The 120,669-nt window shown below is 48.2% G+C and overlaps 3 protein-coding genes and 1 pseudogene across 5 annotated transcripts; all 4 read left to right on the plus strand.

Annotated features, from left to right (window-relative positions):
• The first annotated feature begins 17,422 nt into the window (after positions 1–17,422).
• Positions 17,423–44,915, plus strand: ABCA5 (ATP binding cassette subfamily A member 5). Its single transcript, XM_069032266.1, has 38 exons — positions 17,423–17,527; positions 18,402–18,606; positions 20,023–20,181; positions 20,412–20,509; positions 21,155–21,384; positions 22,488–22,629; positions 23,364–23,552; positions 23,848–23,995; positions 24,689–24,857; positions 25,675–25,733; positions 26,245–26,355; positions 26,619–26,794; positions 27,171–27,290; positions 28,040–28,178; positions 28,309–28,399; positions 28,602–28,741; positions 30,253–30,372; positions 31,417–31,618; positions 31,865–32,034; positions 32,581–32,714; positions 33,605–33,742; positions 34,360–34,473; positions 34,725–34,895; positions 35,930–36,043; positions 36,298–36,435; positions 37,192–37,281; positions 37,795–37,886; positions 38,344–38,470; positions 38,558–38,675; positions 38,777–38,868; positions 39,021–39,196; positions 39,751–39,826; positions 39,905–39,999; positions 40,778–40,897; positions 41,082–41,231; positions 42,167–42,246; positions 42,451–42,506; positions 43,310–44,915. Exons 1-38 carry the CDS (start codon positions 17,423–17,425, stop codon positions 43,415–43,417), a joined length of 4,962 nt encoding a protein of 1,653 aa, XP_068888367.1. The 3' UTR covers positions 43,418–44,915.
• A 5,333-nt stretch (positions 44,916–50,248) lies between these two features.
• Positions 50,249–75,492, plus strand: LOC138120023 (ATP-binding cassette sub-family A member 9-like). 2 transcript variants are annotated; one of them, XM_069032426.1, is made up of 39 exons: positions 50,249–50,765; positions 53,496–53,608; positions 54,091–54,301; positions 54,533–54,691; positions 55,236–55,336; positions 55,876–56,102; positions 56,966–57,104; positions 57,505–57,690; positions 58,232–58,364; positions 58,768–58,933; positions 59,622–59,680; positions 60,643–60,753; positions 61,174–61,349; positions 61,644–61,763; positions 62,120–62,258; positions 62,833–62,923; positions 63,496–63,635; positions 64,079–64,198; positions 64,758–64,917; positions 65,163–65,329; positions 65,737–65,864; positions 66,045–66,182; positions 67,051–67,164; positions 67,722–67,892; positions 68,047–68,160; positions 68,354–68,461; positions 69,036–69,104; positions 69,656–69,747; positions 70,573–70,693; positions 71,030–71,144; positions 71,403–71,494; positions 72,281–72,444; positions 72,961–73,036; positions 73,515–73,609; positions 74,181–74,300; positions 74,539–74,679; positions 74,848–74,927; positions 75,020–75,075; positions 75,201–75,492. In XM_069032426.1, exons 1-39 carry the CDS (start codon positions 50,747–50,749, stop codon positions 75,288–75,290), a joined length of 4,821 nt encoding a protein of 1,606 aa, XP_068888527.1. In that variant the 5' UTR covers positions 50,249–50,746; the 3' UTR covers positions 75,291–75,492. The 2 variants fall into 2 exon arrangements, with proteins under 2 accessions (XP_068888527.1, XP_068888528.1); XM_069032427.1 differs by lacking the exon at positions 50,249–50,765 and adding an exon at positions 53,153–53,222.
• Positions 75,493–79,373: 3,881 nt separating this feature from the next.
• LOC138120018 (ATP-binding cassette sub-family A member 10-like) lies at positions 79,374–101,251 on the plus strand. 2 transcript variants are annotated; one of them, XM_069032421.1, is made up of 38 exons: positions 79,374–79,711; positions 80,115–80,325; positions 80,743–80,901; positions 81,132–81,232; positions 81,450–81,676; positions 82,012–82,150; positions 82,517–82,702; positions 84,200–84,347; positions 84,798–84,966; positions 85,516–85,574; positions 85,971–86,081; positions 86,170–86,345; positions 86,632–86,751; positions 87,532–87,670; positions 87,786–87,876; positions 88,165–88,304; positions 88,870–88,989; positions 89,136–89,331; positions 90,330–90,496; positions 91,194–91,321; positions 91,692–91,829; positions 92,320–92,433; positions 92,776–92,946; positions 93,276–93,386; positions 94,013–94,141; positions 95,091–95,159; positions 95,546–95,637; positions 96,096–96,216; positions 96,532–96,655; positions 97,093–97,184; positions 97,546–97,724; positions 98,299–98,374; positions 98,633–98,727; positions 99,181–99,300; positions 99,551–99,691; positions 99,945–100,024; positions 100,105–100,160; positions 100,720–101,251. In XM_069032421.1, the coding sequence occupies exons 1-38, from the start codon at positions 79,610–79,612 to the stop codon at positions 100,816–100,818; spliced, it is 4,896 nt and encodes a 1,631-aa protein (XP_068888522.1). In that variant the 5' UTR covers positions 79,374–79,609; the 3' UTR covers positions 100,819–101,251. The 2 variants fall into 2 exon arrangements, with proteins under 2 accessions (XP_068888522.1, XP_068888523.1); XM_069032422.1 differs by lacking the exons at positions 79,374–79,711; positions 80,115–80,325; positions 80,743–80,901; positions 81,132–81,232; positions 82,012–82,150 and having other exon boundaries at positions 81,600–81,676.
• A 5,421-nt stretch (positions 101,252–106,672) lies between these two features.
• On the plus strand, positions 106,673–107,623 carry LOC138120138 (uncharacterized; annotated as a pseudogene).
• The last annotated feature ends 13,046 nt before the right edge of the window (positions 107,624–120,669 follow it).

Consider the following 120,669-nt stretch of genomic DNA (forward strand, 5'->3'; position numbering starts at 1 on the left):
GCCTGCATCCCCATGCCCCTGCCAGCCTTCATCCCCGTGCCCCTGCCAGCCTTCATCCCCGTGCCCCTGCCAGCCTGCATCCCTGTGCCCCTGCCAGCCTGCATCCCTGTGCCCCTGCCAGCCTGCATCCCCGTGCCCCTGCCAGCCTGCATCCCTGTGCCCCTGCCAGCCTTCATCCCTGTGCCCCTGCCAGCCTGCGTACCTGTGCCCCTGCCATCCCTTCCTGCACCCCTCTCTGCATCCCTGCGCTCCTGCCTCCCTCCCTCCCTGCCTGCCTGCCTCCCTGTGCCCCTGCCTGCAGCCCCAATTTCATCCCTGTCTGCAGCCGTCTGCATCCCTGTGCCCCTGCCTGCATTCCTACCTGCATCCCCGTGCCCATGCTTGCAGTCCCAATTTCATCCCTCCCTGCATCCCTCTCTGTATCCCTATGCCTCTGCTTGCATCCATATCTGTATCCCTGCCTGCATCCCTACATGCATCCCTGGACCCCTGCCTGCATCCCTGCACTTCTGCCTGCATCCCTGTGCACCTGCCTGCATCCCTGTGCTGCTGGCTGCATCTCTGCACCTCTGCCTGCATCCCTGCATCCATCCCTGCATCCATCCCTGCATCCATCCCTGCATCCCTGCACTTCTGCCTGCATCCCTGTGCACCTGCCTGCATCCCTGTGCTGCTGACTGTATCTCTGCACCTCTGCCTGCATCCCTGTGCACCTGCCTGCATCCCTGTGCTGCTGGCTGCATCTCTGCACCTCTGCCTGCATCCCTGCATCCATCCCTGCATCCATCCCTGCATCCTTGCCTGCATCCCTGCATCCATCCCTGCATCCATCCCTGCATCCATCCCTGCATCCCTGCACTTCTGCCTGCATCCCTGTGCACCTGCCTGCATCCCTGTGCTGCTGACTGTATCTCTGCACCTCTGCCTGCATCTTTGCATCCATCCCTGCATTCCTGGATCCTTGCCTGCATCCCTGGACCCCTGCCTGCATCCCTGCATCCATCCCTGCATCCCTCTGCCCCTACCTGTCTTCCTGCCATCAGCAAGTGCTTAATCTGTGTTTTTTCATTTTTCCCCTTGCAGCCAGATCAGATGGAATGAGTATATCCTGAGTGAAGCAGGCTGTGTTTGGAGGTGATCATGGAGGTTTCCCATGGGAAGAGCCAATAGACCTGATCTGGTGACATTTCCCTGAGACAGGAACACTGTCCACACGGGAAACTCAGGGCAGTGGTAGATGGGTTTGCCACATAGGAACCCCCCTTCTGGAAAAAATCCCTAGAGAAAGGAAAAAACAGACCTTCCCAAAGCAGTGTTTACCATTATTTATATGTTTCCTTATAGGAACACGGGGAGAAAACAAACAAAATGTAATAAAAATACCTGAGTGCTAAGAAATGTGCACTTCAAACCCATTTACAGTTAAATTAGTGCTGAGGGTGTTTTACACTCAGGCAAAATACTGATGACAAAGGTATAAAATCCAGTGAGAAGGTTGCATGGAGGGCATAGATATGGGAGTGAAAGCCGTGCTGCCACTCATTCCTTGGGCTGGAAAACGTGCATTGGAGCTGATTTTGGGGCTGTGCCTCCTTTTCCCAGCCAGCCCCAGGCACTGAACTTGCACTCACCTGGCCTTGCCACTTTTGGCTGCAAGGGCCAAAGTCTGAAGGAGCTGCAGCCCTCAATTAGGGCTCTGTGTGTAATTCCTCCTTTTCAGAGGGCTTCAGGGATGAGGGTGATGCCATGATGACTTTTTGCCTTTTCTTTTATACCCCTTTTATAAACCTCTTTATAGCTTTTTTATTCTCAGTGGGTTTTTTGCCAACATTCTTAGACTTATTTTGTCAAGCTAAGAGACTAAACATTTTAGAAGCTTCGTAGCCAGGGATCAGTGTGCCCCAGAGCCCAAGGTCCTCTCCAGAAGACATTCTGTAAACTGAGATAGAACCATCCAGGGGAAGGCTCCTTGGGGAGGGGGGGCTCACTCGAGCCTCTCATTGGGGAATCTTTGATAGATCTGCTAATTAGTAACACCTATAATGATATACCAGATCTTTTGGGCTGCAAGGTGCATCTTGGCGCATTCCACCTGGATGTGGTGCACCTAAGGATCCTTAAAATAAATACCGAGGTAAAATCCCTTTTTCCCTTCTAACCGTGTTTTGATTCTTGATTTTAAGACCAGAAAAAGGCATCAAGGGAAATGGTCGTGGTCCTTCCTGCCAAACACTCAGCTCGAGCAAATTCTTACAGCCAAGGAATAAATCCCCAAAATGAGGGGTTTGCCATGGAAATGCTGACAAACCCTACACTCACACATCAGAAATGGCAGCTTTGGGAGCAGCATCGTGGTGGGACCCTGAGATCTTGTCCCACGAAGTTATGTGGCAAGGCTGCAGCTTTTAACTGGCTTATAATGTTTGTAACAAACCTCTGTTGGTCAAGCCTGCATGCAGGTGCCAGCTCAGGGATGCTCCTTTGGGTTTCCATGAAGATTTCAGATGGCTGCTGGAACTGCCCAACCGCTGGGCCCTATCTAAACCCAGCTGTTTTCATAGAATCAAGGAATATCCTGAGGTGGAAGGGACCCACTAGGATCATGGAATCCAACTCCTGGCACTGCACAGACACCCCAAGAATGTCACCACGTCCCTGGGAGAGTTGTTCAAATATTTCTTGAGCTCTGGCAGGCTTGGGGCTGTGACCACTTCCTTGCTCCAGTGCCTGACCACCCTCTGTGGGAAGAACCTTTCCCTGATATCCACCCCAGCCCTCTCCTCACACAGGTTCAAGGCATTATTTTCCACAAAGGATGGAATTCTCATTCTCCAGCGTTTCCTGGCATGCTGGCCCTGTCCCTTGCTGGCTGCCAGGTGCCATCAGGCACACTGGGATGTTCCTGTCACACACAAGCTCAGACAGCCCAGCAAACCCGGTGTCCCTCCACAGCACGGTGTCACTTTTTACCGTCTTTTTTATGTTTTTCCTGTTTCCCCTTCCCAAAGATGTCCCAGAATCAGGATCCCACTGCTTTCCCCAGGATTAGGGCACCCTTGCACAGTCCCCTGCTAAGGCCCAGGGGAATTTTCTCCCGATTTTCAGGGGTTTAGGCTGAGCTGGGACCTGCAGAGGCTTGTCCATCCCGTCAGTGGTTGGTGTATGCAGGGCAGGAGGGTGTGGGAGGTTGGGCTGGAGGACGAGTCCTGGCAGGCTGCAGCAGGACCGGGCAGGGCAGGGGGGAGGCATGGCAGTGTCACCCCAAACTGGGGGGTTGTCCCCAGGTGTGAGGGCTGCAGCTTCCCCCAGCCCTGTGCAATGCCCTCCCCTGCCCTGGAGCCGAGAGGGGACATCAGAGGGTCACAGGATGGGCACAGGGCTGGACTTGGAGCTGTGGACTGGGTGCTGCCAGCTCTGAGTCAGAGTGGTTTGGGTTTGGAGGGAGCTTTAAAGGGCACCTCATCCCACCCCTGCCACATTCCACTATCCCAGGTTGCTCCAAGCCCTGTCCAACCCAGCCTTGGACACTTCCAGGGATGGGGCAGCCAGCTTCTCTGTCTGTCCATCCTCATTGTAAAAACACCTCTTCCTTATATCCAAATCAAGTGGTTCCAAAACACTTTATTACCTTTGTTGTTCCCGTTTGCTCCAGCACAGTGCCCGGCCTTTCACCTTCCAGTTTCCTCTTCACAGAGCCTTTTCTTATTAAAATCTAAATTCTGCACACAATGTGACCAGATCTCCCTTGTCCAGGTGGGATTCACCCTCCTCCTGTCCAGTGACAGGCTCGGGTCCCCATCTTGGGAAGGAGAAGGGGAAGGGGAAGGGGAAGGGGAAGGGGAAGGGGAAGGGGAAGGGGAAGGGGAAGGGGAAGTCAAGGGGAAGGGGAGCTACTGCAGAGCTGACTGAAGAGGTCCAGTTTCTACATCTGGGTCTGGCCATAACTTTATTCTCTAATACTCCCTGCCTACAGTAGTTTGAATTTTCTACAAGTTCTGATTTATTTATTCCTTCTCCCAACTCGCTCCTTCATTGCTAGGGAACAAATTTGCTGCAGAGAAATTGGACAAACAATTTCTGTGGTTTCGCTGCTGAAAAAATCTCCTGTGTCTGCAAAGAGAAGGTTTGCCCCGAAATGTTGTTTGTTTCAGACCCGAGGTTGTTTCCAGCGTTGGCTTTGGTCAGGGTGCTCGGGAGGCGAGCGGAGTCATGTGCTGGGTTTGTCCAGGGAAAACACAATTGGAGGCTTCAGTGTCAGTGTTTGTGTGAGCGCTCACTCCTGGGCCAAAACTTAATCCCAGAGCCCTGTCCACAAACAGCAGAGAGCTCCAGCGTCCCCAGGTTCTCCTGCTTCCTTCTTGCAGAACCATTGCCAGAGGCTGTTTCCATATCCCGGATTCTCTCTGGGGAGGGGGATGCTTTCCCCTGGCTCATCCCCCTTCACTGGGAATTATTTGGAGGATTCAGATGCTGCTCGTGTGTGATTTTCAGCTGTTACAGTCATAGGTGATGGGAAACAGGAGCAAAACTGTGTCCAGAACACCTGTGGTACCTCCTGGTGCATCCTTGAACACCAAGAGCAGGATCTGGGGCGCAAATCAGGATTTTCCCAGTGTGTCATGAGGTGTGAAGGGGCCACAGCTATGGCTCTGAAGCTGTTGTGTATTTTGGATGACAGCCCTGTGCAGGGACAGTCAGAAGTCCCGGTTTTCCCAAAAACAATGCACTTTGCAGATGGAGAGATCAAGCAGAGGAGCTTGGTGATTAAACTTTATGGAACAGGAGGTGGGACAGGCTGCAGCAGCTCCTGTGCTGGAGGATCCAGTGGCTATTTCAGTTTCTTCGGTTCTCATTTGTGTTTTTATTAGATTATTCTGCTCCCAGCCATCTCCTCCCTTCATGGGAATGGGAGCTGTGGGGAAGGAAGGATAATTTGGGACGAGTGTAGCGAGGTTTGGCTTGGCCTGTCCTGTGAGAGACAATGGGACAATGACATTTTCAAGTGTGATCCCATCCCCTGGAGAGAACCTCATGAAATTTCTCATTATTTTTAGCTCAGGTAGTGGTCAGTCCCCTCAGAACAGCTGGGCAGGAGAATGCAGCCGTTCCCTAATGCTCCTGGTATGGGAAAATTAAAGCTGAAAATTAAAAATAATTGGAATAATGACACTAAAGGGCATTAATGACACTAATAATGACATGGGGCATAATGACACTAAAAGCCATGGGCCAGCAGGCAAGGCAGAAGACAAGGACAGTTCCTCTTCTCTGCTACAGAGGATGAACAAACTGCAGGAAGTTCTCCAATACGAGAGGGACCAGCTGGGAAAAGGGACATTCCCAAGGGATGTCTGGGGAAGGAGCCCCAAGAAAAACCAAAGCAAACAGAGGGTGCAGATGCTGGGGAGGAGAATGAGGCTCTGGGGAGAGAGGAGGTGAGAAACAATGAGCTGTGCTGAGCACGAGCTGCTGATGGCAGCAGGCACCATCTGCTCCTCAGGGTCTGAATGGTGCCTGATATCCTGCATTCCTTTGTTCCCCGGGAATTGCAGGAATTTAAAGCCAAACACAGGCCCTGGGAGTTCAGCCCCATCTTACCTTTTGTCTGAGTTTCCTCAGTCTCCTCCTCCTCCTGCCTCTCCTCTTGCAGCCCTTAACTCCCAGCACATTTTTCCACCCTGGATCATGAGGAGATGGATTAAAGCCCAGGAGGGCTTGGAATTCTCAGAAGTGAAACAAACTGTGTTGCCCCAGCACACACAGGGTGGGATGTTGGTAAAATTTCCCCTCATGGCTGGGTAGGTAGGGAATTGTGAGGATAAAATGACCCAAGATGTACATGCAGCTCATCAAAGAGGCAGAGGCCAGTAAATAAAAATTACTTTCAGCTTAGTATTAATGAGGTTTCAGAGCCATAAATCTGTCTGGACAACAATGATGGGTCAAGCACACTCTTCCAGGAGGGGTTGATGCCTTTTCCTGGTCTTAAAATCAAGAGTCATACACAGTTAGAAGGGGAAAAGGGATTTTACCTCAGTATTTATTTTAAGGATCCTTAGGTGCACATGCCCAGGTCTAATGCACCTCCATGCCCACCACAATGCCCCCCCCCAAAAGATCTGGTATAACATTCTAGGTGTTACTAATTAGCAGATGTATCAAAGATTCCCTAATGAGAGGCTCAAGTGAGCCCCCCCCTCCCCAAGGAGCCTTCCCATGGATGGTTCTATCTTGGTTTACAGAATGTGCTCTGGAGAGGACCTTGAGGCACACTGATCCCTAGCTACCAAGCTTCTAAGATGTTGAGTCTCCTGGCTGAATAAACAAGGCCAAGAATGTAGGGAAAAAGCACTAAGAATACAGAAGTTGTAAAAAGGTATAACAGGGGTATAAAAGAAAAGGCAAAAGATCTTCATGGCATCAGGGTGAGGGGGATGTCTGTGTGTGTTAACCTGAAGAGGAGGGACAGAGGTGGAGAGCCAGGTAGGAATTTTAAAGTTTTAGAAAAACATGCAATTAATGCACAGACGAACTAAAGCAGCCTCACACCTCCGAAATCATTGATCTGGGGGCTGGGGGAAAACGTGGTTTTATATGGCCTGTCTTAAACTGCTTGTCCCTCGCTCTGAGCCTTGCATTCCTGCTCTTGGGAATGGTTTTGTCTCTTATAAAAAGCCTGAGATTTTACCAGCTACATCTTTGTCTCGTGGTGACCTTTTTTGCTGTGTTGCTGCACAGAGATGTCCCTGCAGAACGTCAGAGGTGCCATCCCTCTGTCACACTTGGGGGTTGTCACAGAGGGACCGAGCTGAGTGTGGTGGTTTTAATGCTGCTGGCATGGGTTTTAGTGCTGCAAACATTGCTGGGGTTTTTTCAGAGTTTGCATTTGCTGCTTCCTGCCCTGCCTGCTCCTCTCTCTGCGTGTAACAGATTCTGCGTGTGCTTTGGTGCAGTAACGGACCCAAATGCATCCTTCGGGCTCCTGGGAGCACTTAGTGCAGCCCTTTTGTATCTGCTGGATTCTCAGGACTGGCTCTGGGTCACATCCCGAGCTCCAGGCTCTCTGTTCAGGGCCCTGTGCCTGCTCAGCCCAGCCAGGGGCAGTTGGATGCTTCAGCTTTTGGGGTCAGTCCCAGAGCCTTTAGCACCCCTGGGTTCAACATTTGCAGGTCGCTCACCAGGCATTGTTTGAACGCCCAGTGACTCCATCCCAAAGCCAGGAGCAAGAAAAGGAATTCAAACTCTCCTAAACTCTGCCCAGCCCCTTCACCAGGCTGGGTGCAGCACCACCTGCGCTGCTCCCAGGGATCTTTAAATGACCTCATCAAGGCTCCCCTGAAGCCAAGACATCTTTAAATCCCACTCAGTAACCACCAGCCAGCCTGCCCCTGTCTGGGGAGGGATTTCCCTCCTTCCCAGGCAGGAGAGCTGGGGCAGGACCCAGGCGAGCTGGAGCTGTGGCACTGCTGGGTGACACTGCGTGGGTCACTGCTGGCTGGGTGGAAATGTGGCCTCAGCCATCCCTTGAGTCCCCTGCCCTGCACCCTTCAGTCCTGGAAGATGCAAGCATTTGGGATTTGGGATCTGGGGGGAGGTTTTCACCTTGGGGCACTGCTCTGCACTTAGGACTTTGTTTCTCACTGGTTGTCCCCAACTCCTTCATTCCAGCTGATTTTTTTCAGCAAAATGAGCTGCAGGTTCATTCAACAACTCAGTCAAGGGTTCAGTCATAAACTGCTCCTTGCTCTGGATCCCCAGGGATGCAGAATGATGTTTTGAGTATGGATGCAATGTTGGGGTCCCAGCCAGCCTCAAAACTCCCAGTACAGAACACGCAAAGCAAGGAGAAACCCGGACATTTAGGGATGGAAGCTGAGGCCTCACCAGCAGCCAGAGAGGGGAAAAAGAGGAGAAATCCAGTGCAAAAATGTTCTAAAACATGGTGGGATGAGGCAGAGCAGCTCCAGTGCCAAAAAAGGACAGGTGGCACCTCTGTCTGAAGGGATCTTTTTATTGGGATGGCAGCAGGAAACATCTCTTCCTTTCACTGACGTGGATACCTGGAGTGTGCTGCAGTGCAGAGCCAGCCAGGGGCTTTTTAAAAACAGGAAATCATATTTCAAAATCCATCCAGGAAAACCTCTGGGAAGGGAACACAGCTGGAGGTGGACAAGTGGCTGCAGGACCAGGGGACAGTTCCACACACAGCGGCAATGCTGATGAAAAAGACTCATTTTCTGTCACATCCCCACCAGGGATGGGCCACATTTCCCCCCTCCAAACTCTGCTGATTTAAAATAGGCATTTGGGTTCTTTTTTTCTGCACTCATGAGGTATTACTCATGGCCAGAGTGAATCTATGTTTGCACCCATCTGGCTGTAATTATGGCATTCTATATGCTCTGCATACAATGTATATATTGTGCACTGAACTGCTGGCACGGCTCTTGTTGAGGCTCTGTTGATGCTTCAGTTTAAAGCTTGGTTTTTGTTGGTTTTTTTTTCCCAGAGTTTCTAACTTCCCATAAAAATCTATTCTGGGCTGGGACTCCCTGTGCCAAGTCTTAGGCCAAGATTGAAATTTCTCTTATGAAATTTTATTCTGAGTCAGTCTGGATGTTGTTCCAGAAGGTGGGTGAGGGCACAGAGTAAAATCTGTGTCCTGCATGGTGTGAACAAACTTGACTCCTAAAGAACTGAATTTTGCATAACCACTTCTAGAGATGCAAAATACTGCGGTTCTCAGCTGGGTTTTGAGCCCTTTTCATTAAATCTAGGGATAAATTGTACTTGTTTATGCCCTGGGTCTGAGCAGCAGGAAGTTTTTGGTGTCCAGCAGCTGGTGACTTTGGCTTTTTCACACTTTCGTGCAGCTGCAGCCTTGGAGCAGCAAATGCTGGAGGAAGTTGGGTTTTGCACAGTTTATTTCAGTCTCTTTCCAGCTCCCAGAAAGAGGCAGGCCTCTAAATCAGGTGCTCTGAATTCCTGCTGAAGGGCTTCCCTGGCAGGGAGTCGGGGCTGTAGAGGATGCAAATGCATCACCCTTGTGCTTATCCACAGGTTTATGGATGCAAACACATCACTTCCAGAAAATGTGGAGGAGATCTCCTCAGCCAGTGCCTGAGCCAGCTGTGTGCACAAGAAAAAGATCTCAACAGCCACAAGATATGGGCAGGAACAGGGCTTGAGTTGGCTAAAAAGTCCAAAGGAAAATGTAAAATAATTTGGTTTTATCTGCATTTGAATCCAAGCAATTTCTGTGACGGGCCTCTGGCTCCCAAAGGGCTCTGCAAAAGCTTTGATGAAAAAAGAAGCTGTGAAAGAGCAGCTGTTTACCTGCAGCTTCTGCATCACTGCACAGAACCATGCCAGCATTCCTGGGCTTCCTGAAAGGGCTCTGCTGACTGGGAAGAGCAGTCGGAGCAGGCGCGCTCTTCCCAGCCAGAGGGGTGGAAGGGCCGCATCCACCAACCTGAAATCCCAGGATAATATTCCATCTCTGGCCATTTTTTTTGTTGTCTCCACACTGAACTTGTTCTGCCCTCTCTGCACAGCACAGAACCTCCCAAATTTAACTGCAGGAAGCAGAGCCTGCCCTGCTGGAGGCACCTCCCTCCCGCTCTGCCCCACATCCAGCACAGAAGGTTTCCCTCAGCATGAGCAGGGATGCACCAAAGAATTTGGGAGCGGTCCTTTGTGATTTTAATGCCTTTTTTTTTTTTCTTTTTTTTTTTTTCTCTTTATTTTCAAAAGGCTGAGTCACAGATAGAAAGAAAGAAAGGAAATTCAGCCAGTCATGTTTCCTTGCTGGATGAACTAATGCATTCCCTCTGCAGTGCATTGCACTGAGCTCCCATAATATCCTGTTAGAGGTGAGCACCTGTGCACAACTCCCAGTGAAATACCCCTGGATGGAGATAAACAGAAAGTGGAAGAAACGGCCCGGCCTGGCAGGGAGGAAATGCCATTCTACGTGTGCTGCTGTGGCTCTGGAACTCCTGGTGTGGTGCACAGACTCCGTCAGCCCAAAGTGATGAGAACTGGAGAAATTTCCCTCTGCTCCAGCGTGAACAGCCCCAACTCCCTCAGCCTTGTTGCACCTGGAGCCACTGGAAGTTGCCATCATTTGGTGCCACTGCCTCGTGGAGTTGTTTAGATCCCTGTTCCACTTAAAGAGATTAAATTCTCCTCTTTGTCTTTAAATCTTTTTCCTTGGAAGTGTAACCCGGACAGGTCTGTGGTGCAAACACAGCACCCACCTCCACCTCAGCACAGACTCCTTTTGGTCTACAACACATTCCATCACCTTTGGCTCTTTGTATCTACAGAGATGATGTTTGAGGCACCTGAGCACACAGGGCTGCTGTAAAAATTAATTAGCTGCTGGTTTGAAGGTGCTTTGAAGATGAAAAGCAGTGCAGTGCTTTAGGTTTAACACTTCTGGAGGTTCTCTCCCTGTGGTTTGGGTTGGGTTTGACTCTCAGCTGCTGATTCTGTTTGGTGTTTCCCTGGCTGCAGCAGCTCTCAGTGCCACGAGCATCTCACCCACCTGATGGGAACATCTTAGGGGATGTTTTCCTCCCAAATGACACAGCCAGATGTTTCAGAGCACCCTTACACGAAACCCCTGCCCTGCTTTGTGCAAACTCCTCACACTTTGTTGCTATGAATTGTCCTGGGGACTGTTGCTGTGAAGCTTAAGAAGTTCACAGCAACCTCTTCTGTTGGCTAAAATACCCTGAACTCCGAAGAATTACAAACTTTGCAAGTAGAGCATAAAATCACAGATTCATGGAGTGGTTTGAGTTGGAGAGGACCTCAGAGACCATCTCATTCCAGCCCCTTCCACAGGCCAGGAAGAAGCAGAACATGAATATGAGCAGTTAAAACTTTTGAAGTATAAACAGAGACCACAACAAAGTGACCAGAAGAATTCAGCCCCAGACAGGATTCTATTGTGTTTAATGCTTGATGGATGAAGATAAGAAGCTTTGGGGTTTTTTTTTTATTGAAGCTGTAGTTATGTCATTGTATTTACTCAGTATTCTTTAGGCAATTATTTAATTAGAGTCCTTTGAGCTAATACTCTTGGTTAAGGTGGGAACTAATGAAAAAAAATGAAGTTTCCATGAGATTTGTGCTGCTGTGGGGGCCTATGCCTAACGAGGGCCCTGGGACCAGGCTGGGGCTTCAATCCTGGATATTCCCAACCATTGCTGTGGGTGAAGGAGGGAATGCAAAGGCTTCTGCATGGCTGTGACACCTCCGTGTGCAAACAGTGCTTTCCCCTTAATTCTGTCCTGTGACATCCTTTTCTTCTTTCCAGTTGAGGACACAGTGTCCTGAGCTCCATTTTCCAAGAAAAACATGTGGAGCTCCTGCTGTGGTTACAGAGCTTGGTCGCTGCTGTGCGTGGTGCTCGTGCTCAAAGCAGCCCGGACAAGGAATTCCCAACCCCTGCTGGGATCCGAGCAGTGAATCCGAGCTGGAGCAGGAGCTGCAGTGTTTTCCTGAGCAGTGTCCCTGCAGCAGGATTCAGGATTCCTGCTCAGCTCAGCCTCTCCCAGCAGCTCACAGGAGGTGCTCAGGGAAGCAGAGCCCGTCGGGTTGTGCAGGGATTGTGCTCTCAGATGGGAACAGGGCCATGAACACACACTCAGTGGGGTTGGTCACATCCCAACAGCAGCAAAAGGCTGCTCATGGACTCAGCCCCATCCAGAGGGTGACAGGGACTCCAGGGGGGGAGTAACTCTGTGGGAAGCATCAGGAAACCAGCACCCACCTGTAAATGGCAGGGATTCAGTGCTGGTATTCAGGGCAGCGTTTTCAATGCTTTAATTATAGCTTGGGTAACGTAATTAAATCCTGGTGGCCTTGTGGATGCAGGCAGGAGCCGGGAGCAGGGGATGGAGTGAGGTAGCTCCTGCCCAACCTTAAAGCTCCAGGCCCCCAGGACGTATGTTCAGCCCCTTTCCTCTGCTCCCCAGCAAGGTTGTGCTGGGAGGTGGGAGGGGGGTGTCCCTGAGGAATGGGGGCTGCAGAAAGGAGGGGGTGTCCCTGGGAGGGGGGGGTCATACAGGGGATGGGGTCCCCAGGAGGAAAGAATCCTTGGAAGGGGGGGTCACCTGGAGAATGGGGTCTCCAGGAGGAGAGAAACCTTGGAGAAGGGGGTCCTTTGGAGGAGGGGGTCACCTGGAGGATGGGGCTCCCTGCGAGGGGGTCTCCCAGAGAGGAGGGTCCTCAGGAGAGGTGGTCACACAGAAAATGGGGTCCTCAGGAGGAGAGAATCCTTGGAAGGGGGGAGTCTCTTGGAGTAGAGGGTCACCCAGAGGATGGGGGTCCTCAAGAGAGGTGATCACCTGGAGAATAGGGTCCTCAGGAAGAGAGAGTCCTTGGAGGGGGGGGATCCCTTGGAAAAGGGGGTCACCGAGAGGATGGGGGTCCCTGGGAGAGATGGTCACACAAAGGATGGAGTCCTTGGGAAGGGTGGTCACCTGGAGGATGGAGGTCCCTGGGAGGGAGGTCCTCAGGAGGGGTTGCTGCCAAAAAATGGTTGGTTTTCATGTATCTTTCATACATTCACACCTCTGCAGACTACAATGGTGCAGTTACTCAGTTTCCCAGCCAACTGCAGTGCTCTGTGAGACAAACACATTCCTGGAGTCCCCTTCTAATCTTGCTTCTTCAGCGAACCAAGGCCACGTCGCTTTTTTTTAGACGCAAACAATGTGGGGCTGGAAGCGAGGGGGAGGCTTCAGTAGGGGGCCAAACCAAGAGGAGAATTACTTCATTAACTGTACTTCTAATTGGGGATTCTCATCAATTATGCTAATTTGCTGAACTTATAAAAGTGTCGAAGCCCTGTCCCACGTGTGCATTCAGCCACAAGCGCGCCTGGGGGACCTTCAGTAAACGGTAACCACTTGATTCCTCATTTTAATCTTGCTTGTGGTTCTAGGGCTGAAGAGGCATCGGGGTGGGGTCAGAGGAGAGAATCCTTGGAAGGGGGGATCACTTGAAGGGGGGGCCATCGAGGGGATGGAGGTGGGGGGGAGGTCATGCAGAGACTGGAGTCCTCAGAAAGGGGGCTCACTGGAGGATGGGGTCCCTGGAAAAGGGGTCCTCAGGAGGGACGGGGTCACAAGGGGGAGAGAATCCTTGGAAGGGGAGGGTCCCTTGAAGGGGGGGGCACCCACTAGATGGAGGTCCCTGGGATGGGGGAACACTCAGAGATTGGGGTCCTCGGACAGGGGGTTCACTGGAGGATGGGGTCCCTGGGAAATGGTTCTCAGGAGGGATGGGGTCACCTGGAGGAGAGAAGTGGGGGTCACCTGCAGGATGGAGGTCCCTCAGCACGGGGGGAGGGTCACCCAGAGGTTGGAGTCCTTGGAAGAGGTGGTCACCCAGAGGATGGGGTCCCTGGGAGGAAGGTTCTCAGGAGGGAGGGGGTCACTCAGAGGAGAAAATCCTTGGGGGGGGGGGTGTCCCTTGAAGGGGGGCCACCCAGACATTGGGGTCCTCAGAAAGGGGGGGTCACCTGGAGGATGGGGTCCCTGGAAAAGGGGTCCTCAGGAGGGATGGGGTCACAAGGGGGAGAGAATCCTTGGAAGGGGGGGTCCTTGAAGGGGGGGCCACCCACAAGATGGAGGTCCCTGGGATGGGGGATCACCCAGAGATTGGGGTCCTTAGGAAGGGGGGGGTCACTCGGAGGATGGGGTCCCTGGAAAAGGGGTCCTCAGGAGGGACGGGGTCACCCGGAGAGCAACGTCCTCCTCCTCCGGAGGTGGTCCTCGGATAAGGGGTTCACCGGGAGAATGGGTTCCCTGGGACGAGGGAATCCTTGGGAAGGGGGATCACTTGGAGGACGGGGTGCTGGGGAGGGGGTGCCCAGCAGGAAAAGAGCCACCCGGAGGATGGAGCCCTCGGGAGGGGGGTCCCTGGCAGGGAAGGGGGATCCCGGGAGCGGGGTTGTCCCCGGGAGTGGAGGAATGTCAATAGGAGGGAGGTGTCCGGCACTGCGGACCGGCCCGGGGGGAGATGGGGAGCGGGGCGGGGGCACCGCGGGGCTCGGGGCTCTGCCGGCCGCGCTCCGCCGCGCAGGGGGCGGTCCGGGGCCGCGGGGCGGTGGCAGGAGCCGGGCCAGGCCCCTCCCGAATCGGCTCGGACGGGAAGGGGAAGGAGCGGAGAGGAAGAGGAGGAGTTGGGCTGCACCTGGTGCGCGTCACTGGCCGCGAGTGCCGGTGGCTGGGGCAGCCGGGCCGGCGGGGCCGGGCGCCGAACGGTGAGAAAACCGCATTTCCAGGGATTTAGCGGGGGGAAAGGGAGATGTGGAAAGCAGGAGCGTCCTCCCTCTGAGACACGCGGGGGTCACCGGGGCTGGGGCGCGGCGGGGATGCTCAGAGGATGCAGGTGGATGCTGGGGATGCTCAAGGATGCAGGAGGATGCTGGGGATGCTCGGGGATGTTCAGGGATGCTCAAGGATGCTGGGGATGCTGCGGGAGCCGTGCGGGGACAGCGAGACCCGCCTCTGCTCCGTGTCATTCCTTGTCCCCGCAGGGAAACAGGGATGAGTTTGGAGGGAAAGGATTTGCATCCCCGGGCAGGGCGGGGGTTCCCCATGGGGCTGATAAAGGAGAAAATTCCGCTAAGGGAGAAAAAAATCAGATAAGGGAGAACATTCAGCCTGTTTTTAAATTACTACATGAAGCAATTACGTTTTTATATGTTACTATACTCGCAATTTAAATAATTGAAGCGCAGCAAAGAGCACATCAGAGTTTTGCTTGAGTACCATCTCGGCTGTTGTCTTGTAGCAGCAAGATCAATAATCTCATTTCCTCGCCGTTCCGCGGGGCTTGTTCACTGATAAGTTGTTTTTGCCTCGAGCCGCAGCTCATTTAGCTGAGGCTGACACCCCTCGTTTGGGTTCTGGTGGGGTTTTTTGGTTGTTTTTTTTTTGGCTTGAAAGACAAGGAGAACGTGATGTGCAGCACTAAATCGCCATGTGACCTTTAAAGCCCGTTGCCAGGTTGATGCCGGGGGAAGGGAGGGGAGGCTTCCCGAATGTCATCTGAGCGTTATTTAAGAAGCGCTGGCATCTCTGATATGGAATTAAAGCACAAACCCAGCCATTCCCTTGAGACGGCTTTGACTGAGATGCCCACAAGCATTTGTGTGTCACCCGCTTCCCGTGTCAGCACAAATCACAAGACAGTGCCTAAATTGGGGAGGATTGTCACAGGTTGAGAGTATCTTCATTTTGTCTGCTATTGCTCAATTAAATGCCTTGGCAGCTTCTTCTGCTTAGCCTCTGTTCATTTTCTTCATCTGGAGTTTCAAAGAGGATTTGGGTTGTTTTTTTCTCCCCCAAATCCAAATTTTCACCGTTCAAGTGATGCTTCTTCAGTGTCCTTCATCGTTCTGTGGCTTATGTGGAGGTGGCAGGTGTAATATGAAAAATTAATTAACATTCTTGAAATGACCCTTCCTCCAACCTACGTGATGTAAATGAAAGAGTGGCAGAGTTCCAGTGGAGATGTGGGAGTATTTTGGGTTTTACAAGTGGAGAGAAAATAATTAGAGGAACAGTAACTGGCACTGATGATTGAATCTCATTAAATCATCTTTGCCAGTTTTGGGGATTTAGTTAAAATATTGTGGCTGAGGGAAGGGGTTGCTGGGTTAGACCCTTGTGTGGTGTTGAGGAAGGACCTCTGGAGTTTCTGTTCCTGGGAGTGCTCTTGGAATGTGCAAACAGTGGCACTTCCAGGGCATGCTGTGAGCAGAGGGGGGAAGCACAGGGATTTTCATGATCTGTAAACAAGAACTGCTGCTTTTGATTATTTTTCAAACACTCCACTATCACTGGGAAACATTCTTGCCCAAAATATCCAGAGGAGTTGTACTCATTTTTTCCTGCAGGGCTTGGTTGCTATCACAGCTTGGTGTTAAAGCATTTTGTGGTTGGATTTTTTTTTTTTTCCAGACAAAATACGTATTTTTTCAAAGTTTGCTTTTATTTTTGAAGTAGACTCAGGGTGAGGGCAGCACTCCAGGCTGGAGGTGGGATCCCCTCCCAGAGCTTCTGTTCCAGTGATGTGCAGTTGTATCCCACATCCCTCGTGCTTCCAGGGGTCACTGCTCCATCGAGGACCCCAGAGCCAGCCTGGGAGCAGGGATTTGGTTCCTTTTAGCCCCTTTTCCCTCCTCTCATCCCTGCCATGCTCAGACAGGCTCTATGTATAAAGTATTTGTGTATTTGAGTTTATGGTGGTGCTGACATCTCAGGAACTTCCTGTGTCCCATTACTGAGGTGATGTTTGTGCTCAAAAAGAGATTTCCCTATTAAAATCCAGCCAGGGAAGGAAGTTTCAGCCATGTGGTGTCTGACAGATAACGGAGAAACCAGAGCTGTAGACAGGCACCAGGAACATCGGTCTGCTTCTGGAATGAATGCTGGGAGCTGTAAAGCCTGGAAAATGGATAAATTCCTGTGTTCTCCACTGTGTTTTGACTGAAGGGTGGAGGAATCACTCAGTTTTTCACTGGTGGTGTGTAGGTGTTGCTGAAGGTGGGGTTTGTGGCACCTGCCCTGGTGCTCTGCTGTCCCTGCTGAGCAGCTCATGGTTCTGTTTCACCTTCACAGGTGAAATGTTCCAACATTCCCAGCTGAGGAAGCAGAGGGAGATGTAGCTTGACCCGTGATTCCCAACCTCAGGCAGCAAAAAGGGCGGCAGAACCCGGGAGAGAACCCTGGTGGCTCCCCAGCCCTCGCCAGGTACGTGCAGGGTGGCATCTCCTGCAAGAGCATTTTCCATGGAGTTCTGTTCTCTTTCCCTTCCCTGGAGGTCATGGGCAGCCCTGCTGGGCAGCCCTGCTGGGCTGATGGAAGGGTTCCAGCGGAGCGAGGAGGGGAGCCAGCGGTGCTGGCCCTGCTCCAGCAGGGAACGGGGTTACTCACGCCCAATTGCACAGCCCGGGGGCAGCTGGCACTGCTCTCCCTGCTCTGGCTGCCTGCCCTCAGCTCCTGCCGTGGATGCTGGAGTCGTGCTCCCAGAGAGGTGTTTGGGATTGGGATTTACATGGAGAAAAATAAGCCCAGCTTAAGTCAGGTCTAGTGAGTTGGCCTAGAGCTGGTGCTGCCTTTGGGTGGAGGGATGGCGTCCTGAGGCACCTTCTGCCCAGATTCCCAGCTGGATTCCCCATTTCTCTCATTCCAAGTGGGCACTGCCAATTTCTCCATGTGACAGGCACATAACGTGTATGAGAAGGCATTAAAAGATGAAAAACTGAAAATGAAAAATTCTTGTGAAAATATAAAAATAGGAGACACCAAATGCTGCAACCGCCTGGCTTTGGCTTTGGAAATTATTTTGTCATTTAATAAAGGTTTATATTTTTTTCTCACACCAGTCCTGAAAAATGGCACCGGCTGCTCCAAGAGAAGCAGGTGTGTGGAGGCAAACCCGAGCTCTCTTGTTCAAGAATTGTCTTATTAAGTGCAGGACTAAGAAAAGCAGTGTCCAGGTAAGGGATGAGTCCTTGGCTCCTGCTTCCAGCACATCCACGGTTATCCTGTGTTTAAATAACTCCCAAATCAGAGGCAAAACTCGGTTTTATTATGATGTTTATGAAGCTTCATGATCTGCTCTGAGTTTTGGGGTGAAATAGGCTTTTTCAGAAGGTGTTTTGTAGCACTTTGGTTAAAAAAGTGTTCTAATATGTAAGGCTTTATCCAGAAAATAGCCTTGAATATTAAATTATATGTATGTATAAGAATACATCTACAGAGTATATTAATTTATTAGTAAATATTAGTTGATGGAGTCATTAATATTTTATATACATTGTAGTATATATTATACACATATATCATATAATATAAATAATAATATATTATTTAAAATATCCTTGAATATTGCCAGCTCAGTGCACTTTTAAAAGCTTTTACAGCTGTAACCACACAGAAAAGCAAGGTCAGACCTCCCCAAAAGATATTTTTATCTTTTCTACCAGTTCAGCCCGGGGTATAAATGATTTGATGACACTTTAAGATGAATTTTGAGGGGAGGAAGAGACCTTGCAGTGCTTGGCTGGGCTCCTTCAGTGGCTCACAGCTTTTGTTTCGAGCAGGAATTTGCAGATGTTTAAAGCTTGTGGAATGATCCCTTTGGGCCTTCAAATGGCTTCTTGAGTTACTAATGCCTGGGATTGAAACCCTGCTGCAGCACCAGGCAAGGATTTGGCATCAGAACCGCTGCAGCACTGAAAACTTCCCGGCAGTTTTGCAGCCCAGACCCTGCACTCAGCCCCTCCTTTGAGCTGCGCTCAGGACAAGCTGCAGGAATGTTTTGTTTCTATGGCTGTGCTTCGAAATATTCCAATTTTCCTTTTGCTGCAGGAGGTGCTTTTCCCGCTGTTTTTCCTGTTCTGGCTGATCCTGATGAGCATGATGCACCCTCACAGGAAATACGATGAGGTGGCCAACACCGACCTGGGCCTGCTGCACACCTCGGTGCTGGTGAACTTTGTCATCGGGTACACGCCACCCACACCCATGGCTCGGGAAATCATGAAGAAAGTGGCTTTTGATAACTTTGAGGATGGTATTCCGACCCTAAATCTTGTGGTTTTCCCCTCATATCTCTTGCTGTAGCTTGTGTTTGAAGGGGGAGCTCAAGGGTGCTGCCAATAGGAAAAGTCTTTATTTTCCAGAGGAGGGACTGTGAAGGCGTTGGGGTTTTTTTGCTGGTTTTGGGGATTTTTTCCTGACATAAAATAATTCTGGCACTGGCATTTCAAAGTGATTTCCGTTCCTGAGGAGGCCACAAGACAAAAAGCAGCTCTGGGGCTGATTGATCCCTGTCCTGTGACATCCTGGGGCAAACTCAGGGGAGGTTGGAGGTTGTTTTCTATCTTGGTGTCACTATCACAGCAGCATTTTTAATTTATTTTAAATGCTAATTCCCATTAACACTTTGTCACCTCTTCTTTTAAAATAAATTTTCTTTTTTTTTCTTCCCAGGTTTTTTTTTCTCATGTTTGTTTGGGGTTTCTTTTTTCCCTGTTTGGGGTTTTTTTCCCCTCTTTGGTTTTTCCTGGTTTTTTCTTCTGTTTGTTTTTTGCATATTTGTTTGTTTTTTCCCACTTACTGGGGTTTTTTTTTCCATTTGTTTGGGTTTTTTCCTTGTTTGTTTTTTCTGTTTTTCTGTTTATTTTTTTCCATTCGTCTGGGGGTTTTTTTCCCATTTGTTTGGGTTTTTTTTCTCATTTGTTTGCATTTTTTCCTCATTTGTTTGGAGTTTTTCCCCATTTGTTTGGGGTTTTTTTTCCCCTTTTGTTATGGTTTTTCCCTTTTTTTTTTCCTTATTTTTTTCCTTCTTTTTCTCCAGTGCTCTCCTGCACACCTCACACTTAATAAGAACTTATTTCTCTAAACCTGCTCTGTTTCTTTTTTTAGTTTGGGGTCTTTGATTCTTTTCTTTAAGCTTTTCATCCCTCAAAATCACCTTGGAGCCACAGCCCAGCCCCACATCTGCACATTCCTCAGATCCTTTGAGCAAACAGCTCCTCTTTCTTCTCTTCCCATGTGCTGCCGAGCTCAGTGACAGAAATACCACGTTTTGATGGATTTATCCATCTGCACCATCGATCTGCCTTTCCTGGCAACTGCTGGGAATAAACCCTGGGGCAGCCAGCAAAGGATTGGGGCACAGAAACTGCAGGAGCAGCAAAAAATGGGGGGGAAAAGGAAAAATTCTGGGGTAAATGTGCATTACTCACCCTGCAGTGCTGAGCTGAACCCCTGCAGTGTCTGCTCACCAGAATATTTCCCTCCCTGTGACAAAAATAATTATAGATATCAAAGAATCGTGGAATGGTTTGGGTTGGAAGGGTCTCCAAACCCCAAGAAGTCACTAATGACTTACTTGATGCTTCTTTCAAAGTGTTGCACGTTTTTATTCCCTGCTGTGCCAGGGAATAAATAAAAACTGGATAATTTCTTAATTAACATCTCCCAGGCCTGATCACTGAGGAGTATTTGAGTGAGGAGGAGCTGGAAGAGGCGAGCTTTCTCAAACCCTCCAACTTCGTGGGGGTGGTGTTCAAGGACTCCATGTCCTACCAGCTGAGGTTCCACGACTCCATCGCCATGTCCTCCATCTATACGGAATCCAGAGGTAAATCTGCGTGCCCTGCAAGGGAATAAGCTGGAAATCATTCCATATTTTTCTTTTTTTTTGGCCTGGTGTTGCATGTATTGCTTTGTGGGGGTGGTTTGCAGCAGTGTGAGGGATGGCCTGGGAACAGAGCAGCTGGAACTCTGGTTTTTGGGATTTTAACGTGGAATCCTGGAATGGCCTGGGTTGGAAGGGATCCTAAGGATGTTCATTCCCTGCTTTTCCCTCAGCCACGTGCTCCAGCCTGCGGAAGAGCTGCGAGTCAGTGACCTACTGGAGCTCAGGGTTCACGGCGCTGCAGGCCTGCATCGACACCGCCATCATCCAGGTACTGCTGGGAAAACCCCATCCAATCCCATCCTCACCCCAAGGAAGGGCAGATCCAGGGGCTGCCCGGGCTCTGGCTGCTTAATCTGCCTGTTTATCCTGGGAAATGCTGTGCCAGAACTCACCTGGGATCTGATGAGAAGGCAGAAGTCTCCGGGTGGGTTTGGCTGTGTTTTGTCCAGGACTGTTTCGTTGAGGATTTCCCCAATCCTGTGGGGTTGGATAATGAGGATGTTTGACTCCATTTTCATCCAGATGAGCCTGAAAATGCCCCACAACGCTCCTCAGAGCACAAAGGCTCCACAGAGCTCACCCCAAAATGCCACTCCAAACAGGGGCTGCAGGATTTGCCTTGTTTTGGTGTCGGTGTTGCTCAGCAATTTTTCCCCGATTTCCCTCCCCTCATCCTGCTCGTGGTGACAGCAAATTCCATCTTTTTAAGTGACAGAAATTTCACATTTGCTAATTTTATCTGCAGGCATTTGGATGTTTTCCAGTTTCCCTGCTTTTGGCCTGGGATTTGGGGTCAGGAAGGTTTTGGGGTCTCCAGATCTCCCCGTGCCAGCAGGGGTGGAGACAGTGGTTGGGATGGGGCTGAAAAATTAGGAAAAATGTGAAAAAAAACTCTTCCTCCTCTTCCTTTCAGCTGAAGACAAATCACTCAGTTTGGGAGCAGCTGCAGCTGACCAGAGCCATGGTTATGGGAGAGGCTGCTGTGGTGGAAATTGATAATTTCCCTCGTGCAATCATTTTAATTTACTTGGTGATTGCCTTCTCCCCCTTTGGGTATTATCTGGCAATTCACATCGTGGCAGAAAAGGAGAGGAAGCTGAAGGAGTTCTTGAAAATTTTGGGACTCCATGACACTGCCTTCTGGTATGTGAGTGTTTGGTGTAACCTGTTGTTTATAAAAGGAAAAAGAAAGAAAGTATATGTAAAGAAATACTAAAAAAAATTATTTCTAGGAAACCTCTTTAATCCCACCTGTCAGTTCTTAAATTGTTTTCAATATTTAACTGAAAACAACCAAAAGCTGAGATATTCTGTAAAATCAAACAGAGAGACACTTGAAGTATCATGAAAATATGAATATTTTAATAAGAGATCCTGCTGCATTTATTCATGTATAGCTATGCCAGGCTTAGAGGGATTAAGCCTCATCATGTGTGAGATTTTTATGGAGGTTTTTAAATATTTCTGGCTCCCTACCTCCTTTCCTAGAAGCTCAACAGGTAACCTGCAGCCTGGCACGTAATTAAGTGAACCCAACTCTATAATTTTAATGTGCCAGATCAGTTTCAGCAACAGGTTTTCAATTGTTTCCTCACCCTGATGAAAAATTGTCCTGGGCAATAGAATATTTTATTTTTCTCTCAAATGATGTGTTAATTTGAAATCATTGAGAGTTCAAGAGATAAAACCAGGTTTTGCTTTGCCCTTTCCTGCAGGGTTTTCACATCTGCACTGAAACAGCCACCTGGGGTGGTTGGAATGATTTTTTTTTTTACTCATTTCACAGGAAATGTGTCATTTTTTGCTACCTGTACACAAACCACCCCTGTTTGCTGAGGTCAGAGCTGCTCACAGACTCGCAGCTCTGTTTTTCAGAAGAGGAAGATTTTGTTGCCCTGCCCAGTGTCCTGAATGATGGCTGTATTAAATTTTAAACAGAATTTCTTGAATTATTGAAACCTATGACTCTGTTACCCTCCTTTGCCTACCCTAGGGAATTAATTATGCAAGTTTAAAAAACAAAAAGGTGAATCACCTGCTTGTGCATCTCTGGCTGTCCTGGGAGTCGATGTGTGCTGAGAACAGTCCCAGGGATGTTCACAACAGCTTTTATTGGGGGGGCTCTTGTTTTGTGGCACGCTTGGCCTTTGGTGCAGTGTCTGGAATATTAAAGACTGCTGGGGTTTGCTGTTTGTGTGGCTGGGGATTCATTCCTTTTCCTGTTTTTCCCCCTTTTTCCTCCCTAGGCTGTCCTGGGTGCTGCTCTACGTGGGCCTGATTTTTGTCATGTCCATTCTCATGGCGCTGATCGCCACGGCCTCGTCCCTCTTCCCCCAGAGCAGTGACTTGGTCATATTCCTCCTTTTCTTCCTGTATGGAGTCTCCTCAGTAAGTATTCCTGGCCCTGTGCAGTTCAGCCATCCCATGGGGGTTTTATTCCCTTCCCACCTGATCTTGTTCTCTCTGCCGAAGGATTTGGGGCCAACGTTGCTTCTGTAGGATTGAGCAGTGCTGGGAATCTGAGCTGTCCCATCCCTTTCTCCTCTGTTGTTAGGATGTTGTTCAGGTGTCACCCATCACTATGAAAAATGCCTTTCCTTCCTGAAATATCTGAGTTTATACTCACCAGGTTTTGAGTTCTGAACCCTGCACAGAGCCATTCTGCAGTCCAGGTCCTCTTCAAAGCATTTCCTGTTGCTACAGAGTGTAATGCTAAAACCCTAATTAAAGGTCAAAGAATGATACAAAAATATATGATAAATATATTTATATAGCCAGTTGCCTGTCTGAGTTCAGAAGAGGAACAGCAGGACTGGAACTTGAAAGTCTTTCCCAACAGGAAATGATTCCATGGATTCTGTGTGGGTGAATGCTGGAGTGACTGTAGCAGGAAAATTATATGATTATCAGAGAATCAGAAATTATATGATTATCAGAAAATAGTATGGTATTTTCCCTTAGTTTTTCTATACCATTTCTATGTTGTTATTATTATTATTATTATTATTATTATTATTATTATTATTATTATTAATGTTATTATTAATGTTATTATTAATATTATTACTACTACTACTACTGCTACTACAGTACCTTCCTGTTTTTTCCCCCTCTGCCCTCAGGTTTTCTTTGCCCTGATGCTGACACCTCTGTTTAAGAAGTCCAAGCACGTGGGGATAGTGGAGTTCCTGGCAACTCTGGTTTTTGGCTTTGTGGGCCTCAACATTGTCCTGCTGGAGGATTTCCCCAAATCTTTCGTGTGGATCCTCAGCCCTTTGTGCCAGTGCAGCTTCTTGATTGGTGTTGCACAGGTAAATCCCCACCTGCAGCAGCCTCGCTGTGCTTGTTTGCTGTGGATCACTTGCAAACAGACCTCAATGGGGTTTTTAAATAGTTATTTTATTTTTAATAAGCTGGTGATGGTGGGGAAAACGCCTTTGTTCTTGGCAGTTGAACATCCAGCACTGTAAAGGAGCTGTTATTCTTTGTGTCCTGTGTGATCTCAGTCACTTTCTCATTACTTTGAGGGTTTTTTGCCAGGTTTTGCACTGTGCCAGGTTTTTGTTGTGTCTTGCTGGTGTGTGACATCTCCCTCTCTCCCTGCAGGTCATGCATCTGGAGGATTATGAGGATGGGGCAACATTTGCAAACATCAATGATGGTCCTTACCCGCTCTGCATCTCTCTGATTCTCTTGGTGCTGGACAGCATCTTTTACCTGCTTGTAGCTGTCTACCTTGACCAGGTTATCCCAGGTATGTTCCTGACAAAAACTGGGCTGTGGGAGGATCATCCTAAAGTCCTGAGCCCCCCAGGCTGGTGGCATCTCTCACCTAAATTCTGTGGAGAAAGGAGGTGATGCTGTTTGCACATAGATTTTTACACTTTCAGCTGAAATAATTTATATTCTGTTAAAACTGTGATGTGTCAGGAGGGGTTTTGCCGTGGCCTTAAAAAGCTTAATTTTCCCCTCTTTCTAGAGGAAAAACTTCCTTCCTGAGTTAACTAAAACATCAGCCTTTACAATTTCCTCTTAGAGGGTTGGAAATCAAAGACTGCTCTGCCTCTTCCAGATCTGTCCCTGTGACAGAAGTAGTTGAACACGAAACACAGAATAAAGTTGTTAATTTTGCAATTAAAGCCTATTTAAGCCCCTCAGCTCTGTTCACCTCCAGCCCCTCTCTTTTCTCTCTCCCATGTTCAAGTCAGTGCTCTTTCAGCACTGGGGATTTCTCTTGAATAGGAGGAGATTTGCACTTTTATTTAAGTACTCAGCAAAAGTGGAGCCTGCCAGCAGTGCGGACAGGGAGTCGTGGCTTAAATGGAAACTTGGCTGAGGAAATCGCTCAGGAACAGAGGTGTGGGCTGGCTACAGGAGGAGCTGGAAGCCCAAAGCTGAGGGATATTTGTGGTTGCTGCTCAGGAATTCCTTTTGTCCTGTCACCCAGGGGAGTTTGGCCTGCGCCGCACGCCCTTTTTCTTCATGAAACCCTCGTTTTGGTCAAAGCACCGGAAAAACTACAAGGAGCTGTACGAGAGCAGCGTCAACGGCAGCTTGAGCTTCAGTGAGATTGTGGAGCCTGTGCCTTCGGAATTCCAGGGAAAAGAAGCCATCAGGTACAGTCCCTGTCCTGCCTGAGGATGAGCAGGTCACCTGGATTTTAGTGCAGTTTGAAAATCACTCTTGGCTTTCCGCTCCTCGGATTCAAACGGCGTGTGGTGTGCATTGCAGAGAGCCCTGCACAGTGAATCCCCATCCTCAGGGACATGCATCCAAGGATAAACCACCAGGCTCAGGGACAGGGTTGCTTTGTGGGTTGTGCTCCCCTGTTGGAGCCCTCTCCAGCCCTGCTGCTTTTCCATTCCCTCAGCTTCTCGCTGAGGCCACGGGTGCTGTAAGCGGTTGCAGATGTTGGAACGCCGGCTCTGCTGGGAGGGTTCAGTTCCTGGTAACGCCCATTTGAGGGGAAAAAGCGGAATTCTGGGTTTGTGGGAAGGCTGTGGTGCTCTCCTAGGCCAGAGAGGAATTTCATGGTGGTTTTACTCAGTGGCCACATACAAGAGGGTGAAAGAAAAGAAATAATGTCCACGCTGTCACCTGCTATCCCGTGCTTTGGGCCACCTCTTGTCTTGCATCTGGGCTGTCCTGTGCTTTTTGGGGTTTCTCAATGTTTTCCTTTCAGCCCTTGTTTCCATCATTTTCCAGTGGTGTGTCCTCATGGGAGATGGGGAACTCTGCATCTTCACTCCTGGTTGGTTCCACTGCTCTCAAATATTAGAGATTAGTGACCAGCACGAGTCTTGTGTTGTCCACACCACCCAGGTCTCTTTGGGCATCTGCCACAGGTTGTTGTGATTGTTGCTGGGTGTTGATGACTCAAAATGGAATGTAAAGGTCCTGAAATATTTTATGCAATGATGTGTCTTCTTTCAGAATCAGCTGTGTTCAGAAAACATTCAGGAAAAAGGGGGAAACTGTGGAGGCTCTCAGAAGTAAGAGCATTTCAGCTTTTTAGCTGCTTGTTGGATGCAGAGCAGCAGTAGCTGAGTTGCTGAGTGATCTTTTCTGTTTCAGTTCTGGCTGGTTTTGTTTTCTTTTGGAGGGGTGGGGCCCTGGAGCATGAATGCCAGGCATGCTTGTGTGTGTCCTGTCTCACAGTAGTGGTGTCACAACAGTAGGCCACCCCAAAAATGAGCCCTCCATCACTAAGAAAAGCCTGCTGGCATCACCCCCAATTCCTCCTCTTCCCATGTAGTGATTTAATCTCCCCTGCCCCACCTCCCTGATGTTTTCACCTCCTTTCCCTGGGTGGCTTTGAAACGTGGCCACCCCACAGTGGGTGCGGGACCGTCCCAGCCCGGCCATGGGGTGAGGTGTCCCCCAGGGGCAGAGTGTGAATGGATACCCCACATAAGAGCATGTGATGGACCCCTGGGGCAGGAGCTGGCTCAGGGAGCTGGGATCCAGCCCCTGACACCTCCTCTCGCTGTGCCCTGGGAGCAGATCTGTCCTTTGACATCTACGAGGGTCAGATCACGGCGCTGCTGGGCCACAGCGGCACGGGGAAGACAACGCTGATGAACATCCTCTGCGGGCTGTGCCCCCCCACAGATGGTGAGTGCAGGCCTGGGGGTGCCCTGCTGTAAAACCAAGGCTGATAACCCTGATGGTTATTTTAGGATTCACCAACATATCTTTGGATAAAGTCCGAAGGAGCCTGCTTGCAGTTCCTGTCCGCGCTGGGCTGTAAAACCCTCTCTGCTGAGCGCTCCTTCCAGTGGAGAGTTCCCAGCCCATGGCAGGGGGCTGGAATGAGATGAGCTTTAAGGTCCACTCCAACCCAAACCATTTTGTGATTTTTGTGTTCATTTTTTTAGGGTTTGTCTCAGTCTATGGGCACAAAGTGTCCGAGATCGACGAGATGCTGGAGGTGCGGCAGATCGCGGGGGTGTGCCCCCAGGCCGACATCCACTTTGACATTTTAACCGTGGAGGAGAACCTCTCCATCTTTGCTGCCATTAAGGGCATCCCTCAGAATGATTTGATACAAGAGGTAACTCACCTGGGTGCAGGTGTTGTCTTACATGTACATTTTTAACCAGTAAATCAAAATATCCTCAAGGGGTTTTCCTTTTACAGGGAAATATCTGCTTTATGGTACAGTGGACAAAGAGGTGCAGGAAGATGTTTAGACAAGGATAAACTTTTCATTTTTCCTGAGATTAAAATGCTCATGAAATGTTTTAAATCTGGCATTTGGGTCCAATTATAGACACCATTAAACTTCGTGTGTAGGTTGTGCAGTTCAGATACAGAACACACTGGGAACCGGCAGCAGTTCATTTGAATGTTAATTGTTAACAATCTGGTTTAAAAAATTGATAGGTCTTTTTTTTTTAAACAATAAATGTGTTTCTTGTGTTTTCAAGGTGCAGAAGGTGTTGCTGGATTTGGAGATGCAGCCCATCAGGGACAATCAAGCCAAAAAATTAAGTGGGGGGCAGAAGAGGAGGCTGTCAGTGGGAGTTGCTGTTCTTGGGAACCCCAAGGTGAGAGGGATGGACTTATTCCCAGCTTGTTGTTGCTGATCCATGGAAGGCTGGGTGTCTCTTGTCAAAACCAACTAATGTGTAAAATGCAGAAATTGTTCCTTTGAGCACCTTTTTTTCTTTGTTTATGGTTTAATTGCAGTAATTTCAATGGCTCAGCCTTTATACCTGAGGCCCAGGTAATGGCAGAAGCTTTGGAGTTGATCTCTTTGGCAAAAAAACAGTGTGGCAAGTTTTGTGTGATTTCTGGCTGGTGACATTTATCCCCCAACAGGGAAACTGTTGGATGTTTTTCCTTCCAAAGCCATCCAGGAACTGGGAGCAGGAGCAGAGCCAGAGAGCTCTTTTGTGTTAGAGCTCTGTAATTTCTGTGGGAATGGGGACTGCTTTGAGATCTGTGGTTCAAAATGATGTGTGTGACAGTTCCTGGGCACTTCAAAAGCAGGTGTGTGCATTTAACCACCCCTCAGTAGAAAGGATCCATGTCTAAGTTGTGCTTCTACTACATAATTGTATTGGAGCCGGAATAGAACAGGCTGTGGCATTAATTTATTATGGAATTTTTCCATTTGTCACAACAGGAGATGGGTTTCTTCAAAGCACAGTGACAAAAGCTGCCTTGTTAGTCTGGGATGTTTCCCATTTTGGAGGAGTACCTAAGGCTTCAACAAACTCTTCTGGGTGTGCTGGGGAGGGATTGCTGAGGTCAGGGGCTGTGGCTTGGAAATCCCTCTGAGTTTTGCCCCCAGGTTTTGCTGCTGGACGAGCCCACGGCGGGGATGGATCCCTGCTCCCGCCACATCGTCTGGAACCTGCTGAGGAACAGGAAAGCCAACCGTGTGACTGTGTTCAGCACCCACTTCATGGACGAGGCTGACATCCTGGCTGGTGAGTCCTGCTGCCACCCCAGCTTCGTTCCCCAGCCATGGGGTACAACCTGTGTGGAATCCAGAGTTGGATTTGGGAGGAAATTGTCGATCTTCTGCTTCAGAGGGGCCTTCCTGACTTTCCTTTCCAGATCGTAAAGCTGTGATTTCCCAAGGGATGCTGAAATGCCTGGGGTCTTCTCTCTTCCTGAAGAGCAAGTGGGGCATTGGCTACCGCCTGAGGTAATTCTGTGCCCAATTTTGTACCTCTTAGATGCCATCCTGTATCTTTGTTTTTATTGTTTTCTGTTGGAGTCTACAAGAAAGCACCCCCCAAAAAGATCCTTTTATCCTCCTGAATGGTACACCTGAATGTTTGGTGCTGTGCTGGCACAGTGTCAGGAGCAAGCCAAGCTTTAAACCCCAATTCCTGGTGGTTTTTTAGCATGCACATCGATGCCTACTGCAACACAGAGGCCACCACCTCGCTGATCAGGCAGCACATCCCTGCAGCCAGCCTGATCCAGGAGAACGATGAGCAGCTCGTGTACACCCTCCCTCTCAAGGACGTGGACAAGTTTGCAGGTATTGATGGGGTTTTGTGTTGCAGGGATCAGTGACTGTGGAGGGGAAGTTTATTGAGCGTGGCTGGAGCCTGATGGTCTTGATAAATTGTGCATTTCTGGTTTATATTTATTATTATTTGGCTGACAGGGAGTCAGGGAGGTTTTTCTGAGTCAGGACTTTGTCATCTCCTTCAAGGGGCTGAGGTGTCAGAGGGATGTGGATACCCAACAGGAAGGGCTGGGGAGATGCCTCTGTGGTGAGGAAACCCTTCCACCCAAGCACCCCCTGGTCCTGCAGAATCATCATCCTATTGCAGAGGGTTCCAAAGAGCAGGGCTGGCCTGCAGCAGGAAGCAGGAAAGTCCCAAATCCTACAAAAATCCTACAAAAATCCTACAAAAACCTTACAAAAATTGACAGCTCTCATTGGGAACTGCAAAGAGCATCGTGTCACTGCCTTGAAATTCCGTGGTGAGCAGGAGCAGGGAGCAGATGGGAGGATTTCACTAGATGGCAGCAATTATCTGAGCAGTGCTGGGCAGGGCTCCTTGCTCATCTCCCAGAAATAAATGGAATAAACCCTGCATCCTTTGCACTGTGTGGGAAGCCAAGGGAGGGTCTGTGTTGATGGGAACATGCAGCTGATATTCCATAAATGTTTTTTTCCCCCACTGCATTGGAGTTAATGATTTATGAGCTTTGCCTTCAGCAGCCACTGGGTGCACTTCTGCAAACAGGCTGAGATGCAATCAATTTCCCCAAACTATTGCAGGGAGAACCTGGGGCTGAGAATACACCTTGGCAGCTGGGGCAGGAGAAATTGTGGGGATTTGAGGAGTATTGTCAAAAATCCAACTGCTCTTCCCATTTTATACATTTAAATTTCCCTGCAGCCTCACTGTGGCTCTGAAGCTTCTCATTTTAAGTCCTTGTTTCATAGGATTGACAAAAACCCAGTAGCATTTTTCATCCCAAGGTGCTGTTAAGTTCTCCCACTCTGAGCCTCACGTTGGTCTTCAAGCTCTGTGCCCTGTCCAGGATCTCCTGTCTGGTTAACCTGGCTTTACAAATCTGGAAATTTTTTGTAATAGGTATATAAAAATACATTATGTTTTTAGATATAAAATGACTCAGTGGTTTTATTTGTAAGATCTTTTGTGCCTGGGCAGGGATTTAGGTAGGACGAGCTGTCCTGGGTATGATTTTTCCAGGAGAGGGAACCTTGAACCTGCCCTGAGGCAACTTTAAGTGCAGGAGCTTTAGGATGCTGAGATAGTTTTTAGAAGCACCACAACTTCAGCAAAAGCTGCCACATTTCCTGACCACAGAGACTGAAATTTAGTGCTAAAAGGAGCTTATCCCACCTTGGTTCTCAAACCATGACATGTGCCTTCTGATTTATTTGCTATTCCCACTTTTCTGCTTTACCCACCAAGCAGGAGGGTTTAGAGATGTGCCTGATGTGCTTGAAGTGTTCTTGGCAGGTGCTGGAGCACAGTGTCAGAGCTGCACGTGTCCATCTGTCCCTAGGCTTGTTCTCTGACCTGGACACCCATTCCCACCTGGGGGTCATCACCTATGGTGTGTCCATGACCACGCTGGAGGACGTTTACCTGAAGCTGGAGGTCGAGGCAGAGATTGATCAAGCAGGTGGGAAGGAGCAGGGCTGTGCCCTTGGCTCTCCTCAGGTTTGGTTTAGTCTCAATTAGTGTGGAATTGTCACTGCCAGAAGGAGAGAACAAGAAAAATGTCCCTCACAGTGTGCTGCTCCAGCATCTGTTGATCCTTTGGTCCTCACAGCATTCCAGGCTGTTGGAATATTCAGCAGGAAAACCAGGAAAAGGCAGTGAATTGGGTGGGGGGTGATTCTGGGAGCATCCAGGGGAAAAGCTTTTTACTTATTAATCTTTCATCCAGCGTGCTCACATCTGACTCCTTGGCTTTACAGCTCACTTGCCTTTTAAAATGCCTTTTATTTTCCTAATGGAGTTTGCTTTCAAGAAATTATAAATGTGCAGCATAAAATTAATTTTCAGCCTTTTGTGTGAACAGTAGCTGCACTTAGGGCTGGAACAGCTCAGCTTGTCTCACTTTGAATTAACTTCCAGTCCAAATGAAAAGTTGGGACTGCTTAATATTGCTCCAGAATGAGTCAGTTGTTTTTTTTGATGGCAGTTTTGAATGGTTTGAGCTGGTTGAATCATTCTGGAGCTTTCTGTGTGATCCAGAATTATTAGTATTAGTAAATATATGTACTCTGTAGTGTATACAGGGTATACTGGTATGGAAAGTACTCCCTAATTGGACTGACTGCCCTGCTCCACAGAGTTTCTGTGTGGGTTTAAGAGGATTTAACAGCTGAATTTGCTGGTGCTGGGTAATGCAGGTGCACACACAGGCCAAGGGTATGAAACTGGGGCAAATCTACACCTTTTTGGTGGCAAGGATTTGAATCATCTGCTTTAAGTATCTGCCATTTATGTGGTTGGGCTGGCTCAGTGTCAGTGACCTTGGGGTTAGGTTGGGAGACTTGGATGGGATGGGATTGAGGATGGGATGGGTGAGGTGAGGTGACTTCTGCAAGAGGAAGGGCAAGGAGTCTCTGGCCCCTGGCTCCTCCACCTCCTCTCCCATTTCCAGCCCCCTGCTGTGTCAGAGCATCAGTTCCATGGGCTTTTCTCTGCCCTGTTTCAGATTACAGCGTGTTCCACTCCCAGCAAGTGCAGGACGAGATGGATACGAAATCCCTGGATGACATGGAGCAGAGCCTGCTGATGCTGTCAGAGGCCAAGGCACCAGCCATGAGCAACTCAGCCCTGTGGAAGAAGCAGGTTTCCACCATAGCCAAAGTGCACTTCCTCAGTCTGAAACGGGAGAACAAATGTGTCAGAGTTATGTGAGTGCTGGGGCTTCTTAGTTGTGTGGAAGGCTCAAAACCTCTCTGAATGGCACCAGAGAAAGCACATCTTGTCCTTAATTTTTCCCCATTGTTACATTTAAAAAACAGCAAGTGTGGAGCTGTAATTTGTGCTGAATTACTGGTTTTTGGGGGGTGAGGGAGATGTTGTTTTAATAGCATGCACATAAAACTGGGTTGGCTTTCACTGAATTGTAACAAACCACAAACTTTTATTTCTTTCAGGTTGTTGCTTTTCCTCATTTTCCTTGTAGTTCAGATTTTGTTGTTTTTCATACACCACATCATCAAAAATGCTGTAGCTGCTATCAAACTCTCCCCAGATTTGTACTTGCTGAAGCCTGGAGAGAGCTATCACAAGTACAGAAGTCGGCTCCTGCTGCAGAACTCCACAGGTAGGGCAGCAGCTCCTGTCTTCACTTCTCTCCTTCTCCCAATTTTTGAGGTTGGGAATGAACTTTTTCCTTGAAATTAACCCAGATGAAGAGTTTCCAAGTGCCCAGGGATGGTAAAGTCAGTTTGTGCCATGGGGCTTGGTTTGGAGATCTTCCTCCTCCTCCTCCCATGCCCATGACCTTGTTCTTGCTGTGTCAGGATGATCCAGGTGAAAGAACTGGCCAGAAACACTGAGATACATCAGCATTAAAATCCTGCTGTAAAACATCTGGGGAAATTCCTTTTTGGTTCAGCTGAGGATGTTTTAAAAGCGCCCAGCAGTTACCCAGGCAGTAGAAACCAGCATCTGTTTGAGCTGTCAGTGCACCAATAATTTTGTGTAAAATACTCCAGGCTGGTGATGAGGAGGGATTTAAAAGACAAGGAGATGTGGGACATCTCAGGGACTCAGGTTAGGGGTGGGCAATGCTGGGGGAATGGCTGGACTTGATGATCCTGAAGTTCTTTTCCAGCTTGAATGACTCCGTGTTGTTTTCTGTCCCCAGAATCGGATATCAGTGACATTGTGCACTCCCTGGGGAGCATGAACATCCTCTGGGAGATGTTCAATGACAGTGATTATGTCTCAGTGGCACCTCACAGTGCAGCTCTGAACGTGTTTGTCCTTGAGTCCAGGCAGGTAAGGCTGAGACTGGCTGGGCTGTGCCCAAAGGGCAGCTGGTGGGGCTGGCTTGTGAAATTCTTACCTGAAAAGCATCTCTGGAGTCATGGAATCAAATAATGTCATATATATATTGCTTATACAGGAGGCTGCCAAGGGGACAAAATGGAAATATTAGCAAAATAAATGTTCTTCCATAATTATAATTGCAGTAGGCCAGTCGAACTTCCATCCCCCTTCTTCCCCACAAGGACACAGAAAACCAGGAGAAAAGTTCTAATTCGCAGGAGACCTGGCAGAGGAATTTTTTATGCTTACATTTTTCACTTGTACTGACTGAATTACACAGTTTGACACAAGTGTAATTCCATGGTGCTCTCATGTGGAAAGAAAAATCAGTTTCTTGGGCTGTACGTGTTCATAATAACAGGGAGATCTGAACTTCGGGATCATATTTAATCCCCAGCAAAGGAGCTGCTCTGCAATGTGCCAGCTCTGGCTCTTGTTCCCGTTTTTATTCCCTGACACTGCTCCCATTGGTGTGACAGTGCAGCCCCCAGCTCCTGCACATCTTTGCCTGTCTGCATTTAAATCTATTAGCAGGATCATCCCAGAGCAGCTCCTCGTGTGTTTGTTTTCCAGACTGTAATTGTCTGGAGTGCCGTTTGTCAGAGCGTCACTGCTCCATGAATCATGCTGGGAATTCATTCCCAATAATTTCTTCTCTGAGAGCCTGCCTGTTTTCCTGAATCAGGCTGGGTGTTATAGGCACCCTGAGCAGCCCAGAGCTTCCTGCAAAGCTCTTGATTATGCAAAGATTTATCCCAATGTTCAGGTTTAATTCATTCCCTCCCAGGGAATTGCCCTTCGTGCAGAAGGATTAATACAGCACATATTTTTCTTCCTAGAATTATGTTTTCAACATGATAATCAACAGCACCATGGTGCATTCCCTGCCAGTTTTGATGAACATTGTCAGCAACCTCCTCCTGCGCAGTTTAAATGTGACTGAGAGCATCCAGATCTGGAGCAACCCCTTCATTCAGGTGAGCAGCTCCCAGAAAGTCACCCTAAAACACAGAGGAGGGGGCAAAGCATCCCTGGGTGAAAGGGGGAGTGAAGAAACGCCCCACAAACCAAGGGGAAAGCTGTTTGGGGCTGTCTGCAGGATTTAAGAGGACATGAAAGGTGCTGGAATTTTGCTCTGCAGGTTGTGGAAGGGGAGGAAAAAGGGGCTTGGAAAGAGGATGTTTCAGGAATTAAAGGTTGGGTGGGGCTTGGAGCAACCCAGTCTAGTGGAAGGAGCTGGGGACTGGAACGAGATGATCCCTATGGTTCTTTCCAACCTAAACCAATCCATGATCCTGTGAATTCATTATGAGTTTGTTGGGGGTTACCTGCAGTTCTTGGTCTGTGCAGAGCTGGAGGGGCCTTTGGGAGAGGAGAGGACCTGCTGCAGGAAATGAGTGCTCTGAAAGTTCATTAATTACTATTTATTCCTCATATAAATACTCCCAAACTTCCATAGGTGTTTTTCTTCCTGCTCAGATGATCTTGACATCCACAGACGTTTTATTTTAGCATTCACAGCCATGTTCCAACTCCTAATGTAGTATTTTTTTGGTCACATTCTGGCACTGAATAAATCTGATTTGTATCCCAGGATCTTCCAGACACAATTTTCAGACTGGAGATCTATTTTGAAGCTGTGTTACTGGGGATCATCATCACTGGAATGCCGCCCTACTTTGCCATGGACAATGCAGAAAACCACAAGGTAACGCCCAGGCGTCCATGCAGAGATGCATGGGAAGTTAAAAATCCTGGGATGTGGGGGAAGATCCAAAGAGGGGTTTAGAACAGTGCCATGAGAGGCAGCATGGGTGGCACTGGGGTGGGGCAGATTTGAGAAAAGGTTTTCTGTGCAAAGCTCAGCTTGGCAATGGCTGCGTGACACCGGGGCGGATTCACGTAACGTTAATTTTAATTAACACGTGATTAGCGCTGTGCTTTCTTCCCCTGTTGCAGATCAAGGCCTACACCCAGCTGAAGATTTCAGGGCTCTATCCCTCAGCTTACTGGACTGGCCAGGCTCTGGTGGATCTCCCTCTGTTCTTCTTCATCCTCATCCTGATGATCGGCAGCCTCTTCGCCTTCCACTACGGCGTTTATTTCTACGTGGGCAAGTTCCTGGCTGTGGTGAGCATGGGGTGGGGTGAAAGCAGGGTTACCTTGTTTTCCACGAGTGTTTTATTTTCCTTACTTGATTAAGCAGGATTTTCCCAATGGATACACAGGGAAAACGCTGCTGGCACAAGGACAGAATGTTTTTCATGGGGAAAGTGGCTCAGAGTTGAGAGTTTCATTCGGGACTGGAATAAAATAAAGCAGCACCAGGGGAGGTTGGACACAGGAGGAATTTCTTCACAGAAATGGTGGTTGGGACTGGAAGGGGCTGCCCAGGGAGGTGCTGGAGTCTCTGTCCCTGCAGGTGTTTAAGGAAGGACTGGACGTGGCCCGTGGTGCCGTGGTCTGCTTGGTCACAGCCTGGATTTGATCGCAAAAGTCTTTTCCAGCCTTGTTAATTCTGCGATTTAAACCACCAGGATTTTCCAAGGAAATGCTCCTTTCTTTGTGCTGTCTCAGCCTGCTTTGTGCTCTGTGCTGTGATTGATAATTGCTCTGTTTGCTGCTAATGACAAGGGCACAGTGACTTTGAGCTCAGCCCCTCTCTGCAGTGAATTGCAGATGGGGATTAAATGGAGGAGACCACAAGACTTGATGTCTTTGATATTCAGAGTGGGCTTCCCTGTGATCTTGGCTGGAATTGAGAGGAATCAGCTTTTCCCAGCTGCTTTTCCAGAGTTAATCAGGTTTGGGATGTGGCTGCAGGGCTGGTTTTCTCCCCTTGTTTGAATTTCTACAAAAAATGCTGTGGTGGAATTCCTAGTATTTGCCAGAATCTTGAGGTCAGCATTTATGGAAGCCTATGTTATTAAAAAAAAGGGAAAGAGTTTAAAGGGAACTGAGGGAGGGAGTTTTTTCCTCTCCACACATTCTTTAATTTGTGTCTTTAATAATACATGCTCTATGCACCAAGGCAGCAAAATACATCAAATGAAGTGACAAAGGTGAACCCAGAGTTCTGTATCACACTGAGGCAATTCCAGTTGATCCTTATGCAAAAAAATTCCTGCTGCACATTTCCTGAGAAACCTTTCCTGTCCCTGCAGATTTTCTGCCTGATTGGTTACGTCCCCTCAGTCGTGCTCTTCACCTACGTGGTCTCCTTCACCTTCAGAAAAGTCCAGAACACAAAGGAATTTTGGTCATTTATATTTTCAGTGGTGAGTGACTTGGCCTGGAGCTGGGATAAGTGGGAAGACTGATGATCTCCAAGGCCACAGCAGCTTCCCAGTTACTTTCTTGAACTGTCTGTCCTTAATGCACAGGAAATGGGAAACATTTACCAGTGTCTCCCTCTCTGCCATACCCTGAGTGATGAAAGCTTTATTTAAAGTGCTTTATATTAGATAACTTACGCTCAGAGAGTCTGAAGTGGATGAAAATGGACTTTTTTTTCCCCTTTTCTTTGGTACAGACAGCCTTGCTCTGCACAGTTGTCGCTGAAGTTGCCTTTTTCCTGGACCTTTACCTGGTCACCACCGTCCTGCATTATGTCTTCTCCATCTTCATTCCTATTTATCCCCTTATTGGCTGCCTGATTTGTTTTATAAAGGTAAGGGGACTCCAGGGATCCTTTCCAGAACCCTTGGAGACAGCAGGGATTGGGTGTGTGTCATTAGTGTGTCTCTGCAGCCATTTAACACATGAAGAATAACAACTGCTTGGGGGAAAATCACCTTTTTCCTATTAAGCAAAGTGGTTTGGGTTTAAAATGGGGAAAGCAGAAAGTTTTCCATGAAATTTCCTTTCACAAAGTGGACGGAGCCTACAGGAAAGATGGAGAGGGACTTCTAACAAGGGCACGGAGTGACAGGACAAGGGGGAATGGCTTCAAGCTGACAGAGAGCAGGGTTGGATGGGAAATTGGGAAGAAATTCCTCCCTGTGAGGGTGGGAAGGCCCTGGCACAGGGTGCCCAGAGAAGCTGTGGCTGCCCCTGGATCCCTGGAAGTGTCCAAGGCCAGGCTGGATGGGGATTGGAGCAACAGGGGGTGGAATGAGATGGGCTTTGAGGTCTCTTCCAACCCAAACCATTCCATGATTCTGTGATATTCCAAGGAAAACCACGTGTTCCTCAGTGAGCAAGCCCAGTGATGGGACATGGGTTAATTGGGAGTGGGTGGCTTGAAAGCAGGAGCAGCCCCAGGGTTTGGATGGAGTTGTTTGATATTTGTTTTGGAGAGTCTCTGCAGAGCTCAGGAGGTGCTTGAGCACCACAGCCTGAACGACAGAGATTAAAGCACAGTGTCGAATTCAGAGTCTCTGGTGGGTGATTATTCACCTGAACATGTTTTTCCCTGAATTCCCAGGTCTCGTGGAAAGGCAAGAATGAGAGTGGAGGATACTCCCACCCCTGGGACCACGACCCGTGGGACCGGCTGCTGGTGGCAGTTCTGGCTGTGAGCATTGGATTCCCTGTTTTTATAAATAGGAAAAATTCCCTGTTTGCTGTAGGGAATTGTGGTTCCTGCTGGGATCCCCTTCTGTCCAACATCTTTATCAGCAAAGATTTGCTCTGATGCTGAGCCTGCAGCTCCTGCAGCACGAGCAGTCAGGAAAGCTGCTGTGCCCACCAGCTCAACATCTGCTGCTCCTGTGGCCTGATTAACCCTGCCAGTATTAATTCTGATTATTATGGGAATCCCTGCTGATGGAGCAAGAACTCCAGAGCAGGGGCAGTCCCTTCTCTGTGCAAAAACCCCACGTAATTGCTTTTAAATCTAAGCCCACTTTGGTTGTGCATCCTCAGACCCGCTGAGCAGCATTTAATGATATATTAAATATATTCTTGGCAACACCAGCACTTGTGTGGTGGTGCAGAGCTGCAGCTTCTTGTCCCTCATCACTCTGGTGGTGTCACCCCCAGGGTCCCCAGCCTGGCTGGTGACCAGGGTGGTTTTTGTCTGCCTCAGCCCTATTTGCAGTGTGTGGTGTGGCTGTTCCTGCTGCGCTGCTTCGAGCTGAAGAACGGAGGGAGGACGGTGAGAGAGGATCCCTTCTTCAGGTGTGTTTCTTGACTGGTTCTTTTTTCAAGCCATAGTCCAAAGAAACTGGTTTTGGAGGTGCTGCTGGTGGTGGTTAAACTGGGATGTGCAGTGGAAGAAATACACCACCTTTCATTATATCCCTTCTGAGACTCAGTCACTGCAGTGCAGAAATGGGGGCTTTATTTCCTTTTAAGTTCCATCACTGCAAAAGCAGGAATTTTATAAGGATGTTCCCTGTATAAAACCAGGGGAACTGCCATTCCCATTGCATGGCCAGGGATGCTGTGCTCCCACAAAGAGCTCAGCAGGGAGGTGACACAGTGGCAGCCCCTGAGCTCGTCCTGCTCTGGGATGAGCTGCAGGAATCTGCTTCTCCTGGCCTTGGCAAACACAAATGGCTTTGAGCACAAAAGCCCTGAGCCAGCCTCAGCTGAGAGCTGAGCAGAGGCCTCGTGCTGTTTTCCTCCCCTTCAGAAAATGTTTTACAAAAGCCAAGAGCTGGAAGTTCCCAGATGTCCCTCACGAGGAGAACGAGGATGAGGATGTGAAGGCGGAGAGGCTGCGAGTCAAAGAGATCCTGAGCAGCCCCAGGAGCGAGGAGGTAAAGCCTGGCTCTGCCCAGACCTCCAAATCTGGAGGCTCCCCCAGAGCTGCTGGGATCTGCAGCCACTTCCCTCTTCCCTGCCAGATGCCAGCAATCCTGGTCAGCAGCCTGCACAAAGAGTTTGATGAAAGGAAGGAATTTCTTCTGGGGAGAAAAATAAAGAAAGTGGCAACCAAACATGTTTCCCTCTGCGTGAAGAAAGGTTGGAGTTCAGCTGCTTGCTGTTGAGCTGTTTTATTTATAAAAACAGCTCTTGGAACCATTTATCTGACCTCGTGGGCAATGGTTTGTGTCTTTCTTCAGGAGAAATCCTGGGTTTGTTGGGACCCAATGGAGCTGGGAAAAGCACATTAATTAATATGCTTGTTGGAGAGATTGAGCCAACCAGTGGACAGGTGTGTTCCATGCTACAGTTACACAAAAAATCCATATTTCAATTTTATTGTTATTATTGCAAGCATTCCTGAGACCGTTTTGCTAAAACCATGCAAAACCAGTTTGGAAATTTCCAGTATTCTGGATTAAGGTCTGGGCATTTTCCTTGCAGGTTCTGATGGGAGATTATTCCTCGGGGCTGAGCAGTGAGGATGACTCAGTGAAATTTTTGGGGTACTGTCCTCAAACGAATCCTCTCTGGCCAGATATCACAGTGCAGGAGCACTTTGAGATTTATGGTGCCATCAAGGGGATGAGCCAGGCTGATGTTAAAGAAGTCATCAAGCGGTGAGTGAGTTCGTTGGAGAAATCTTTGTGGTTTAACTGACGTTTCCTCAGCTTTTTTTATCTTCAAGCTTATTGCTGGAGGGGTTTTGGCTTTTTTTTTTTTGTGGGGTTTTTTTCCCCTTCTCACCTTTCCTAATGCAATCTTTGTTTCCATTTAAGTTTGGTTTTGAGCTTGGTTGAAATTCTGCGATGGTGAATTCATAGGTGAGGAGATGAAGGTTCATCCACAGAAAATTCAACTGGGATTTTTCATTCTGATATATGTTTTTTTAAAGTTCTTTTTTAAGGTTGTGAAGTACTAACAGTGACCTTTGTAGAAGCTGCAAGGAGGGGGAGTCCTGGGCTTGGAGCTGTTTCTGTTGTCACCACAGGCTCCTCCAGGACAGGTGGTCTTGTATGGAAGCTCCAATTCTGCTTTTTGCTCTGCTTTTTTTATCTTTGATACACAAATACTTGTACCTGAGCTCTTCAAAAGGAGCTGTTTGCATACTCTGATGAGGGGGAAGCCAGACCATCCCCTCCCAGCCTCTCACACCTGCTCCTTCCCTCCCCAGCATCACCAGTGTCCTTGATTTAAAGGACCACCTGCAGAAAACGACGAAGAAGTTGGGAATGGGGCTGAAACGCAAGGTATGGGGGGCTCTGGGGTCACTCTGGGGGTCACCAGCACCCTCCCTGTCCTCACCCTGCCCCTCTGCCTTCCCCCAGCTCTGCTTTGCCCTCAGCATGCTGGGCAACCCGCGTGTCACGCTGCTGGACGAGCCCTCCACCGGGATGGATCCCAAAGCCAAGCAGCACATGTGGTGAGTGCTGGCCACAGGCTCCAGGCAGTCAGCCTGGTCTGGGGTGTGCGTTAGCCCTGCCAACACCAGGGAGAGCCACACACAGGGAATAACAGAGTGGGCTGAGTTGGAAGGGACCATAAAGATCATCCAGTTCCACCCCCTGCCACGGGCAGGGACACCTCCCACTGAAGCAGAATAATTTCTGCTTAATTGTCCCACTTAACCCTTCCCTCTGGACGTGGGAAGCCATTCCCTGTGTCCTGTCCCTCCATCCCTTGTCCAACGTCCCTCTCCAGCTCTCCTGGAGCCCCTTTAGGCCCTGGAAGGGCCTCTAAAGTCTCCCCAAAGCTTCTCTTTTGATTGAACAACCCCAGCTCTCAGCCTGGCTCCAGAGCAGAGGGGCTCCAGCTCTTGGAGCATCTCCGTGGCCTCCTCTGGATTCACTCCAGCAGCTCCTCCTGTGTTGGGAGCCCCAGAGCTGGACACAGGACTGCAGGTGGGGTCTCACAAGAAGGGGAGAATCAGCCCAACCTTCATGCCAGGTGCAGTGCAGCTGTGTCCTGTCCCAGAACAGCTTGGGATTTAAAAACTTGAAAGTTGAAAGAAATCCTTAAAACAACATAAGGAATACAGATTCGAGCCATCTTTGGGAAATTCAGGTGTTAATTGTTGCTGTGGGAGTAGCAGTAATCCATAAATAGAGGGTCCATCACAGTCCTCCTTCCCTACGAAGCCAGGATTTTCTGTTCCCTGCCAAATGTTTTTATTCAGGGATGGTTTTGGTTGTGTTTTGTAGGAGGGCAATCCGAGCAGCCTTTAAAAACAAGGAGAGAGCAGCCATCCTGACCACGCACTACATGGAGGAGGCAGATGCTGTCTGTGACCGTGTGGCCATCCTGGTGTCAGGGCAGCTCAGGTAGCACCAGAGCCCCCCTGGGGCAGGGGGACAGGCAGCTGCCACCTGAGATATATTTGTCTGAAAATACAGATGAATTTTGTACCTAAATTTGGAGTGAAATTAATCCTTAACAGCAAAAAGGGTCTGTTTGAGGTGAGGCTGTTGTTGAGTACAACCTGTGTTTTCTGTCTGTAATTCGTAGGTGTATAGGTACTGTCCAGCACCTGAAGAGCAAGTTTGGCAGAGGGTACTTCTTGGAAATGAAATTGAGGGAAACAACAGATGTGCAGCAGGTGGAGTATCTGCAGAGCCAGATTTTGCACATCTTCCCCGATGCCAACCGCCAGGAAAGGTGAGGTTTGACAGATACCCAGAAAATACTGATGTTAATTAAACCCTCTAATTTCACAGCAGCTCCTTGGCACAGGAGAGGGCATGTGAATATTTACACACAGCTTAAAAAAAAAGAAGAATGAAAAAGAGGAAGGGATCTGGAAGGCAGCAGAGCCCAGGCTGCCAGGGCGGGGCCGGGAGCCCGTGCAGATGTTCAGCGTGGAGGAAGCAAAACTGAATTTCTGCATAGCTGTTGCCTGACAGCTTCCTCCTGGGGCAGGGCCCCTGGGAAAGGGCTGAAATCCGGGTCTCTGACTCACTGCCCTTACCTGGAAATGCCTGAGGTCTCTGGGGGTCTCAGTTTGAGGGTGGGCTGGCTGCTGTTCCACCAACAGCTCTGAGTTTCTGCTGTATGCACCCGAGGGTTTGGCTCGGTGACTGGAGAGGCTCCACAAAGGGCACAGCAGGCATCCCATGAGGAGTGTGATCCTTGAGGGATCACAAGTGTGATCCTTCCTCAGACGTGGGATGTGCAGGGTGGGAGGGGAGTTCCCTCTCCAGCAGCAGATGTGGGGGGCAGAGCAGCTCCCCGTGCTGCAGCGGGGGTTGCAGGAACAGCTGCGTGATGCAAACTTCCAGGACGTGCTGTGACCTCCCAGTTCAGCTGAAAGGCAAAACGTCAGGACTCTGGGAGTTCCAGGCAGCAAATCTGCCATGAGCAAGCAGAATATAAATGATTGAATCTGAGTGGAAGAGCATGAACTTACGACAGACTCAGGGAGGTCCCAGCTGATGCACCTGGAGCTGCATCATTACCCTTCTGTGTGATCATGACAGTCAAAATGCCTGGAGTAACCTTCGGAAAATAAGTTAAAATCCATTCCACTGGGTATTAATATTTTCACTTTGAGTGATTTTGCTTGAAGCTAAATTTGTTTTGCCTCTTTGTTCCAGCTTTGCTTCTATCTTGGCATATAAAATCCCTAAAGAAGATGTACAGTCGCTTTCGCATTCTTTTTCCAAGCTGGAAGAAGGTAATGAAGGAAGCACTTGCCATACATCACACACACAAATCCTTTTGTCTCCCATAACTGACTCTTCTGCCATGTGGTGTCACTTGTCCATTTCTGTTCCAAACTTACTTATTTTTCTTTTATTGTTGTCCCCAACTCTGTTTCTTGTGAAATCAAGAGTGAGTAAAGTGTCCCTAACTCTGCTCTTACCAATTCCTTCACCAGTAAAACACGCCTTCAACATCGAGGACTACAGCTTTTCTCAAGCAACACTGGAACAGGTGTGTTAAATTCTATTTTGTGGGTGTAAACCCTGCCAGGTGAAGGTGTCAGAGGGCAGGGTTAGATGGGATACTGGGAAGGAATTCCTCCCTGTGAGGGTGGGGAGGGGCTGGGATGGAATTTCCAGAGCAGCTGTGGCTGCCCCTGGATCCCTGGAAGTGTCCAAGGCCAGGCTGGACGGGGCTTGGAGCACCTGGGATAGTGGAAGGTGGCCCTGCCCATGGGGGGATGGGATTTATGATCCCTTCCAACCCAAAGCATTCCATGATGATGAACCCTATGCAGGCAGCTCATCCCCCATGCTCTGCTCTCAGGCCATGGGGGCCGCTTTGCTGTTGCCTGTTGGAGCATTTTTGGGAAACTAAATTCCCTTTTTTCGAAGTGAATCACATCTGCCAGCTCTCCAGCTCCTCTTTATTCCTGTTTTCCCCTCTAAAAATAAGATGCCAACTGCAGTGACTGGAAGAAAGCAAATGTGTGGTATTAGTGGAAAAGCTGCTCTGATTTATTCCAAGAACGGGCGTTTGCTGTTTGTGGCTGGAAGGAGGGTGAAGCTGAGGCTTGTTATTGCTTATTGTGGATTAATTACTGCTGACAATTAATGTCCTTCAGTGCTGAACTTCCTTTTTATTGTGCTCTTGAAGAAAAGAGGTGGGAGGGCAGGAATAAGGAGAAAAACCTCAAAATACTGAAAATTTGCTACTCAGGGATGAAGCAACACATGAATACTCGTGAGGTTGTTAGCATGAGTTGTATTTGTGACCAAGGAAGCTCCTACAAGGATCTTTTCCATGTCTTCCAGGTGTTTGTGGAGCTTGCTAAGGAGCAGGAGGAGGAGGACAGCAGCTTGGGCACCCTGAACAGCAGCCTGTGGTGGGACAGGACACAGGAGGACCGAGTCATTTTCTGAGCTCCTCATGCTCATGTCGGTGCCAGGGCCGATCCTCTCTCTGCTCCTCGGAGCCAGGGTGGGCAAGGACAGCTGCGTTTGGAAGCTCTGAGCATGTCCCACCATCCTGGCCTTGGGAATAACGCCGCAGGAGCGGTGAGCATCCCACTGCTCCTCTGACTGACCCAAATCCCTCCTCCCCTCTCTGTTCCTGGTTTGTGTTGGGCAGGAGGGCACTGCCATGGCAGCCAGGTGTCTCCTGGTGTTGGTGGCTGGGGCAGGAGCTCCCACCTGCCTTCCCTTGGCTCTGCTGGGCCAGAGGCTGGGCTGGCCTTCAGGAGGATCCTGCGTCTGAGCGAAGCCAGTCTCTGCTGGAGCATCCTGCCCTGCGGGGTGGTTTGCAGGGTCTGGCCGTGCCCTTGGGTGGGCACTGCTGCCTGTCCTGCACACCCATGCCTGTGAGATCCTGCTCCTCCACCAGCTGGTCCATCCCTGCTTCTGCTTTGAAGATGCACCTGCTTAGAAGAGAGGGGGGGAAAACCACTGCAGAGTCACTGTCCCACTGCAAGGAGGGTCCTGAATTGCACCGCGAGCTCGGCTTGGCATCCCACCAACGTGAAAATGTTCATTTACAGACACAACTTGGCACTTGTTGGCACTCCCAGACCCCTCCCCTGCAGGGTGGCAGCTGCGTGCTGCTGTGTGGGTGCCACTGGGGTTTGTCATGCATGCTGGGGGCACAGGGGCTGGACAGAGTGGATGTGCTCCTTCCCCTGCTTGGTTAAAAGTACAAAGACACAACTGTCTGTCAGGGTTTGATGAGCACCAGGCACCCATGAAAAAAACATCTACTTATTTTCCTCTGCTATAGCTAAGCAGAGGAGGGAAAATTAAAACTTCATTTTCATGAGTTAAGGATTATTGAAACAACAAGAAAAAAAACACTTTAAGGCAAAACAGGTTCAAAACAAACAGTATAAAGAAGATTTATTAACAAAATTAAAACTAAAAAGGGTAATGAGAACCAAAGCAAACTTTCAGGACATCTTTCTTTCCCAGTCTCTCCCTCTTTCCACTGACTACACAAAGAAACAGAACATGGGGTTTTGGTCAGTATTTCACTTCTTAAAAGTCTTTCTTCAGTATGCTTAAGGAAAAGAGTTTCTTCTGCTGTGCCGTGGGATCCTTCCCACAGGAGATAGTTCTCTGCGAACTTTTCCAGCGTGGTTTTAACTTTCACAAGCAACAGTCCCACCTGAACCTGCTGCAACGTGAGTCGCTCCCACGGGCTGAGCAGTCTTCCCACAACTGCCCAGCGTGGGTCATTTTAGTTCATGGGGTTTAGTCTTTTAAGGATGAGCTGTTCTAGTTTGGAAGCAAAGGCTCTCCATCTCTAGAAGCAAGGGTCATCTCTCTCTGAGTTCCTCACTAGGTTACAGCTTTTCAGCACCCACACACTCCAGCGTGAGTACTCTTCTTCACGGGCTGTGCATGGATCTCTGCACCCCGCCATGCACCTCATGAAGCAGTTTGTTGTATCATAGTCCTCACCATGGCTCACAGGAGAATCTCAGCTCCGGTGCTTGGGGCACCTCCTCCCTCTCCTTCTTCTCACTGACCTCAGTGCCACCATGTTGGTTTTCCTCAAGTGTCCTCACTTTTCCTCTGACTTGGAAGAAAATTGGTGTCTGCAAGTTGCACTTGAGAGGTTGATCTCATCCGGGCTCCGCATCAGGGAATTGCTCACCATGTCTCTCACTGCTGGCCGCTTGATCCCTGCTGGCACCGCACAGCCGGCCCTGGCTGCATGGTCCCCGCCAGCACCACACAGGCGGCTCCGGCCTCGGGAGGGCTCCGGCTGTGCAGTCCCGGCCTATGGAGGGTCCCAGCCTATGGAGGGTCCTGGCCTCAGGAGGGCTCCGGCTGTGCAGTCCCGGCCTGTGGAGGGTCCCGGCCTCAGGAGGGCTCCGGCTGTGCAGTCCTGGCCTATGGAGGGTCCTGGCCTCAGGAGGGCTCCGGCTGTGCAGTCCTGGCCTATGGAGGGTCCTGGCCTCAGGAGGGCTCTGACTGTGCAGTCCTGGCCTATGGAGGGTCCTGGCCTCAGGAGGGCTCTGGCTGTGCAGTCCCGGCCTATGGAGGGTCCTGGCCTCAGGAGGGCCTCAACCATGCAGTCTCATCCTTGGGAGGGTCCCAGCCTCAGGAGGGCTCCAGCTGTGCAGTCCCGGCCTATGGAGGGTCCTGGCCTCAGGAGGGTCCCGGCCTCAGGAGGCCTCTGGCTGTGCAGTCCTGGCCTGTGGAGGGTCCTGGCCTCAGGAGGGCTCTGGCTGTACAGTCCCGGCCAATGGAGGGTCCCGGCCTCAGGAGGCCTCTGGCTGTGCAGTCCTGGCCTGTGGAGGGTCCCGGCCTCAGGAGGGCTCCGGCTGTGCAGTCCTGGCCTATGGAGGGTCCTGGCCTCAGGAGGGTCCTGGCCTCAGGAGGGTCCTGGCCTCAGGAGGGCTCCGGCTGTGCAGTCCCAGCCTATGGAGGGTCCCGGCCTCAGGAGGGCTCCGGCTGTGCAGTCCTGGCCTATGGAGGGTCCTGGCCTCAGGAGGGCCTCAACCATGCAGTCTCATCCTCGGGAGGGTCCCGGCCTCAGGAGGGCCCCGGCCACGCAGCCCCCACCAGGATGGGCCCCAGCAGCTGCCTCGCCACCCCTCGGGAGAAGAAAGAGAGCTTCCCGCTCTCCTATTTCCTTCTTAAATATGTCATCACTGAGGTGTTACCAACTTGTCTAATTGGGCTGCTAACCTGCCTGTGGTCAGAGCCTTCAGTGACTGGCTCTGTGCTGGCCATAGACGTTCTGAGCACTAAAGCTAGGCTGTGTGAAACCAACACACTGTCCTTACAGGGTTCGCAGAGATGTGGTTCTGCCTTGTCTCCATTAAAAACAGTCTGATTCTTCCCCTGGCTGTAACATGTGTCCTGCCAGCTGCTCTCACACACAGTGCTTTGGAGATGTTTTCCTTTTCCTTGCCAGTGCATTCATGAGCACCAGTGTTTCCCAGTCCCTCGTTGCTGTGGTTGCAGTCAGTCACACAGGGACGTTTGCTTGGACCTGGCCTGGCCGTTTGTCACCCCCCTTTGTCAAACCCCAAATGAAATGGTCCCAATTTGCAGCCACATCCATAAGAAAGGTGCCTTTGGTTTGCGTAGAAGCACTAAGAAGAGTAGAATATGTTGTCCTTTAGCCTGAGAAATGACAGATGTATGTTGAAAATACATTATTTTTTTGGTTTTTTTCTACACAAAGGTATCATCACTTTTTTTAGTTTTATAAGGTGAAATTAAAGATTGCTCCCAGTTCATTTTGCTCTGCAATGAACAGGTACAGAGATGTGTTTATACTGAGACATTGGCTTCATAAGTCATATCACTTATGTATCTTCATTTTAAAGTTAGAAAAGACTTTTGTTTTTCTTGAGAAAACTCAAAAAAATGGGTAACGTTAGAGTTGTGTGTCCCAGCTGTTTGTAATTGTCAGGCAATAATGTGTGTGGTATGTCTGATAATGCTTTATCAGTGTGTTCAGCCAAAATCTGTTAATTCACTGATTTCCTTTACAGGGAGATGTGAACTCTTTATGTACAATTTTACTTCCTCTTTTGTACCCATAGGCTGCATATAAATGCACAGCTTTGGGTTCGGAGTTAAAATGTGAGCCCAAGCCCTGCAGAAAGCCCTGGACATCCTATTTACTTCCCCAGGGAACCACAGCCCTGGAAATGAAGGATTAAAGGACGGGATTAAAGCCAGTCTCCAAACTGCAGCTCCAGTGCTGACAGGGGTGGAACTTCCCTGTCAGCAAAGAAAAACACCCCAAATTCAAGTGTTTGGTTTCTCTAGCCCCAGCCCTGCTGCTGGCTGGGAGCTCTGAGCTTTTTTCTTTACTTGGAGCAATTTGGGACCCAGAATTCTGCCTGTTGGCACTTTCCCGTGCAGGTGTGTACAAGTTCAGTGCATTTTTTCCAAATCCCTCATTTCTTTGATCTCTTTTTGCCAGTGGTGTTTCAGCCAAGTGTCACTTGCCCGTCAATCCAGCACACTCTTGTCACATGGATTTAGGGAATTACAATGTGACCTGTGAGCAGCCTTGGTGTCTGCCTTGAATTTATTCTTTACCTCGGAGTTAATAGTCTGTAAAATAGTTCTGTGCAGTCTGGGTGATACCACCCTGTTCCAGATCTTTCCATATTTCCTCACATTTCAGATGTGAAAAGTTTGGATTAGAAGCTCGGTTTGGTGCTGTTGTTTGTCTTGGAGGAGCCCAGTGGATGGTGGCACTGGTTTCTGTGCAGCTTGTTAAATTTGGCTCGTTAAATTAATTCCATGTTTGGGTGGGATCTTTTTGGCCTGGTGACATCGTGTGTCAACTGGGGTAAAGTTCCACCCCAAAACATCACTGTCCTCATAGTGTATTGTATCAGAAGTGTTTCAAAGTGTCATTAGATGTCTTCAATTGCCAGAATAGGAAAAAAAACAGGCAAAATTAAACCAGGGAATGCCCTGGAAACAGGAAAGCTTTATTCCTGGGATTTGAAGCCCCTTTGTTCTGCTGTTATCAGTGACACACCAAATCCCATCTGTCCAACACACACCCAGCCTGTGCTCCCAGAGATAAACTGGATTTGGGGGGATTTGGGGTAAATCCACCCAGTTTGGGTCACCATTCCCAGGTGAGATGGTTGGAGCTGCCTTGCAGGGTTGTTGTGAGTAGCTGATGTACCCAAAGCTTGGAAAACGCATTCACTTCGTGGTGTTGTTACAAGGTTGTATTTTTCTATGGAGACTTTAACGTGTCTGGTTTCGTTTACATTCCCAAGAAAAGTCCTTGTGTAAGAGTCTCTCTGTATAGCAAGTGAGCTTTATTGCACAGCCAACATCCAGAGCCCTGGCAGCAGAAGCAGAAGGTGTCAGGCCTGAAGGTGACACATTCGTGATGCTCCTCCTGCTGTTGGAGCTTGTGCAGTTTATTTTACACACATTTTGCCTTTCTTTCACCACTTGGCTGTACTTGTAAAGGTGAGGATTTTCCTTTCGCAGCAGGAAATACTTCCAAAATAAAGATAGATTGGGTTGTTAAACGCTTGGGTTTCTGTGGCGTGGGTATTTTGCTGTACTGGAAATGGGAATGGTTTTCAAAATTCTGGGTTGATTTTGGGGTGCACCAGAGTTTCAGGTAGTTATGCTCAGACAGAGCATAGGGGGCCCTGGCTCTTGGCATGGCCAGGGCTCTCAGGCTGCAGTATTTACGTATTTTTAACTGGATTTGGGGGAATTTGGCAGTGTTGCAACACTGGGGATTCGACCTCTCGCGGTTGTGTTGTGTTGTGTTTTGCAGCCGGATTCATTCAGCCCAACTCAGGGCTAGCAGTGACCCCATGGCAGCTGCGTGCTCCTGGCATGGCACATTGTCCATCTGCAGGGATGAATCACCTCCAGCCACTGAAAAATTAACCCCAGTGAAAAAAAGCAATTCATTTTTGTACTTGGAGCTGTCCCCAAGGTGAACTTGCTGGGTGGGTGCTGGCTCTGGGGTGAGGGGCAGTGAGATGGGGCAGGTTTGAATGAAGGCGGGACATGAAATGTGCTCTGCAGGGATGGAGGCCGCTGTCTGCTCCTGGGATGTCCTGTGGGACTGCCAGGTCCCTGGACAGACTGTGTTGAATAAGAGAAGGAGGTGGTCACCCCCAGCCTCGTGGGTTGGTGAAGGGTGTAGCAAAATAAAAGGGATTTGTGCTCCCTGAGCCCCTCAGTGGAGAGGAAAATAACCCCAGATAAATTTAATCTGAGCTTGGGGACAGTTCCCAGCATTTCATACTCGTTTGTTTCTGATGGTGTGCAAGGGCAGTGTGCCATGAGGTTTTGGGTTTTTTTAAGTTGTAAAATTAATTCATTCCCTTATAATGCTTCTTTTAAGAGATGTCCAGAAAGTCCCTGATTTAACATGCTGGATTTCTCTTTGATAAGGGTTTCCCAGAGCTCTCACTGTTCCTTTCTCCTTTGCTTGGCATGTCCCCCTGGAAGGGTCTGGCTCCATTCCCAGCCCTTCTCCTCCTCCTGGCAGATACAAAGTCTGGTCCTGAGTCCCCATCTCAGAAATCCTGTGGAGCATCTGCTTTGGGGATTTAATTAATGATATTTTGAGACGTTCTGTGTTCTCCTGCTGCTGCTCAGTGAAGCCCTGAGGAGTTGGGGTCCCACCTCAGCAGCAGGGCCAGGAGCAGGATGGGAAACCCCAAGGAATGCTTGGAGCAGGTGTCATTTTTATGTGAAAAAGCATTTTCTGCAGATAATGTGCAGTCAGGGCAGGGCTTCCCACAGCTGGGTCCCACACTGAGGCACAGGTTTTGGTCAGAAAAGTGCTATTTTTTGGTAAGTGCATCTCGGGCTTTTTGCAGTCATGAGGAGCCTTCCCCATTGCTCCGCTGCTGCCCAGTGCGAAGGGATGCCAGAAAGTGCTTCTGCTGCTCTCCTAAATGAGCTCATGCCTTGAAAATGAGTAAATCAGCAGCTGCAGCAGAGCCCCGGCCTTTTGTTGAGCAACAAGCAGACGGCCCTTGTGGTTTGAGGCAGCTCTGCAAATCAGATGCGCAATCCTCAAGCTGGGGAAGTTCCGGAACAGTCAAATTCATTTACCTCATTGAATTATCCTGTGGCCATGCACCCTTCCAGCTCATTTGGACTCCCTGGCTTGTCTGATTTCCTCACCTCCCTGTTTTGAATGCAGATCCACTGGAAAGATGTTTTGTTTTTAAAAGCCCAACATGCTCCATCCTGCTTCCAGCTGTGCGGCAGCTGCTGGAAAAGCAATTAAAAGGAGTGGAAATTGGGAAAAAAACCTGCTCAAAACAATGAGGAACTAAAATCCCGTTGGTCCTGGGATGCAGGATTTGTCTCAGCAGAGGAAGGAGCATTTGCTGAGTCAGGCTCTGGGCACGATGGGGACAAGGCAGCGGAGTTTTCCCTCTGGAGAAGCTGGGACAGGGACAAGGTGGCTTTGCCACCTCTCAGGAGTGAAGGTTTCCCCCTCCCAGGCCACCCCAACTCTGCTGCCTGGTGGGAACCTCTGCAAGGGTTGAGTTAAATCCTCCAAACCGTGGTGTAAACATCCCCAGGCCCGGGGCCAGCTGGTTGTAGGTGTTGTTCCAGCGTTGGGTCATCGCTCCAGAAGCTTTGGGAGGGTTTGCCCGGGCAGTGACGTCAGGCTGGAGAGGGGCATGGCCACCGGGGTGGGCCAAGCAGCTCAGCGTCCCCAGGGCTGAAAAGGGACCGGAGCCCGGACACCTCAGAGCTGGAGGAGACCTTGTCCCAATGGAAAACACACCATCAGGTAAGGAGCTAGATATTTCTCCTTTTTAAAAGGGAAAATTAGTTTAGAAGTAAAGATGGAAAAATTCTCCCTGCGGCAGTTTCATGCAGGGGTTGAGTTTGATGATTGATTTTTCCTAATTAATGCTTTATGATGATGAATGCATAAAAGTTGCACCTTCCAGCTCTGTTCTCTGGTGGACTACAAGTTTACATCAAAATATTTTAGAGGCAAATGAGCAAAAATACTCAGCTTTTCTGGGTGTGTGTGGATTTTGGCTCTCCTCCTGGATGGGCTTTGGCTGCAGGTGAAGAGCTGCAGGTTGAGCACTGGGTGATGATCCCTCCCTCTGCTCTCCTCCTCCTGCCTTGCTGTCACTAAAGGCACCTAAAAATGCAAAACCCCCAAATTTCACTTCTCTGTGTGAGCTGAAGTGCTGAGCTTTGATGAAGGGCAGACTTAGAGTTGTTATTTTCAAGTTGAGAGTAGGAAAAAAGAACCTGTTTGAAAGTTTGCATGTTGGAGTGGAGTCAGTGCAAATCTCTCTCAGATTTATCAGATGCAAGAACAAAAACGGAACTGGCAAACAGGAGGGGGTGGAAAGAGCTCCTCTGAACTCTCCACATGCAGGGCTTAATCCTTGGCTCTGGGAAAGCCAGTGGACCCTCTGGGAAGTGTGAGATGCAGCGTGGATTGCTCCCTTTGAACCCAGCATTGAGAGGCTCCTGAAGGGCAGCTTGATTATAGGAACTAAAATCAGAAACTCCTCGAATACTTTGGGTTGGAAGGGACCTTTAAAACTCATCCAGTCCAACCGCCCTGCAATGAGCAGGACATCTTCAAACAGACCTCAGTAAGTTAAATTTATAGAGGAAAATAATCTGAAAAGGTGCCAAAGAGGAATTCCCCGAGACAGTAAATAAAGGGATTACATGGGATGTGCCTTGCTGGGACAACTTCTGCTAGAGCAGAGCTGCACACGGGATCCAGCAAAAGTTATTGCAACACCTTGGCAGTGTGTTCCTGGAGAGCAGGAAGTTTGGATGCATTTAATGAGCCCCAGGAGACATGCAGCTTTACAAGTGATGCTCTTTACTGGATTAAAGCTTCTCAAACATCGTTGCCTCCAGATCAGTTTCTGATGTGTTTATTTTGCCTTCTGAATCTGAAGTTTTGAGCCTCAGGCCTTGCAGAGGATTCTGTCTTGCTTATGTTTTTTACCTTTTTGATAATTACTGAATAGATTAATTAGATGCCTAATTTAAAGTTAATAATAGCTAATATTTATTAGGTATCTGGTTGAAAGTTAAATTCTACAGCATTTGTGGGCAGCATCACCTGTTTGAATTCCTGGCTTTAGATTCGGCTCCCAATGGTATTTGCTTCTTTCTCCACAGGCAAAAAGTAAATTCATACTGGCACAAACTTAGTTAGAATTTTATAAAAGTTTTTTAGATTTGCTCCATCATTTTTTAAAATTAAGTGCTTGTTGTGACTGTAGAAATTCAGTGCATCTTTTAAAGACCATCATATTTTCCTTGTTATCCAAATATCACCACCCTTTGTTTGCTGCCCAAACATCCTGGGCTGAGCTGCTGCTTTCAGTTCATGACTGAAATCCAGACCTGGGCAAATAAACCAAAGGAACACTTCCTAGAAATCCCTTCCTATTTACCTTTAACCTTCAGTGCAGGGAGCAGTGGGGAAGCATGGAAGGAAGCTGCAGGCAGGGAAAGCAGAGCAGCAGGAGATAAAATAAGCCCTGGGATAACACTCAGAAGGTAAACAGGGATCCTGAATCCCTTGCCCCTGCAGTACACAAATATTTAGTTCTTCCAAAAAACAAGCACTGAAGGGAACAGAGTAGTGGAACCCTTTATTAACTCCAGCTGCCCAATCTGTGAAATCAAGAAGCGCTGTCCAAGGGGAACAGAGCACTCTGAAGTTGCTTTGATTTTGGGTTTCAGCCATTTTGGAGGATTAAACCACAAAAACATGTTGGGAGGCTCCCTGCCCTGCTCCCCTGGGAAGGGGGTGAGACCCATCGCTCTGAACTTGCTGCTGTTCCTGCTGCTTGGCCACGTGATTAAATCTGGAGCTGAAATGAATATCCCAAAGAAATACTCCCTGCTCAGTATTTGGGAGGGTAGTAAGGAGCACATGGGTGTTCTAACGCTGCCCTGCTCTAACTGCACTGAAGTTCCTTAATATTTAGGTGAAAACAGAGCAAACTGGTCTCTTACCAGCCTGGCGAAGGCAGGCAGTGGCAGCCTCTATTTTAGACTGTTTTCAGCACCTCCTCAGTGTTTGTAACGTGATTCAGGGTCTGGTTCAGAACCCAGAGCATGTGAGTGGTGGTTTGCCAACAAACCACGTGTCTGAGGCAAGGCATAAATTCACTTTCTGCAGTGAAGTGTGGAAAGGGAGCAGTTGTCTCATTCCAAAAAGCCTCTTCGGGTTGAGGAAGGATGAACCTGGGTGAGGAGGGATGAATCTGGATGAGGAGGGATGAGGCTGGATGAGGAAGGATGAATCTGTGCATGTGGGAGAGGCAGCTGAGTCCAACCCAGCTCTCTATTCCCTTGCATGATCTTGGACTATTTGAATCTTAGTTGTCCAAAGTTGAGGAGACAAGTTCTCCTCCTTTGGCATATTATTGGCTTCCCCTGAAGTGATAGTTACCCAGATAAGTATATGAGCTCCCAGTGACCTGTTTTGTTCTAAATGATATCATTCTCTTTCTCATCTTAGCCAGAAAAATGCAGGCAGTATCCAAGAAAGCCTCACAAATATTTCAGCAAACCTGTGCTCTCCTGTGGAAAAATCTTCTTCTGGTGTGGAGGATGAAGGCCAAAAGTTTTCAGGCAAGTGTCGGTCCTTCCAAAGGGAAATCAGGATTTCCACTACAAAGTATTTTCACGCTGCATTGTTTTTGTGTGAGGGGATATGAGAAGGCTCAGCTGTGGTTCCCTGGGAAATGTCAGCAGTTCCTTCTTCCTGTGACACTACAAATGTGCCTCGTGACAAAGCTGGCTGCTTGCTTTTGGTTGTTGATCCTGCCCTGTCCAGAGGAACACAATGTCCAATTCATGGCTGCAGTGTCAGATTATCCACAGACCTCGCTGGCTCCGGGACTGAGAAAACATGTTTTCCATCTGAAACCTTCCTCAGATTCTAAAACCATCACACCTGTGGGACAGCTCTCCCTCATGCACAGGGAAAAGGCTGGAGGAGCTGGACTGGGCAGTGGGGTTGGAGCAGGGTTACAAGGGTCCTGGAGGAGCCTCCCCACAGCAGCAATTCCCTGGGCTGCCCTTCACCTCTGCATTTCCTTCCTTCCCTCCAGGAATGGGTGGCATCGCTGGTTTTCCTCTACATCCTGAGGGACTCAGCAGGTCTGATCATGTACTACCCCACCCAGGAGTTCCCCTACAAATTCCTGGGGCGCCTGGACGAGCCGGCCTTCAACGCCACGGGGGTGACACTGATGTACACCCCTGCCACCAACACCACCAGGAGAATAATGGCCAAAGTGGCTTCCAGCTCCGCACTGAGGGGTAAATGCTCTTAAATCCATGTTCCAGCTGCAGTGTCTGAAGTGGCCATGACCCACCCTCGTGGTGGGGAGGGACAGGAGCATTTGTCCCACATGGTTTTTGAGGGAACAAATGGTGGTGATGCCCATTTTCATTGTTGCCTGAATAATCAGAGTTTCAGAGAATAATCAGAGCTGTGCTGGTGTTATTATTTTCTTTTTTTAAAATATTATTTCTCTATTCTGATGGCAGGTTTAATAATAGAAGAGATGGAAAATGAGAAAAAAATGGAAGAAAAAGGAATTTTGGAGGATGAAACTATCGGTGTGGTTTTTAAGGATGACTTCTCCTACACTCTCAGATTTCAAATAGGCAGAGCGGTGTTTCCCAATGAAGGCTTTGAGCACATCGGTAACAAAATAAATGAAACCACAGGCTTTGATTTTGCTTTAAAAACTGTTTAGCTGGATTTCTGTGCTGCTGTGCTGCCCTGAAGGGATGGAGGCTGCATGTGCCAAATGGCTCAAGAAAGACAGGAGTTAACGTTTGAGGGTTTGTGTCTGTAAAAGGAAAAAAAATATCAGAGAAAAAAGTTTGAAGAACATAAACGTCATGTACAGTCAGAGAATCAGAGAATCCCAGAATGGTTTGGGTTGGAAGGGAGCTCGAAGATATCCTTTTTGCCCCTCTCCCTTTCATACCTTAACACATCGAATCATCCCTGGAAAGGAGAATTGTGTGTGCATTAATGTCCCTCTAACATACAGTGCACGGCCAGAGATTTAACACATTAAAAGATAAAAGGCTGAGTAAAACCCAATCTTGATTTCCTGACACTTGGGTAAAACACATTTTCAACCCCACGTGTTATGCACAAGTATTTATATGCACAAATATATGGAAATGTGTTCATTAATATTGATTAATTCTTTTTAAAAATTTGTTTCCCCAACAGAAAGCTGCTGGGACTTTTCAGCAAGTCACTGCAAAGTTCCTCTGTACTGGTACGGAGGGTTCCTCTCTGTGCAGTCCAGCATTGATGCAGCAGTCATAGAAGTAAGTGTGCTCATGATGGAAAATATGTTTGCTCTTCTTTCCAGAGTTCTGGGTGAACTTAAAAACCAAACAGTCAAACAAAAACCAAGAAAACCACCAAGCCAGTTCATGTTTCCATCCCTAAAAGTGTCCAAGGCCAGGTTGGATGGGGCTTGGAGCAACTTGGGATAGTGGAAGGTGTCCCTGCCCATGGCAGGGGTGGAACAAGGGGATCTTTAGGGTCTCTTCCAACCCAAACCATTCTGGGACTCTGTGACACTCTGATTTTTTGTGATTGTTAACTTCTTAAATTCTTAGTGTAATTCAGACTTTAAAAGAATGACAGATCATTCTCATGGCTTGAGGCAGTGAATGGAACAAGGATTTAATAGTGTTTATTGCAAGTCAGTACAAAAAGATACTAAATCCTGGTTATTTGCTAATAAATATAACCTTATTACTGACAAACTCATCACTTTAATGCTTATAACCCTCTGTCTTGTCTGATGTTGACTATTTCACTGCAAAAATTACATTAATGACTGATTTCTTTTCTTTAGATGAAAACCAACCACTCTGTCTGGAAAGAAATGAAGTCAATCACTGGAGTTAATCTGAAAACCCCCGTGATGAAACCTCTGTTTAAACTGGATTACCTTTGGTTCATCATCTGTGCCATACTGAGCTACTGCCCATACATGCACTTTTTATCTGTGAAAGTTCTGAAGGAGAAGAAGAAGCTGAAGATACTGATGAGAGCAATGGGTCTGCAGGATATTGCCTACTGGTAAATCTCAGAAATTAATCTGTAATTACAGGGATTATTTTATCAACTGTATGGAGCAACCTGGCCTGGTGGGAGATGGCCCTGCCCGTGGCAGGGGCTGGAATTAGGGGATCTTTGAGGAACCATTCTGGGGTTCTCTTTGCTGGGGGACCTCTATTTCCAAGCCTGATGCTCTGAGACAGGTTTTTTGCAGTTGTTTTGTTGCTCTTCTCCCACCAAAAAGGAGGAGGAGCCCTCCTCGGGGAGCAGGGGTGTGTGTAGCAGGGTTCTGGCTGTGGAGGGGTTGTTTGCCTTGTGGATGCACCCAGAAAAAGTGAAGGAACAAGAAATTCTGGAGAAACCCCTAAATGATGAAGCAGAAGAGGGACACAGGGTCTATCCAAACAGGCTTCCTAATCCATCTGGGCATGAATATTTCAGATGGTTCAGAAGAACACATGGATAAAAGGTCCTGGCTGCAGATTCTGTGTCCCTTTGCTGCCATCGCTGCATCTGCAGAGATCTGGGCACATGCAAGACCTGAGCTTGTGGAAGAACTTCTTTCCTGAGCAGTAACCAAGCACTGAACAGGCTGCCCAGAGAGGGTGTGGAGTGTCCCTCACTGGAGATACTCCAGGCCCATCTGGACACATTTCTGTGCCACGTGCTCTGGGATGACTCTTTCTGAGCAGAGAGGTTGACCCTCTGTGTCCCTTCCAACCTGACCCTTCCTGTGACTCTCTGATATTTGCAGTCCAGTCTGGAAACTGTAAATGGATGGAATTACAAAATACTTGAATTAAAAACAATTTGCCTTGTATTGGCAATGTCAAGGCAAGTGTTGTCATGCTCAGGAACAAAAATAACTGTGCCTTCCTGTGTAGGTTATCCTGGAGCTTGCTGTACACTGTGTACGTCTCCATCACAGCCAGTCTGCTGACCTGGGTCACCCTGAGCGAAGTTTTGGATCACAACAGCTTTTTGGAAGTGTATTTTTTTTATTTCTTTTATGGCATGGCATCTGTAAGTCTGCTTTTGTATTCTTATATGATGCACCCTTTTTTTTTTCCTGTCTCCTAATTAAAATAGCTGAAAGACTGCAGAGTTTTCTAGGGCTGGTGTTATCTGAGAAAGTAACAAAAATACACTGCTGTGATTTATTGTTATTATTTGTAGGCTATTATATCAATCCCATTACATTTTGTGAGATTCTGACTCAAAATCAGAGGAAAGAGAGGTGCTAAAATGAGGCAGGGAGTGATTTGTCTGTCCCTATAAAACTGCCCTAAATCTCAGAGCTGTCTGCTAAACAAAGCATCTGTAGGGAACAACTGAAATTCAGCTGGGTCTCTAATTTTCATGTTGGTTTTTTTTAAATTGCAGCAGAAATGCATCCTGCTAACTATTGGTTTCTCTGCTGCAGATTCACTTCACTTTCCTGCTCAGCTCGTTGCTAAAGCAGCCAAATATTTCCAGTTTTGTGGGATTTCTCCTTCACATCCTCTTTGGGTCGCTGGGCTTTTTGACATTGTTTGAAAAACTGCCACGGGCTTTGGAATGGATTTTAAACCTCTTCAGTCCTTTTGCCTTCGCAGCTGGTCTTTCAACGGTATGTCCAAAATAAAACCAGTGCTCATCACAAAAGCTCAGCCCCCAAAATTCTGCCAGAGAACAGCAAAACCCAAAATTTGCATTGTCAGAACAACCCAGTCGCCCCCCTCCGTTTTAGATGCTTTTAAAAAGAAAACTTGGCTCCAAAAAATCTGTGCTAACTCGTGGCAAAGAGGGTTGGACACTCAGCTGCATCAGGAATTTTACTGCAGCAAATTTAAATCTCTCTGAAAGGATGGCAGCGGTGGAACGTGGCTGGTGGGTACCAAGAGCTGCAGGAACTGTGAGGGCTGGAAGTGCTGCCTTTGCAAACAGCACGTGCAGCTCTCTGTAACTTCTGCTTGATTTGAAATTCAGCTTACTGAAGCATTTCCAGGGCTTGTGGTCATCATAAACCCTTTGCCTCCTTAGAAACAGCGTCGTGATCACGAGTGAATTGGGTTTTAAGTGAAAATGGCTGTGATGACACAGCAGTGGAGTGTTTCTGCCTGAAGGAAATGTTGCATCTGAATTGGGCTTTTTTTTTTTTCCTCCCCTAGATGGTAAAACTAGAAAAATATGGACCAGCATTTAGCCCAGAGTTGTACCCTTTCTATAACCTGTACTTCATCCTGAGCCTTGACAGTGTCTTTTATTTCCTGCTGGCCATCTACTTTGATAAGGTTTTGCCTGGTGAGTGAAAATGTGAGGGGGAAAATGCAAACTTCCTTGCTTTTTTTCTACAATTCTCTGCTTTTTAGGGGGAAAGTTACCAAAGGGGTGGTGGGATGAGAGAAAACTGTAACCCTGCAGTAAGGCACTGAGATCCTGCTCCAACAGCCCTGGCCACGGGGGTTGGAAGGATGTTGTAGGACTTGATCTGATATTTTGGAACCAAAGAAGTTGTAAATGGATTATGCCCCACCTGCTTTTACAGATATGGACAACTTAAACTGCAGAATTTATCAATTCTTTCACTCTGCTGAAGTTCACGCTCTGCAGCTACCGGGGAAGCGCTGGCTGGGCTGGGAATTTGTCAGAGTTGACAGATGGACATTTTGGGGTTGATATTTCACCTTCTCTGTCTTTGATTCAGGCAAGTACGGGGTCCCACATCCTCCTGCCTTCTTCCTGAGGCCCTCATACTGGCTCAATGGCAGCAGTGGGTACGTGGGGGTGAGAGCTGGCAGCAGCCATGACCCGGTTCTGGCCAGTGACACCGAGCCAATGCCGCTGGGCTTTGATGGGAAGGAAGCCATCAGGTAAGGAACTCCTCTGGCATGGAAAATAGAGCTCTGCATGGCTTGTTTGGCTCTAGAGAGAGCAGCCACGCTGCACTGGTGAGTGTGAGGCTGTCAGCTGGCATTATAGATTAGATTAATGCAAATATGTGAAAGGGAGGGGTTGTTCAGTTTCATCCCACTCCAGAGCTGGATTTGAACATTTATTGGATGTGGGGCATCCTCCAACTCCCTGCCCTGCACTTTCCTCTCAGCATTGAGTCTGTTCCCTTTCCCCATCATCTTTAAGCAGAGTGTGCTGCACAAAATGCTGCTCTGTCCATCCTCACAGGGCTGGGTGGGCTCGTGGCTGGTGCTGCCTGCTGGTTATTACCAGAAAGCAAACAGAAATCTGCCAAAATAATAGCTAGGTCATCACTCTAAATTAAATAACCACAGGTTATCTCATTCCCTAGAGCCTCCTGCTTCATTCTTAAGTGCTCCTCGAGTTTGGCATTGAAAATTTTTAACAGCTTTTAGAAAAGTACAGGACCTAATCCTGCTTTAAAGGCACCAGAAATGAATTACATCAAGTGATTCCTTTTACAGGACCAGTTTGAGGAGGAGGTTGGGAAATATTCTCCCAATAGTTTTCAAAAGTTGTTTTGAGGCAGAGGAAACAGCCCCAAATTTTGATTCTAAAAGTAATGGCTTGCTTGCTTTTCTTTAGACTAAACGATATTAAAAAAATATACAAGAAGAACAACAAGAGCACTGAAGCTTTAAAGGGTAAGGAGAGGCTTTGTAATTCTTTTATTCGTTTTCCACTAGATAAGAGCCCAAAGTGTTTTGAAATGTGCTGTTGGCTGTACTGAATTCTGCCTCTGGGCCTGTTCAATTGTATTGTGCAATGGTTATTTCTGCTGGGGTAAATTACTGGCAAATTTCTACCAGGTCCTTATCTCCCTGTTCCCGCCAGGAAAATCACTGTTTATTATTTTTTCCAACAGCAGAGGTCTCCTTAAAAGCTGTGTTTTTGCAGTGATGAACCACTCTAGAAATCCCCTCTCAAACCTCCCTTTCAAAATGTAAACTATTTTGGGCAAACTTGGGATTTTATGGCCAAAATTGCTGTCCCTCCTTGAGCTGTGTTCTCCAAGCACATGCCAATTCAAATAGTTAACACAGTCTTAGTAAAGTCATGGGTATTTGTTGAATGCCTTTGTTTAACAAGAACTCCAAGTGAAAATATCAAAAATGAAAAATACAAAAATATTGAAAATATCAATATGGCCTCAAAAGTCGATACTGAGTGGAAAAAACCAAACAAACACCACCTGAACAACCCACAGGAAGACAAAGTACTTTTTTATAAAGAAAATGAGGTAGCAAAGTCTGGCTGCTTTCAAGTAAGTCTTGAAATCTCACATGTTGGAAAATCTGTGGGCTCTTCTCTTCCTGAGGACTCTTTCTTGAGCCACACTAAAATAAAATGTCATGAACCTCGTAGAAAACTGAAGTTGAAATTCTTTAGATATTGAAGATAACACATTTGTTCCTCCAATTCAATCAAGACATGATTCCCTTCTAAGCTTAGGCCTAACTCCTGCAGAACCAACCTGTGCTTTTGGATGTGGTTTTGCCTCTCAACTTCTAAAGAAATGTCACTTCTGTCACCTGTGGGAACAGCTACAGGTCCAAGTCTACTTCTCACACACTTCCATCCTACTGTTGTCCTATTTTTATTCCAGGTTTGTCCTTAAATATCTATGAAGGCCAGATCACTGCACTACTGGGTCACAGTGGATCTGGGAAAACAGCTCTGTTAAATGTGCTCAGTGGATTTTCCAAGCCTTCGGCAGGTAAGGTCATGGGCCTGGATGCTGAGGAGGAGGAGCTGTTCGTTTTTTCAAGTGTGAGGGGGAAATAGGCAAAAAACCTCCAAGTTTTCCCTAAGTCATTTGTGCTGGGTTGTTGTCAGGGCAGATTTCCCCTTCAACACGAGCTCCAGGGATAATGGATCGCTCATGGATATGCTCATGTGTGCATCATGCACAGATGGTCATTTGGCCATCTGGGTGGCCTGGTGCTTTCCATGAGCTGCACACCTATAGGAAATAAGTTTTTCTTCTTTGGTGCTCTGAAATATTTTTGAGGTGTATTAAATCTTTGGACTATCCACTTATTTTGCGTTTTCATTTCTTTAATTTTTAATTTAACACTTGAGAAACATCCATGGTGCCATAATTAATGTCAAATGTTTCATTCATCCGCCTGTGCAGGTTCTGCAATGATCTACAACTACAATGCTTCTGAAGTGTGGAATATGGAAGGAAGGCAGGCAAAGGTTGGAATTTGCCCCCAAATTAATTTGCATTTTGAAGCCTTAACAGTGAAGGAAAACCTGAGAATTTTTGCTCACATCAAGGGGATTCAGTGGAAGGAAGTAGATGTGGAGGTTGGTATGTGCTTGTCAGCCACTGACTTTTCTTCTGTGTCATCTTGGGCACTTTGTGCTTTATTTATAAAAGATGATCACCTGCATCTTCTTCTGTGGAATGAGAAGAAACCTAATTGAGTGGTAAAGTGGTTTTCCAGTTCTTTCTTATCCTTTGTCTCAAAGCAAAGCCATTTAAAGTAGGTAAGTTTGAAATCTTGAAGTTACACTCTCCTGTAATGTTTGTAGCCATTTAGGAATTAAAATGTGCCCAATGCTTTGGAAATCTGACTCTTGTCTTCGTGTGCTCCCAAGGTGCAGAAAGTTCTCCTCATGCTGGACCTCACCGACGTTCAGAATGTTTGTGCTGATGCCCTGAGTGGGGGGCAAAAACGAAAATTGTCTCTTGGAATTGCAATTTTAGGGAATCCTCAGGTGGGGACCAGTCGTGTTTATGCACACACAACGCGTACAGTTTTGGGGCATAGCTCTGTGTTTTGACTTGACACAGAGACTGTTGTGATTCTCCCCTGCCATTCCAAGGCTACTGACCCATTAATTCACTTGCTGGAAGGATTGGGGAATCTGGTTCAATCAGCCCCATATTTTTAATTAGAAGGGTGGTAATACTGCAGTAGGAGAAAGAGCAATAAAAATGACCGATACTTGAGGATGCATTTTCTCCTCTAAGTGAGATCATCAAAAGCATGAAATGCATGATGCAAGCATGGAATTAAGCCAAGTAAACACAGCTTGGAGTTGGGGAGCTCTGATCTCATTGGCCTTTGCAGGTGTTGCTCTTGGACGAGCCCACGGCGGGGCTGGATCCCTGCTCCAGGCACCAAGTCTGGAGCCTGCTGCGGGAGCGCCGCGCCGGGCGCGTGACGCTCTTCACCACCCACTCCATGGAGGAGGCTGATGCTCAAGCTGGTGAGCCCAGACTGTCACCCCGGGGGGCTGCAAATGAGGGGTTTCCAGGGCAGAGCCCATGGGTGGGTCCCACTGGGACACAATCTGTGCTCGCTGGACACGCTTTGTCTGATTGACCACCCAACCCGAGCTGGGCAAAGGCAAAAACTGGGCTGATGTGTCCCTCCAAGACTTTGCTCATGCTTCTCTTCAGGATAAAGAACTCTTCTTCAGGATGAAAAACTCTTCTTCAGGATAAAGCACTTCCCACATTATCTGGATATGTCTCTATGTCAGTAAAACTTGGTTTATTTTTCTGGATTTCACTTGACTTTATTTCCCATTTCCTTATTATTCCTGTGCTGCATGGGGAATTCTCCACAAGCCCACAAGAATGCATAACTAAAAGAATTAACCAGGATATTTAGGAGAAAGGCAATGGTTTAAAAAAATAAAAGGACCTTCAGCACTGGCCTGGTTTCACTGATCTCAATTTATTATTAAAATGTTTGCTGAGTTCAGAAGGAGCAGAGTGAGGTCAGTCTGCTGCACTCTTGTAAATCCCCCTAAATCCTTTGTATCCCTTCCTCCTTAGATCGGAAAGCTTTCCTCTCCAGTGGGAGATTACAGAGTGTTGGCTCATCTCTCTACTTGAAGAGAAAATGGGGAATTGGCTATCACTTAAGGTAAAACTTCTTGGTTTGGTCATCATTCTTTTTGTGAAAAGCTTCTCATTCTCATGCGTATTTTCTTGTAGAATCTGTGTTTCTGTAGAGTTTGTATTGACAGTAATAGAAATCCTGACAATTCATTTTAGAAGGTTTTTAAGGCTGCCAAAATTTCCCTGCTTTGGACAACAAGCTGCTTTTCTTTGGAACCCAGTCCTGAAAGCTCTGAGTGAGCAGCTAAAATGACTTTGCAACCTCCTTTGTAGCTGAAAGGGGACCAGAGTGAGGTGATCTGTGGTGCCAGAGTGACGTACAATGGCTTTGATGCAAAGTTGTTTTTCTTAGGATTTTAATTCCTGAGTTCTTGGTTTAGCAGCACTGTCCAGAATCATAATTCTTAACCTCAACCATCTCTTGCATGCATGGCAAAAACAGGGCCACAGCAGATGGCTCTGAAAATTCCCACTGAAGTTCTGCCCAGTTTTGGAGGTTTCCTTATGGAAGAATCACCACTGGCTTTGGACTCCAACCCGATGATGCACCCATTTTTTTTTCTTATTTAACATTATAACAATGGGGTTTTTATACAGGATGCACATAAATGACCTGTGTGACCCAGAGCTTGTGTCCTCCGTGGTCAGACAGTACATCCCTGATGCCGTGCTCAAGGGACAGAAGAGGGATGAGCTGTGTTTTATGCTGCCTCTGGAAAACACTGACAGCTTCCCAGGTAAGAAACCTGTCGCTGTGCCAGGGTTTCAAAGGGAAACCCAGTGGTGGGAAAAGCAGAAATCAAAGTCACTGTGAAGGGAATAACTATATTCCTTGGTCCATAATGTGTGGGATTGGGAAGCTGCATAAACACCAGTCTTACAGAAAGCCTGCAATGCACATTGTAAATTTAAATAATGCAGATGGAAAAAAGAAAATCCACCAAGTAATCTCTACAACCTAAAATCCACTGACCCTCATCTGTTTTCAGGATGGCCCATGAAAACCAAAACCACTGAATTTTTCACTACTTACCACTAAAGAGCACAATAAACTTGTGATGACTTTTAGGCTGTGGGGATTAATGATGTGAATGCTGGAACATCCAATCTTAATTGGCTGAGTTTGTGCTCAGCACCAGCCGTGGTGCCTGGGCTGAGTCTGGCTGTTTCTCCCATGCAGATCTTCTGAGCCACCTCGAGAGAAGCCTCTTGCAGGGGGTTGTTAATTATGAGGTGACCAGGACAACCCTGGAAGATGTTTTCCTGAAGCTGCAGGGTGAGGAAACCATCGATCCAGAAGGTAAAGCTTTGACTCCCTTTTGCAAGTGTGGTGTCCTTAGAGATCCATATACTCATATCTTTTAATTGAATATCTAATAAACTTCTGCTAAATGTGAATTTTGGTAGGCCTAGAGTGGCAGTTGTATCCCAGTTGCCTTCAGTGAGGAATATCTTTTTGGAGAAGCCCAAATGATTCCATCTTGGCTTCCCAAAGACTTTCAAGCACAAGAATTAAGGCCGGTGTTGGATGGGTATTTACCTTTGAAGGGTTGTGCAGCCCCAGCCAGGAGGTGGGAAGGGATAAAATTTGCAGAAGGCATTTCCCAAGGCCAGTGAAGATCTTGGATGTGTTGCCACACCAGCCCAGGTTCAGCCAGTCTGAATTCACCAATATAAATTCTATTCTGGACAAATTTTGGCCTCTTTTATCTGCCCTTGTTACTTTTCTGTCTAAAAAAACATAAAAATCAAGGCATCCCTCTGTTCAGAGCAGAAGATCCTTGATGATTGTTTGGGGTTAAAATGTGTGTTTTGAAGGCTCTTTGTGGGTAATGCCATTTCTCATGATGAACACGCAGGAGATGGAGACCTCGAGGAGAGGGATCAGGGCCTCCCGGTGTTTTCCAAGCGGGGGATCCTGGCCATGAGTGGGATGATGCTCTGGAGGCAGCAAGTGTGTGCTGTGATGAGAATTCGCTTCCTAAGACTGAAGCATGAAGGAAAGTTTCTCAGGGCCATGTAAGTACAGGAGCTCCCACCTACCCTGCAGCCCTGGAGAGGCTGAGGGAAGGTCTAAATACTGCTGGAGATATTTGGAAGCAGAGAATTAGGTGAGAAATGTTTCAAAGCTGCAGAAATAAGGGCAGCCTGAATTTACTGGGAGAGCTCTGCCTCGCTTAAGTTTTAAATTTCACTAGAAATCACACAATTACTTAAAGGTGGATTTCCCCTGGCCTCGCTTACAGTCTGTTTTTCTTATCCAGATTGCTGTTATTTGGAACATTTATCCTTCCACCACTGATGGTTTTAATGGTGTTCCATCTGTTGCACAACTCCAGCAGCTGGGAAATCACATCTAGCCCCTATTTTCTTCCCACGAAAGAGAAAATTCAAAATAGGTCTACAAACCTCCTCATCTTCAATGACACAGGTGAGGAACAACGTGTGGTGGTGACTCATTTTCTGCACCAATGTGAATTTTATTATAATTGACAGAGCAACCTTGCAAATGTCCCAAATTTATAAAGGAATGTACACTGGGAGGTGTTTTCCTTTGAGCAAAAGCAAATACAGATTATGTGTAAAAGAGTAATGAACCCTGCAAATTTAAAAAAAAAAACAATAAATAAGCTAAATATGAAGCATATATTTTGTTTAGCCAGTTTAATTAAAATAGAAAAAAATATAGGAAATATATATTTGCTTAGAATCTCAATATTTGGGGTATTTAACATACCTCTGCTTTGCAAGTAAGAACTTGTTTATATGAAACTGTTTATATTTAAAGATAAACACCCCTCTAATGACCCTTAATTTCTGTCCTTGACTTGATTTCAGGATCAGAAATCGAGGATTTCATTGCTGCTTTGAAGACTCAAAACATAAACCCAGAAATAACTCTGGAGAAAAACATCACTAGCCTTCCAAATTATAATGGAGCTATAAAAATATCCCTGGAAGGCAAGGTGAGGGATATGTTTTCCTTCTTTCATCCTGTACATCAACAGGACTTTCTGAAAAGTATTTAAATGAGAGAAATAAACACGCCAGAAAAGGCAGAATATTTTTTTGGCATAGTAAATAATTTCAGTAGTGCTGCTCACACCTCTCAGGGACATGAAGGAATTTTGTTTTGACATCTTCAGAGCCACCAGTTCACAATCATGTGCAGCCCAGAACCCATCAACTGCTTCCCTGTGCTCATGAACATCCTCAGCAACACCTTCCTGAGGCTCTTCAATTCCACCGCGCGCTTCCGCGTCTGGAGCAAGCTCTTCTACATGGTGAGGGTCCTGCCTTGCTGGCCAAAATTAACTGGGATAGCTGAAGGGATGAGGATTGTACAGCTTGGAAAGCTGGCTGGGGGAGCAGGTTCCAAGGGTTGGGGGCAGTGGTCCCACTGCTGTTGGTTCCTGGGGGTGTTTAATGATGATTCCTCCTGCAGGTTCTGTGGGGTTTCCATACTGTAAGAATTTAAGTTTGTGCTGTGTGGAGAGAATTGGGTTTGTTCTTGGAAAAGAGAAGTTTCAGGGTGACCTAACTGTGGCCTTCCAGTCCCTGAAGAAAAGATGGAGAGAGATTGTTTACAAGGGCATGGAGTGACAAGACAAGGAGGAATGGCTTCCCACTGAGCCAAATTGGTTTAGATTGGATATTGGGAGGAAATTCTCCCCTGTGAGGGTGGGGAGGCCCCGGCACAGGGTGCCCAGAGAAGCTGTGGCTGCCCCTGGATCCCTGGAAGTGTCCAAGGCAGGGTTGAACGGGGTTTGGAGCACCTGGGATAGAGGAAGGTGTCCCTGCCCGTGGCAGGGGGTGGGATGAAATGAGCTTTAAGGTCTCTTCCAACCAGGCCATGCTGATGAATATGGTGGGAATACAACAGTGATCTCTGCACACCCCACCTTTCCTCAGCAACAAAAAGTTGGTCTTCATCCTCAACAATTTACAGTAATCCAAATTCTTTCTGCAAATTCTAGGATGCTAAATGTCTTGGTTTTGTTCTTTTGGCCTTGTTTTCTGTCCTTAAACACAACTGACTTACCATTAGTGTTCTTGCTCACTTGTATGTTCAACCATCTTATGAGCATCGAGCCAGCCAGATTTTCCCTGGGCAGCTGTCGATTGTGGATGACTCTGAATTTCTCCCCACAGGGAGAAAGCCCAGAGCTGAAGCACTACATTTTTTCCGCCTTATTAACCTACCTGCTGGTTTTGGCTGCTGGTTTGCCTCCTCTCTTTGCGATGAGCAACGTGGAGGATTACAAGGTAAAGAGCACGAGCTGCAGGTGGTTGTACACAAAGAGTGAATGCAATGCAATGTCTGTGGAGAGCACCAGTGATGAGGCCCTGGCACAGGTTCCCAGAGAAGCTGTGGCTGTCCCAGCCCTGGAAGTGTCCAAGGCCAGGCTGGATGGGGTTTGGAGCAACCTGGGATAGTGGAAGGTGTCCCTGCCCATGGCAGGGCGTGGAATGGAGTGATCTTTAAGGTCCTTCCAACCCAAATCATTCCATGATTCTGTGATTTCTGGGTAGGATGGTAGAAGCAAATCAGTCAGATGAGTACCTAAAGTGCACTTCTCTGCATCCCAGGGAACCAGCTGGGGCTCAGAATAATTTGGGTGTTGATAAAGATTTTGAGATCAGAATGATCTTTCTTCCTCCTTTTAGGAATGACGTGGTTTTAAACAATAGTCAAACCAAGAACTGGAAGTGCTCGGAAAGGAGAGGAAGGCTCAGCCAGGGAAGGGAGGAGCAAGGGAATAGAGAAGGAGCAGGAATGATGTTTTAGACTTTCCCTTTTCCCACTTTTGTTGCTTTTGCAGCTCCAGGCTCGCTCCCAGCTGCGGCTCGCGGGGCTCTTCCCCTCAGCCTACTGGTGTGGGCAGGCTCTGGTGGACATCCCGTTCTTCTGGAGCCTGATGTGCCTCATGTTTGGGATCCTGATGCTCTTCACCCGCATCTGCCCCTTGGAGGCCAGCGCTGTGCTGACCCTGGTGAGCTCTGGGCAAAATGGGTGGAAACAACTCCCTTCCCTCATTTCCCAGCAGGATTTGGCTTTAAGGAGTTTCTTTGCAATGGACTGCTCTGGGCAGGTTTTCATATATGCACAGGCACCTTCTTGTCACTGACTGCTCTCTCTCTCTCTAGATCATTTGCCTCTTTGGTTATGGAATATCTCTTGTCCTCTTCGTTTATTTAATGGCCTTCAAATTTCGCATGGGACGAAGCAATCATTACATTTGGTCTTTAACTTTCATTTTGGTAAGTGAGGAGCATCTTCACTCTGAAATGTTTGATTTACACACCTTGCCACTTGGGGCTTTATTTCAGATTTACCTCAGTAAATTTCAATTTATATCAATATTCAGCAGGACAACCTGAATCACTGACAAATAACCAGGATTTTTAGCAACAATACAGTAATACTGGAAATAGTTTTTCTGCTTTATTCCAGGTGAATTATACTGCTTTTATGAACAGTGACCATCATGAAGCACTTTACTACACCTGTATGCTGCTTCCTGTGTTTCCACCTATGGGCTGGATCACGTTCTCGGGACTAGTAAGCAAAACTCCTCCTCCTAAATTCAGTAATTATCCTAATGGTGCAAACTGGCAAAGCAAGAGGCACTTCCCAAATTCCCAGCCAAAAAGAGAGAATGAGAAAAGAAAACAGGAAAAGAGAAGTTCCAGGCTGGGGAGTGAGAGAAGAGGCCAAGATTTGACCTGTTAATCCTCTGTTTGATTGGGATATTTTTCGTTTGTTTAGTCACAAAGAGCTGCTACAGTGGCTGTATTTTGGCAGCCAGGGTGGCATGGGAGGGGAAAGGGGTGGAGTGGGAAAACCAGGGAGGAGGAAATGAGCTGAGAGAAGGTCAAAGAGCTGGGAAGAGAGAAGCAGTGACAGAAAAGGTTGACCTAACCTGACTGATTTGAGGCCCCTCTGAATTCCTGTACCCAAGGAAGCCATAACCCCTTGAGGCAGTAAGAACCAAAGAAAAAAAGGCAGATCAAAACTCCTTTATCCCATCCCAAAGAGAAGCTGAACGTCCCTACCTGCCACACGTGCTCTGACCCTGCCCCGAGACACACCATGCTAAGCAAGTTTCTAATTGACTGATCTCCCTTTCTTCCAGAATTTCATCGTATATAACGATTACAGTGGTTTTGAAACATCGAATCACATCTACGTGCCTGTCTTTACAGTAAGGAGGGGTTTGGAGACGCTTGCTTGGGCTGGGATGACTGTTCTGATGCAGTGAGCTTGCACTGGGCTGGTAAACTGTCCCCATAAAGAAAGAATGGGTTTTGTAGTCAAAATTTCTCATCAAGTGTTGGCAGGGGAGGTGAATTCCAAGTAATCGTGGACTTGTGCCTTGTGTGGCCCTTGGATGCCACAAAAATGGGGCAGGGGGTTAAGTGGAGCTCATGTAGAAGGCAGAGATATTATTAATAAACTGATCATTCCAATGCTGCTTCTACAAAAGGATGATGTGCCCGCCCACCCCACAGGATGTCTGTTGGGGTGCAGCTGGATTATCTGGGCTAGAAGTGCTGTAAGAAGGCAAGACTTTTGAAAATAATCTGCATATCAGAGGGAAATGTATGCAAAGCATCAATTTAGCTTCTTCCCCTTTTCGACCTTTTCAACAGCTGAAATTAATGAGATCGGTTCCTGCATCCCTTTATAATTAAAATTAATGGAGTGTGTTGTTACCTGGTCTCCATGCAAACCTAATCAATGTCTGGTTTTTAGCCATACATCCACTGTGTGATTTTCGCTTTCCTCCTGCGCTGTTTGGAGATGAGATATGGAGAAGCAATTACAGGATTTGATCCTGTCTTCAGGTGTGTCCCAGGGATTCCTCGTGAGCCACAGTGATCCCAGTCTGCAGGGTGGGCTCAGAGCTGCACAGCCAGGCAGGACCTTGACAGCAGAAGTGAGAAACATCATGTGTGAAAATTGTTTTTCAAAATGTAGCTAAAGCTCATAGTTTTAGTTTTTTCAATGTTCTTGAGAGGATAAAAATTGTGATTTCAGCTTTTTTTTAAGGTTCATAGCTGAGGTTTCAGGAAAATTCCCTACAGGGGGCTAAATTATAGATCCAAATTGAAACACAAAGATTTTAACTCCTTTTCAAAGGTGTCAGTGTTGCTCCCAATAGGATGGAGACTTTCCCTCAATCTTCATCAGGCTGGGGTTGTCTAAGTGCTCTCTGCCTATCTGTCACCAACAACAAGTGACCAACCACCTCAGTCACATGGGAAAAGACTTGTAAAAAGTATTTAATTATCAAACATTACCAAGTGTGGGAGTTAAATACCCAAACTGGTTTGCAAACCTGCCACGTGTATTTTAATTCTCCTTGAACAGATGACTGGCATGTGTGCAGCAGGGAACCAGTCAATAATTAAAGATGAAGGAAAAGCTAACACTGGCCTTTATTTTCTCAGCCATGCCAGTGAGGTGTAGTTTTTCCCCCAGGAATAAATACCTGAGCAAACACTGTCTGTGGAACAGCTCAGTGATCCTTGTGTGTCCCTTCCAGCTCTGTGAGCTCCCCGAGGTCAAATAAATTTTGTGTTTCGTTGGCGCTGCGCTGGGAAAAAACTTATAAACACAAACCTTTCTGGAAGTGATTCCCAGTGAAAGCATCTCTCCTCCACTCGTAGGATCCAGCCGAGGAGAGTGGTCACCCAGCAGAACAAGGACCACCCTGGAGAGGAACCCCCCGAAGTGCAGGCGGAGAGGGACAGGGTGCGGAGCGCGATGGCCTCGCTGCAGCAGGAGGAGGTGAATCCGAACCCAGCCCTCTGGATCGTTTTCCTTTTCATTCTCCATCACTTTCATTCTCTCCTCTGCCTCTGCTTTCTTGGCTCATGCACTCAGACCTTCTGTGTGATCTCACCGTCCAGCCCATGGTCACCCTGGCACCACAAGGACTTTAGCTGGCACCATTATATTTATTCCCATTCTGCTTGTTTTCCATTTTTTTTTTTTTCCCTCTGTTTCATGGCTTTTTAATTTAGAAATTTTCTCTTTTTCAAAGTCCTGCTGTATAGTAAGAACAGATCAGCTGTCTCATGGGATAGGAGGAGAGTTTTTATTTCCCTCTTCATGTCTCCACAGGACTTGGTTGTTGTCAACAGTTTGCGCAAGGAATACGAAGTCAGGACAGCCACTTCCATCTTTAAGAAAAAGAAGAAACTTGCTGTCAAAAATCTCTCTTTTGGTGTTAAAAAAGGTTCAAGTACTTTGCTGCACTCCCTAGAATATAAATGACTAAAGTCTAAAGTGAAAGTCTCGTTTGGAGATAATATTTCTGTTAGAATTTTCTTGTGGGCAACCAGACCTGACGCTCTGGGCTCCTGCATTCCAAGTTTTAATTTATGGGAATAAAACAACCCTTTGTTCCACTGTACTTTTAGATATTACATAGAATACAGGGGAGAAGTCATATCAACAATAAAGATTATTAACAGTTGTTGCATATTTGTTCCAGGAGAAGTGTTAGGTCTGTTAGGACCCAACGGAGCTGGGAAAAGCACAACGATAAACACGATTTCTGGAGGTGTAGCAGTGACTGCTGGGGAGGTAGGTGGCTCCTTTGGAGCAGCTGCAGAGATGACCTTGATGCCTTTAAAAGTTAAGGATGTGATAAGGCAAACCAGCAACATCTCCTTGCAGTCAGGGGATTTATGGATGTTTATGTACAATTTGTGTGTCCTGGATATTTACGGAGCTGAGAAGAAAGTGTTGATTTATGCCAAGCATAAATTCTAGTGTTCAGCAAAGTCAGTGTTACAGATTTAAGAGTTTGAGCAACAGCAAATCTTCAGCTGGCATTGGAAACCCATTGTGAAATGTCACAAGCCTTGTAAGAAAAGTTGACATCTAAAAAAACCCAAAAATAACACTCTCCATAAACAGCCTTGCAAAACCAGGAAATTGAAAACGAATGTCAGCAGTGTTGGGCCAGTAACAACCCATCACTTAATTACGTGCAGAATGATTAATGGCATGTGCTGGGGGAGGGGAAATGCCATTGCTGTTACAGATTTGGGACTGAAGGCTGGAAATAGAAAAGTGTTACTGGGAAAAGACAATCTGATGTTGGTAACATTACCCAAAGTGAAAAGGCAGATGGAGCAGGATCACCCTGCCCATGGAGCCACACAGTGGCCACTCACAAGTGGCTACTGACCCACCCCACAACTGCTTGGCTTGGCCAGTTGGACGGGGTTTGGAACAACCTGGGCTGGTGGAAGGTGTCCCTGCTCATGGCAGGGGTGGGATGGGATGAGCTCTAAGATCCCTCCAACCCAAACCACCCCGTGGTTCTGTGACCCCACAACTACAGAGCTGTGTGTGTTGGTGCAGGTGCTGCTCAGGGGCCGTGATGCAGCCTCCCCGTGCCTGGGGGCCCTGGGCTGGTGCCCACAGAAGGACCCACTCTGGCCACACCTGACGGTGCTGCAGCACCTGGAGGCCTTTGCTGCTGTCAGAGGGATGAGGGAAGAAGATGCTGCTCTTGCCATCAGCTGGTAGGAAGCCAAACAATCTCATCTCTTTGTGGTCCCTCCCTCCAGAGGCAGGGAACCTTCCAGCCCAATCACTCTGATTTTATAGTGTGGGGAAGGGTTTCTCTGTTAACAAACCTGGCTTGTGTGGTTAAGAGACAGCACCTTCAGTGCCTCTCACCACCTTAGAGAGGTGGCTTCTCCTGATGAGGTCTGCTATTTTATACTGTTCTCAATCACTTGTCAATGAAGACTGTAGCCCAGGCTTACCTGGGAAAATTCAGAAAAAAAAAATTCAAACTTGCCCCAGTTCATGGCCAGTTCCATGAGTAACTCATTTCTCTCATTAGCTGCACTTCCTGCCTTGAATTTCTGCAAAAATTCCTCAATTTACCATCCAAGTTGGGAGCAAAATCACCAAGTAGCCCAAGGTGATGGATATCAAACCAAACATGTCAGTGTCTGGTTCCTCAGCACCCTGACCACAAAGTTTGCACGCTGAGAGGTCATTCAAGGCTTTTCCCTTTCCATTCCCCACAGCACAGGAAGGGCCTTGGATCTCATGAAGCATTTCAAGACCCCTGCTAGGAGTTTATCTGCTGGAGAAGCCAGAAAGGTGTGTGTTGGTTTTGTCTTTGCTACTTGATCAAACCCTGCTCTCTCTTCCTTGGACGTGGTACACAGGAAACCTTCAGCTGAGTGGGTTCCTGGCATCATTTGTTTTCATCAATACCTTCTGAATCCAGCCTGGCAGGATTCCCACCCACCCCTCTCTTTTCCCACTCTCCTACACTGTGTGTTTAGTAAGTGCTAACCACAAATTGGATTTACAATCGTCTCTTCATGCCCCACCACTTACATCTGCCAGTAAATGGGATGGAAAACCACTTTCACATCTTTGGCAGGCTCAGGAAAATCTGATTTTGAGAGATTAAAATGTTAACTGAGAACACCTAAAGTGGGTTTTTTTTAATCCCTGTTCCTCCTGTACTTTGTAATCAAGAGCTTCAGCTTTGAAAAATTCATGGGGATTAAGATGCACCAGTTTTGCAAGTAAATAAAGGAGCCCTGACCTCGTGTTGTTCCCATTCCAGCTGTCTTTTGCTCTGAGCATCCTGGGAGACCCGATGGTGATGCTTTGGGATGAGCCATCTGTGAGCCTGGACCCCAAAGGGCAGCGCCGCATGTGGTGAGCAGCCCTGGCTTGGCAGAAACGGGAGCTCTGGGACAGATGGAACAGGATGGGCCTCACCCTCCCTATTGTAGGAACTCTTGGGCCATGGTGATGGAGTAGATCTGTCTTTTCCCTTTTTCCTAATGCCAGGGGATGGGGAGAACTTGCTGAGCTCCTCACTCAGCTGGCAGCAAGCCCTGTAATATAATGGTCATTAACACACCCCCAAAAAATCTCAGTAGACACCAGCTGAACCCATGTGTTTGGTACAAAAGACACAAATTTCTGCTTTCTTCAGCGAGAGAAAACTTGTAGGTGGTTCTCCCTTTAGGCATCCAGCCCTGGGGTTTGCTTTAGCTTTTCATCACCACTTTACACCGTCAGTGTAACACTGGGGGGGACGCTGACATGACAAATTGCATTATGGCATTGGCATCCAGGTCATCTTTAAATGAGAAAACTGAAGTTTTTTAAATAGTTGTCCACTTTTAATAACTTTTAAAAGTTGTTTCTAGGGAGGGATACGTAGACCAGGAGATTTTCTGTGGCTCTTCCCAGGAAGTGACTGTGATCCCTCTGTTCCCAGGAAAATGATTCAGGCCTCCATGAAGAGCAAGGAGAGGGCAGCCATCCTCTGCACGCAGTCCCTGGAAGAGGCGGCGGCGCTGTGTGACCGCGTGGCCATCCTGGTGTCCGGCCGGCTCCGGTGGGCACTGGGAGCAGGGGGCTGAGTCTGGGCGGTTGTGGGGTGTGTTTGGCTTCTTTAATTCTTAATCTAATGGAAAATACTGCTTTGGATCCTCCCCAGTGTGTAACAATCAGTGTTGTGAGGAGGTAGCACGGTATAAACTGATGAATATGAGGATGTACAGCTACTCCTCAACACCAGCGATTGATTTGTTTGCTGGTTATGGTGGTTTGAGCAATGTTTTCCCCCTCTGCAGGTACATCGGTTCCCTTGAGGATCTCAAAAGTAAGTTTGGCTCAAGTTACCACCTAGAACTCAAAATGACAGACGTGGGGCAAAGTGATGCTGTCCACACCGAAATCCTGAACCTCTTCCCCCACGCGGCTCGGCAGGAAAGGTCAGTGTCCATGTGCTGCACACCAGCCTGGATTTGGGTTGGGATGCTCTTTTCCTGCTACTGACCTTGCTCAGTGATTTACCTGGAGCACAGTTACCCCACAGACCCCCCCAGAATTTGATGCTGAGTCACTAGAGGAAGAATTCATTTTTTTTACTACTTTTTCAGGACTTCTTCCTTGCTCACCTACAAGATTCCAGTGGCAGATGCACTGCCTCTGTCCAGGTCTTTCTCCAAGCTAGAAGCAGGTAAAAGGAAACAATCAGTTAAATAAGGAAATTGCTTTCAAATTCTTTCTATGGATTTGGTTTTTAAGGATGCTTTCTCTGTCCCTCTGCAGCTAAACAGAATTTCAAGCTTGAGGAGTACAGCTTGTCACTGAACACTTTGCACCAGGTAGGCTGATGCAGGAGCTCCAGGTTGGGAACTGCCTGTGGAAAAGGAAGAAATAACCTGTGACCAGCACAAAAACAGCCAGTCCGTGGCAATGATGAGGTTGTTTCCACTGTGTCCCGTTGCAGGTGTTTGTAGACCTCACCAGGGATGCAGAGGAGCAAGACCTGGAGGTGGCATCCAACGGGGCTGTGGAGCAGAGACCCCTTCAGCCCTGAGTCTTGGAGCCCCGGTGGGAAATATTCCATGTATTTCATTGGTGTTACTGAATTTCATCAGTGCTGCTGACACCTGTGATCAGCTGCAGCCCCAGCACTCCCTTCCCCGTGCCACAACACACACACCCTGCAGGTGTTCCTCTGCCTCACAGAGAGAAAAAGAGTTACTATTTTAATAAATAAAGCCTTTATCCTTTGACAAGCTGCTGCCTGACGTTCATCTGTGCCCCAGCTCAGACTGGCTCATGGAGATTTGCTGTGCTGAGGAATACCCCTGTGGAATGAATTCCTGATCCCCAGGCCGTGAGGGAGACTGTGGCTGGGAAAGGGGGTTCAGTCTCTGGAGAGAATCAGGAGCAAACCCTGGGAAGGCTCTGACACCTCACTCATCCATGGCAGGAGGACACCAGGTCTTTGCCTTGCTCAGTCCTGAGAATCACCCGTCTGGCTGGTGGAATGTGGCCAGCAAAGGTGCTGATTCCTGGGAGAGAGGGGCACTGGGCTGTATTTTGACCCAAAAAGCTGCTCTTGCTGTGAGTTCCAGCTCAGGCCAACTTGGCCCACCTCATCCCCACCACTGGGGCCAGGGACAGAGGAAAGGACTCAGCAGTGGCTGGATAAATAAAGGGAAAACTGGCAGCTTCATCATCTATTATTGAGGGTAAAATAAGGTGTGCTTTGACCCGAAGTAGTGCTGAAGGAGGACAGCAGGCTGAGCCTTGCTTTGGTCATTGGGAAGACAGGGGGGCTTCTCACCAGCACCAACCCCTGTGGGTGCCTGGGAGGGATGGGGGAACTGGTGGGGAGCTGAGGGCAAGCACCAGGACTCTGACCCTGTCTGAGCAGACCAGCATCTCCTCTTAGACAGCTGCCTGCCAAGGCTAAAGAACAAATTTTAAAAAACCAAGAGTAAATGAAATAAAATAGGAACTCCCTGCATTCAGATGTTTCCCCCGGTGCCCCGTTTTCTGTCCCCCAGCACCCTCTGGGAAAGGCTGGGCTGGGGACCCACTGGAGGCCAGGGGCAGTGCCATCCCATGGGATGGACACGGCAGGTAGGGATGCGGGCAAGCAGGTACCAGCAGGTGGCTGCCGTGGCTCACAGATGGGCTGGTCCTGCCAGGAAAAGTCCCCAGAGCAGCCAGCCACCCTCCCAGAGTTGTGCTCTCCACGTGGATCTCCGAACATCAGCGCTCTGCCAAGGAGTGGGCAGGGAGGAGTCTCTGAGATTCCCTGGCTGGAACCTGGCATCTCCAGCTCTCCGCCTAAGGGTTGGGTTTTCCTTTTGCAAGGACGGGAGGAGAAGGTTTGGGCACCCAGGAGATGTTCTGGGGACAGGTCTTAACTTCATCCTGTGCCCTGGCTGACTGCACCTCTGCTGTCGGCCTGGATCTGAAACAGCGGAATGGGATTTAGATCTTAGGGCTGGTTTTTTCCTGCTGGGCAGAGCAGCGGGAAGCGCATCCAGCTGCTCCACTTTTCCTAGCCCCTGTCCCAGCTGCTCCTGCTCCCTCCCAGCCCTGGTCCCTCAGCCGTGATGAGCCCAGGGATGCTGCTGTGGGTGACTGAGGGGCAGCCACGCTCCACAGCCTGGGGCGAAACCAAACCCATCCCCTTTAGAGGTGCAGAGTTGGTCAGGAGAAGCTAAATTTAACGTTTCCAAGATGCTTTTTAGCTGGAAGGGCAGTTGCTATCCAGCAGGCAGCACTCCTCTGCTGCTCCTGCTCTGTGGCTGATGCCACGGGAACAGTTTGCCACTGTTTGTTCCCCCGGCCCGTGCCGTGACATCGCTGTTGACTTCAGCCCCTCTTGCTGCCCTGAGGAACACAACGGAGTTTGCCAGAGAAAGGATATCTGTGCAGTTTGTTGTGGGGCTTGTTCTTCTTCTCTTGGCCACGACTCAAGAATGTCCTGAGTTAACTTTTCGGACAATCTGCTCCAGCGCCTCAACAGCGATGTGCTCTGTTTGCTTTTTCTGACACAAATAAAGCCCGAGCTCTGCCAGGGAGGAAGGGGAAGGAAGCCAGGGAAAAGAGAAGCCATGGGGTGAGGAGTGTCTTTTGCAGAAGTGCCTGAGGGGAAAAAAACAACAAAGGAGAGCTGGGAATCTCTGGGACATTCAGCCAGTCCATCCCAGGGAGGCTCAGCATCTCTGCTCCTCCAGGACAAGCCCTGGATTCCTCTCAAACCTTCCTGTTAACACTTAAGCATTCTTCCTAAGGATAAATAAAAAATATTATTTGGAAGGTATGAAAACACCCAGTGAATTATGGCACTGTTAATAACACTGGGTGAGGGTACAAATGTGTAGGTGGGGCACGGGGCATCTTTCTAATAGGTTGAGTTAAGTTTGTGATTAAACTTAGGGGTGTTTAAAGGTGAGAGAGTCTTTTTAACCTTACTTTGAGACGAAATATCACACAAATGGAGCTCAGTTTATGGCAGAGGTTTATTTCCAATGTTTCTCAGCACTAAGAAGAAGCAGTAGGTTCAGCTCAGTATTTTAAGTAATCCAGGACAAAGAAGGAGCAGATTTCTTTCCCTATCTCCAGTGTAAGCTAAAGTTTGAATTTAGAAGTTCTGTCTATCTTATGCTCTTAAAAATTCCCCCTGAAATATCACAGGAGCAAAGAAATCAGTTGTGCTGCATTTCCCCCAGCTGCCCAAACTCTGCAGCAGCACGGCCGGGGTCAGTCAGCACTGAGGGGTGACCACACGAGGGGCATGCGGGACGTCCGGGATGAGCTCCCGGTGTGCCAGCTCTCCATTCCAGCCAGGATCTCCTGGGGGTGTCAGCCTGTCGAGGTTACCCCATATCAGAACAAACTGGAAGCCTGCTTTAGCTGTGACACAAACCCCGTGTCAGGGGGGAGATGTGCACAGGTGACACACAACATCCTAATCCTCACTTCTGGGGGGTGAAAAAGCGACCAAGAAATGGCAAGTTTAAATCCCCACTTTCCTCAGGGAAATCTAGAGGTTATTACACAGGCTAAATTCAAATTTTTATACAGCTGGGATTAGTGGGATCATCTGTAAGAAACAAAGCCTGTTTAGAGATGAAGGCAAACGAGGAGATTCCTGCCCCTGAGCTGGCATCCCTGCCTCACCCTCCCAAAGTGCCAGGACAAGTGTTTGCATCAGGCACCCCGGGCTGCCCTTTTGCCGCGGCTGCTTTTCCAGCATTCCAGCGCCTGCTGTCTCCTCACACGGAGATTCAACCCCTGAGGGCTGAGTAGAAATATTTGCAAGAAGATAAACTCTGTCTTGCCTGTCAGCACCATGAGGCATCGACCCCCAGGGGAACAGAACATAAATCCTCCTTCCCTATGACAGGAAGGCTTGAAAGGATTAGGTCTGTAAAAGCTCTGATATTTCTACCTGAGAATCACTTAGAGAAGATGAGGATTTTGTTTAAAAGCGATTTTAGCTACAGATGTGACAGCAGAGCAGTTTGGCCGTGTGAGCAGAGCTCTTTTGCATAGAGGTGCTTCATCCTTGTGCTCATTAAAGGTCGTCATGATTATTTTATGGACGGTTAATAAGCAGATATCTCATCTGCAGAAATCTGACAGGCAGCTTTATGCTCTACTTCTTTCAGTTCCCACCACCAGCATTAACCAGGCAAAATAATCTTTGTTTTGCTTTGACCATGTCATTTGGAGGATTCTGCCCTGTCTTTTGGGGTAACACATCAGTGTGTGCTCGTGGCCATTTGGTTTTCTCTGATTTTTCATGAATAACCCGGCAGTGCCATCTCTCCCACGCACTTCCAAGAATTTGTTCTCTCATGGCTCTGAGTTTCCTTCAACAGATGCTGTTTTCCAAAAGAGCTCAGCTCACACCACAGCCAGGAGTTGCTCAACATTTCTTGGTGTTGAGCCTACAGCACATTAAAATTACAAGCAAAAGGATTTTAGGGATTTTAATTAACAAAATTGTTGTTGTTCCTTGTCTATGAAGCCCACCCAAGCCGATTAGGTCATGTAATGTGATACTCCCTTTTTTATTTCATCAGTAACTCCTCCCAAACTCCCCGTGCTGCAGCATGGAAGCCTGAAATTCTGATTTTTAGCAGCGTTTGCTGCTGAGCTGTGAGGGTTGGAGTGTGTTGAGGGTGAGGAGGTCTCTTGGACCCTGTGCTGCGGGGGTGGTTGTGCTCAGCACACAACATCTGGGTTTATTCTTGCTGTAAAAAGGGAGAGAAAGTGCCACTGCATATCTGCAAGGACTGCGCAACTAAAACCAGTTGCTGCTGGTTGAGCTTTTTGCTGTATTTGAAAGCAATTTTCAAGAAGAAATTGTCTCTAGGCTCAAAGATGAAGACGCTCCAGAGGAGTGTAAGTGTATTCCAGCAAACTAAAATTCTCTTGTGGAAAAATGTCCTGATCAAGTGGAGGATGAGGATGCAGAGCTTTCAGGTAAGAAAGAATCAAAAATTAAACCAAAATAGTAGCTAACTACTGCGAGTGCCCAATCCCTGCCTGCCCCTGGACACCAATTTCTTTGGGTAAAATCAGAACTTAAAGTACTTTTGAGAAGCCTTGCTGGTAATGAACACTTGGAGACTTGAATTTTTTTTTAAACTGGTGATATTTGTGTCTGGTTTGTGACAAATGAGGGCACAGATGGGCTCTTGGAGCAGGTGATGGGCACACTGCAAAGAGTCTCTTCATTAACATCCTGGAAACTGGTGTGACTGAGCTCCTCTTGGTTGTATTTTAATCCCACAAAGACTGAATTCCTCTTGTTTGTATTTTCACCCCACAAAGAACATGTTTTTATACTGCCATGAAATTCTCCTCCCTGCTCTCCCTGGTGTAGGAGTGGATTCTGTCCCTGCTCTTCCTGCTCCTGGTGTTCATTGTGTCCTCGTTCATGGTGCTAGTCCCCTACCCTGAAGTGCCCTACAGCCACCTGGGGCACCTGGATGACCCTGCCTTCAATGCCACCGGGGTCACCATCATGTTCACCCCCGTCACTGCCACCACGAGGCACATCATGAATAAAGTGGCCTCCAGCTCTGTCATGACAGGTGGGTTTTCCTTTTTAAATATTGAATTTTGTCATTATTTAACCTATTGTGTGCATGCTGTGTTTTAGTTGTTCTGCAACACCTTTGATCAGGAGAGAAAATTCACCCTAAATCCTCCGTTTTCACAAATATTTCTTCTCCAGGATTTAAACTACCTGTGAGGCCATGTGCCCTTCTGATCTGTAAAGCTCTGCCTTACCTAATATTCCCTAATTCTTTTAAAACACCTTGGTTCACTCTTTGGAGGTGCTTTTCTTCTCAATTGGTAAATTGTGAATTATTTGGAGCTGCCTCCCTGGCCAGTGAGAACTGGAAAAGGAGGAGTTGCAGGGCTAAGAAAGCAGAACATTCCCTCAATGCTGCGGACACATTTCCAGACACAAAATCTCATGGCAGTATTTTCCTGACGCTCCACAGGTGTAAAACTGGAGGAACTGGATGATGAGAGAGCCATGGAGAAAGCCTGGATTTCAAATGAGGAAACGATAGGGGTTGTATTTAAGGACAACTTCTCCTACCAGCTCAGGTTTCCCACTAGCCACGTGGTTATTCCCAATGAAGTCTTTGGATACATAGGTAACTCAAAGGGAGAACTTTGGGGTGGTTGCCTGGAGTGGACAGGGTGGGAATAATCCACAGTTTTTAAGTGGTGGAATAAATTGGGGGTTTGGATGTTTTGGTTTGGGGTTTTGTTTTTTGTCACCATTCATTTGAAGAGTTTCCCACAGTGCCAATGCATTCTTGTCATCACGTTTAATAGCAAAAATTAATTACTTTTCATTCGTGTGATGCCCTTTACCTTGCAGACAGCTGCTACGAGTTCTCACCGATGTACTGCAACAGCCCCAAGTACTGGTACAAAGGCTTCCTGTCCCTGCAGTCCAGCATTGATGCTGCTATTATAGAGGTAAATCCAATTTAGGAACTGGTGGAGACATCCTTTTGTTTTAAATATGATAGAGGAAAGGCAACCTGTACCATGGGGATAGCAAGGGATTTGTCAGAAAATAAAGCTGCTTTAACAAGTTAATGCAAGGAGGATGAAGCAGAACATTCCTTATACAAATGGATCTCACGGCAGAAAATAAACGAAATGCTGATCTATTGACGTTGCATTCCTATAGATGGTGGCAAATCATTCTGTTTGGGAAGAAATGAAATCCATTGCTGGCGTCCGAATGAAGTCCCAGAGCATCCTCTTCTCCATCAGCCTGGAGTACAGCTATTTCATGGTGGTTATCGTGATGTGCTTCTTTCCCTTCATGTATTTCTTATCGAGGAATGTTACTCGAGAAAAGAAAAAGCTCAAAGTATTGATGAGGACCATGGGGCTGCAGGACATTGCATTTTGGTGAGTTCTTCTTTAACTGGAATGTGTTTCCCCAAAATCTGTCGGTTCCTGGGCACCTGAGCAGTCAGTTAATCAGTTAAATGGGTTCATAACTCTTCTCCAGCACTGGAAGGACAAAGCAGAGGGCTGAGCATGGCAGTGGTGTCCTCTTCTCCCTGGGGTATTTCCTCCTAAGCTGGATCATCCGTCTGCTCTGAGGATGTGAAAGAGAAATTACTTCCATGGAAAATAACTAATAACTAATAATTAAATGTAAAATGATTCTGACCTGCAGATGAAGTTGTAACAAGGGCTGTTAATGAACCACAAGGGTGATGGTGCCTTTCCCTCCCCAGGCTCTCCTGGAGTTTGCTGTACTCTCTTTATGTGCTGATCTTCTCGTGCCTGCTGACAGCCCTCGTGCTGTGGGAGCCTTTCTACACCAGCAGCTTCCCTGCAGTCTCACTCCTGTTTTTCCTCTATGGCCTGGCGTGTGTAAGTCAGGCTTTAAAGCCAGATTTCCTCACCACATGATTTATTACCATGCTGCTGAGCCTAAGCATTGCTCCAGAGCTTTTTGCACAGTCCTCAGGACTTTTGTGTGGCCACGCTGGCTGGAACAGCTGAGTGGCTTTTCTAGGCCAGCAGCAGAGATTTGATTTACAGCCTGAAGGGCTGACAGGCCCTTGTTTGGATACAAAAGGCCCAGCTTGAAACTCAGCTCAACCCACTAAGGAGGGCTTTAGTGGATTTTATTATACAGACTCAGCTCACCAGAGATCTGGTGCCTGGCAAATGGAAGTGCTGCTGTTAAGGATATTTATTTCCTTCAGTGGTTGAAGGAAACTTCTGTTCTTACAGATCCACCTGGTTTTCATGCTCTGCTCCCTCTTGAGGACCTCCAAGCTTGTCAGCTCCGTCGGGTTCCTCATCATCTTTATCTTCGGATTCCTGAGCCTGGCGGTGCTGATAGAAGATGTCCCAGAGCCACTGAAGTGGTTTCTTGGTCTCATGTGTCCTTTTGCATTCAACACTGGCATTGTCAAGGTACGGGGGCACCCTCGCTGCAGCTGAACCTGATATACCAAACTGTGAATATCGATCTAATATCAATATCCAACTGAGATGGACAAAAACTCTCTAGCAGTTTAGAGTTAGAAAGTGCATGTTTTATTTGGCACCAGGCTCTGCGTGGGATAGCTCCCTAAGACGCAGGGCCCCGATCCAAGCAAACACAAAGCTTTTTATTTACAAAAGTTATGAATATCCAAAATACAAATGCATATTCATAACATTAACACCTCCCATTCTCCACTTCATATGGAAATGAGCTTAAATGTCATTAAGCATGCACAGTGTGTGCTCGGAATGGAGTTGGTGGGGTCAGTGGTCTTAAAAAGATGAAGTAACTCATCTTCCTCATTTTGACCTTTTTGCCTCTCTGAACTTTAACAATCCTAATTACTTTAGTGACTGCTAAGTTACTAACATCTTAAAACCCATTTCAGGTCCAGCTCTCTTAACTATTTTAATTAACTCTAGCTGGGCCCGAATTCTTTCCTGTTCTAACTAATTTCAACAAAACCAGCCTATAACTAAAATCTTTGTTTTTTCTAAATCTGTGTTTCAAACCTTCCCCTGCTGGTAGAGAAAGGCACAGGAATTCCTGCCCTCAGCTCAAAAATCCAGCTGCAAAACCTTCAGGCATTTTTCATTCATCTCCACAGCCTGTTTTGAAGCCCCCTCGTGAGCTGAGCTCTTGCTGGGCAGCACTGAGGGGCTTCAACGCCCCCATCCCCTTCCCCTGCTTTAAAGTCAGATGAATGCAGAGACAAGCAGGGCCCCTGGCACAAAAAAAAATCTGCTGCTGTGCACTTCTGCAGCTTCCACATGACCCCGAGGAAGCCCCATCCCCGCACACAACAGCCCCATTATCCTCGGGAGCATCAGGGACAGCATCCTTGGCTGCCCAGTCACTCCCCTCCTCCTGGCAGCAGGGACTGTGCAAATCCAGCTCTGCATTCCTGCTGCTGCTGCCCTTCCTCCAGCCCCACCTTGGATAAATTGCAGTCTCACAGTTTTCCATTAGTCATATCTCCATAGCTCTTTCTAGCTCTGGTAATCTAATATTTGATTTCTTGATATATATAAAAAAAATCTGCCTGGGAGAGGAGATTTCTGCACCAGCAGAAGAAGAGACTGACTTTGTTAATTCACCATACGGTTACATCAATCATTATGGAAATTAGAGCATTTTTGTCATGACTCTGTCACATCAAAGGTGCCAATACCAGGTTTCCTGAACTGACCTCTAAAACTATGATCTTTTCTTCTCTTTCTGGATTGTTCTGGAAAATTCTGGATGAAAGCATTAAGATCTCTGCATGGAGTAAATTTATTCCCCTTCCCATTTAGAAGGAAAATAAGAACAGTTGGTCAGTATTGCAGATGATTTCTGGGTTAACAAACAGTTGCATCCATGGTTTGATGGCGTGTGCATTTTTTTCCAGCCTGAAATTCATTCTTCTTTCTCCTTTATTTCAGATTTTCAATTTAGAGAAATATGGAATAGGTTTCTCCTTTTCCAACCTTATGGAGGAAGCATACTTTTTATTTTCAACATACGTATTGCTGGTGTTTGACTCAGTCTTGTACATGCTGTTGGCTCTGTATTTCGACAAAATTCTGCCAGGTAGGAATGATTTCTTTTTATTTACATGGATTGCATGGGATATCTCAAGGAAATGATGGGCTGCTCCATTCTCTGAGTCAACTCAAACAAGGTTTGGACTAAAAGAAATGTATTATGTTGTGGAGTGACTTTTCTGTGACTGGCGCACGCTGGCAATTCACAGAATCAATGACAACAAATTATTCAACATTTTCTCTTTCGAATTATGCTGTTGTTGAACTATTTATGAGATTACAATGTCATAATGTAATACATAAAGTCTTGACTTCATTAGAGAAAGGCCTGAATCCAACCTTCTGGTCTCCTCTACCTCTGCTCCAAACATGGGGGCTTTTGACTGGAAAAAGCACCAATTTTATACTTACTTGAATCTCCTAAATGTTTAGTCTAGGATGGTGTCTTGGCTGTGCCTTTGGTTAGTGACAGAACATCTTTTTGCTTTCCTGGCAGGCAAATATGGGATTCCAGACCCTCCTCTGTTCTGCCTGAAGGCTTCGTACTGGAAGAGCAGGAGAGGCTCCACCACGGACATGCCCAGATCCACAGCGAACCCTGAGGAGCTCCTTGGGGATGATGTAGAACCTGTGCCCCCCGAATTCCTGGGGAAAGAGGCCATCAGGTTAAGAGAGAAGGAATTGCTGGTGTCTGGTAGCTGTGGTTTTGTGCTCCCACTGATCCCTGCCCCTTCCATCAGCTTGGGTTGGACTTTTCCAGGCAGTTTTCATGTTCATGAAGCTCTTGCAAAACACTTTGTTTCACGGAGAAAAATTAGAGATAAAAATGTTTCACTGAGAAAATCTAGAGATAAAAAGATAATTCAGACTGGTCACTAATGATGAAATATAGGTAAATTTAGATTTAAAAAATAACAGGGTTTTTTTTCTGTAAACCTGTCTTCTGTTGCAATGGGCTGGGCCTTGTCTTTGCCAGTCTTGCTGCCCCATTTTTGGTGCCAGGTTGTGATGTTCACACCTGGGGACAGGGCCCAGTTCACACCTGGGCACAGGGGCTGTCAAACCTGTGAATCTCAGTGTTGTTTTCCAGCACCTCCTATTTGTTCCATGCCATTTCTGTCATTGTCACCTGAGGGCCATAGGAATGTAAAAGGGCATCAGGGAAGAGCATTTACAGGACTCCCCAGAGAATAACCTCCTCACCTTCCTTTTAGGCTCCACAATATTAAAAAAGCCTATAAAAAGAAGGACAAGAAGACAGAAGCTTTAAGAGGTATGAAGGCTGTGGGATTGATTCCTGTTAAAGACAAGGAAACACCGTTGTACAGTCAGTCAATGAAAAAAAGCACTTGCATTGCTTGAAAATATATGTCAAATATTAATTGATGTGACTGATCACTGGTTTTTTCAGCTTTTACTGATTTCTGTTTTTAATAAGACTAAAGAGAAGAATTATTTCTATTTTTTTAAATTGTTTTATTTCTGTCTTTTCTGCTAAATACAGATCCACCCCATATGCCTTTAGTTAAAGATCTGCAGAGCTTTGCCCCACTCAGTCTGGTTATTACTACTTAATTCTTGTACTTCTTGACTTCTCTTGCTTTTGGCAGTGAGTGGGGACAATTCAAGCCTCATTTCTTTCCCAAACTTGGTGTTACTTTTGTTCTAGGTTTGTCTTTAAACATTTATGAGGGTCAGATCACGGCCTTGCTGGGCCACAGTGGGGCTGGAAAGACAACGCTGCTGAACGTGCTCAGTGGGCTCAGCTTCCCTTCAGAAGGTAGGAGAAGGCTGGGATGGAGTGGCCTTGATCCAAAATCTGTAAAGATCAATTCATTCCCCCTCATCCCATTTATCCCTGTGAACAGGCTCTGCCACCATATACAACTACAGACTCTCCGAAATGGGAGACAGGGAGGAGATCAGGGGGATGATCGGGATTTGCCCGCAGTTCAACACACAGTTTGAGGTCTTGACAGTGAAAGAAAACCTGAAAACTTTTGCAGAAATCAAGGGCATCAAGTCCAAAGAGGTAGAGCGAGAGGTGAGTGTGTTCCCCACCATTCCATGGTGGCTCCTTTTGCACTGGGAAGCTCAAGGGATCCGCCTGGATCTTCTGAAAATCGAAGCTCAAAGTCCCGTCCAACCTGGCCTTGGACACTGCCAGGGATCCAGGGGCAGCCACAGCTTCTCTGGGCAACCTGTGCCAGGGCCTGCCCACCCTCACAGGGAAGGATTTCCTCCTGATACCTGCTATAAATCTAAATCCACCCTAATAAAGGATGGGAGGACAATGGCTGCTGAGAATGGACACCTTTGTGCTGTTCTAGGTGCAAAACATTCTGGAACTGCTGGATATCAGCAACATTCAAGACACTCAAGCTGAGAAACTGAGTGGTGGGCAGAAGAGGAAGTTATCCATTGGAATAGCCATGCTTGGAAACCCCCAGGTAAAGCAGCAGGCATAGCTCTGTGATATTGGGAATATTCATGTCTGACATGACTAAAACCCTGGGCACGTATTTGGCTCTAGGATTTCAGACTTCTTTAAAGTGCTCATAATTATTAAAATGAATATATTTCATATTTTCTTTTGTTGTTTAATTCATAACCCACCTTGCCAGTCACATTTGGAAGCAGAGAGAGTTCCCTGAGCCCTCCCAGCCCACAGAACAGCTGCCCTTGTCTAAAAGATGCCCTGGCTTGTTAGAGGCTCAGCGGGACAAGGAGCCCGGGCCCCAGCGAGGGGAGAGAGAAACAGTCCAAACCAATATGGTTGATAAGCGAACTCCATAAAACTCCATTTATTAGCAGTCCAAAGGCACTTATATAGTATACCAGCTTGTTAGCTCCTAAGTGGCTTAAAGCTTATCAAGACACATTTCTATTTCTACATAATTGGACTTAAATTGGCAAGTTTCCATAGTCTTGTTATGATCAAAAGAATTCAGTGCTCATCTCCCTCGTTCACTCCCGGATAGCACAGCTGCAAGTTTTCACTCCCTCTCTGTTTCTCAGGCCTGCTTGTTATCTTTCACACAGGGACTTTCCCATGGAAAGTTTTCTCACACACAAGCCTAAAACTTCCAGGCCTATTGCTTGCACAGTTCTTTTATTGATCCCAATAATTCTATTTCCCAACACTGGCTCTCTTGCCTTCAGAACACCAAACCCCACAGACGTGCAGCTGCTCCAGCAATGAGGAATGTCTGATTCCATCCTTCCTGCAGGTTTTGCTCCTGGATGAGCCGACGGCTGGGCTGGATCCTCTCTCCAGGCACCAGGTGTGGAGCCTCCTGCGGGAGCAGCAGGCGGGGCGGGTGATCCTGTTCAGCACCCAGTTCATGGATGAGGCCGATATCCTGGCGGGTGAGCATGGGCTCTGTCTGGGGCATCCCTGCAGGACAACCCTGGAGCACAAAGCCCCAAAAGATGGGAACAACTGCTCTGCACTATGAATTCCTTTGGATTTTCCTTCCTCTAGACCGCAAGGCTTTTATCTCACACGGGAGGCTGAAGTGCGTTGGCTCTTCTCTGTTCCTGAAGAAAAAATGGGGGATTTGCTATCATTTAAGGTATCTCCTTCAGCCCCAACAATACCTGGCAACATGCAAGTACAAGGGGACACCAGAATTAATGAAACCCTAGAGCAGATGTCATCAAAACAAGCAAATTAACTGCATTCAGATTCATCTAACATTAACTGAAACAGCAGTAAGGATTAGGGTTAGTTAATCCAGAGTAGGGTATGAATGAAGACTGGTGGAGTTTTCTTTTTATGCATCCATAAAATGGTGGCTGTTGTTTGTCTGGGTGGGTTTGGGTTGTTTTTATTCCACATCTGTCTTTTTTCCACACAACAGGATCCACGTCAGTGAGTCTTGTGGCTTGGAGAACGTGACATCCCTGGTGAAAGGGCAGATCCCCAACGCCACGTTCTCAGGACACAGCCAGTATGAACTGAGATATAAACTGCCTTTAGAAAACGTGAATAAATTCCCAGGTAATGTATGTGAAAATAACTGAGAATTAACCATAGAGAAAAAAATAACGACAAATGTGGAGAACGAGAAATGCAAAGGGAGGTTTTCTACACATTCGCATCAGGACTGTCTCAGTCTGGGTTTTCCCCACAATTTTATCATACATTTAAGGTCAAACTGTGCAACAAATGCTTTTCTACTGTTCGCAATGGCAAACCCAGCAGGCTAATCTGGGCTAGGTGTTACTGAGAGTTCAGTTCTCTTCCTGTTAAATGAAAAGACAGAGATAAGAGAAAACCTCACACAACCTTTGCTGCTCTGTGCCCGCTCCTCACCCACCATGCCCATCAGTTCAGCCTGACCATCCCACAGAGGATGAAAACCAGTCCAAAATGTTGGTGCTAAGCAGGGAAACCTCTTCCATGAGGGGTGGCTGTGGCAGTTTTGTGTTCCTCCACACCTTTGTGTCCTGTTCCTTTATCCAGTTCCTTCCTCTGTTGCTTTCTCTGTCACTGGAGATGCTCCAGTCAGGTTGACTCATCTGAACATCTGTGTTCATGCCTTTATTTTATCTCTGTCCTGCAGATCTGTTCAGTAGCCTCGACAGCTGCTCTGAGCAGGGAATTATAAACTATGGAGTCAGCATGACGACCCTGGAGGATGTGTTCCTAAGGCTGGAGGGAGAAGCCACAGCGACTCAAGAAGGTACAGTCGTGGCTGTGAATTTACAACCCACAGCCAAAGAGATCAGCTCCTCTGCAGTAACCTCCAAAGGTGGCTCTTAGCTTTTCATGAATCCCAGCCTAGAAGCTGGGCTTGGACATAAATTTGCACGTGGAAACTCTCTGCAGATGAGCACATCCCTGGGGAGGAATGGGCAGAAGCAGGACCACAATGCCTCGACGAGGCAAGGCCGGGCTCCCTGCTGCTCTCGGACACCAGGAAGGCGTCGGTCCAGGGCCTGGCCCTCTGGAGGCAGCAGGTCTCTGCCATGGCACAGGTGCACTTCTTCAAGCTCAAGAGCTCTGTGAAGGCCCTGCAGTCGATGTAAGTACCAAAGGGATTCTCTCCTGGAGGTCTGGGAGTGGACACAGTCACACCAGGGGGGACAATTTCCACACCCCGGTTTCGATGAGGTTGGATTAATTGAGATGAGGTCTTGGCTAGGAATGATCTGAGAATGATCTGCACTCAGAGGAGGGGAAAGTTTTTTCCTTTCCAGTGCCAGTAACACAAAATCTCCCTTTTGTGCATTTTCATTTCTATGCTGAGTAATTTATGGAAGAGAAACCCATTTCCTTTCCAAAGAAAAGAATCACTTAGAAATACTTTTATATTAAATGGAGGAAGTTTTAAAATAAATTAGTGTGTACAGAGAGTACTTTCAGTCTTCCTCTGCTTTTTTTTTTTTTTTTAATTCTCTCATGTTGCCAGTGTTTGAACTCATTTGGCCCCACTGGTGTTCAGGCTGGAGTTCTCTGGTGAGGCAAAGGAACTAAAGGAATATGCTGATTTATGAGAAACTTGTATCTAAAGGAAGTTTGAAAGGCATTTCATGGACCTAAAAAGTTGAGCACTCCAGATCTGAGGTCCTCTCCCTGCTACATTTTGAATTATTTGGTGAATGATCAAGGTTTGAGACTTCTGGAAATAAAATTCTCTCATCATTGGTGACAGAGCCTGGGGGAATGGCTGGAGTTATGTCAGGGGAGAGTTAGGTTGGATCTCAGGGAAAGGCTCTTCCCCCAGAGGGTGCTGGGCACTGCCCAGGCTCCCCAGGGAATGGGCACGGCCCCGAGGCTGCCAGAGCTCCAGGAGCGTTTGGAAAGTGCTGCCAGGGATGCCCAGGGTGGGGTTGTTGGGGTGTCAGGGCTCATTGTGAGTCCCATCCAAGTCAGGATCTTCCATGATCCTATGAAAACTGCCTGAAGTCTTTAACAGAGCATTGGGTAACCTGAATACACAACAAAACACAAATGCATTCTGAACGCATTTCTGCTGAATGTTTCTTCTCAGAGTGTTTATTCATCTCTTTCGTAATGCAGTTTGCTGCTCTATGGGGTTTTTCTGCTTCCTCTGGTGCTGCAACTGTGCATGATGGCTGGCTTGCTGAGTGTGAGTGCCTGGCAGCTCTCTCCTGCACAGTACTTCTTGCCCCTGGGGAGGAGATCCTACCTGGAGCCCACCACCCTGCTGGTCTACAACCACACAGGTGAGGGCAACGAGCCTTCCCTCATCCTTCCCAGTTCTGGTTTGCTGCTCCAGAGGAAAATACAGAACAGAGCAGACAGTTGTAGATGTAGAGGAACCAAGGGGGGATGGGGATTTTAATGAGGGAAGAGAGTAGCCACAGCCTACTGTGGCTTCAGCAGCTGGTGAGATCCTGACGAGAGATGTGAAAAAGGATATCAGAGCAGGTGAGGTAAGATGGAGATGTGGTTCTCTCCCTGCCACAAATCCAGGTCTCTATCCAAACAATTTCAGAGTGTAGGATTTTCAAAGCAGGCACCACACTCCAGGCTCACTAATGCTGAGTCAAATTAATGGGCTGCTTTCAGAGTTTCACCTTCAACATTCCCATGAGTGAATGCTATTTCATGCTATTTGGCCAGAGAATGACACTGATATCTTCATCAGACAGTCCCAAAAGAAAATTCATTTTGTAGCACCTCAGAAAAGGCTGGGGGGGAAAAAAAGACAATGCAAAAATTCAGACTGAAATCCATTAGCTCCCAAAAATTAACGTGCAATGATCCACCACACATGTGCTGGCTGATGCTCACAGATATTAGATTTCCTCTCATTTTGTTTGGTGGCCATAGATTTAAAAATAAAAATAAAAATCAAGCCATCAAAGACTCTTTTGTTTTCCAGTGATATAATTCCTCTGCTTTTGGCCCTCACACCAGGCACAGGCATTGATGACTTCATCCATGTGCTCCAGAGCCAGGATCTTACAGTGGAAATAGCAAAGGAGGAAAATATCACAGAGGAACTACAACACAACGGGGCTATAGAAGTCTCCCGTGAAGGTCAGGTGAGGATTTTTCTTCTCTCCCTCTAGTTTCCTCACAACAATTGAACAATCAAGCAAGGTGCCTCCATCAGCTCTCCCTGTGGGATGGGCCTGTTGACTTTTTGTGCCACAGGTACAAAAATTAGGAAGTGTCTTGAGCAGTAAAGTCCATGCTTGAGAGGAGACCTCATCTCCCTGACCTTCCACCTCAAAATGTACATTTTTAGCACAGCAATACAGACTTCCAACACCTCATAATTTGTTTTTTAGCCAACAAGGCATAAGCAAAGCTATTTCAGGCCTGGATTTTCCTGGTGTGCTCCTTTTCTACTGCTTCCCTGCAGATGAGGGAAAGCCAGGAGTTCTCACCTTGTTTTCCTGCTCTTTGAAGAGCTACAGGTTCACCGTGCTGTGCCACTTGGAGGCCATCAACTGCTTCCCAGTGCTGGTGAACATCATCAGCAACGCCCTGCTGAGAACCCTCAACTCCACCCAGCACATCCAGATCTGGAGCCACCCATTCTTCTCTGTAAGTGAAGCCAGAAGGTGTCAAAAAACAGTTTAAGGTCTCGCTAATTCATCAGATTTTAACAGGAAGCTTTGTAGGGCTGTCTGAACATGTAAATCCACCTTCCTCCGTGGTGCCTTTGGAAAAATCACATCTGACTTCAGGAAAACCAGATCTGATTTTTCCCATGTGGGTCTCAAGCCTGCTGGATGGAGAGGGTGGATGGGAGGGCTCCTTATTCTCTCCAACATATTATTCAAGCTTTAGCCCATCAGTTGATGGAAGAGAGAGCTTCTCACAACTCTGGGATAGAGAAGTGGGACCTGCAGCACCCATCTCTCCTCACCAGCAAGCTCTTTTCAGGGCTCTGGTTCAGGAAAACCTTCCAAAATGTGGTTTCAAACCCCGCTGACTGTTCATACTGCCCTGTAATCCAAGAGAAATGCAGTAAGATCAATGGTAAGATGAGTTGTAGGCATTTTCCATGAATGCTTTGTTCTTGTGTTTTCAGCTGTTCAGTCCACGATACTGGGATTATTTTATGTTCATTTACTTCATTTACATGCTGCTGTTGTTCCCTGGTTTTCCTCCTCACTTTGCAATGGGCTACACGCAGGATTGTAAGGTAAATTCCTTGAAATGGAGCAGGTTTGGGGTGGGCAGAAGGGATCACAGTTGCATTGCCAGAAGGACGTTTGAGTACAGCATCAGGGAATCATTTAGGCTGGAAAACACCTCTGAGGTAATTGAGTCCAGCCCTATGATTGGCAGCTTGGGGTGTTTTGATCCATGAGAAGTTTTGCAGCCAGCACAAAATATTAAAAGACAAAACGAGGTCGAATCTCAGCCCAGAATCACAGTGGTGACAGATTTTATTCTGTTTTCATTCCCTGGGGCCATTGCCACAGGTGCAGTTGGCCACACAGGCACCAACAATAAACTACCCTTTCAAATTGTGCCTTCCCAGACGGGAGCTCGTGCTCAGCTGCGCATCTCGGGGCTCTTCCCCTCGGCCTACTGGTGTGGTCAGGCACTGGTGGACATCCCACTCTGCTGGATCCTGCTCTTCTCCATGTTTGGGTTCCAGTTTGCCATGAGCAACAATATTTCTGTCAGCGCCAGCACCATCTTCTTGCTGGTACGTCCAATTCTGGTGCCTGTTGGTTTGCTTGGGAGGGATTGAGGAAAAATATTTTGGGAGGGGGTAGCTGAGACACCGTGGGTGCATATGGTTCTGGAACACTTTGACCTTGTTTCGCCTCCTACCTTTTGGGTTTCTCCAGCTGGAAATAAAGGGAATAAATCTTGCCTTAATATATCCTTTACACCTCAGAGTAAAATTGTGGCAATTTCTAAATGCCCTGATCTTACTGTGGGATCATTTCCACTGATCCCCATTGCTATAGATGGGTTTCTGGTGCTTTGCATCACTCCATTTTCTCCAACAAAAGCCTTTTTGCCCTGTAGGTCATGGGGACGTTGGGTTATGGAATTTCCCTCGTTCTCTTAATCTACGTGATCTCCTTCAACTCTCGCAAAGGATGGAGCTGTGATCTTTGGTCTTTTATCCTGATTGTGGTGAGCACATGGTTGGATATTGCACTGCAGGGTTTGCAGACATTTTGAGATCTTAAGGATGAGCTAGGTGTCAAAACACCAGGTAGAGATATGGAACATAAATCTGGGTGTGTTTCATAGCAGCCAATTCTGTATTAAATTTGTGTCACCGTGTTCTGTTCCCGGAATCCTGCTGTGACATGGGGAAATATCTGGATCTAACCTGAACTGGTGCAGGAATGGAGGCAAAATTTATCACTCTGCTGAACACCCCACATCCAAGAGATGTGAAGTGTTGAGACAGCAGCCATCAGGCTAGCACTGATCATCCAAGCCCGACATGGAAGGAGATGGATTATTTGGCATGGATTGGGATGGGAACGAACAGAATGGGATCCCATGTTTGATTTTTCTGCCTGAAGCAGCCCTGTCCCTGGGAGGAAGTCTCCCCAGCTGGCCCAAAGCAGCAGCCAACCCTCAGGCAGAGACAGCTGAAGATCTCCTGAGCCCTCTCTGCCTCTTATCTTTCTCATTTTTTTGTCCATTTTTATAAATTCAACAGGCAATTGGAGAGCTAGACACACAATTTTAAAGAGCAGTGAGTAACCCTTCCCATCAGCTGAGTTACCCTCTTGTTTTATTTCCAGGTGTGCTTTATTTCTCTTTTCATCAGCAGAATCCTGGATCTCGTGAGCGGCACCAGCACCTCCCTCTATGTTTTGTCCCTCCTGGTTCCCGTGTACCCCCTGATGGGTTTTGTGATCGATGGCCAGCAGGCGAGTGGTGGTTCTGGGCAACGAGAGGCCAAAACACAACCCTGGGTCCTTGTGACCAAAGTCTGGTGGTAACTGCACGCTGCAGTCTGGGAAGGCTCATCCTGGGTGGGATATTCCAGAGTGCACTGTTAGTGACTGTTTCAGCTCAGATCTCGTTTTTCCAGCTGTTCATTAGGGCTGGGGGCTCCTTCTTGTGCAGCTGTGACTGCAGGTTAGGTAAAAACTCTTAATTCTTTCCATGCAGAGTCATAGAATGGAATCACAGAATGGTTTGGTTAGGAAGGGACCTTAAAGCTCATCTCATTCCACCCCCCACCATGTGAGGGGACACTTTCCACTAGACCAGGTTGCTCCAAGCCACATCCAAGCGGCCTTTGGACAATGCCAAGGATGGAGCAGCCAAAAAGTCAATCAACGTGGCTTGACCAACCCTAAGATAAAATCTGAAGCCATGAATCTGACTTTGCATAGAACAAAACCTGAGTGAGAATTAAGAACACTCACAAGGGGCTTTACTCTGTGTCAGCTGAGGGGGGTGGTGGAAAGTCAGATGAGAATTTAACAAACCCCCCATCTTCGTGCAACAAACACTGTTGATAAATGATAAATTACTGAGGGATAAAGTCCAAGGACAAGAGACTCTTCCTCTGTCCTGTCCCACTCACCTCCACCTCTTCTCCACTGGAACCCAAAGCAGAGAAGACCAGATGTTTCCTGGGACAGGACATCTGGAAGGAGAGTCTGGTCCATGTACTGAGAGCTGTGACCTGTTCTGGTGTAGGACCAAGGTTCCCAAAGCCAAGCATCTGCACTTGTTCATCTCTATGTGAATGTTTGGGGTGAATCAGAAGTTTTGCAAATTTTCAAGGCATTTTTGAACGTTACTGCATTAACCAGAATGATACTAAAGAATTACAGCTCTTCATTGTGAATTTTTTTATTCTTACAGATTTTCTTGGAGGACCCTGAGACATCTCGTACAGCTCCAGACAGTGATGTGCTGATTGCTGTCTTTGCAGTAAGAAAACATTTAACACTGCTTTTATTTAGGAATGTGGGTCTCCTAAACCCCTTCCTCAGGTAAGAGGAAGCAGGAGGAGGATCTGGGTGGGTCTGGATGACATTTTAGCCCCTCTACTAAAATAATTTCACACCTTTGAAATGGGCAAGGCAAAATGAAATAAGCCCAGATCACTTCATGCTGCCATGTTATTTTATGAATTGGGGTTTCTCTCCCCTTAGAGAGTTTTCTGCAGTGCTGATTACCCTGAGTTTTGGTGTTAGTGGCTTCCATTTTCCCATATTCTGTTTCCCCCATGTATTTTATAGCACTGCTACCACCTCGGTGCCAGCTGTGGTGGGAGGGAAGGCAAGGCTGCTAATGTGGCAACCTCTGTTTTTCAGCCTTACATCCATTCTGTGGCTTTCATTCTTCTTCTTCGCTTTTTGGAGTTAAAATACGGAAAAGCAGTGCTGAGACAGGACCCAATATTTAGGTTTGTATCAACACACATGCACATGTGAGATCTAAACTCCTACCCCACTGCTTCTCCTTGAAAACATCATTGCAATTGTGCCCCTGTTTTTAATTTTTTTTTAATTATGGTGATTTTTTAATGACTTAAATAGCCCCTTAAATACAACAGTGGTGTGATAATATAAAACAGCTTTCAAGTTTGTTAATGCCTCCACAGGAGGCTGTGGGATGTACCAGCTTCTTTTTGGTACAAAGAAGAAAGACTATAAATATTCTTTATTATTATCATTGCTATTATCAATAACAATAGTTGTAGTAGTATAAAACCAGAAAGAATTATTATAATATGAATAGCAATAGTTATATTATAGTATAAATCCAATCATGGAGAAATTCACTCTTGGTCTATCCACAATGCGCTGGTGGAGAACAAAGGTAAAAGAACAAAATCCTAAGCCAAATCTGGTGGGTTTTTAGGATTTCCCCAAGAAAAGAAAGCAGCCAGCAGCACCCCAAGGAGCTCGAGGAGGAAGATGAAGATGTTAGAGCTGAAAGGGAAGCAGTGAGAAATGCCCTGGTGGCTCCGAGTCAGGAGGAGGTACCCCTAAGTGTTGTCCTTCTTGTTTTGTTTGATTTTGTACCTGGTAAAACACAAACCAGTGCAGGCCGATGCTCTGGCTGTGCTGGTCTCACTGGGAAAATCAAACTCCCAAAAGTGTGGGTTGCATCAGGAGAAGAAAGCTCTTGAGAGGAATCTGCACAATAAAGTGTCCTGTTGCACCTCATATTCCTGGTGAACTATAAAACAAAGATCTTGAGAAGGTTTTCTGCCTTTTAAATGGAAAAATGTAACGGAAGGATTAATGCTGTCTAAGATAATAAATTCATCTTGTTTCTTCCTCCTCGCATTCAGAAATCAGTCATTATAGTCAGCAATCTGTGCAAGGAATATAAAGTAAAGAAAGCTGGCTCGTTTTTGAAGAAGAAGAAGAAGAAGAAAACAGCCACCAAAAACCTTTCCTTCTGTGTTAAAAAAGGTGAGAACTGGGACTGTTCTCCTTGAACCCCGAGCTAATTCCCTGCAGATCCTCAGCTACCTGAGCAAGGACAGAGAGGTCAAATCTATTTGTTCGATTTGTTGTTAAAGCACCTTCAGTCTGGGGTTGATGTGTTAATGAACAATTTGGTGTAGGTGCATTTTATTAATTACCTGTGGCTGTCCATATCTAAAATAATGCAGATCCTGGGGAGAGGGGATCACTTTAGCAGCAGCTCCTGGGAGCAATTCACAGCATCAGCTTGAGCTGAAATCTCATGGGCTCTCTCAGCATGTACTTTATGCAATAAAACTATTTGATTTATATGATTTTTGATATTTGCATGCTGTCTTTTCTATTTTTTCTTTTGTGGGACTGTGCATGATATATTTCTTGAATGGAGAATAGTCCTAAGAAATTACATGTATTGATTGCAGGAGAAGTGTTAGGACTTCTGGGGCCCAACGGAGCTGGGAAAAGCACAGCTATCAAAATGATCACTGGAGAGACAACCCTGACTGCTGGGCAGGTAGGAGACATCTGGAGGAAAGGGGATGGATCCACGAAAAAAATCCAAACCTTGCACCTAGGCTAAGCTATCATTTTTGTCAAGGCTACAATTTTTGTTAAAGCATTATTAGTGATCAAGGTTTTAATCGAGTTCATTATGCTATTCACTTAAATAATGTATTGATAAAATTACTGTGAGCTACTTCTGATTTTGATCAGCTGTTGGATCTGCCCTGATTGCCATGTTTCTATTTAAGAACAGTGTGAAATCACTCCCTCCACATGGGTTTCCTCACCTTAACCCCACTGCACCCCATAATCTTCCCCTGAACCACCCCTTTGCACTGTGTGAGGGGACAATGCCCAGCCTGGTTGTGCAGGTGCTGATGAAGAGAGGAGATGGAGGAGGCTCCCAGCTCCAGGAGCAGGCCCCTGCATTCCTGGGATACTGCCCCCAGGAGGACCCTCTCTGGCCGGACCTCACCCCGCAGCAGCACCTGAGGGTCTACGCGGCCGTGAAGGGGCTGCGCAAGGAGGACACAGCTGCTGCTGTGGACAGGTACAGATGGAGGGTTGGGATGGTCAATGTTCCACCCCCTGGTCATGGGGAGGGGACCAGAGAGTCAAAATTCACAGAGGAAACCTTGAAAGAAACTCAGGAAACTCAGCTGCAAAAGTGCTTAACCCACTCACTGTGATTCAGTGAGTGGGTTAAGAAAACCTCCAATTTTCCCAAGTGCATTTGGTGGGGATAAATTCAGCACTAATGCCCTTTTAAGAAAGTTATCATTGGGCAGCTTTTCTGAAATCTCTGATGTTGGAGTTTGGCACCACAAGAAAGGGTGCTGCAGTGTTGCCTGCTCAGCTGACACTGGCAAGGGATTTGTAGTGCTGTTGACACTGATGATGGGTTTAGAAAAGCGCTTGTGGCTTACTCAGTACACTTTGCTTCAAACAGTCACTTGCATTTTAATAACACAATAAATATTTAATGAAAACAAGCAGGAGTCAAGAGCAAGGGGAGAAAAGTTCTTTTTTTTTTTTTTTTTTTTGTCATTTTGGGAACCCTTGATGAGAGTATTGATTTAGAATAACAAAAATGTTCTTTTTTCACTTTTTCCCTTTCCCCGCAGAATTGTGAATGCTCTGCAGCTTCAAGACTACTTAAACAAAAAAGTCAGAAAATTACCTGCTGGGATAACCAGGAAGGTGTGTTTTGGGTTACCTATAATGAGCACTGCAATGCTCAAGCACTAATTAAAGCTCTCCTTCCTGAGTGGAGCAACCAGCCTGTGCCCTGAGCTCCCTGGGAGAGCACCGTGTTGGGTGGGGTGATGGAAATGAGCCTTTCCCACCCTTCCCATAAATCAGAGCTCCCATAAACGAGGAGGCACTGTGCACAGCTCTGTGTGGACACGGTGCCAGGGTGTGTGGGAGGTTTGGCTGAGCCCCTTTTCCGTGTCACAGCTGTGTGTGGCGCTGTCCGTGCTGGGCAATCCCACCGTGCTGCTCCTGGATGAGCCCTCCACCGGCATGGATCCCAACGGGCAGCGCCGTGTCTGGTGAGCAGGAACCCGGGCACTGGGCCACCACGGAGGGAAAGGGGTGGGAAGCCAAAAGTTGTTGTTAAAATTACATAAAAAGGGTTTTACCCCATCCATGGATGGTGCTGTCCCTCACGTGCCAATGGTTCTATTGGCAAATACGTTTCTTGACTCTCTCCAGCTCAAGGATGAGCAAGGAGAGAAAACCATTTTGCCTTCATCCTTTCTGCAAGCTTTAGGACAGTCCTAAATGGGATTTGGAAGATTTCATAAAGAGACTCGAGTCAAAAGTATTTTTTGTCATTATTTCGAGGCATTACCATGTGCTCATTCATCTAAAGTTGCTGCGTGTGGAAATTCTTACTTTAGGGGTGAGGCATTTGGATAGACAAAGGCATAAGAACAATGTCTGATATTTCTAGGGAGCGCTAGATTTTAATTTTTTTCTTTTCTTTTCACTCCGGTCCTCAGGAAAACGATTCGGGATGCCCTGAAAACCAAGGAGTCGGGAGCCATCCTGACCACGCACTACATGGAGGAGGCGGAGGCCGTGTGTGACCGTGTGGCCATCCTGGTGGCCGGGCAGCTCCGGTGGGTGACAGCACCTGGCTGAGCTGGAAATCACAGAATCACTGAATGAACTAGCTTGGAAAAGACCTTTGAGATGGTCAAGTCCAACCTAGGACCTAACCTAAGGCCTCCTCATCAACTAAACCATGGCCAAGCTTCTCCTCCAGCCTCACCTGCTTTTATGAAGTGCTCCCATGGTTTCCTTCTCGGGAAGGAGCAGGTGGTGAGGAGACAATGATTTCAGTCATCTCTGTTCCTCCCTTCCCTGCAGGTGCATTGGCTCCATCCAGTACCTGAAGAACAAGTTTGGCAAAGGGTATCTCCTGGAAATCAAGGTCAAGGATCCAGAGAGCTCTGATGTTCTGCATGCTGAGATTTTGAAGATTTTCCCCGGTGCAGCCCGTCAGGAGAGGTAACTGTAAAATATGGGATGAGGAGTGGTTTCAACACTGCCTCATCCCTAAAAATATGCCTGGTGTGAGGGCCAGACACAGGATCTCAGCTGGAGAGAGATAAACAGCTTCCTGTAAAGGGATCTGATTTCATAGTGTCACCACATCCAGCCCTCCTGTGATCCTGGCAGCAAGACATCCATAAATCCATAAAGGTTTGATCCCAGAACCTCAATACAGAGCAAGAATCACCTTTTCTTCTATTTCCTCAAGGTTCCCCTCTTTGCTTGTCTACAAGGTCCCAATGAAAGATGCACTGCCCCTGTCCCAGTCCTTCTCCAAGCTGGAGGAAGGTAAGAGCAAAACCAGGTGACTTTTTAAAAAGGCAGAACAGCGACTGCTCCTTTTCAACCCTCTTCCCCTTCCTCCACAGCCAAACGAAGCTGCAGCCTCGAGGAGTACAGCTTCTCCTTGAATACCCTGACTCAGGCAGGTGATTTTTATTTGTGCTGTAAAGGCAGGAAGAGGGACAAAAGCTGCAGCCAGACCTGGGCTGGTGCAGTGGCAAAAGGCAGCTCCATCAAAAAACTGCCTGAGGGTGGTGGGTGAGGGGTTCTCTGCTGGTAAAATGGTGAAAAATGGTTTGGGTTTTTTACTGCTGGGACTTCGCGTGATGGGGACAATTCTGGATCAATCTCAGACCCCACTTGGCCGAGGCAGGCACACAGCACACCCAAGGAAGGGTGCTGCCCGTGCCCAGCCCCTCTGGGTGCCCTGGAAACAGCAGGTTATTTATTGCTGCTTGTGCAAGGCTGCTGGCAAAGACGAGGAATGTTTAAGTCAATCCATTGGTGGGGAAAACCTGTACAGATACACCTGTGGGCAGGTGGTGCCCGTGTGGTTACTCCAGAGAGCGCAGGAGGCTCAGCTGCTGCTCCCCTGCTCCCCCCACAAAGCCACCCCACACCTCTCAAGGGGCTGCAGAGCTGTGCCTCCTGCAAAGGAGCAGCACAGAGAAATAACCCAAGTGTTATCTTGCCCATTTCAGGTGTTTCTGGAGCTCTCCCGAGAGCAGGAAAAGGATAATTTTGATCTGACTTTGGATGGGACTTTTGACTGGAAGCAGCTGCAGCAGGAGGACTGTTAAATGCTCGTTTATGCATTGCTCAGCATTAACCAAACTGCACTTATTTACTGCTGCTCTCAGTGTGCCACGGAGAGGGGAACAGGCTCCTCTCTGATGCAGATGTTCCACCTGCGCTCTGCAGGGGACTCAGCCCTGCTCCAGGTTGCACTTCCAAAGGCTGGTTGATAAAATAGTGCCTGCTCTGGTGAGAGCTCTTGTCAAGCCAGGCAGGATGCAGCAGCAGGACTGAAAGCTTTGCAGAAAGAAGGGTCCTAACCCATCTCTGGGGATCAAATCTCTCTGGATCTGGGTGCATCAGGGAACCTGGACACGCTGCCGCCCTGCTGGCTTCCTCTCCCACCAATGTCTGGGACTATCTGCCCACAAAGTGTTCTTACTGAAATCCGCACTCTATTTTTATACCCTTCCAATAAATGTCTCTATAGAAACTGCAGTTCCACCCTCATCTGTCATTGCTGTGGACCCTCAGGAACAGCTCCAGCTTCCTCCTCTGGGGATGGGGCTGCTGCAGAGGACAGGGAGATGTTTACTTGGCTCAGCCCTGCCCTCCCTCTGCACTGGGGCAAGTGGTTGTTGGTCCCTCCCCTGGAAACGACCCAGGTGGAGACAAGAAGGTTCCAGGGATTCCTCAGAGCCCCTTCCAGTAGCTAAAGAGAGCTGGAGAGGGGCTTTTCACAAGGGCATGGAGTGATAGGACAAGGGGGAATGGCTTCAGACTGACAGAGAGTAGATTTGGATAGGAAATCAGGAAGAAATTCTTCCCTGAGAGGGACGTGAGACCCTGGCACAGGGTGCCCAGAGAAGTTCTGGCTGCCCCATCCCTGTGAACATTCAAAGCCAGCTTGGATTGGGTTTGGAATAACCTGGTCTAGTTGAAAGTGACCCTGCTCACTGCAGAGGGGTTGGATTGGATGACCTTTAATGGTCCCTTCCAACCTAAATTACTCAGTGACTTCGCTCCTTTTATCCCTGTGCCCAGCTCATTTGCAAAAGTTAAACCTCTCACAGAAAATACTCAGTTCTCTTCTCACAGTCCCAGTGGTGGCTGTGTTGCAATCACTGCTTGTGCACATCCCACACGCAGCTTCAAAACAGATTTTGGCACTTGGAGGACACATCTTTAGGGACACCCTGGTTGTTTCCCTCCTGCTTGCACAACAGTGCCCTTTCTCCTCTGCACCCCTGAGAAATGGCTAAGTGAAGTCACCAAACATTTGTGTCACCTGTTCACACACTCAGCTCTGGGAAATGGGGATTCTGTGAAAGAGAAGAGTTTTATTTGGTGCTCTGCAGGTATCAGTAGCACTGGAGAACTCAAGCCACGACCCTCCAGAGATAAATACCATCTGTATGATCCATTGCTGTTGGATTTTTTTGTCAGCATTTCATGGTTTGTGCGTCTGCAGATGCTGCTGGTGATGGGGCTTTGAGTGGATTTGTGAAATCCACTGGCTCCCCTCTGCTCTGCCCTCTGTGTCCTGCTCTGACACACAGAAACTCTGGGAAACCTTCCCTTTACCACCCAGCATGATGGGACCCGCTCCCTTTAAATGATGTAAAGACTCAAACAGCACTAAAAGCCCCAGCAAACAAGTCCTATCTCAGAGAGAGCGTCTCTGGAGCTGGAGAGGGAAAGAGAAATTCCTCCTGACACCACTTGTGCTGTTGTTTGTTCCAAAGAACCACCACCTTCCACAGGTTTGACTGATTATTCCCCCTGATATTTGACATTTTCCATTGTAGAGGAAGGCGAAGCCAGCAGAGCTCCCCCCATCACCTCGTGCACAAGGAGGAGAAGGAAAAAGACCCCCAAAGGGGAGCTGGGTGGAGCTGGGGCTTTGCCTCAGCGGGGAGAGGAGGGGACAGGGCTGGTGGCATTGGCAGCACACAGTGCCAGTTCCAGGTCCTGGCCTGTGGCCAGTGCTGGGAGAAAGGGGTTCTGTCACCAGCACAAAGCAGAATTTAGCTGGCAAGAGGGAACGAACAAAAGTTCTCAAAAAGTTCACCAGGACTCAACTTTTCCATTGGAAAAAAAAAAAAAATAAGAAGAAGAAGAAGAAGAAAGATCAAGAGAAAGATTTCCTGGAAATGAACTGGCTCATTAAATATTCCCTTTGGAGTCTGCCTCTCCCCCTGAGCTGAAAGGGCTGAGGGAGGAGAAACATCCCCAGGAGCTGCAAGGGCGCTACCTGTGATTCCAGGGGCAGACAGATCCCGCTGCGATGCTCCCTGCTCCAGCACAAATCCAGACCCAGAACTGCCCTAACACGGAGTGTTTTCTCTATTTCCCAGCACGGCACGAGCCTCCTTTGCCGACAAACCTGGAGCAGAGACGCTGCCCGTGCCCGGGGCTGAGCCCCATCCTCCCAGCAGCGACGGCCGGGCCGCTCCCGCTGCGGGTGCCGCACGCTCCCCGCGGAACCCGCCGAGAACTCGCTCTGATGGACAGCGAGATTCTCATTTCCTACACTCAATAACGCCCTCTTTATCCAGCAAGGGACAAAGCACACAAAGGGCCGTTGAGCAGCTGCCTCCAGCGCCGATCCCCAGGCACCGTGTCCCAAATTGTCCCCCTGCAGTGACAGCGAGGAGCAGCCCAAGCCTTTCAGGTTAGGTGAGAAGAACTCAGCCTGCCGGTATTTTTTGAGTGTTGGGGACCAAGGGAGCAAAGAACGTGCGTGCTCAAGGTTTGGGATCTTGGGGACAGTGATTCACCCTGCAGGATTTGGGGAGCAAAGCGGTGTTTGGTGTCTGGACAGGAATGTTGGGGTTTTGCAGGTCTCCTCACAGATGTGATGCAGATGAACATTAAATGCGAATTAAGCGACTCCCTTGAAGTGCAAACACAACAAAACTGGTATTTCTGAGAGCTCCAAGGAGCTTCCCAAAAAGTAGTGATGCAAGCTGCAAAGCAGCTGAGACAAACTCTAGCGGGGTGGAGGAGAGGGAAGCTGGGGGATGCCAAGCACAGGGCTGATGTCCTGCAGAGGAATCCCATGGCTGTGGCACTGTGTCCTGTGACAGACGCCCTGCCTCCTCCCCGTGCATCTCCCCACAGCCCCCCTGTATCCCCCTGCAGTGCCAGGGCTGCTTGTGCTTCCCCTGGGCAGCACCTCCAGATCTTGGAGCTCAGCTGAACAAAAAATGCCCTTTCTTCAGAGCAACCCAGGCAAAAGAAACCCAAAACAACAGGAAACAGGAGCAGCATTGAAGAGAAAGCTGTTTGTGTGTGTTCTGGAAGGAAAGGCACCGTGAAAAGGGGGTGTCACCTGCTCTGGTGACGCTTCACCCCAGGGCACACAGCCCCTGCAGCACCACTGGCCGTGGTGGCTGTCCCAGAGCAGAGCCAGATATCGTCCCAGCAGCAGAAATGAGGCAAGGCAGATGCTGGAAAACTCAACAGCTCACGAGTCCAATTCTCTTTTTCCACTCACTTGAGACAAGAGAGGAAATGGGGTTGGATTCTGTGTCCACGTGTGGAGGGGGAGCAGGGTGGGTCAGCTCCTCAGCCCGTGGCTACCAGGGTGTTGGAACAAGCATCTCCCAGCATTTAATTCTTAAAGCATTTCAGCCTGAATTACTCTGCAGGTGAAGTTGAGAAGGATTTTCCTCCTGCACTGCTGCTTCCTGATTCATCTCAGCACCTCAAAACCCTTTGGAGACTTCCAGCCCCAAATATTCTCTTCAGCAGCAGATGGATAAAATATCAGGCAGAAGACGACGTGTGGCTGTGGCAGCAGCCAAACCCAACAAAATATTTGCTTCCAAGCAGGAAGAAGGACAGCATGTCCAGCTGGGAAAAGCAGGAAATGGTTTTTAAAAGGGTAAAAGAAGGGGATGGAGCAGGAGATGATTGTGTAAGACATGATGTTTCAATTAGAACGGTCCTGAATGATATCAGCAGTTCATGAACTCGTTCTAGGCAGAATGGAGGTGTTTGATTGGTTCCTGTGCATCTCCATCCTGGCACAGACATCAGACGGTTTTGTGGACAGGTAAGGGAGGACTTGGCTGTGCAGCAGCTGAGCCAGAAACACCCCCTGTGTCCATGATCCCAGCGGGTAACACCGGCATGAGGATGGAACCCACCCCTCCTGCAGGGCTTTGTGCTTTTCAGGATGAGTTTTGGCTGTTTGAAAATATCAGAAGCCAGCTGGGCCAGTAATTTCCCTGGAGAGGTGCTGGGCTGACTCAGAGATGGTTGAGGGATGTCAGCGGGAATGACAGAGGGGTGTCAAAGGCAAACCATTCCCGTGGATTTGGGGCCTGTTGGAACAGGTCCTCCTGGGTTGGTGTGGCTGTGAAATATCACAGGCTTGCTGCAAGAGTCGTCACTACTGTCACATCCCTGGCTCTCCCAGATAAATGGATGCAGCTTTCGGAAATTAAAATGCCTGTAAATAATAATCAGCTCTTGCAGGTGGCCACAGCAGCTTGGCCCTTGCTTTGGGACCTTTCCCTTTCCCTTTCCCTTTCCCTTTCCCTTTCCCTTTCCCTTTCCCTTTTCTTTTTCCTTCTTTCTTTGTCTCTTTCCCTTCCCTTCCCTTCCCTTCCCTTCCCTTCCCTTCCCTTCCCTTCCCTTCCCTTCCCTTCCCTTCCCTTCCCTTCCCTTCCCCTCCCCGCACCTTCCCGCACCTTCCCTTCCCTCCTTTTTCTTCCTTTTCCTTCTCTTTCTTCCTTTTCCTTCCCTCCCTCCCTCCCTCCCTCCCTTCCACCTCTTTTATCACCATGGGCAGCTCAGGACTCTCCTTGCTGGCACTGGCTGCTGGCACAGCCACAGCTTCCTCCACCCACAGACCTTGGTTTTCTTTGGCCTCATTTTGAGAAATTCATTTCATGTTCCAAATGCAAATCCTCTCAAGGGCTCTCAGGATGCTGAGGAGGAATTCAGAAAGAATAACAGAAAGAAGTGAAGGGGGGGGTTGTTTAATTCTTTTTGTTCTAATTTGAGAAATAACCAGCTTTGAATCTGCTGTTTGTTTCCTTCTCAGGAGAGGACAGAAGCCTCCTGCCAACATCATGTCAAGGGCTCCACCACATTGCACACGAGGATTTGTGATTGCCTCTCACAAAGGACTGAGGAGCCAGAAATGGGCTCTGGTGAGGAAATGATTGCACAACATCTCCTCCATCTGATTCCTTGTGTTTGCAGAACATCCATCCCTTGTCCTGGGGCTTTCCTGGAAGCTGAGGGAGAGCAGTTACAGGGCAAACAGATGGGATTTAACAGATTTTGGTTAACTTTGGATGTGGAAACCCAAGAAGGGAAAACTGGGAGTGAAGGAACTCCTTTTGGGGGGGAAGAAATCCCTTTATTTTACTAAAAACTGGGCATGGCCACAAAGTGGTGCAGCATGTGATGGCCAAGTGTCCAAGGCCAGGCTGGATGAGGCTCTGAGCAGCCTGGGACAGTGGGAGGTGTCCCCACCCGTGGCAAGGGGTGGAATGAGATGAACTTCAAGGTCCTTTCCAACCCAAACCATTCTGGGATTCTGTGTTTTACCAGCAATAGCAATGCACTTCAAAATCATCCCTTCACGTGAAACACAGACAATCATTTTCTTGAACTGCTACGTTTCCAGCAGAAGGGCTGCAGGTCACTGTTTCCTTCCAAACAAACACTTTGCTCTGTCATCATAAGGTTGGAAAAGGCCTCTAAGATCAAGCCCAGCCATTACTGGCTGATCTCCTCCTTTCATAGCCTCTCTTCTGACTTTGCTAGAAAGGGAAAATTGCCAATTTTGAGGGAAAAAAAAAGATTTGATTTGTCATTAGCAGCTGTCCCACCTCAAACACAGCTGCCTTTAGAGGGCTCCCACAAGAGCAGCTGAGCTGAACGTGGCCTGTGGGGAAAATGCCTCTGATCCCACCTGGGAATAGATGGAGACTGCAGGTGGGATGCTCAGGGCCACAGGACACCTTGTCCTTGTTCTGCCGCGGATCCCTCCTGCTTTTTGTGCTGCTGCTGGATCTGCTTCTGCAGGAGAAGGCTCCGCGAGCTGCTGCTGCTGACACAAGGCAGGGATGCAGTTTCCACGAGGAAAATCCAGGCAGCTGGGATGTGGGAGCAGCGAATGAGGGCACCGGGGAGGGAACAGGAGCCAGCAGAGCTCTGCCCGTGCGGAAAGGCCGTGGGGACACAGAGGGTGCCCCGACAGCTGCGTGCTCCCAGGGCAGGGCTCGTTTTTGCCTTCTCTCCAAGCCAAACAGAGTTTGTGCCTTTCTTGTTTGTTTGTTTATTTTCCACGCGAAAGGAATTCCGCACAATGGCTTTCCCAGAAAGAAGATGCGAGACTTTTTCTTGGCTTTCCTGGAAGCGGTGAATCACCTCGCTCCTTTTTGGGGGGTCCCGGCGGCGGGGGGCGTGACCCGGTGCGACATCCGCGCTCGGGCTGTGCCACCTCCTGGTGACAGCGGGCGGTGCATCCCTGCATCCCTGCGTCCCTGCATCCCTGCATCCCTGCATCCCTGCATCCCTGCATCCCTGCGTCCCTGCCTCCCTGTGTCCCTGCATCCCTGCATCCCTGCATCCCTGCGTCCCTGCCTCCCTGCATCCCTGCCTCCCTGCGTCCCTGGGTCCCTGCATCCCTGGGTCCCTGCCTCCCTGCATCCCTGAATCCCTGCATCCCTGCATCCCTGCCTCCCTGTGTCCCTGCATCCCTGCATCCCTGCATCCCTGCGTCCCTGCCTCCCTGTGTCCCTGCATCCCTGCATCCCTGCATCCCTGCGTCCCTGCATCCCTGCCCAAAATCAGCCATCCACAGGTCTGCCTCGCCAGGATGTTCTGGTTTTGCTGCCCAGCTGAGCCAGCCCGACTTTTGTTCTCCAGCCGTTCTGCGGCTCGGCGCCGCCGTTGGGTGGCTTTGGATCCGATGGAAGGAGGTCCAAAAGCTGCACCACAGGGGTGTGGCTGGTAACCACAGGTGTGCAGCCGCCACCACCAGCAGGGGTGGTCACTTCCACCTGTCCGTGGTGAAGCTCTGACCTCATTGGTGGAGTCAGAGCTGGCCCAGGTTTGGGGGTAGATGGGTCCTGGGATTGCCTTTGCCTAAAAGGACATCTCAATATCAAATGTATCGACTTGATACTGAAGGAAGAGAGAGAAAAATAAGCAGGTGTTATTCCAGGTTATCCCTGTCTCTCCTCCAGCGCCACCTTCCTTGAAATACTGCTACACCCCTGGCCAGGGGGTTTGGAATGAGATGATTTTTATCCAAACCCAAACCATTCTATGATTCTGTAGGGTGGGAAGGTATCCCAGCCCTTCCTGCTGCAGTTTGGGATTACAGCTATCTGCAGCCCCTAATCCCCGCTCATCTGAGGAGAGAGTTTCTGCTCACTCGTGCCTCCATGCTGCTAAATCACTCGTTCTTTGCAGTCATAACTCTCCACCCAGTCCCACACCGACTTCCATAAATCTGTGCCTCCTTTCCTCTTGGAGGGGCTGAGGGTGCTCCCAGTTCAGGGCAAGAAGGAGCAGTTAATTGGTACGGAAAGAATAACAAAGTGCAGGCACAGAGCCGAAACCAGGATTTATTTAGGAAGATTTTCTGGTTATTATCTACTTAGGAACAGAGGATTTGTCAGAACAGATCAGAGCATTTTCATCAAATCTGCCATCCTGCATGGAGTGGAGATAGTGAGAGGATGTTCCTGGGGGAAAACTCTCTCTGGATTCCGTCAGAAGTGCAGGTGCAGGGCCTGGTGCTGTCAGAAAGGGGAGCAGAGGCAACGCTGGGGTAAAACCAGAAGCAGCAGCAATGTCCAGTCCCTGTCACACTGGAACCAGCAAAAGCACTTTCAGCCTGCCCCGAGCCTCAGCCTGAGCCAACCCAGCAGAAGTGGAGGGGTTGCTCCCCTGCTGCAGGATGGTGAGAGCTGGCCCTGGGCTCCAGCACGTTAAAATAAACACAAATCCCTCCCCAACTCAGCCCCAGCTCTGGCCACATCCCCCAAGGCCCCATTGCTCCTCTGTGTCACGTCTGGGGACACAGAGCACAAAACCCCCCAGGCTCCACCAAGAAACACATTTTGGATATTCACACTGGCATTCCAGTGACAGCAGCATCATCCTGAGCCATGGAGGGCTTGGGAAATGCTTGGTTTATGAGGCAGGGTCAGAGCTGCTGCAAAAACAATCCCTGTTCTTAAAAAGAAAATCTTCTCTGTAAGCAAGGGGTAAAACAAATGAAAGGAAAGAGGCCTGGGAAATGCCCTTTCCCATGCAGGATGTGGCTCTGGAAGGGCAGTGGAGATGAAGAGCTCCGTGGCTGAGGGTGAGAGCGTGGGCTGGGCTGGGAGCACCGGGGCCGTGGTGGCCTCAGCTCCTTGGTGCTGCTCTCGTTTATAAATTGAAAGCACCGAGTTATTATTAGAGTTCAGTGAGGGGGGCTGGAAGAATGACAGGAAACCTCTCCAAAAGAGCTGTTCCCAGGTCAAGCACAGCTCCTGGGGTCATGTCTGGAGGAGAACATCCCGAGAAGCGCCTCGGCTCATGGAGACAGCTCTGGGAATGAGGGGCTTCACTCTGCACCAGCTCCACGGGGTTGGTGCAGGGGCACCCCAAGGATGCTCTGTTCTCACCCCACTCTGTGTTTCCTTTTCAGGGCATCGCCAGAGCATTGCCTTGGGTGTTTTATCCCCAGCACCTTCCCCAGGACTCTCAGGATGCAGCCAGCTCCTGCACTGCCACCCCGTCCTGATGCTCACGAGGAAGCTGCTTCCCACCCCAGTGCAGGGAGACCTTTCCATCACATCTTGGAGATGCCCCAAGGCCTCCGGATGGGCACAGAAAGAGGAGGATGCACCCCTGGAAAGCCCCGAAGGTGGCTCAGTGTTCCTGGCTCCGGCAGAAGGAACACACCGCGTGTGCCAGGGTGGCTTTTGTGTGTGTGTGTCCCGTGTGTCTCGCCTGGTCCCTGCCACCCTCCAGACCTCTCCCAGAGAGCAGCACTCAGGCTGTGCCTGGTGGCCCTCAGCCATTTCTCCTAAATTCATGGATTTTTGGGCTGTTTCTCCTAAAATCCTGGAGGATGAGCTCCTCCAATGGCATTAACTCCTGCAAGATGCACCTGGGCACACCAAGGGTTACCTTACCCTGTCTAAGCTCCTCTGTACTCCCTGATTTTACAGCTCCTGCTTTTAAATCTTACTTTTCTTGCTTGCCTCTCTGCTGGAAGCCACTTTTTTTTTATCATCTATGCATTACACCTTCTAAAATACACCCCTTAATCCACGAAACTGCACCCAGCAATGCCCAGGGATCCATGACTGAAAGCATTTCCCCTGGGAATGTCCTTTACAGAGCCAGCAGGGTCAGAGGGAGAGGAAAAACAGCACACACACATGATCAATATTTTTTAAAATAGGATTTGAAAGCAAAGCATGAGAAGCCTCTATCTGGTTTTAATTTCAAATGGAAAAAAAAATATAGGGCTATTAATATATGGTGATGTTACTCCACTGGAAGAACAAAGTGTAGATAAAACCTGCAGGCTTAATGAGGCTCAGGAAAAATCAAATTGAAAGCAAACCTTTGAAAATCTCTAGGTAATCTGTGTTCCATTTATCATGCTTTGGCAATCAGAAAGTAAAACCAGGCTTAACATAATGAGGAAAATCAAACGCGGGTTTTTTTTCCCCTGCTGTTCTAAAACCCCAGAATATCATCATCACAAAAAAGGGGGGAAAAAAGGAGGAACTTCTGCCCTCCTGCTGGAGCACAGGGAATTTAATTGCAAAGGTTTCTTCCTGTGTGTCTGAGAAGATGATGCAAGACTGGGATTTTTTAATGACAGTATTTAAGCTCTCCTTGGCGACACCGAGCTAAAGCAGCACTGCTGTCCTGAGCTGGCAGATGAGAAGGCAACAATGGTTTGTAACAAGCTGAAAATGGGAAAAAGCCAAAAAAAAGACATCTCTTGACATCTCCAGCTGGCCAGGTCAGCAGCACAGCACCGGCCCTGGCCAGGCTGGGGAGATGGACACTGGTGGGGAGGACACAGCTGAGGAAAAGCTGTGGGTTTGGTGATTCCAGACCCCTGAATCTTCCAGTCACTGGAGGGGATCGTGCCATGCACCCCGAAGCTGCCCTGGGCCAGCCTGGCACTGCTCCCCCTGCCCAGGCAGTTTTGGGGCACACAGGGGTGGAGCCCAAGGCACCAGAGCCAGGCCTCACCTGAGTGCTGCCCCCAGCACTGGGCATCTCTGGGTGCCCCAGCTGTGAGCACAGAGGGGAAGCTGATATTTGGGAATCAGGCCTCCAAAAGGCCCAGCTGGAACCACTGCACTCTGGGATGGATGCTCCCAGCCCTGACACCGCTGCTCCTACAGAGCTGCAGGCGGCCAACACCCAGGTCCAGACAAGATGCCTTTTACCCCAGGTACCCTTTTCCCTCACAGATTTCACTGCTGGACCTTCAGGATCTGAACAACTGTGGATGCTGAACAGACCCACAGTAACATCCTGTCCGCCTGCATCCACGTTCCCACTGGTTTGTCCCATCTTTTAATCCCCACAGGATGCAGAAGGTCCTGCAAGCACCATGAAAACCTTGGGTTGGGGGCTGCTGAAGCTTCTTGCACAGCTCCTCCTTCCACTCTGAGGGTGGGATGCTGAAGCAGGACATGATGCCATCCGTGGCTTTTCCATGGTCACAATGCCACAGGTCGGGCAGGTCCCTGTAAAGCTGGGCAGAAATCACTGGGTGACCTCACCAGCTGCTGCTCCAGCCTTTTCCTCCCCAGTTCCTTGCTGCTTTCCTGGGAGAATGCTCATTGTTTATGGTTCATCACACTCAGCTCCTGCCCAATTCACCCCCGAGCCCAGGCAGGTTAAACCCACAGCACTGAGATCTCTGCAAGCACCACCTGATTGAAACACATAAAAAAATAAAAGAGGGATATAAAACTGCCAGTTGCCCACAGAATCAAATTGAATTAGGCCTGCTCAGCTCAGCTCATCTTTCCTTGGTAATAAAACCACTCACTCTCCAAATATGGAATTCCAGGTGTGTAGGAAAGCCAATCCTTGAGCTCATGTGGGGCAGTGGGAGAGCTCAGCCCAGTGAGGGATGTCCTGGGCTCTCTCTTTTCAGTAACTGCTGTTTATATGACCTGAAAATAAAACAACATCTCTCCACAGAGGGAGAGGCAACAGGTGTGGGTCACAACCTTTCCTGGAGCTGTGGTGGCCTCACACAACAGCCAAAAATCTTCTCCTTCCCATCCAGAGGGAGGTTTCTGCTCTGCCCGTGCACATCATCCTCACCTTCCTCCTTCCCTTGCACCTTGCAGGGCTGGGGAGGGTCCAGAGCAGCTGCCAGGGGTTAATGAGCAAAACATCCTGAGTGAACCAGGCTGGTTAATGAGCATCTCTCCTGCCCGTGAAGAGCTGTGATGAGAATATTCCCTGCTCCACTGATGCTGGGGATGTGACAGCCCAGCAAGGAGGGAGCTGGGAGTTGGGGGGAGACAATCGTTCCAGCCAAGTTCATCTGCATTAATCTTGCACTCATTAAAATCAGTTGTTCTGTTTCTAATTCAACCAATGCTGCCAAGATCAAGAATTAAAAATTGATGAGCTAATGTCCCTGGAAAAAAAAAAGAAAAAAAAAAAAAGTAAGTTCATCATCCAGAGCATCACGGATTTTTTAAATAATCATAAAAATTGTCTGGCTGCTCCTTCGGGCTTGACACCTCCACGAGGGCTGGGAAAGTGTACAAAAACTGAGAATGTTACACAATCATGGGAGCCCAGAGGCTGGAGCTGCTTGGGAGCAGCCCCCAAAATGGCCTCAATTATGGGGAAAACCCAAATCCTGAGCCACAGGGGAGGGATGAGCTCGTTTGGCTGCTCTCATCCTGCCTCAGAACAAGTGTCACAGCAGCCAGGTGCTCCGTGGGTGCAGAGCAGCACCCAGCAGGAACGTGTGAGTTAACAGCAGAAGTAAATAATGACTTTCTAACGCTGCATGAGTGACAAACTCGACATGATTTTTAATATGCGCCTAATTAAGGTCACCGATGACAATAGCTGGAGACAAAGATGATAAACACCATTTATTTGAAGCAGATGAGAATTTGGAAAAGGCTCTCCAAGAACCCAAACTAAACAATATTTCAGAGAAAGCCAGAGTCCTCCCAGCCCATAAAAACACCCACAACCTCCAATGGCTTTTGCTGACCCAGGCTGGAGTGATCCTGCTGAGCTGTCTGGGTCTCTCTCCACAAAAGCTGCTGCTTTCCCTCATTAAAAGGCACCATGTTTACAAAGTAAAGCTCAAGCAGGAAAACATGGAGCCAGGCCAATCCCAAACCAACCCTGGGAGAAGTTTGGGATTAACTCCTTTAGAGCTGAGCAGAGGTCGCTTCCTGAAGGAGAACAAATAAAGATGGGCTGTCAGTGATGTGGGTATTTATAGCAGGCATTCATTGCCTTCAGGATCTGGATAAACACCCATTAGCTTTCAAGGTGATAAATCAAGTATTAATTAACCTGCTGGGGGGAAAAAAATAATAGGGATATTAATGTTTTAAAGGGAAGCTTCCAGCTGAGGGAAACAAAGGAAGAGAACAAAGCTGAACTTCTCAAATAAAACCTTTTTGTGCTGGAAAGGAGGGATGGGCAGAGGATAGACCAGCTGGGCACTCTGGCTGGGAATGGCAGGCTCTGCTTTGGTAACTGGGAAAAAAACAAAATAAAAAAATGCTTTCTTGGCATGTCTGCCGAGCTTCAGGGTGGAGAAGGGCTTGGAGTGAAAATTTAATGGGCACTGGTGCCCGAGCCAACCCCTGCCAGCACAGAGCCACGTCCCCAGGAGCTACGCACACCCTGGCACAGTGGGAAATGGCATTCATCACCTCCAGACAAGGGTGCAACAACTGCTTTTTGCTCTAATTTCCCTCCACAGGTCCCTTCTGTAGTGCAAGCAATGAAAATCCAGAGCCAACAGCAGGAAAGCAGCAGCAGGAGGGGCAGGACATGTTGTGGCTGTTAGAGAGAGACGGAGCAGACCTTGGTCCTCAGATCCCCCTTTCCCTCTGTCCCACTCAGGGACCAGCTGAGGGAACTCTCCCTTCTTTGGAGCTCCTGCAAAGCAGCCACGTCCCAAGGAGACCAGCAGGGCTCAGCTCAGCACACACATGAGCACCACAGAGAAAAGAGAAATATTTCTGCAGGATTAGTCTGTTTTCTAAGCAAAAATGCCAAAATGAGATGCGACACCAAAAACTGGACAGCAAAAAGAAACCAATTTCCTGGTGGCAGCAGTACAAGGCCTGCAGGCCCACCACAGCATCCAGCTCCCTGTGATGGCTTGGCTGCATCCCTTCTCTCTGCAGCTTCCAAGGGACGTAAATCAGAAGTTTGGAGTTATTTTGCAAAATGAGACACAGCTCTCCTGCAGTCGAGGAGGGATGGTGCTTAACAAAGCACAAAAATCCTCTATGAGACGTGGTCTTCAGGATCAACTTCCTTTGCCTGTGCTCCACCCCTACAAACCCAAACCTTTAACAACTTCAAGCTCTTTTTAATTTTTTTTATATATAAGGAGAAAAAAAGCATATGCAGTCCTCCTTTTCCTGCCCATTTTTAGCTTTTTTCTTTCCCTCTGCATATTCCCCAGCTCTCTACCCACACATAGCCACACTGCAGACAAACCATCCTAAAAAAATTGAGAGAGGTCTAAAAAAACAACAGTTATCCAGGGCGTCATCAGCTTCCAGAAATGCAAACTGGCTTAGGAAACCACAACCTCTTTCTGTTGTTGTTATTTTTTACACGGGATTTTTCACAATCTTGTTTTAAAGATTGGCAAGGGAGGGACTCGCTCCTTCCTCACCCTCCTCAGTCCTCTACTCCCCTGTTATATTCAGACATTTCTCACCAGCCTTGTTCATCTCGCATTTCAGGGCACAGCAAATGTTTGTGCACGGAGAGGGGGCAGGGATGATGAGTCAATTAGACACCTCATAAAAATCTGATTTAGAAAATTCCCTCCCCAGCTGCGAGCACGGCCGCCACAAACCAGCTCGGCCCAGTGCCCCCCTTGCAGACAGAGAGTGGTTTCCTGCAGTGAAACCTCTCCCGCCCTGCTTAAATGTCATGTATGATGAGGAATCTGCCACTGGAAGTGAGAGACACCCTCACAGCTCAATAAATCATATTGCAGGAGGGTTTCTGTGCTATCCCCACTGCTCCTTTAGCTCCACGGCCTCCGTGCTCCGTGTGCTCCTGCTCATCACCGAGCCCTGCAGCCCTCCCGTGCTCCAGCTGAGAACTCAGCCCTGCAACGAGCTCAGCCCTCTGAACCCTCTGCTCTCGCTGTTGTTCCCATCACTCCAGCCACAGCTTTCTGAGCCCCAAAGGAAATCCCAAGGGATGAACCATTTGTCATCCTGATTCCATTTTATACCCGCAGCACCTTCCAGTGCCTTCCCCAGGCACGCAGGAAATCGGAGGGTGGACTGAGGGGTGGCACCTCTTCATCCTCCCTGCAGATGGTCAGAGCCACCTGCTGCCTTCCACACCGCTCATCTTGGACGAGACCCAAACCACCCCCCCGGGGAGTTGTGTTGGACTTGCACAGCCTCCCACAGTGCAAAACCTTCTTTCCTCATGCAAAACCTGCTCCCCACAATGCCAAACCCTATCCCCACAGAGCAAAACCTTCTCCCCACAGAGCAAAACCTTCTCCCCACAGTGCAAAACCTTCTTTCCTCATGCAAAACCTGCTCCCCACAGTGCCAAACCTTCTCCCACAGCGCAAAACTTCCTCTCTAGTGCAAAATCTTCTCCCTACAGAGCAAAACTTCTCCCCCAGTGCAAAACCTTCTCTCCTCATGCAAATCCTTCTCCCCATAGTGCAAAACCTTCTGTCCTAGAGCAAAACCTTATCCCACAGTGCCAAACCTTCTCTTCTCATGCAAAACCTTCTCCCATAGCGCAAAACCCTCTCCCCACAGAGAAAAACCTTCTCCCCAGTGCAAAACCTTCCTTCCTCATGCAAAACCTTCTCCCACAGCACAAAACCTTCTCTTCATAGTGCAAAAACTTCTCTCCCAGTGCAGCCAATCTGGCAACATCATCTAAATGTGTCCATTCCCCCTGCATGAGGTGTAATCTGAGAAATTACAGTGTTTTAGGATAGGTTTTGATTTTATGGGACTGGTCAGGTTCAGAAAGGAAAATGAAACAAACAACGCTGAGCTCCAGCCTGTTGGAGCAGCATCATTTCAGGCAGAACACAGCACTGCAATATTCATACCAGGAGACACCAATTCCATACTAAAAAGAGCTGAATTTTTTGAATGCCCCAGCAAACCCGGCCATTTCATAACCAGTGACCCTGCAGGGTGCAGCCAAGCTGGGTGGGTGTTACAAAGCAGCACCAAGACAGTATAAACTCCCCGTGCAGCGACAAGGCACAGCAGCCAGCAGCTACTGGGGCCAGTGGCCAGCTGGGCTGGGATGAGGGCTGGTCTGGCTGTGCTGATCGTAGTCTGGAGTGACCAAAATCACAGAGCACTGCAAGGCCACAGCATCGTGGCACACTCGTTTCCATCAACAACTTTACACCCCTCCCACAAGGAGCTGGTGGTTTCCTTTGTGGGCCAGAGGATTCTGTTGCACCAGTGGGGCCCTGTTTCATTTTGCCCTGGGTGAATATGCCCAGGTTTGTGGCTGGGTAAAGTAACTAAATTCATTATTCAATCAAATTTGCCTGGACTTTTACTTTTCCTTTCTCCAGTGAGCCCTGGGGACACTGGGAGGAATCCAGGCAGGAGAAGGCCAGTGGGCTCCAGACCCCAGACAGGATGATGTCCGTGGGGTCAGTGCCAAAGCCCACAAAGCAGAACAGGGAGAGCATCAGCCAGGTGAGGATTTATCAGCCATCCAAGGCTAATGCAGTATTTTGCACTGGACAAGTCTCTCCTTCTCTCCCCAGACCAGTCCAGCCCAGCCCATGTGGGTGCTGGTCCTGACATAAACCCCATGTTTCTGGCTGCTTGCTGGAGATAGCACATCCCAGAACAACCCAGTGCAGGGCAAGGAAGGATACTGCCCTTGGATCTCTCCTTTTCAGCCAAGAAAACAAGGTAATGCTGGTGTAATGAGAGAGTGACCATTATTTGCCATTGAGCTTCATAAAAATGTGAGGAAAGATGCCTGAATTGTAATTAAGTCCTGGGAGCAAAACAATGTGTACCTGGCTAGACTGCAGAGAGATGAACTCATTACTTCATCCACGTCTCAGGCTTCTGCCTGTTTTCCTCTGCAACAGAACCATCAGCTTGGGCTGCAGACAAGGGCTTTAAAAAGCAAATAATCCTTCCAAAAGAGCCAGGCCAGCACAATTCCTACATGGCTGGGCTGGGAATCTCCAAGCAGCCTCGTTTCTAGGGAGACTGATGGACAAACACTCCGAAATCCAAAAGGACAGAGCTCCCCAAACCAGGGTGTCAGGAGGGAGCTCACTCCAGATTTTTCCAGCAGCCAGACAGCTCCTGCAGCTGCCAGGCTTTTCCATGGATTGTCCAGGTCGGATTTTCTGCTGAGGAACATCGTGGGCCTGAGCTGCCCTTTTCATCTCAGGAATGCACAGCTGTGAAAGGGAGGCCGAGCTTCCTCCTGCACGACGTGGCTCCAGAAGTGGGGATTTGCACCCAAGCCATGGAGGCCATGCTGGGATCACGTTTTGGGATCACATTCTGGGATCACATTCCGACTCAGGCTGCACAGGATGAGAGGGATGGGCAGGTGGGCGGTGCAGGCACCCAGTTGCCTTTGGGAAAAAAAAAACAGAAAAACCCATCTGGTATTTGAACAGTGAAGTAAAAACAACCTAAAGCCACGATCTAGAAAGTTTTTAGGGCATAAAAGAAGAAAGAGCAGGCACCATCAGCCTCATCTCCCCCTCGTCAGAGCCAGCTGAGCAACCTTCCACAGTGGCAAACATCCTCAAACCCTCAGACAGAACCCCTGTGAACGTCACTGTTCCTCTGACAGCCAGATTTGGTGACTCTGGGCTTGATAAAGACTCAAAAATCTGTGTGCCGCTATTGCTTCGTGTATGATGAGGCTGGAGCAGGCAGGTCTCATGTTTTGAGGTGCCAGTTGATAATCCCAGGTGTTGGGAGAAATTCCATGTGCCTCTTGCTGGCATCGCACAACCAGATCCACCAAGATCCCTCCCCAGCCAAATGTGTTTAATTCCCAGTGAAACACATCTGTGTCCTTAAAGTTAAGCATTTTCTAAAAGTGTTTTGTCAGAATGTTGTGGAGTGAGGCACAAAGGTGGCCTGGGATGGCACAGCCTGGGGCAAAACACATTTCACAAGGGGCTGACGAATCTGGGCAGGGTCAGTGACATGGTCCTTGCAGGGAAAACATCATGGAAGCTGCAACAGCCAGGAGCAGAGCTCTGAGAGCCACAGAGGCTCAGCCTCGCCCAGCACTGCCAAGGCTCCCTGCCTTCCCCATCCTGCTGGGAAGAGCTTGGCTCCAGCCCCGGCGGGCTGACCACAAGCCCTGTCTGCAGGAGTATCTTTGTTAAAACGCTCATTCACACTGCAGCCACGGCGCTGGCTGGGAGAACACAGATCAGGCTTTTTGTCAAACAAATCCCATTCCAAGTGTCTGGGAGGACAGGGAAAGCTGCCGTGGGGCTGCTTTGAAGGGTTTACAGTTCACTGCAGCACTTTACAGCTGCAGTTGTTTCCATAACCAAGTCCAAGAGAGGCTGTGAACAGGAAGGAATTAGGCACTCATGCAAAGACCATTAAAGTCAAGGGGAATCTTTCCATTGACTTGAGAGGGTTTGGCTCCCAGCCCTGGATATCAGGGTCTGTTGTGGGGGATTTGGAGCAGGGAATGGGAGCGGGACTTTGCAGGTTTTCTCAGCATTTGTGATGGAGTTCAGCACAGAAGGTCTCTGTGCCCGTTTCTCTGCATGTAAATTAAGAAGTGACTGCTCCTCTGAGGTGCAAGGCCCTCACTGACCATCCTGGGCACCTCCTCTGCCATTCCTGGGATGACAGCCCTAATACCAAATGGATTGGAGTAGCACATTTCTATGGGAATTCCTATGGCAAACAAGATTTCTTTATGGGCTCTGACATGTCAGCCCCTGATGCATAAACCACATATGATGTGTCAGTCCAAGAGGCAAAATACCACGAAGCTTCAGCAGATCTGAAAATTGTGTTCATCCCAAGCTCAAATTCCCATGGGGAATGAAGCTCCCACTGGGATCCAGGCAGCTTTTCACTGACTCCAAGCCTGCCTGCTCACTTAGAGCCAAGAGCTCTGCACAGGTGGGCTCTGTCTTTAGATGGAGGGCAGGAACCTGCACCTAAATGACAGCAGATCTGAGCTGCCTCCACTGCTCCGTGCAGAGAAACAGGAATCTGACCTGCCCTGCCCTGCCCTGCCTGGGACCTCACCTCTGGAAAAGTGCCAGCACAGGAAGCACAGCACACCCCAGCAAACTTATGACTCTTTTAAAATACAAGTGAGAGCCTAATTTGCTGCTAAGAGGAGCAGTGATGCTTCTCTGGGCTGGCAGGGGGAGAACTGGTCAGGTGAGTTCAGTGCTGTGCCAGGCACAGGTCTCTGCAAGCCAGGGGAGGGAGGAATTGGCACCAGCGAAGTGCTGGGTCATTTTCTGCCTCAGCCACTTCATTTTTCCCGTGCTGGTAAAAGCAGGGAGGACAAATCTCCACCCCATGTGACATGGGAAAGGTCAGACCACAGCTCCAGGAGGAGAGAAATGAGGAGGGTTTGAGCCTGGCCAGCTCTGCTTTCCCATCAGCCTGGGCTCTGGGTGCACAGGAGAAAACCTCCAGGGGCTGGAATTGTGCTTCCCACTCCTCCTGGCCTGGGAGTGTGCCTGGGAGCAGAGCAAGGCGGCAAAGGAGGAGTTATTCCAGCCACAGGCTTAGGAACACCTCTGCCTCCTGGCAGATGCTCCTTACTTGGACTGGGTTTAGGAAAACAGAGGTGACCAAGCCCTGCTGCCTTCAGTGGGAAATAGAGGGATGAGAGTGTGCTGAGCTGCAAGAAACTCGATCCCAGAAAGGGGAGAAGGGAGGGTGGAGAAGGAAATTCATCCTAAACCCAAACCAGCTTGGTGACCCAAACCAACTCTGCAGAGCCGAGCTCTGCCAACAGACTCAGGGAGCCAGAGAGGACAGAAACATCCAAAAAACTGATTTTGGGGTCTAAAAACTGATTTTGGTGCAGTCAGTGCCACATCCAATGGGCTTTGGGCAGCGAGTGTCACCTTTCTGACATGACCTGACAGTGATTTGACTCAAGAGCAATGTGCTGACCCCAATAACCTCTGTGGAGTGATGGTCTGAGTGTTCCCATAGGAACATCCATCCCCACACCCAGGAGTCTCCACCAGCCTGGAGGGAGAGGCCACGGGAAGCCAGGTGGGGCCTTTTGCTTCCAGAGGGATGTGGGTTTAGGAAATGAGCTTTTCTACCACCTGCTGCAAGTTCAGAGGGCTGAGTTGCCAAATCTGACAGGAACTGGGGGCTCATTAACATGACTGAGGCTTTGGCACCGGGAACTTTCTCCGCTTCCATTTATAGGACACTGAGAGGCCGTGGCAGGAGTTCAAGGAGGGCGGGTTTGCACCACTGCATTATGAAGTCTAGACGGGGCTGGAGCCCTGCAGGCCTGGAGAATCCCTTTTCCCTGCCACTCAACACCCAGCAGCATTCCTGAAGCTGGGAAGTGTTTCATTCTCTCATTCAGACAGACCCTCCTGCACCATTGTGTCCCTCCAAAAGCTCCAGCTCCAAAGCTGTCCCTGGAAAACAGGAGTTGCCAGCGCTGCTGAC

The sequence above is a fragment of the Aphelocoma coerulescens genome, chromosome 18 (assembly GCF_041296385.1).
Source record: "Aphelocoma coerulescens isolate FSJ_1873_10779 chromosome 18, UR_Acoe_1.0, whole genome shotgun sequence".
In the NCBI taxonomy this organism is placed as follows: domain Eukaryota; kingdom Metazoa; phylum Chordata; class Aves; order Passeriformes; family Corvidae; genus Aphelocoma; species Aphelocoma coerulescens.

What these genes read in the sequence shown, in the direction of transcription:
- LOC138120023 (XM_069032426.1), top strand. An exon ending in GGAGGCTGATGCTCAAGCTG is followed by an intron (nt 62,259 to 62,832) that starts GTGAGCCCAGAC and finishes CTTCCTCCTTAG; the next exon opens with ATCGGAAAGCTTTCCTCTCC. An exon ending in AAAGGGCAGCGCCGCATGTG is followed by an intron (nt 73,610 to 74,180) that starts GTGAGCAGCCCT and finishes CTCTGTTCCCAG; the next exon opens with GAAAATGATTCAGGCCTCCA.
- ABCA5 (XM_069032266.1), top strand. Translation starts at nt 17,423, where the DNA reads ATGGCACCGGCTGCTCCAAGAGAAGCAGGTGTGTGGAGGCAAACCCGA. An exon ending in TCGACACCGCCATCATCCAG is followed by an intron (nt 20,510 to 21,154) that starts GTACTGCTGGGA and finishes TCTTCCTTTCAG; the next exon opens with CTGAAGACAAATCACTCAGT. An exon ending in AGAATGATTTGATACAAGAG is followed by an intron (nt 26,795 to 27,170) that starts GTAACTCACCTG and finishes TGTGTTTTCAAG; the next exon opens with GTGCAGAAGGTGTTGCTGGA.
- LOC138120018 (XM_069032421.1), top strand. Translation starts at nt 79,610, where the DNA reads ATGAAGACGCTCCAGAGGAGTGTAAGTGTATTCCAGCAAACTAAAATT. An exon ending in CTCCAGCTCTGTCATGACAG is followed by an intron (nt 80,326 to 80,742) that starts GTGGGTTTTCCT and finishes GACGCTCCACAG; the next exon opens with GTGTAAAACTGGAGGAACTG. An exon ending in GCTGGTCTACAACCACACAG is followed by an intron (nt 90,497 to 91,193) that starts GTGAGGGCAACG and finishes CCCTCACACCAG; the next exon opens with GCACAGGCATTGATGACTTC.